Source organism: Varanus komodoensis, unplaced genomic scaffold (genome assembly GCF_004798865.1).
Source record: "Varanus komodoensis strain SLA01 unplaced genomic scaffold, ASM479886v1 scaffold45, whole genome shotgun sequence".
Taxonomy (NCBI): Eukaryota; Metazoa; Chordata; class Lepidosauria; order Squamata; family Varanidae; genus Varanus; species Varanus komodoensis.
Window position 1 is genome coordinate 6,201,676 of NW_025336011.1, and position 121,031 is coordinate 6,322,706.

Below are 121,031 nucleotides of genomic sequence, written 5' to 3' on the forward strand. Positions count from 1 at the left end.
AAGTGTTTGTAGGTTTGCTAGGAAGGCATAGTGTGAGCCAGTTTTTCCTAAACCAGGGCTTTCCAGATACCTTGGGCTACAGTTCTGATTGGCCCTAACCAACATGGTCAATGGTCAACAGTGTTGAGAGTTATAGACCAAATTAACTTGAGGGGTAAATGGTGGGAATAGCAGGTGAATATAAAGGCTTATATGAAGAGAGGAAGGTAAGAGATGGCAGATATTGAAGTGAGAATGGTGGGATTTACTTTGGAGTTAAGCTGTATAGGGATGTAATGAGAGTCCATATAACACCAGCTTAGGGGCAGAATTGACCTTTTGGGCACATTTCCCTTGCTTTATAAATTTAAATTTTCCATGTGTATGTGGATTCATAATAGTTATTCCATTTCTATGATGAAAATGTTAGGGCAATGGCTGCATCAGCCATCTTTGCTTTGATCTGAAATTCTCCAGTTTTTTCTTTCTTTTTTTTTTTCCTTTATGGCAGGTTTTCCAAAATGACGCAGTTTCTACCCCCAAATCTATTGGCGCTATTTGCTCCTCGGGATCCTATACCCTATCTGCCCCCTTTGGAGAAACTGCCCCATGAGAAGCACCACAATCAGCCCTACTGTGGCATTGCTCCGTACATTCGAGAGTTTGAGGTGAGTTCTTCAGGATTGGCCTGACTGTCTCAGGCTTGTGGTAATTTGTTAGGACATTGATTAGTGCTTACAGAATCAGAATGACTGTTACAGCAGTAAGCGCTTTCTCAATACTTTGTGTGTGTCTCCTTTATTATATGTTAAGAGTCAGTTATTAAAAATGAGCTCTCTCTTCCAGGACCCACGCGATGCTCCTCCACCCACTCGTGCGGAGACCCGGGAGGAACGGATGGAACGGAAGGTATGCATACTAGTGTGTAGATTAGAGCAACATTAGCTTTGATGCAGGACTCCTTACGCCAGTTTACATGTAATAACAGCCCAGAGGTTGACCATCAGAGTGTCGTGGGAGAAAGCAGGTGCCTTGCCTTCTCCACACTTGCTACTTCCACTTTTAATCAACAACCTGTTCATGCATTTTTGAGTGTGATGTGTGCACCCACAGTGTTGAGTCGTTCAAGGGCTAAAACAACATGATTTGTTTGGTTAACTGCTAGATTGTCCTACTGCTAGCAGTCCAGTTCCAGGTTTGCATACCATGTGATCTATTAATGAATCAGAGATTTTTGATAAAAAGCAGAGGTGGTGGCCATGCCTGGGGCAGTGTGTCTGTTTTCTCTCATTTGTGTATAAAAACCCGTGTTATATGTAAGCATGATTCTAGATTGTGTGAGAGAATACATTGAATTCTGTGCCTGGTTATGTGCTGGTAGTCTCGAAAAGAAAGAAAAAGCAGCAGCTGAGATGGATGGTCCCAGTAGGGTGCAAAAAGATATGTGTGTTTAACTGGTCTGGGTAATATGATGTTACTGATTTTTCCCCATTTCTTTGCAGAGAAGAGAGAAGATTGAGCGCCGGCAGCAAGAGGTTGAGAGTGAGCTGAAGATGTGTAAGTTGTGGAGTTGTGGGAAGGAATTAAATTAATGAAAGTCATGTCACTGTTTTAATATATCTGCAGTGGCTCTAATGTTTCATAGTGACAGGACCTAGTGTTGGCAGATATAAGAGGAAAAACAGAGCAATATATTTTTCTTTCCTTCACATAATATTTGGTGACTTATTTTTCCAACCAGGGGACCCTCACAACGATCCCAATGCCCAAGGAGATGCCTTCAAGACACTCTTTGTGGCCAGAGTTGTAAGTAACCTCTTTTTTTTCCTTTGCCCAATGTTTAGTTTCAAATATGTTGTTCACAATTTTTTAAGGAGGGGCTGGGATATGAATTAAATTAAATGGCTTTTTCAACAGCCTTAGGTGGGCTTATGTCTTCAGCTTTCAACCAGTAGGGTCTTTCTGCCTTCTCATTTGGCATCCCACTTCCTTTGCAGAACTATGATACAACAGAATCCAAGCTGAGGCGGGAATTTGAAGTCTATGGACCTATAAAAAGAGTAAGTGGGTAAATTATTTTTCAGTCTCTTTAGAAGAAGACACCCTAGCTTATTTTCCTTAAGTTTCTTGATGGGCAACTCAGGCCAAGACCTGAATTTTGCAGGTCAGTATTTCACAGTTGGGTGGAATTCATTTGTTTAACCCTATAACCTGCCTAATTTCATGGAGAATTCACTTAGGTGAACTTAGGAGTTGAGGTTTACCCATTTTCTAGATTGAAGACACATTCCTGTTTAACTTCTCCCTCTTCTATTAGGAGTCTTAATCTTCTTCCCCTTATATGGTAGTTTTCAAATCAACGGTTATTTTCATTGAAATATATTTACTAGAAGTATTGCACATGTCTGTTCCTCTTTGGTTTTCTCATTTCATGTAAGCTGAGTCTGATTTTTAAGGGTCATTTTTCTCTCTCCATTTTACAAGCTCATTGTATTCATAGTGCTAGTGGGGAGCAATGGAAGTGGAAGTGCTTTGTGGGGGCCTCCAGAAGTCCCATAATGCAGCAGTTTTCTTTTTTTCCCCCCCTGGAAGCTTGTTCATCCATGGTAGATATTATTCCCTGAGATCCATTTCTTTACTTAACTCTGTGCCTTCCCCTCCCTTTCTCTGTAGCCCTGTCACTATAGAGAAGGGGAAGTGGGAATTGCTAGGTTTCTTTTAAAAGAATTGTATAATGAATGATATTTTTCTCTATCAGAGAGGTATTGTATGGAATTGTTCCTTCAACGATACCACAGAGAGCAAGGTTAGCAACGGAACTTGGAAGTGAGAGGGTGCTAATACAAGTGGTTGACTTTTAAGTGATGGGGTTTTCTAAGGTGGTACTTTTTTGGGACTCAGTTGAAATTCCTGTGTTAATTTAATTTGCTTAGAGGTGGCCTCATCTCAGTTTTTCCTGTCATTGCTGATTTCTTCTCAGATCTACATGGTGTACAATAAGCACTCCGGCAAGCCACGTGGTTACGCCTTCATCGAATATGAACATGAGCGTGACATGCACTGTAAGTACAGTCCTTTTCTTGGGTGCTTTTGTGTCTTTTGTGTATGTGTTTTATAAATTAAATCTTGTTAACAAAGCATGTGTTTTGTAAAAGTTCTTTAATTTTTCAAAGCCCTTGAGCTATTTGAGGGCTTGGGCTCCCCATCAACAGGTAAGTACAGAGCTGGGGAGCCTTGCTTGGTTTAATGAGCACCCAAGTTCCGTTAATCTGGCCCTGATAGTTTTTCAAGGGGATCATTTAAATCATATTAACAGTTGCATTTAGAAGGGAAGACTTTTTACCCCCTTCTCTGTATAGATTTTATAATTCAAGTGGATTCGGTGTTGGAAATCTTAGTTTGCTGCTACAGGTGAGCTCTCTCTGCTGGGCATGTCACTTCCATTTCTTTGTCTTGTTGTGAAAGCAAATTAACGTAGCTGGGGTGCTGCAAATTTATTGTGTGTACTAAAGTAATACAGGCAACAGTTCACCTCTTGACTCACCATAATTCCCTTGTGTTTTTTGGGGGCGGGGGGATCTTGTAGGCTGAGGGTGAGCAGCTAGTCCTGCTAATATTGTTTTGAGCAGGCTAAAGTTACTGTTTGCGTTATGGGACCCAGCAGGGTCATACGGGCTGCCCCCTCACTCTGAACTGTTGCCCATCTCCTTTCTGTTATTTTTAAGAGGGAGAATGAATGCTGTGAAGAAGTTCTGCTAAAGCAAGTGTAACTTTGACCTGAAGCTGTGTTTTGAAAAGATGCTGTTGTCGAGAGGCGTGTTGTGAGCGGGGTGTATTAATTCTGTGTTCTTATTGTCACTGCAGCCACCTTTCTGATGGCTATTGCCACTGCTGGCTTGCAGCTGATCCTTATGCTTCCCCTTTACAACATCTCATTGTATGGTTGGTATAAGGGTTTGTATAATTGGTAAGAAACCTCAGTACCCAACACACTTCTATACACAAGCCAGGTCAAAGGCAGATGCTAGGTAACATAGCTTAGTTAGGGGTGGAGGGAAGGAAGGGGTTGGGGAACGTATTTCTCTTCTGGCTTCTGTGGTGCTCTCTTGCAGTGTGGAAGGAGAAGGAGAAATGGTTCCTCATACGATATTGTTGGCCCTATATTTTGCAGCATGAATTCACTGGGGAGGGAGGGAAGAATAGGTCAGCCCTCTTTGGTAGGGCTCAAATATCCTGAGTTAACCCTCCCTCTCCAAGCCACACATATGCCATTTATAGTTCCTGCAGTATATAGAACTGAGGTTGGCAACCTTGAAGTGACGTTCAGAGAGATGAAAGATGTTGGGTATCTTAATGCCTTTCTGTTTGCCCCAGATGAAACTGATGGAAATTGGCACATCTGGTACCACCTCAGAATGACTAGGTCAAAATAAGTATTTCCTCTTTTCTTACTAATTAGAATAAATCAATATTTGAGGATCACTTAACCATTCTTTGTAAAAATGTTTATACCATATTGAATAATTTTAATGTTAATCTAATTATGTAGAAACAAATGTTAATAAGGCTTGAGGTTAATCTGAGAGCCTCAGCATATTTTTATAAACATAGATTAAAGTTTCTACTGAATTTGATTAGTGCTCCTTAGAAGCGTGGGGAAACACTTAACCTTCCCAATTTACGTAAAAACAGGTTGTTTAAAGGTAGCCTTTCTTGGTCATCTGTGGCCAGTAACAATTGCACTGTCAAGTGCATCTGCAGTGTTAGAGGGATAGAGCTGCTTGCCAGTTGCCACAGTGTGGCAGCTTGTGTTTACATAACCCCGCTACATACACAGCTCTTTTGTATCTTACCAAACCTCAAGGTTTGCTAGCTCCTAAGTTGAAAAAGATTTGTGCATGTAGCCTCCATAATTCTATTTTGAAAATAGGCAGCACTTCGACAAGGAGGGGTGTGTGGAAGTGACTGGGCAACTTAGGTGTGAACTGAAGAGGTGTGGGTGACTTCAGGACGTAGGCAGCCTTCCTTTGAGTTAGTTGCACAGCTATGTTAACCTAATGCACAGCAAGTTTATACCCTGAGATGCTTAAATAGAGCAAACATTGTACTTAGGGATGGAGAGTTCTTCCCCATTATTGCGGGCATGTCAGTTAGGTCGAGACATCTAAGGGCTGGGCAGGCACATTGCATTTTATCCTTTAACTTCTGTACTGGGAAGTTCTTTATTTCTAGGTACAGAAATGCATTGGTTAAAATTATTTACTAGGAAGAGTTGCATCCTACCTCTGCTCAAACTTGGGGATGAATGATTTCTGGTAAACACCTCTAAAACACATTAAGTGTGCACAAGCCCTGAGTGGCTGATGTGTGTTTCTTAGGAGGGAGTGCATATTTTTGCTTGTGCTCTTGGTCCTTCAATTGATAGGAAATGGGACTGAGGATATTTGAGCTCTGCTTTCAGTTAGTAAGTTGAGGCAGTTTGGGTAGTTAGCCTGACTTGGGGCACAAAGCTGGGTAGATGGATTCCTTTTGCTACCCCTGGCAAGGCTTGCCAAGGCCATAATGGGCCTTCATGTGGGACACGGTTGGGACGTCTGTCTCCACAGAGGTTCCACATCGTAAGTTCCCTGATGTGGGCTTTAACATGCAAGCAGGCAACTATACCAATGTTGCTGGGTTTCTAATTACTGCTAGAGAGGGCAGTTCAGATATCACACATTCCTTGCTGTTCTTTCTTGTTATCTTCTTTTCTGTCTGGCTCCTTTAGCTTAGTTCTTTCAATTGTGAAGTATCTGGCGTTTTCAACACTGCCCAATGCAGTCAGTAGCTAGGAATGCCAGGAGGGAGGGTTATTACAATTCAGGACTTCTGTTGCTAACCTGAATTCGTAGTTGGAAGGATGCATTCTAGAAAAGGTCTTTAAGCATTGGGCTTTAGGAGCTTTAATGTCATTAAAGGTTTTAGAAGGGGCCATTCTGAAAGGTGTTTACTTAGCTTGTCCTTTATTGCAAGACAAGATCTAGAGTACCTTATAGCCTAACCAACTGAGAGTCTTGCAATATCTTAAAGTCAAATACTTTTATTCTGGCATAAGTTTTCATGGACACTGTCCAAGTCATCAAATTCACGATGTGAATAGTGCATCTTATATCATCTGATGAACTAGACAGTCATCACAAAAGGTTATGGCAGAATAAATTCGTTTTTTAAGGTGCCACAAGACTTGTTTTTTGCTGCAGCAGATTAATGTGGCTAACCCTCTGGGAATTTAGCCTAATATTATTGCTTTTGACAAACTGTAAAGGCTGGTGTGTATCTGTACTTTGTTGTAGGGCACAGTTGGCTGGGTTGTAAGTTAATTAAAGCAACAATCCACCTTTGCCCTTGAAGCATAACTGCTGACCTATGAATCCAAGCAAAGGAGTGTTAAATCTGTCCTTGGATCTTCTGTAAGCAAACAGGAACAAACAGCACCTAAGTGTTCAGTAGTGGAGCTGTAAGCTGCCTTGTGTGGTTGGTGACAAGCTTTCATTGTTGGCTCCTCAAAGGACTTTGTAAATGCAAAAAGTCCTTTCCCAGCCTTGCAGTTCTATAAGAAAAAATGTCCAGAGTGTTAGCTGTACTAAACTCTGTTAAGTGGGTGTGACTTTCAGAGAGTTGCATGTTCATCTTCTCTACATAGCTATCTTGCTACAAGATGAGTTATTCCTATACATTCTTGTGTTTGTATTTGTTCTTATAAAGGTATAGCTGTCCAATAAAAATGACAGAAGTAGAACAAACAAAATATCTTTCTGTCGGCATGCCTCTGTCCCTTGTAATAATGTTGAAGCATGAAGAATTATAGGAATTTCTCTTTGCAGTAAGATTCCTTTATTAAAAATGAATGCACCAGCTCATCTTTAGAGGTTGCAGTAGTTGACCTCTTCTAGAAATGAAAAGAGTTAGAGGATCCAACTTGGCATTTAAAAGTTTTGAATTGGGAGTTTAGAGATGGGGGAAAGGCTTGGATAGTAACCTTTCAAGCCTAATTGTAATATCAGAATTGTTCTAGGTGAGTTTTCCCATCATACCAGGGGGTATTCCCCACATCTCCTAAAAGCCCTTGAAAGGCCTGAGAAAAGTTAAGAGAGTCTTATGCTAGGACCATTGTTCTTAATTGTAAAATGTCCCCAAAAGGTAAGATGCAATACTGAGGGTGGTTTCAGGTAAGCACTTTGCAACTCTCCCAACCACGGACTGACCTCTTCATTGGAAAAGGCCCAGCTTCGTCTCCTTCCTACGATAAAATGGTGGTGAATACATGATGCAGGGAGACTGCCCCTTGCTGACTTTGGTCTGCCGATTGCCCTGTCTGCAGATGAGCTATAAGACTAACTTGGAGGCTCTATTGTAAGGGATGGTGGTCTGTCATCATGCCCCAACATCCAAACAGACTGGCTGCTGTTTCTCAGCAATGATGGGTCGCTTCAAAGCTCAGGATGACGTCTTTGCCATTGGTCATTGGACAGAGTTTGACTTTAGGGCTTGACAAGATCATCATCACCATCTTCCATGGCTCTTTTTAGGAGCTGAAGTATCTCCATGGTTTAAAAAATGGAGGCAGGGAGAATAACAAAGAATTGGAAAAAATGCATCTTCCACTCAAAGAGATTGATTTCTGGACTTTTTAAAAAAAAGCCAAAGCTTTTCTGAGTAAATCAGGAAATGTTTTGTGGTGATCAGTTAGTCGTTATTCTTATGAAGCCTTTTGTTCGAAATGGATGATATTATTACTATTATTGTCATCATCATCATCATCATCTAATTTTTTTGGCCTGAATATTTTTCCCACTTACATAGAGTGGAATATTTTTGCCATTTGTTTCTCTTGAGAAGGTGGTTTGCCACTACTACTATTTACACTTCTATCAGTGAGTATATGAGCAAGGGGGAAGAAGATCCTTACATCTATCTTCATATGCACATATTGAAGAGATAAGACAGAATTTATCTTTTTTTATGTGTCTACACAAAGAGAAAGATTTCCCTTTTTAATATGTAGTAAATGCATATGGTTGACTTTGTGAACCTTGCTGGTTTTTAAAATGTATTTTTCTGAAAAACAAATATTTACTTCATTTTTCCTCTAAAAATAACTGTATGCACACTGTTCCCCCATACATTTAATGATTTTTAAAGTATCCCCAAAATAAATACACAGTCATTTTTTGAAGACACCAACATTTTATAATTACCCATACACAGAGCTAATATTTGGCTATTTGAATTTGGAAGGAAAATTCTTAAAAGGAAAATATTTCCAAAATGTGTGGGTTGAAGATTTAGTAGTGTCTAGTGTACTTGATTGTGTGGCCTTTTGCTACACTTGGATTAATTGCCACAAATGGATGGCTTTAGTAGGTTTTAAGAGTTGGTGGGATATGGGACCATGAAGCTTGTAAGGACCCCAAAGGCATAAATGGAATTCAAGCTCTTAATTAAGAATTTTACCTAGTTTGGGGAGTGGGGTGAGGAGGGGGGGCTGGGGGCTGGCAGGGGTGGGGGCCTGAGTGTCCGACTTCCGCTGCTGAGACAGGTAAGGCAGGGAAGGTCGGCTCAGCAGCTAAAATGCAAACCCAAAATACCGCCCCAGCCGGGGGCTCCCGGGCAGGGGGGAGCTGCGCCTCGGGCCCCAGCGCTAGCAGCCCGATGCAGTGAGTTTGAGGAGTTAAAAGTTGCAATGGTTTTGTAAGTAGTTTCTCCAGGTAAATGCTTTTATTTCCTTTTTACATGTTAGCTGTGCTCGCCCCACCCCCACCCCTAGCAAGTGGCTTGAGAACATTTCCCTTCCCTGAAAATCATCCTAGAGATTTGCAGTGGGATGATAGCAGCAAGGGTGGGGTAGAGGGGTGAAGTGGGCTGGGGTTGTTGAAAGTGGGTGCCAGCCAGTTCCCTGAGTGTTCTTACCCTTTTTGTGCGTACTACCCTCTCTTTTCCCTGCCAAACATTCTGTTACCTCCGTAACATATGCAACATTACTATCTCCCTCTTCTCTCCACCCCTTTCCCCTTCACCTGTTTGTTTTTCAATTATTTGTTTGTTTTAACAGCAGGAGCTGTTGCTTCTGGTGGGGGTTTTGGCATGGCCTATCTTGGGACTGGCTGGTTAGGGGTGCTCCTGAAAGATCAGAAGAGCCTGGCCCACTCTGAAGTGAGCTGGGAGGGCTGGGGTGGATGGCTTGCTTGTTTCTACCCAGCCCTTTTCCCCTCTGGGCAAGTGATGTATGTAGTGCGAATGTCTTGACTGCTCAATAACCTTCCTTTTTTTTGCAGCGGAAGCTGGGGGGCCTGTATTTTTGGGGTGGAGCTGGGGTTGTTCCACAGCTCAGGGGGCCTGTGGCTCTGTGGCAGCTGTGTTCAGGCAGCGCATGAGGTGGGTTTGCCAGCCCCACCCATCACTGCCACGGTCATGAGGATTTAGCTGCTTAAAGCAAGGCAAGCACTGTGCTGTCCGGGTTTTCTCGCAGAATGCTCGATGCGGCAGTGCTTCCCAGACAGATGTGGAGCAATCCCTTGCCAAAAGGGTAGTGGGGCCACTACGTGTGTGGTATGTGTACTTGGGGGAGGGTGGGCTTATTTATGTGCACTGTGGATAATGGCCATTCCCTTTGCCCTTCCTTTCCCCTGGATATCCCTCCTAATCTGTTGCAGCGGCATACAAGCACGCCGATGGGAAAAAAATTGATGGCCGGCGGGTGCTGGTAGATGTAGAGCGAGGCCGGACGGTGAAAGGATGGCGTCCACGTAGACTTGGTAAGTGTGTGTGGAAGCACTAGATCAAATAGGTTGCCATCTCTTCTGGACCACTTCTGTCCTTACCTGAAGCTGGAATACTTGCATTAGCCTGAGCTTTCTGAACACAGCAGAATTGTTGGGCTGCTGTATTTTGTGTCAGCCTTCACTGTTAGAAGAATGTGGTGTTTAGTAGGAGGAGAGGAAAATGGGCAGAAAGAATCTGAGTGAGCCTAATAGAAAAAATGAAACCTAAAGTCAGGAGAAAATATACATTGTCAATTTTTTAATATAAGAAGGGGAAACAATTTCACTGTCACTGTTCACTGTCATGAAGGATGGATAGGCTAAGAATCAAGTAATTCTAATTCTTTCATTGTATTTATATCCTACCTTTTCTTTTGTGAGGAACCCAAGGCAGCTTTTTATTCTCACAACAGCAAGCCTGTGAGGTAGGTTAGGTTAAGAGTGACTGGCCCAAAATCACCCAGTGAGTTTCATGATTGAATGGGGACTACAACCTGAATCTTTCAGGTTCTTTCATCACCACACCAGCCAAGAATTGAATTTCATGAATTGAGTTTTTGAGAAAGCTTCCTTAACTTCATCCATCCTCCTTTCTTAGAAATATTTCTTTATTATTTTATGATACTACTCAAAGTCTCTCAGAAGAGCTTACATATAATCAAACAAGATGGTCCTTGCCCACAGGCCTACAGTCTAACAGGACATGACATTCAAGGAGAAAGGAATGGGGATAGAAGAGGGAAAATTAATTATTTTGGCAGGACCGATGGTATAGACTTCCTTTTTCCTTCTCATTATCTTCAGTACAGCCTGCTGGAAAAGGTAGCTTTTCATAACAGTTGAGGGAGGAGAATCTCCATGGGGGTGGGGGGGACTTTAGCAGGGCTGATGGAAGGACCTTGTTCTCAGCTCAGTAATGTTGGGCAGGCATCTGTTGATGCTTTCTGTGGGGCTTTTGGATTAGATGAGGACTACTTGTGGATCCTGTGCAGTTACACAACAAAGAAATCTTACCCAAGTCCTGGAATCTAACCTGATGGCTCAAGCTTTACATTCCATGCTGTTGATCCCTCTTTGCTTGACAGAAACTCGTTTTTGGAAAGTGGAAGTGTGTTCACTGGGGAAAATAGTTTCCACAGCATTTGTGACTCAGATCCTTGGAGATGGTGGACTTTTGAGAGTCTGCTTCCTCTCTCTCTGGCTTCACATGAGTTTAGCTCACAAGATACCATTTTTAAATAGAACTGCGTACACTGCATATAAAACTTCCTGAAGGGTATTTCTTCTTCTTGCTTTCACAATGAGTGAATGAAATTGTAAAGAACCAACCTTTTTTTCACCTCTTCTGCAGGTGGTGGTCTCGGTGGTACCCGGCGAGGTGGGGCTGACGTCAACATCAGACACTCAGGCCGGGATGACACTTCCCGTTATGATGAACGGTGAGCTGAGCTGTATGGGGAGTAGAATGCAGTGGGTGCCTCTGGCACCAGTACAGCGGCTTCATTTCTGATCCTGGGAGCAACAGAAGAATTGCTGGTGGCTACTCTCATTCAAAGTTTTATCGTTGTTCTTGCTGCATACTAAAATGTAAAGAGAACTTAGAGCCAAAGCAGATACCCAGATATATTAAACTAGACATTTATCAGTTGCAGCAGCAGCTGTTAAATTTTACACATAAAGGCTGAAGAATGATTGAATTTGAACATCTTATATAATTTGCCTGTGTGTGTGGTTTTGTTTTTGTTTTTGTTTTTGTTTTTGTTTTTTACAAAATTGATTTTATAGGCTGTCAGGGGAGCAAGAGATAGGGAGTTCTGACCCATTGCTGCATTTTTTATCTTCATGGTTTTGGAAACCTCTTGATCATAAGGTTAAGAAACTGATATTAAGAAACCATGTTCTTTGACTAGTGATGGCAGCTCAGATGGCTAGCCTTTCGCAGGGTTTGCCGTAGGTGTATTTTTGTGGCGTTTCACAGAAGACATTTAGGCTGCAGTTTGGTGCAGATTTAAATTGGATTTAAACCAGTTCAGTCTAGTAAAATTAAGGCTCAAAGGGTTCTGCTATTGTTCTAAGAGTTGAGGGAAAATTCTAACCAGAACTAGGATTCCCAGAACTTTGAGAGAAGCTAGGATAACTACAAACCACTTTGTAGCCTAGATGTGTTCTTATTCCTGTATAGACACCACATTCATTTATTGGCTTACATTCATGCAATGTTGTGGCATGGTAAACAGGGTTATTTTCTCTGTTGACAAAGTTCCCTTGGATGTTTTTTCTTTCTTAATTCTCACAGAGATCGGGACCGTGAACGGGAGCGAGATCGCCGAGACCGCAGCCGAGACCGGGACAAGGAGCGGGAACGCCGTCGCAGCCGATCCCGGGAGCGTCGGCGGCGGACACGGAGTCGAGAGAAAGATGAACGGAAACGCAGCCGGGAACGCAGCAAGGATAAAGACCGGGAGCGCAAGCGCCGTAGTCGCTCCAGGGACCGGAAGCGAGAACGAGACCGTGACAGAGACAAGAAGGAGGAGCTGCCAGAAGTACCTGATGCCCCGCCTGATGAGGCTGCCCTTGGAGAGATGGGTGTAGATGGGCTGGAGGTGAAGCCCGAAGGGGAAGAGAAGGCTAGAGAAAGGGACAGGGACAGAGACAGGGATCGAGAGAGGGATCGGCGGCGCAGTCATCGTGACAAAGACCGAGATAGGGAGCGTGACAGAGAGCGCCGAAGGGATAGGGACAGAGATAGGGACCGTGACCGGGAGCACAAGCGTGACAGGGGTGAACGGGGTGGGGAGAAACGGGAGGACAGGGGGCAGGACAATGGAATGGGAGAGGCCTTGGAGGAAACCAGCCAGGATATGTTCCTGGACCAAGAATCCATGCAGTCAGCTGATGGCTACTTGTCCACTGAGAATGGATACATGATGGAGCCTCCACTGGAGTGATGAATGGAGACGTTTCTTTGCCCCTGCAAGGTGAGGCTCTGCCTCCCAGGCTGCCTAGCCAATAAGATCCCATCAGCCAGTTGAGATAACTGGTTTTAACTGGTTTTATTTAGAAGGGTAAGTGTTTCATTTCTACTTGTCCTCCCCCATTTCTTCTTAACATGTAACCTTTCAGCAGTTCCTTGTGTATTTGGATATTTTTCTTTAAACAAGAATAAAGTGTTCAGTGTATTCTCCTTCATGTGGAGTGTGTTGAGACTGACATATTTGAAGAAATACTGTGCCAAATTCCAGCATTTAAGTGGGTCAAAGATCCACAAAGAAGATCACATTTACATGTGAAAGTACTGTTGCTGGAATCTTTACTGGTAATTGAATAATGATGTAGGTTTTTGCTTTTGGTGAAATGGTTGCAAAGCAGCAAAGGTTGGATATGGACATAAAGCCCATGCAAACTGCAGGCTGTGCATTGCAATTATAGGAGGTTTTCTTAATTGCTACAAATACCTTAGAAGGAAGTGCCTTACTTTAAAGGGGAGTGGCTCTGGTGAGTGGTTATATTTACTCAAAAAAATGTAAGCAGAAGATCATTTGAACACACTGAAGGTAAGTTCAGTTTACCTGGAATTGTCCTAATGATGGCATTAAGTTGGTTAGGGGCAAGGGTAGATATTTAGGTGGGATTATTATTGAGGACAAGGGATAACAGCCAAGATGGAGTGTTTAGCAATAGAAGCAAAGCATTAAAGCTATAACTCATTGCTAAAAGAAACTGTCTGTGCACAGCTGATCCAAATTGTATACCAAGAAAAGTTGAATCTTGTAACCTGTCTAAACTGAATACAGTTCCAGAACTCTTCTTAATTTCCCTGTTTCTACATTTTTTTAAAAAGTGGAAGATTTGTTGAAGCTATGGTAAGAGTGTAGATCAAGTATTTGCATATAGAGCTTCCTAGCTTCTGAGATCTTTGTAGGTATTGTTCATGTATTTTAAGTATGGCTTCAGAAGCATAAGACTTGAAAGCAGAAATTCTTTGGGAAATATTTGAATATTGCCCTCAGTACCACATTCAAGGCTCCTGGGAAATCACAGTTTACATATAACCTTGGTAATGCTGGTGGCTCAGAGCTAAAGCTAAAGCCAAAGTTGGCACGAAATGGAGAGAGGTGGAAACGGTAGGGGGTGAGTGATTTTTTTTAACCAGCAGCAAAGCTTGTAAGTGCTTTTGTTATTACTTCTCCTTAAAATCAAGAAATCTTAGAATGGTTGGGTTGAGATGAAGGCTGTAGAAATACTTTTGATTGTAATAATTAACTAGGACCCTACTTTTCTTCCAGAATCTTAATAACCCCACTTCCATTTGATACAGTCATCACTGCTACCCTGCTAAAGCCATTTTAATGGCTCATTTTCCCATTTCCCTGCTGCACCTCCAGTGTGACTTCATTTCATAGAAGAGCAAGTTGTTGCAAACAAAATTTCACAAAGGAACAAGCTTGCCCGATAAATGCATCTGGTTCAAACCTGAGACTGGAGGAGGAAATTGAGTATTGCTGCCTGAGATGGCAGCGGTTGTGTGGGTGAAACATACGGAGGCTGTGAGCATAAAAAGAAGGAACTGTGCTTTGCTTGGCAGTGCCATCTGCTAGTCTGTGTTCGAGCTGTTCACTATGCTAGCCTTCCCAACCTGGTGCCTGCCAGGTGTGTTGGACTACAACTTACATCATCCTCTGCCAGCATGGGCACTGACTGGGACAATGGGATTTGTAGTCCAGCACTTGCCAGGTCAGGGAAATGGTCTTATGCTATTTCTTCACAACCGCTTTGTGGGAGAGATTAGGCTGACACTGTTAGTTTCACTCTGCAGGCTCTATATTGGTCACTGGAGATTTGAATCTTGTAACCATTGTACCACACTGGCTCCTATCCGAAAACTCTGGCGTGCACAACGTTTCTTTTTCTGTGTTACTCTTATATCTTAACAGAACCTTTTATTGACACACTGCAATGTGCCATACTCAGAGAAGGCTGATGATGGCTTACATTTGTGCAATGTGTGTATTTGCTAGGTGTACTTGAAGTACTTTGGAAACCACCATAAAATAGACTAGTTGCATAATTAAACCAAAAATAACAAGAAGACACGCAATCACTTGTTGAGAAGGCCACAGCAAGTTTCTCTCAACAGTTGCTGATGTCTGCTCTTAACACATCTTTCCTGGCATCATCATCTAAATAAATCTCCAATGTAGATTTATTTATATAAATCTCTTTCCCTTTCTAGGCCTTTGAAAGCTGTAACAAATGTTTGCATAAGAGACCAGACTTTTATATAAGGAGGTCAGGCCAGATCTGATTCTTCAATGGAGCCTGGAATTTGTTCCTTCAAATTGGGAAAAACATGACACCGCCCAGCTTAGTAATACACATTGAGGCAGGCTGGTAGGCTTCGCTAGGGCAAAGAACTCTTCAGTCAAGAAAGAACGGAGCTCCCTATCCTGCCACGGAGGAGCAAGTGGGGTGTAGTTTCTCTTGCTGCTATTGCTTGCTTGAATGAATAGCAAGTTTTGTCGCACTGCTCGTGGCACATGGGTTAAAGTAGCCTTCCCCAGTGGGGTGCCATCTAGATGTTTTGGGCTACAGCTCGCTAAAGTAGCCTTCCCCAGTGGGGTGCCATCTAGATGTTTTGGGCTACAGCTCCCTAAAGTAGCCTTCCCCAGTGGGATGCCATCTAGATGTTTTGGGCTACAGCTCCCAGCATTCCTGCCCCGGTGGACTACAGCAGGTTCAAAATATCTGGAGCGCATCAGGCCGAAGTCCGTTGGGTTAAAGTATGAGTGGGAAAGGGCGCGGGGAAGTATGCCTGGACCAGTTCTGCAGAGGGGGAGTCCTTCCTCCCGGGCAGCCTGTGGCATGCGGGCGATCGCTCGCCGCGCCTTCCTTTTGCAACACGGCAGAGGCTCCCCCGCCTGGCCTCGCTCGTGCACGGAAGCGAGCGGGCCGGGCCGGGTGGGGCGCCTGATGCACGTGCCCGGGCCGAGACGCGCACCCGGGTGGCGTGTCAGGTTGCAAATCGCGTACGCAGCAGCGCTTCTTCCCTCCCCTCCGCTCTCCACGCGTTGACGTGCGAGACGGCGGCGGTGGGGCTTGGGGCGTGAAGATGGCAGCGCTGGCCGAGCCTCTGGGACTGGAGAGGGGTAAGTACCGCGGAGGAGGGAGGACTGGTTTAATCGTCGCCAGGCGGACGCGTTGTGTCAAGTATGCCTGGAGTGGGAGAGATGCACGCGGGGCGGGGGGGGGGAGGACATGACATAGGTCGTGAGGGGAGGAGATAGCGATGAATCGGGGTTGATGATCCGTCAGCACCGAGCCAGAAAGGGGCTGCTCAGAGTGAGTCGATCACAGCGCCCCGCTCGCTGCCGCCCCCCCCCCCCAACCACCTTCCAGTATGTTGACAGGTAAGGGGGATATTTGAGGGATGCAGTAAGGATCAGCCCGTCCTATAGACGCGCGTGGCTGACGGCAAGGTGAGGATTTTTGTTACCGCCTTCTGGGAAGATGGAGGTGGTGCCTGTGGGCTCCCCCCTCCTTCCTAGGCATGGCTGCTGAGGAGGTTATCTAAGCTTCTCCTGGAAAGAAGCTGGTTTGGATCTTGCCCGTTCCTCTCTCCATCCCCACCCGCGGTATTTCTCTCTGGGAAGTCTCGAGAATGGAGCAGCCGGAGGCATGATGGAGGTGCTGGGGCGTTCAGGGTTCCTCCTCTTACTCCTCTGCATCCAGAGTGATGCCTGCGCTCTTCCCCTTCTTTTAGATGTGGCCCGGGCGGTTGAACTGCTGGAGCGGCTGCAGCGCAGTGGGGAGGTGCCCCCCCCAGAAATTGCAAGCCCTTCAGAGGGTACTACAAAGCAAATTCTGCTCTGCCATTCGTGAGGTGAGGGATGCTTGGCCTGTCCCCCCCCCCCCGCCCCACATCCTTTTGAGATAATCTAGCAGGTTTTTTTTTGCCAGCTCACCTGTCTCCTTTTGTTTCCCAGAGCCTCTGCGTCCTTTCTCCCTTTGACCCCCATATACCTCCATGTCACCCTGCCAAATGGTCTATAATTCTTCAACATCTGTATTTTCATCATATTCAGCCTTTCAGTTAGCCCTCATCCCCTCATACGATCGATCGCCTTTGCTTCTATTTCTGCATCCCTCATAACCAGCATTTCCCATCTTTGTGTCACCACTGTCCTTTTGATCTCGTGTGGTTCTGCGCCTGAAGCAGACACTCGTTTCTGGGATGCTGGTCAGCGTCTGAGTCCTGCCTGGCATCACCCTTGTGCTCCATGGACGTGCTCCTCACCCTGCTTGTGTCTCTTTTGGGTAGGTCTATGAGCAGTTGTATGACACATTGGACATATCGGGAAGCCCTGAGATCCGAGCACACGCCACCGCGAAGGTACTAGAATAACCCTGTTCCTGTGCTTCTTGTGGCATGGCTCCCCTGTTCCCCGTATTTGCTCATGCTATGCATCAGAGGCAGGCCATAGGTAGATTGCTGGATGTTATGGACTTCATCTTCCAGAAGCCCTGGCAACATGGCCAATTTGCAGGAATACTGGATCCTAAGTCCAAAATGTATGGATATCCACTTTCTATGCATCAGCCTTCCCCAATGTGGTGCCCCTGAAATGTGTGGGGCTACAATTTACATTTTCCTACAGCCAACAGGTGTTTGTAGTTATATATAGTTCCTTATATGTATATAGTACATATGTCCATATGATGCGTACATGTGTGCATATGTTATATGTGTCACAGTACTATACATGGTGCCTTACAACCTTCTCCAGAGGTCCTTTATGAATGTATAAGAAGGTCTTTTTGTGGTAGCACCATGTCTTTGGAACTTCCTCCCAAAAGAGTAGGTTTGGAGCCAACATTACTTTTTTTTCCTGCCTTGATTAAACGCTTTATTGTTTTCCATCAAGATATTTTAGATAGTCATGTTTCTTCTAACTAACTTGGTGCATTTTTAAATCATTTTATCTACCCTAAGTTTATTCTAAGAAGTGGTTGATGCTTTGTTAGGGTGCATTGATTCTGACACAATTATTTTGTTTATATTGGGATGATTAATTTTATTCAAATTTTGGTACAACCAGTCTCCCTGGAATCCATCTAGATGAAAGGTGGTTTAGCAATATTAACATGAAAAGGATGGAAGTTCTGGCAGGAAAGCATAGTGACAATCACCAGCTTAAATGCTTTTTTTTTTTAAGACTACACAAACGTGTGAAGGATAGGATGTCCCATAGTGCTGTGTACCTTCTTGGTTCAGAGGCGAGAAGCCACAGAATGCCAGCTCCGGGAAGCAATGACCAGGGAAAGCTGTTGACCTCACGTCCTGCCTCCAGTCTTCCTGGTGGCATTAGGCTGCTCACTGTTGGAGGCAGTGCGCTCATGCTCTTCCTGTGCACCTTTTATGACCTCCGGCTGCCAGACAAAATGGATCTTTGCTAGAAACAAGCTGAGATTGTATCCAATTTCTATTTACCCATTTATTAATAACATGTTTCCTCTATTCTGGAGCCCAAAAGGCTCTCAGGGTGGCTTACGTAAGATTGATTGTAACAGTAGTAAACAAGGCAGCCCGGGGCTGCAAGCTTTCACTTGAAAAGATACAAAAGGAAAGAGGGGGAGGAGGGGGGGGCTAGAGTTCCATACCATGTGCCACATTCACCCCCACTGTGTCTGTTTTGTTTCTGTTCACATGTTGTGTAACTACAGTAAAGCATAGAGATGTCAGCCTGAGGGCCAAACTGCATTTTGGAGACACTCTCAGTAGCTAGATTCCATTTGTGGGGGTGGTCAAAGGCTGCAGCCTTAGTTGTTGTTGTTTTTTTAGTTTTAATTTTAATTTTCTTATTTTTAATTTTTGTTGTTTTTTTTAGTATTGCTGTTATTTTTCTTGTCTATCATATTAGGGCATATTTTGTAATATCCTGATTTCTTAAAAGGAAGGTACAGAAATATTTCTAACAAATACATGAGTGATAAAATGAGGATGAGCCAAATTAAATACAAGTCAGTGAAATGGCTGCCCAAGGGGAACAGTCCTTAAAAGGAAAACGGGTGGCTTTGAAAACAAGTGTCTGTGCCATTGCAGCTGCCATAAGTACTGACCTGGACTCCGGTCCGCCCTCCTTCCCCTCTCCAGGCGACAGTGGCTGCCTTCGCTGCAAGCGAGGGTCACGCGCATCCCCGTGTGGTGGAGCTCCCCAAGACGGATGAAGGCCTGGGCTTCAACATCATGGGGGGCAAAGAGCAAAACTCTCCTATCTACATTTCCCGCATCATCCCGGGAGGTGTGGCCGACCGCCACGGAGGGCTCAAGCGCGGAGATCAGTTGCTGTCAGTTAACGGTGTGGTGTGTATTCGCTGGCAGGAAATATGGGAGGCTTTGTGGTGAGGAAGGGAGTGTGTATCGTAGTTTTAGTCCAAGACTCTCTTTTGGCCTACCCCAACCTGGCACTGCAATTTCCATCACCCCTAGCCTGTAGATGGGTATGATGAGAATTGTAGTTCAACATAACTGGAGGTCACAAGGTTGAGGAAGTCTACTCTGTTTGGATGGAGAGTTGGGGGATCTGACTCAGGACAGAACGACTATGTTTGTATGGATCCAGGAAAGAAAACAAGCCACTATGGTTCATTTTCCTGTCCCATGCACAGTGGTTGCTCACGGCCCAATTACTAACATGATGTTTGTTGGGTAGGGTTTGTCTTGTTGTCTGAACCCGGCAAGGCCGGAAGACAGGGAGGTTTTCAAACCACCCCAGAATTCATGGCTTGTTCTAGGATTGTTGGGCAGTTTGACAACCACATGCACAAATTGTGCAGAATGAGATAAATTATGATATTTTGGCAGCAAGTTAGCAGCACACACAGGGCAGAAAAGCAACCCTGGGTGTCTTATTTTCCTTTTCTGATCATGCAAACCTGTCCAGTGTTTGTTCCAGTTCCTTGTTCAAATCTGTGCTCTGGCTGAGGGTCATGGGTAAGTGCCACCTGTCCTTGAGCCAGTTTAACCCAGATGGGGCTTGTCAAAGCAGGAGCAGCTCCAAGTCTGAGGGGCGCCCTCTTACCTCTGTGGGTCCTGGTCCCTTGCAAAGCAGAAGCGGCAAGTGGCTGTGTGCCAGTCAGCAGCAGATCACCTGGGCAAAGAGCCACCCACCTGGTCACCTTTAAAAGGAGATTCGATGAACTCACAGAAGTTAAAAGCTATCAAGGGCTGCTAGCAATGACAGCTGGATATTACATCCCATGTCAGATGGCTTCTGTATGGCAATTGCTGGGGGATCAGGAGAGTCCTGCCCTATTGGACTCCCATCCTACTTGCAGGTTCCCAAAGGCATCTGGCTAGCCGCTGTATAAATGGGATACTTGACTAGAAGCCTTTGGTGTGATTCAGCCGGGCTCTTCTTCCATTCTTAGTGTCATTCCAGGGCATAATCAGGGGAGGGGCATTTAAATTTCCCACAGGGCCTTAATAGTGACGCTACATTGGAATACTATGGGAAATTAAATGGCACTTCGCATGGACACAGCCTCCCTTCTCTTAGTGCTGGGGAACACATATTGAAATGGGGGCTCATGGGGCAGATAGATGGAGGGCCCTCCAGGATGAGGACGTGTGACACTGATGCTGAGTTTGGAATTTAGCAGGGGTGTCCTGTGGTTTAGGAGCCACAGCTGTCAGCCTGGTCATTGCCTGGATGGGTGGCCAGCAGGAGCACAATGTCAACAAGAGCTGTTTCTGAATATGGTAGCTAACAGAGCCAAACTCTTCAGCAGTTATTATTATCAGAAGGCTTTGTTTAGTGAAGGGATATGTAATTTACTAAATGGGAAGTGATGACCCTTGGAGGTGGTGGCTATTCTATGCTAGCACAGCTAGTTTGGGGGCTGATTATACTACTGGGGGGATCTTTTGTACTGATAGCAAGTTCATTCCTCACATGGTCAAAATAGCACTAATTGTGCATAAGAAGCAGGCTTTGGGAGGCTTGGAGGGCCTCAAGGTTTGCAAAAGTAAACAGACAAACAAACAAAAATCTGTTTGGGGAAATGCCTTAAAGGAAGGGGAACCGAAATCATTTCAGTGGGGATGGTGAGTGGCCACAGAATGCAGGCTGAGTGTTGGAAGGACAAGCAGAGGAAGGGGAATGGAATGGAATGGAACAGCCTAGAAGTGGGCCTGGCTGGCACCCTGAATAGGAGCACTTCACAATGCAATGTTTTGCAGCAGGTCCCGCTTCAAGGCAGAGGAGCTACTGTTTCGCATGGACAGTAACTGTGATGACAGGAGATGAAGAGCAGGGTCAGGAGGTTTGCGACAGGACAAGGCCTTCTGGCATGATCCTGTTGCACTTGTTTTCTACAGAGTGTGGAGGGTGAGCAACATGAACGAGCAGTGGAGCTTCTGAAAGCCGCACAGGGCACCGTGAAGCTGGTGGTGCGCTACACGCCCAAAGTACTTGAAGAGATGGAGGCGCGTTTCGAGAAGATGCGGACAGCACGGCGCCGGCAGCAGCACAACAGCTACTCGTAAGCACAAGCCACAAAACGGAGACGCCTCATCTGAATCCCCTTGAGGGCAGAAAAGGAACTGGCCGTGTTCAAGGATATTCCTAAACTCCATGCCAGTGAAAATACTGATCCCTCCCATCTGCTTAGAAAGGGAACTGCTTTGTCCCTCGGGATGGAGACAACGTACGAGGGAAGAGCAGAGAGGATGTCCTGTTTTGTGAACACCTTTTCATCAATTGAAAAGAGTAGGCCGAGCACAATGGAGCTTTGGGTCCATCAGTCCAGAAAGGCAGTTGCATTCCCCCATAGATCCTAGTGCAAAAAACCCTTATCTGTTCAGTACTGTTTGGGTCTTTGCGCTGAAAAAATTCTAAGTGACAAAAGAGAGCACATGCCGGATCCAGCTCTAATGTCCCAACAATTTCCTCAGAGGGCTTTCTGAAGGGGCTTCAGCTTGCATTACTGAGTGATTTAGAACCCAGCTTTACAGGGCTCCTGACTGCATGTGGATGAGGGCTTTTGTGTTTAAGTGCCTGCAAGCAGAGGCCTCAGTGCAGGAAGTTCAAGGACAGAGGAGCAGAGGGTGGCCTGCAGTGGGATGCTTGGAGTGGAGCTAATGCACCTGGTCCCATGTCTCTTACACACAGTGACATACTGTGTCCCGGCGTAACACCTGAACCTGCCAAGCCCAGGAATTCCACACTTAGTCCTTCTGCACAGAAATCCACTATTGCTGGTGCCCTTTTGAAGGTAGCTCCTGAGATCTTCTCTGAAATAGAATTTACCCCTTGGGCTAGAAGAGGTTTGACAGCCAAAAAGAGGTGTCAAAAGGAGGCCTGAAAGAGGTTTGGACCTGATGCCCCTTCGTGCTCCCTTCCAGCTCTACTGTGATTCTGTGATCTAAGGCCAGGGGAAGGAGAGCCATTTGGCCACTGCTGCTCTCCAAGAACTGGGAAGCTGAAGTCCTTGTCACTCAGCTGCGAACTGCCCAGGGCTCTGTCAGGAGTCTGAGCTCCTCTCTTCCTGCTGAACCACAGTCCCAGTCTGGAGTGTCCTCCCTCCCCCCACTCCCCACAGCTGCAATTTACCATTTAAAAAAAGCCTTTCATGCAACTGCTAATTGAGTGAAGGGCATTGTATCCAGCCGGGGCTCCAGCTGAGTCATCAGCCAGTCATCAGGCTGGGGCGGAGATGAAGCTGTGCCCAGAACTGAAATGTGGCAATAGCCTGGACCTCAGCGGGCAGAAAAACGCATCTCTGGTTGCCCAGCTCCAAATCTGAAATTCTTATTTTGCAGCCTTCCCATTATCACATGTGCAAATGCAAAACTTGAGAAATGAATGAGCGTTCCTTTTGATTGCGTGCTCCTACACAGAGATTCTTGAAACCAACCTTTGATTATCTTGAAATAGATGCATGTAGCTGGAGGTATAGCTGGTGGGCAGCATGGACCAGGAAAAAGACTCATTCTAAACACAACATCTTGGAGTCTGTCAGATTTACCAAAATGAGCCCTCCCTATGGGGCTTCTGGTGGGGGGTTGAGGGGGACGTCTTATCTGACTTTTCCCATTGTTGGCGCTTCCTCTCCCCTTTTCTCTCTCTTGTTTCCGCAGATCCCTGGAGTCACGAGGATAATTTGCCTCATAACCTGGTTACTTGGTCCACTCCGTCTGTGACTTTCCTGCCACACCCTCCCTTCCTTTCCACAATGGTTTTATCTGTATAGCAGGAGACATATTTATCTACCTTCCTCCCCTTTGTTTGGGAGGTGGGCCTCTATGTACAGTATTTATTCTCCACATTCCTCTTATTTAAAGATGTTCTGTGTGAATGACTTCTGTGTCTGTGCAAATCCATACCCTTTGTGAAACTACGGGGAGATCACCACAGAATTACCTTGCTTGTGACGTATAAGGCATCAAAGAGGAAAATGGAGACGGTTGTACACAAAACACCAGAGCGTATCTCCACTGTGGGTGTGAGCGGTCCCTGTTTAACCAGTTTCCTTTCTCAACCTTGAGGTTGCTGCACTAGTAGCCCAGGAAGGGGGTCGCCGTTTTAGACAAGCAGCCCTACTGAAAGGGGGCCAGAACCACCTTATAAAGTGTTGGGATCTGGACCTAGATTCGAGTCTTGCTATTTGATCCTTTCAGCCTCACCTACCTCAACAAGGTTGCAGTCAAGAAAAAATAGTGAGCCCTACAGTACGGTGGCCCAAGCTTTAGGGGCCAAGGGTGGACTAACAGTGCAATGAGAAACAAGAGCAACAACAACAACAACTACAAAATATGGATGGGAGGGAGAAAAAAGGATGGTCTCAGGATTCTTAAAGTGGCAACTTTCCTAATCCAAATCCAGTTTTTCCATAGCAAACTTGTTAGAATGTGAAGCAGCAACAAACACGTTGAGCTTGTGTGAGTGAGGCCCCAGCTTCAGCCTCAGAACTCGCAGTCTATCCCTGGGTGGCTTGTGCTCATTCATCCTTGGTCCCCAGTTTCGAAAATGGGAGCTAGACTGACCTACCTCCGAGTTGCGATGAGGCTCCATGAGATACACACTGCAAAGCCCTGGACAACGAGCACTATAGGAATTGTGAATACGCTGGTGTGTGAATAATGTGTCTGTGGATTATATGGACCTTTGTTCTCACTTTCTCTCGACAGGGCTCTCAATCCTTTTCTGTTAAAGGCTGGCATTAGCTTGGCCATGTTAGGAGCCCAAACCCAGAGGTGGGTGAGGTGGCCCCTTTCCCTCTTTCTTTCAGCCACCCTCTTTTTCCTCCCTTCTCACATAGCTGGCAGGGAAGGGACAGATTGTTCTTGCCGGAGGTTGTGAACCCTAGTTCGAAGTGGCTGTGCTGTTCACCCTTTCAGCTTCATTAGGCAGCTACTGCCCATCAGATATTTGGGTCCCCAGCTCCTAGAATTCCTGATTGTTGGCCATGCTGGCCGGAGCTTGATGAAGTCCTAAGCATCTGGAGGTCACCAGGTTGAAGAAGGCTGGAGTAGGGGCAGCCAAAAAGCCAGAGGGAACACTGTGCTGATCTTTATCTTTCTACCAGCAGGTGGAGCTCTTTCCATATGTGGTCAGGATTGCTATGATTACTCCTTGGAAGTGATGGGCAACTTGTGGCCCTCGGGATATTTTGGCACACAGGTTTCATCCTCCATCTCCATCGGTTATGCTGACAAGGGAAGATGAGGGCTGTAGGACTTTACCCTTCAGCCAAAAAGGCTGCTGGAGTAGCTTACAAAGATCATGGCAGTCCCTAACCTCAGGTTTGCAATAGAAACTTGGGCCCTGGGATCAGTAAGGCTGCCCAATGCCGTGGCTGGATAAAGGATTAGTAAGGGGATCGTGTTGTTCCCTAATAGTTATCAGTTCTCTTTAGAGAGATGGGTCTTCCTCTGCCGGAGCCCAAACTTCCATGGGCTTTTTGCCAGCTACTTGATGTGTGGATGTCATCTGATCGCATTAGTGGCTCCCCACTGGGAGGAGGAAGTACCAGGGAATTGTGTTGGCTGTTCTGAGCTTGGTGAAAGATGAGTGTGATACGAGTGTAATCCACCAATAAACTAGTAAAGCACAGTGTCCCAGAATCTTCACTTGAGAAATCGTGTTACACTCTCCTTAGCATCTCTTCACTCTTTAAAATGGTTGCAGTGAGGACCAAGCAGGTGTTTGGATCTCAACTGGATTCTGATGATGTCAACATACCATTTTTTATTCAAAGGGGTAGTTCATTCTCAAGGGCCTTCCCTCACCCAAGTACATGGAATACTAGAATGCTTATTATAGACATTGGGCAAATGTTGGAAGATTTGTTTCCAGACTACTGAATGGACCCTTGGTCCAATGTGGGTCTAGTGTGAGTCCAAACACTCTGCCCAATGCATCTTCCTGGATTAAGCTTTCTAAAGCCAGAGTACCTCCTGATTAGTCCTAAATGCACTTGCAGCTTCTTTAGTATCCTGGCACAGAAGTCTATGCATGTGCACGGAAAGTTTTTATGGTATGCATGCCCATTGGGTGTTGTTCTAACTAGGGTATGTACAAAGCAGGGCTGAAGAACTTGTGGTCCTCCAGAAGTTTGGTCCTACAATTCCCATAATTCTTTTGGGTTAACTATGCTGGCTAAGCTTGATGAGAGTTGTAGATCAAAATGTCTGAAGGGGCATAAGTTGCCCACGCCTATTCCTCTTTATTCCTCTAGAAAGAAAGCCTGTTCATTCGTTTGTTCCATTAGTTTTGCCAGAAATATGTCTCATTTGGGCAGTTGGAGCTTGGAATCATCATTGATAAGATAATAATGGTAGGATAATAAGAAAAACATACAATTTAGAGTGTGGGGGGGGGAGCAAAATGTATTTGTGTTTAAACACACACAGACACACACATACCAGATTGTCACATCGAAACAATAAAAGATAGTATGGGAAACAAAAAAATCACAGAAACATGGCACATAATCAGTATTCACTGAAAAAAGCAGCTAGTGCAGCATTCTAAAAGAATATAAGCAGCATGTGAGAATCAAGGCGCAATCCCACTTCTGATGGGTAGGGGATAGCTAGTCTTTCTTAGAAGAGATTTCATAGAGAAGGTGTCAACCATGAGAAGGCCCTGTTTCTGCTAGCTGCTGGTCACCTTTCCCAAAGATTGATCATTTCTTACTTCCTTGAGAAGTGAAGAAATTCCTGGAACATGCATAATAAAATTTATTTATAAATACGCAAGCAGAGCAGAAGTAGAGGAAACAGGCACTCCTACAAGGTGGAATGTAGCTGAGATAGCAACTTGGGGACAACCCATTAAAGTGACACCCAGCTCAAAATTCTGTGGGCTGTCTCAGTGTTTTCAGGCTGCCAACTTTGTACCCATTTCCTCCCTTCTGCTGGATGATGGCCATCTCCAAAGTGGAATGGTTAGTTAATTCAGAAACAGAAATTTCCAGCTACCAGGAAATTTCATTCCATCAACTAGATACAACATTAGTTGTCCATCCTGTCTATTAAACAAAACTCAATTTAAAGGAATGGTCAGCCATATGTTCTGAATTACTTCAACGATGGTAACACTTGTGTGCTTGATATTTGTTTGCTAAAACAAAGCCCATGATAAACAGCCTGAGATCTGCAATGTGCTATTTAAGCAAGCTGATCTGAAAACACTTGGCTTTGATTTTGCCAGCTGGGGGTACGGAAATTTCATTTTGTTTCATTCCTGTAACATTTAAGGAACTTCAGTAAACATAGAAAAATTGGCTGGAACATAAAAAAAGTTGGAAGATCAAATATATTGCATGCAGACCCGTGTGTACTAACAGAAATTCCTTTGCTTTATTTTTTTTAAGAGGCAGGGAGAAGGACTTGCTACTGTTATGATGGGATACCAAGACTTATAATAGTTTGGATCCCGGTCCAGTCATACTTAAACCCATAAGAATCCATGGGAGTTAGGGTGGTCATGACTAACCTAGGCTCTGTTGCTTCTTATGAGTCTCCCCTAATCACGTACGGTCTAAAAGTGGGAAGTGGGTGAGAGCAGTCGACTCTAGCTGGCACCCCCAAACTGGGAAATTGCCTGCTCAGTTTGGGAAGATTTGGAACATACCCAGTGTCCTGTGAATCCCGGCTTCCGGGGAGCGCTCCCCAGGGCACTTTTCCAGTGCACTCGAAGTAGCATTAGGCAGCTGCCCAGGGGTATTATGGGAAATTAAATGGCAGTCACCTTCCACTCAGGAGCAGCAAAATGGCTTTAAAGGAAGGGCAGTGGCAGCCATATGTGGGACTCCCACCAAGGTTCTGCAGTCCTGGCACCTGCCCGACGATGCTGGACAGTGATGCTGGGCTTGCTGTGCAGGGTTATGTTCCCAAAATATTGATAAGACCCTTCAGGGAGGAAATAATAAAGAATTAAGAAGGCAAAGCACCCAGAGTAACTGGATAGCTGTCCAAATAAACAAATGGAAGGCCCTCTTCAGCTGTTTCATATGGATTATCTGCTGGAATGTAAAAGGGTTCATGGACTACAGCAGAGGTGCAGAACTTCAGGTTGCAAGGCCAAATCTGGCCCTTTGTGGTTTGCCAAAGGTACATCTCTTTCTCCTGCTCCCACGCCCTGGACTGGGACTCAGGCGATCCGGGTTCTAATCTCATTTCAGCTATGGAGCCAACTGGGTGGCTTTCCCAGGGTGGCTTTCACAAACTCTCAGCCCAACCTATCTCACAGGGTGGTTGTTGTAAGGCTAAGATTGAGAGGAGGAATCACTTAGAGTTCCTTGAAAGGAAAAAAGGCAGGCTATAAATATAATCAATAGAAAAATACATACATCTCTTTGGCCCTTTGATAGAGTTTCTGTACTCCTGGACTAGGGCTCTCCGGAAGGCCTCTTTCTCCCAGTCCCACCTCCTTTCTCCAACCTGTCCTCCCCCTACAAGTCACCTGCCACTCCTTATTGCCCAAAGAAGAGAGGTGCCTTTTAGGCTCATCAGATTTCAGGTTCCAACAAAGCTTTTAATGGCACATTCCTAGGACACCCTCCAAATCTTTCTGCCCTCCCCCCAACCACTCCCTACTCTCCACACAACCAAAAGGTCACAGAAAACAGACAGGTCCAAGCTTGCATGATGGAACCTGCGCCATTTGAGAAGAGCCACCAAGAGAACCCACGGATCCGGACGCCCCGTACCACACCCCTGGCTTGCTCCTTTGTTAGCCCAGAGAGGACACTGTGGGAGTCACAGTTCTGTTTTCATCCTGCACTTGCCACCTACAGATTGAAGTCTCACTTTGTTCCAGGAAAAAATAATGAAGATGATGAGGAGGATGCTTCTCCCTGCCTAACGGGTGTGTGAGTCACCTGCACTACTCTCCCCAAGTCGGTTTTACTGGTTGGGTTGCCCTTTGGAGACTACTCTCCCAGGGGAGGGGTGGGGAGAAGGGACTGCAAGCCAGCAGTGCCTTGTTCTCTGCAGTTTAGCAGAGCCAGGCCTTTGCGGTGGTGGTGGTGGTGCAGGGGGTTGATTTCTAACACACTGCAACGTCTCCGTACAGGAGTAGAACTAAAGCAAGTCCTGGTGGGTCAAAAGGGAGTGGGTGGGAAAGGGAGAATCCCCATGAAAGTGTATTCATTTAATTAAAAATGTACAATCTACTCCAGGTCAGGACATATTGCAGCAGTGTACAATAAACTAAAGCAATGTTCAGGAAAGAGCACCTTCTCCCTACCAGCCTGCTGAGTGTCTGGGTCATGAGATGAGATGCTCTTGGTGGTTCCACATGGACCTCTGTTTAGAGTCTGCTGTGAGCACAGCCTTCCTGATCTCTCTCTGTGGAACTCGCTGCTTGTTGATTTCAAACTGGCTTGATGTTGTTTGACTTTTAGTGTCTGATGAAAGATTGTGTGTAATTTAATCAAGCCTTCCCTGATTTACCAGCTACTTGTAATGATATAAGATTTTAAATAGTTTACTTCTTTGTTTTAGTTCTTTTCTTTCTTTTATAGTTCACTGCTCAGGAATCTTGTTAGATATAGTGTGGAATATAAATTTTCTAGATAAATACAACATAAAAAGTTGCAGTAAAACAGTGGCTGGAACCAATTTAATCACAACAAATTTAATTTTTGCAACGTTAACTTGAATCCAGAATTCTAGTTAAATTAAATGTGAGGATTAAAAGGAGACATCTAAATTGTGTTCTAATTAGTGACCGAATGCTTAAGACAATTGTCTAAAAAGTAAGTGACACCATGTCACTTAAAGGACCTTATGCCTTCAATGGGGTTTAAAATGAGTTTGAAACACCAAAAGTCAAACTTTGAAAAGCTGTCCAATTTCAAATATGACTGAAATGCTGGAAAGGCACTGGAGTTTTGATGAGTTAGGGTGATATATGATGATCCTTTCGTAACCCATCTTTTGCCAACACTTTTTGCTTTTGATTCTCAGTGTCTCCAAAAGGTCCTATGGAGCAACATACAGGGTCGTCCATCAGGAACGGAAAACTTTCCTATTCCTTTAATGAAGCCAAATCTGACCAGCTTTGCTCTCAGTCTGGCTCTCCAGATGGCCAGACCCCCTTCCCAAGCCCTCTTTATTTGGTGCTTTCCTAACTTTTGCATGGGCTCCCCAGCACCACCACAGTTCTAAAAACCTTAAAAGCGTTCTCCAAAGGCAAGTTACTGGCAGCAAAAGCTTAAACTAACGGATACTGGTATTTTTGGACCCACCCAGTGCTGGAATGTGGCACTGAGAGTTTCTCCAAAACCTAAGTCGGCCCCAGGGCTGAGATTCAACACCCCTGCTCTGCTTGAACAAAGACCTTGCTTTCCTTCAGGTGAATAGTGTGGCTTTTATCTCATACGCTTCCTTGGCAGGGTTTTACCCTTCAGAGTAGCCCAGAAATGTTGTTAAATGAATGCTAGGGGGTGGCACTTTGTGCTAGGTTCATCTCACACCTGCTAGCTCCATGTATGTTCCACAGGGCTGGTTTGGTACCTCCTGCAGGTGCCCTGGCCAACAGAGATGAGATGGGAGACTAGCCAAGAGGACTTCTGCTTGGCCACAGCACTCATGGTGTGGAACCTCTCCTCAGAGAGGTTGCCTGGCTCCTGGCACTATCAGTCCAAAAGCATCGTGCAACTATTTCATATTTTCCTCCTCGGTAGATATTTGAGGTGGGGTGAAAAGACCTTTCCCAGTTTCGAATGCAAGTGCAATCCCACAGTTATATGTTGCTTTTATAATTTTATGTCTTTGGCATTTTTTCTCCCTGCATTTCCATTTTAATTTTTTTTGTAAACTGCCCTAGGGACGTGATTGATGCATAGTATAAAAATGCCTTCAATAAATAAAGTAACTTCAGGGCAGTCTTCCTGAGTGGTCATCAATCCCATTGCTCATCAGCACAATTTCTAGGTATTGGACTGATTGCCCTACTGGATGCGTTGCCATCACTGTCCGCTCGTCTTTCCCCACAGCCGTTCTGCTCACTTCTCCCCCCGCCCCCACATCCCTTGGCTCTGACCTCCTCCTCCTCTTTACTCTCCCTACCACCTGCCTTCTCCTGTGTGCGGCACACTGAGGGGCCCTTCCTTAAAGCGAGGCATTCTGGGTGAGCTGGTCTGGAGATCAGCGAACAAGCGCAGCCCGTGGCTTTCCGAGGTGGCGTGGATGGGCTGCATGGGAGAGGAGCTGGAGTGCACCACCTTCAGGGGGTCACGCTGGCAACTCCAGGTTTCGGTGCCCAATGTAGCTGGCCCTGTTGCCTCCATGAATAGTCCCAGTTTGGCTATAACCAGCAGGAACGATCCTTATTGTCCTGTCGAGTGGTGAAGAAAGTCTTCTGGCACTTCAGTCCTTGGATCAGGACCCCGGGAAAGCAAGAGTGGTATGATCCTCTGCAGCATTTGGCAGGCCAATGCAGACTAGTGGAGGGCTGTGATGCTGCAGCTCTGCCTGTGTATGGCCATGGCTCTACCCCCGACTGGCTGTCGCTCCACCCGTCACCAACCGTTCCTCGCATTGATTTTCTTCCTTGGATCAATGACAATCCTTAGAAATGAAAAAGGGCTTCTCGCTGCTAGATTCTAATGTGCGTCTATATTTATTTATATTTCCCTTTCCACCAAAAATGGCATTTAGGCCTGCTAGCAGTAAATATGAAAACATAACCTTAATCATCCAAAGCACAATTAAAAATGAAATAACAGAAATAAACAGCACCCAACCCAACAGAACCCCCTTCAGCAACAGTCCAGTTTTCATGCCAATGTCCTTCCTCGATGAAAAAAGTCTTTGTCTGCCATGGGAAAAACAACCAAGGTGCAAAGAGCACAACTCTCCCCATCAGGGAGTTCCAACTCCTGGGAGCCACAGAGACGGTCCCCCTACCAACCACGGCTCCAGCGTTGGCTAGACTTAGGGAAGGGCCTCCATGGAAGACCTTTAAATTTGAGCAAGAGTATGCAGCCTGTTAAGTTTCTGCTCACCCTTGAAACTTAGTGGATGAGCTTTGGCCAGTCACTTACACCAACCTACCATGCAAGATTGGGGTGGAGCTAAGATGGACAGGCTGAAGAATCACATGTGCAGCACTGAGCTTCTTGGAAAGGTGAGGAATCAATGGGCCAAGCAACAATGACAATAATCTGGAATTCACTGACAGCATCCCAATGTATAAGGCAGACTTGGAAATGCAGAGCCCTCCACATGTAACTGGATTGCAATGCTCATCAGCTCATACTACTGGCAATTCTGGCTTGAATTGATGGGAGTTGTAGTATTCTATGCCTTCTAGAACCTACTCAAACCTGACACCCTCCAGATATGTTGGGTTATCCCATCAGACACACGCCAGCCAACAAAGGCTGGAGGATGATGGGAATTGCAGTCCAATAGGTCTGGAGTTTGCCAAGTTGACTGAGGGCACTTTAGGACTGCAGGGACTCCCACCACCTATTCCATAAAAAGAGCTTTAGAGCTATTGATGGATTATGAGACAGACTGACTAATCAAGACAAGCATGTCCTTTGATAAATCCAGAGCTTCAACCATAAAATAAAACAAAACTGCTCCATGGTCCAGAAATCATGTCACCCAACCCCATGCTGAGGGAGCTGGGGTTTCTGCAGAAGGACTTGTTACCTGCCCTGCATTTTAGACTGCCTACGATTGCCATGAAAATGGCCCCAGTTTTTCATAAAACACCTTGGAGCTCACTACTAGCTTCTGAAACATTTTTCTGTGTCAGTGTGTGCCAAGCCAGACTGTGAAATGAAACACTGGAACTCACCTTGGTTGGTTTCCTGTTTTATCTAGCTATAATGTACTGACTTGCTACATTATATTTATTTAAGATCCTGAGGAGATCTCTGCTGGCTAGACTAAAAGCTTTTCTTACCCAATGTTTTGTTTGCATGGAGGCGAACTAGTTGCCTGTGTGAAACTCACAAGCAGGACAGGAGGGTGATCGTACCTTCTGGGAATCTATGAACCTATTGCAAATGATTTACAGGGGGATACTCCTTACTTTAAATACTTTTAGGCCAAAGTCAGCATTTAAAAAATAACTATAATTCTAGTTAGATAAACAGTAATCACAGAAGCAATTACTGAATACTTCAAAAGCCAGTATTGCATTAGTTGACACAGCTTGCTATAATTTGGAACCACATTTTTAATCCAGCAAAAATCTCAAACATGGGTAAGTTTAGCATCTTTATTGAAATCAGCTCAGAATGAATGGGGGTGTTCAAAGTTCTTTTCAATGTCAACTCTGAAGGGGCCAAATGCCTGTCCCCTGAAAAAGAGTCCCGCAGATAAGGGATCACCACCAAAAAGAGCCTTTCTCTAGCACTCACCAATCTTATAGATTTTAAGAGCAGGCCATGAGGAGGACCTCCAGTGCTGATCTCAAGGCTCAGGCAAGCTCTTTCAGCTAAGCTGCCTTTAAACCCTTTGGGAATTCAAAAGTAAATGGCAATATTTTAAAGTGGGCCTGGAAGCAAACCAACACCCAGTACAAAGGGTAGACCATCGGTGTAATATGCTTCAACCACCTTCCCCCACAAAAAAACTTCCACCAGCTGAAATTTCCAAAACACCTTCAAAGGCAGTGCATGTAGAATGCATTACAGTAATCCAGTCTACTAGTTCATGAATAACTAAGGGCAGGTTTGCAATCTCTAGATAAATACTTGTTCTGTTCCCAGGATGGAGACTAATGAATAGAATTTTATTCTGTATTTCCATCTGGTAACATCAGAGGCTCGCTAAGGTGTTGGTAAAAATTGGAGCTCTATCCCTTCTAGAAATGTCCTATTATAGCTATGACTGTGATGTTCCCTCTTCTAACAGCCTAATCTTTACCTGTGGAGGTTGTGGAGTCTCCCACACTGGAGAGATTCAGGACGCAGACGGGCAGCCACCTGTCTTTAACTTGGGAGGCCTGCACTGGGCAGGAGGTTGGACCTGATGGCCTAATTAGACCATTCAAGCACTGCTATTCTATGATTCTATAACCTAGATACCTATTTTGACCTTAAGCAGAAAGAACAGTTATATCTCAATCACATTTTGTGACTTGGTTCCTGAACTCCAGAAAGAAGAAGAGGTTTCAGGGAATAAACTAGCTCAAGTCAAGTCATAAAGAAGCCCGTCTTTTGTATCCGTCTGCCTTCTATCCACTTCAGACCCAAGAGGGTCCCCATCATCACACAGAAGAGAGATCAAGAGAAAGAGAGATCTCCGCATTACAAAACTGTCAGTGAGCATGGTCTAAAATAAACCTATTGGTGCTGCTATGGAGATTGGGTGTGGAATAGTTCAATTGGTTCAACGGTCCGGATACTTCAATTGGTTCAAAATAGAGCTGCCAGGCTGCTGATGGGGACTGGGCATTATGTTCACATGACTCCAGTCCTCCGTCAGCTTCAGTGGCTTCCCATTGAAGTCCGGGCCCAATTCAAGGTGTTGGTGATGACCTATAAAGCCCTAAACGGCTTGGGCCCTGGGTACCTAAAGGAGCGCTTACGTCCATACGTGCCCTCCCGCTCCTTGAGATCAGCGGCAGAGGCCCTTCTCCGGGAACCCTCTGTGAAGGATATTAGGAGGGTAAGTACCCAGAGGAGGGCTTTCTCTGTGGTGGCGCCCAATCTATGGAATGCGCTCCCCAGAGAGGTCCACCTGGCACTGTCGTTATTTGCTTTTCGGCGCCAGGCCAAGACCTTTTTATTTAAACGTCATTTTAATTGTTAATATTATTTATTGATTTTATATCTTTGGCCAAGACGTCTCCAATTATATTCTTTTTATGGTTATTATGTATTTATTTATTGTTGTAAGCTGCCCCGAGGCTTCGGCAAATGGGGCGGCATAGAAGTTCACCAGATAGATAGATAGATAGATAGATAGATAGATAGATAGATAGAAGGGACATTTAAAAAACAGGCTCCACACACAGACAAACAGAGCCACGCAAGAAAGGGTTTGAAGGAGGAAATGAGTGTTGGAGGAGGAGGAGTGGTCAGGGAATTGGTTAAGGGCAAACCTAGCAGAAGGGCATTCGTTGAGATCTGGGGGCAGTGACAGAGATGTCAGTGATAAGAGCAAGGATCACACCAGCAAGTTTCATAGCAAGGATCAAAAGATGCTGCTGTGGCCCAGGTCAGGTTATTTTTTTCCCATTTAGGCAGTCTTATCTACTCCATGGGTAAGGAGAGCATAGGCCTCAGGCTGCTGTTAGAAGTTCTGAGTGATGATGGTGTTCTAGACCAACAACATCTGGAAGGCCACAGATTTCCTATCCTGGGTCTGTTCTGAATAGCAGCAGGTCCTCTGGAGTCTCAGGCTGAGATTTTTCCCATCATCTGCTCTCCCATCCTTCCAACGGGAAATGCTGGGGACTGAAACTAGGGCCACCTGTGTTCTGCCACTGACTGTCAGATGCTCCCCCAAAGGACCGCTCGTAAATGGATTTAGCTGAACAGACGCACTCACTTTTAAAAACATTTGTCATTTTGTTTCCTTTTTTACTTAAGAAGCTAAATGCATATCCCTTGGGAGGGATTTCCACAAAGATGGGGCCACCACCAGAAAAGCTCTGTTGCTGGGTTCTACAAGCCTCAGGCTCAAACATTCTTGCCTCATTACACGTTATTATCTGTAGCCTAATAACTATCCCTTTAGAAATGTATGCCTTTAGCACCCATGCTGTGTACACTGCCTGCTTTTGTCACTTAAAAGTACAGTGTACATCTGTATCACGAACCTGTTATCTTGAACTGATACATCTCGCCTGAAATAAACCACGGAGTTATAGCTTGGTAAGATGAGGTGAGAAGGCTCCCTGGCAGAACCAGAATCCCCCAGCACCCCTTTTAAAGCTTTCATGTAAACATGCCCTCCATTGGTCGGTCAGCAATGCAGGCCTTCTGGAGGAATCTTCACAGTCTGAAGCCATGCCTGAGTGGTGGCGGCAGCAGCAGCAAGTTCTGTGTATGCACGATTAGGATCAGGGTGCCTGCAGCCACCTTTCCTAACTTTAACTAATTTGGCAACAGTTTTTCCTCCCATGATCATATTGCCTGGGGACAATTGCAATATGTTCTGTGTAGGGCTACCATTTCACGGCATTTGGGATCTGTAATTGGCGTACAGTGCGGCTGCCTGGCTGCTAAAAGATGCACAGTACCAAGATCATACTGAAAGACCTAGGCTGGTTACCACTTGCTTTCATGGCTCAATTCACTATTTTCACTTTTCAAGCCTTTAATGGCAGAGCCTGGTTATCTAAGCATGTAGTTTGGCCCACATGTAAGATATGACAATGGCAATTGTCATAGATCTGGGATGGAGGACCTTTGGCCCTCTGGATTATGTCGGACTTCAGTTCCTACTATCACTGGCAATTAGTCATGCTTGCTGAGGTTGATAGGAGGTGAAGCCCAAAAATGTCTGAAGAGCTACAAAAGTCTCACCTCTGCCTTATAGGTTTACCAACAAAGTTTTAGACATATCAAAGGTTTTAGACATAGCATGGAACCGGGACTCAGGCGACCTGGGTTCTAGTCCCTGCTCAGCCATGGAGCCAACTGGGTGACTTTGGGCCAGTCACAGATTCTCAGCCCAACCTACCTCACAGGGTTGTTGTTGTGGGGATAAGATGGAGGAGGAGAATGGTGTAAGCTGCCTTGAGCCCTTTGTAGGAAAAAGGCAGGATATAAATCGGAAAATAAATTTAAAAAAATAAATCAACAAACAGTTATTCTATGAACAGCTGCTATGTCATATTTAGGCATTCCTTTAATGTTCTCTGTGTGGGTGGAAGGAGGGGTGATAGCCATGACCTCTACACCCTTCTTGTGAGTCTCTAGACTTATCAGCTGTTTAGAACAATGCTGGACTACATTGAGGGTGGAGAAGCCTTTCCTGTCAAAGTCTGTATTGCAAGAATTGGAACCTGTCAGGGTCCACATTCCAGAAAGGGGTGTAGACAGAACAAAAGCAGGTGGTGCTACCTATATGTCTTTTGCTTTTGTTCAACAGGCAACTGGGAAAAATCAATTTGCATCCAGGTAGTCTTCCTGCATAAGGACATAGGTAAATTCATGCTGGATCAGATCAATGCTCCATCCAGTCCAGCATTCCATTCCTAGAGAGACAAATCAGCTGTCCACAGGATCCCTGAGGCAGGATCGGTTCAAGAATTCCACTGCCTCAGCTCCTCAGCAAATGGTATATGCAGGCAGGCTGCCCCATAGCTCACAGCTAGTAGCCAGAGATAGCCTGCTCCTCCATGAATTATCCCAATCCCCTATTATTATTATTATTATTATTATTATTATTATTATTATAACATTTCTATGCCGCCTCTTGCCGAAACCTCGGGGCGGCTTACAACATGATAAAAGGCCATCACTACATCCCATGGCAGTGAATTCCAAGGTTTAACTATGGAAGGAGACATGCCTCAGGGAAGATTCCAGAGATCTGGATTGTTAGGAGTAGAGGTCCATACTTGGCCCAAGGGCTGGAAGCTCCTCACTCATGGATTAGACAGATCTTTGGTTTCATTTAGGAAGGCAATTCTTATCTTCTTATGGGTTCCATACTTCCATATTAGTATGCTTCTCTTTATTGATTAAATGCAAAAATTTGGGAAAAGGTTCACTGTAATAAAATCCCTTTGCAATTACATCTCTCTGTTGGGCCCCACTCTCCTGTATGATAAGTCATTGGATCCAGCCTAAATCCTACTTCGTCCAACCAAAATCAGTGCAAGTTACATTAGTTGATGACTAACTTAAATGACATTGATTTTGGTTGGTCCATTTGGTTAAGTGTTGGATTCAATCTGTGGAAACACTAACATATTAGAAATGAATCTCCTCCCTACCCATTCCATTGTTGCCACCTGCAAACGGATGGGACAGCCTTGCTGCCGCTTCCTAAACTCACATGAATGTATTTCCTTGGTTCTTCCACTCCTGTTATTAAACGCAGGGTTCCATTTTCCTTTTCTGCTGCTTCCTTGCATCTAGCTATATTCTCTTGATGACAGAAAAGGGAACTTCCCTGTAATTTGACATTTCTCTCATGCATACTGGGATGCACTTTCAGAGTTCTAACTTCCTTGGCAAGGCTATTTTTCTTAATTGTCCTTTCTGTGCATTTGTCTGAAGTTTGCTACTCAAGTAAATGGGTACATGGGTATACAAAAGAAGCATCCCTCCCTCAAAGGAAGCAACGTTTTTCTGATTGAAAATGGCCAGGTTTGCACAATCCCTGGGGAAAGGGAAGGCACAGTGTCTTCTTTTCTCTAACCTGCATGTGCCAGTCACAAGCCTAATTAAACTTGCAGTGTGTGGGTTGCTGTGTCGTCTGAACATGGTGAAACGCACAGCAAGGGACAGCTTCTCAACCACTCCAGAACCCCACAGGGCATGTTGTGCAGCTCACAACCAGCATCCCTGGTGGCTTCCTTTTGCTGACAATCCTGCAATTTTCTCACTTGGAAAATCCCCAACCCCCTTTCCAGATAGTACATTCTTGCACTCAATGAGAATGGCTGCACAAGTCCCTATTGGCTAGTTTCTGTGTGCCAATATGTTTTAAGTCACAGAATGCTAAACTTTCAAGCAAACAAACAAATGCATACAAGGCATCTATTCATCATTTTAAAGATCAAAAGAAACTGGACTAGGCCTAGGACATCTACTCCTCTTCCTGCAACTCCTCCCTGCCATTTCATGTTTTTCCCCATTCCTTTCCCTCATTAGTTTTATTTCATTATGTATGCTTTTATCACCATGGATCCTCCTTGCCTGGCTAACAAGGAAACACACACTGCCCCATTTTTAATGAAAGCATCAGAAAGACTTTGCCCGCTCCTCCTCCAATGCATTTACAGGGGACAGTATTAATTCAGAGCTGGCACTTATATAGAACCACAAATGTGTTGCGCCCCCCCCCCCCCCGCCATCTGGAAAGGCCCTTAATGAGGCATGGCTTGCCACTCCCTTCCGTGTTGCACTGATGTGCAGCTCTTTGGCTTCATGCATCGATTTTTGCACCTTCCCCTACTGCATTTCTTGATGTATTCCCACCTCTTCAGGACTAGATTCCCCAAGCTAGTTTGTTTCTTTCATAGTGCCAACAACACACACCTTACCTTGCAAGACATTGATTCATGTCTCTCTTTCGCACAGATGTGTTTTCCTAGGCTACTGAATGCACATTTCCTCAGGATGTTCGATGGATGCATTTCTTTAAGCTGGCTGGCTGACACATATTTTATTTATTTATTTTTTGCACTCCAGTGAACGAATTGGTGCATTTTTCAGTAGCACGTGCGTGGCTGTGACAACACCCGTCCCCCTTAAGTTTCCCTTAAGATATATGTATGGGTCTTTCCCCACCCCCGCGAATGAAATGGACCGATGCATCTCCTTGCAGCGGGTGGCTTCCTTAATTTTTCTCTGTCGCATGGACTGGTGCATTTCCCTAGAAACTCCTCTCCTTGGTAGCCTGCGGACCGATCCTTCCGCGCGGAGCTGTGCATCTCGGGGGAAGGGGTTGTAGCAGGTGCTTTTCCCCGGACTGCTGCATTTTCCCAGGTTCAGGTGTATCTCCAGGTGGTACATGCATAGGCAGAGATCCGCTCTGAGCTGCATGAATCAGTGCATCAGAGCTGCCTCTCGCTTTGCACGCATTTGGTGCATTTTTCCTCCCTTGGTGCAACGTCTCATTCGTTTCACCAGACTGTTGCATTTCCTGAGTTAACACGGGTCAGGCCGTCTTCTTGGGCCGCTGCATGGAATTCGTGCATTTTTGTTACTCCCCACCCGCCGTTTTTACCTGCGATGCATTGAATTTTCCCCCTACTTCTCCTCCTCTTCCTTCCCCCCTTTTTCCCTAAAGAACCACCGGATGACATCATCCTCAAATTCAGCCCTGCCCACCGGCTTCCCCCATTGGCTTCCCATGGCCCCCCTCCGCCCACCAGCCCTTCCACTCATTGGCCTGGCCTCCTTGCCAGTCGGAGTCCGGTGTCCCCTCCCTTCTCCACGCGTGGGCGGTGCCTAAGGGGCTGCCCCAGATCATGCCAAACGCTCGTTGGAGAGGACTCCTGTCAATCAGGTATCTCTTAAAGAGGCAGGCGCGCCCAAGGTTTGCGCGGAGTGAAGGGGCGGGATTTTCTCCTCCTCTCGTTCTGTGGATCTGCCTAGGCGGGCTGGAGGGGGGGCGCCAGGCGGTGGCCGACCGGCCGGCCGGGAGGGAGGGATGCCGGGGTTGGGGAGAGGGGTCCCCCTGGGGGACAAGAATCATCCCTGAAGGCCGGGGGAGGGAGCCAGGCAACAGCAACATCCAGGCTCCCTCCTGCATCCCTCCTGCATCAGCAGTAGGAGCAGCAGCGCCGCCTCCCCCGCCTGCTGCAAAGACAGGTAAGAACCGGGTTTGGGAGCCCCCGTCTCCTCCCCGGCAACCTCGCGCCGCTCCCTGTGGCAGCCGATCCTCCTCAAGTCCCTCTCCAGGACGACTCGTCTCCCCAGGGCCACCTCTTCCCGATGTCCGTCTGGAGCCTTGACTCCGTCTTCCTCTCGCCCCAGTGCTGCCCAAAATCTCCCAGCGGCTCTGCATCCCTCCCTCCCCGCCGGCCTTTCCCCAATGCACCTCTGGCTCCCGCATCCCCAGGTCCCCCGCTCTCCCACTGCGCTGCTGCCAGCCGGGGCGGCTCTCGACTCTTCGAGCGCCCACTTTTCTTCGCTTAGCACCCACAGCGCCCGCACCTTCCCCACGCGCTCTGCACCGATCTTCATCACGAGCCAGCGCCGCCGCCGCCGCCGCCCAGGTCTCCGCCACAGCATCCGCCGCCTTTCCTTCCCCGCTCAGCCACCCCGATGCTCCGACACGCTCCCTCCAAGTCAACTCCTCCACCCGAGCCCGTCTCCCCGCGCAGCCTGGTGCCTTCCCACGAGATCTCGCCCTGCCTGTTCTTTATCCCAGGAACGCCAACCACGCAGTCTGCCGCCCCCTTCCTTCCTCGACCCCCCTCCAAGAGAGAGGGAGAGAGAGAAAAGCCCGCAACCTGCTCCCGGCTCCCTTCCTCCTGGAACCTTCTAAACCTCCTCCGCCCAACTCAGACCCACCTTCCAATCCCCTCCATCTGCTCATCCACCGAGGCCCTGTCGTCTCCAGCACGGTAGTGGTGACCTGCCCAGCGTCTGAAGCGCAGATGCCCGGCAGGCTGCCCTACAACTTAGAGCAGCAGAAGGAAGAGTCTTGCCACAAGCCCTGAACAGCCCTGCGGAGCGGCACTCGCAGCCCTGCTCATCTGTCCCATGTCAGTAGCTTGCCCAGGGCTCTCTGTGCACACCCGTGCCTTTTTCCAGGGGTCTTTCGCCTGTCTCCTCCTAGGTTCCATCCCCAAAACAAGGGCTCATTCAGAATCCATGCATCCCAGTTCCTAAAGAAAAAATGCTCTTTGCCATGGCCCTGCAGTCTGCCTGATCCCTCTCAGTGTATCCATTTCTTTTCCTTACTAGTTCCTCTAGCCAGCTTCGCCTGTACTCTGCTCAGCTGTCCCCATTTCCCCTTCGAGCCTTGAATGCCCTTACAGCCTGCAAAGGCCAAGCCAGTGTGGGATTTCAGGTCTCATGAACCTGAACTAGCAGGGTCAATGGTCAGGAATGCTGGGAGCTGTAGTCCAAAACATCATGAAGCTTAACCTCACTGATTCTCCAGTACACCTCTTGTAGTGCATTTCGCCCCGATCTTGCAGCATGCTCCCTTTCATTCCAGCTGTGCCCTCCAAGCCCCCCAAACCTCAGTCCACCATAAGCTGTGCCAGTTTTCTCCTTTGCTCCACCAGCCCCTTGTGAAGCCATTTTTCACTCCCCATCTCTTTGCCTCCACTACTACTCAGCGATGGCAACACACACTGGATCTCTAGGCAGTCTCACTGCTCATTGTCTAGGAGTCCCACCTCACACCCACCAGGATTAAGGGTATTGATGGTTACAAATAATAATGGCTATATTTTGCATCCAGTATCAAGAGCAATATGCCTCTGCATTCCATTTCTCCAGAGTGCTGTTGGACTTGTGTCCTGCTTACAGGTTTCTGACCGGGTCAGTCTTGGCCACTGTTGGCCAGTGGCCTTTCCTTTGATGGCACGGGGCCCATCTTTTGCTCTAATTTGTCACCTCACCCATTTTACCCCATTTGCTTTTCTACCCGCAAAGGACGCCACTTTACCCACCTGGCTCAAATCTGCAATTCTGTTGCCTTTTCCTGTTTTGCTGTCTGTATCCATTGACCTGTGATTGGATCCCTTGTTGCTTCTATTTCTATGGGAGATCTAGATCCCTGTCGTATCCCTGGAAGATCTAGATCCATGGTGCCTTGCTACCCCTCTCTCTGAAAGCAGCCTTTTCCTCCAGCTTAGCCTGGCTCCACATTCTCTGATAATTCTTTCACCATCTCTGATTTCTCCCCATTATGCTCCACTGGGCAGGCCAGTGGTTTGTCACTCTCGTCTCCTCCATTTTTATTGAACCAACATTTCAGCTCATTTTCTTAGTGTGCATGGATTCCTGTCTGCCAATTGCCTGCTTGCAATATCCTTCACATGTGCTCCTCCCTGGGATCTCCACCTGAAAGCCCTCCTCACCCCGCCCATACCAGGCATCTGCCAACCTATTCACCCTGTTTTTGTCAAGTCCTGCTCAGCAAAATATTTGGCCAGTGTGTCAATGGACTGGGACAGCCTTCCCCAACCTGCTGCCTACCAGATGTTTCTGATTATAGTTCCAGCATTCCTGACATTGGCCATGCTGCTGAGGGGTTAAGGGAGTGGAAGCATACGATGCACATATATTCCTTGATGGCACAAGATACTAAGGGTTACATCAAAGCCAAACTGCTTGCTTTATAGACCTGCACACAAAAGAAGGAGAGTTCTTTATATGAAGATTAAAAGTAATTTTGTAGATTTTCAGGGTTACATTTCCTGTCTTCATGCTCCTGTTGAGTGAAACGGAACTGTGGCCGCCTACTGGAGGAGCTGGAGATGGGTTCGCAGTCTCCTGGTCCCCAGCACCACGCTCCCCAGTCCATCAGTGATTCCAAGTCCATCACTCCAAAGTTCATTTGTCACTTTGCACAAATGCTTGGGTGGGCATTTATGAACATGAGTGTTAGCCCTTCACACCCGTGCCAACATAATGTGCATGGCTACTTAAAAAATGCACTCGTGGAAGTGACACGGTCTTGTCGCTGATTGTGGCCGCCTTCGTTCTGCATGCAGAAATGTTAGAGGAGAGGCAAATGTCGTTGGCTGCATTAGGTAGGCCAGTGTTGCAAGCTGTCTTAATGCAAAGTTATCCTGGAATATGCATGTCCAGGTGTGTGCTATATGGAACAGATATCCACTATGTCAAGGTGAACACACCTGTACTAGGTAGAGGTTGCAGTGCATTTACAGGTTTGGCCTCTAAGAGATAAGAGACATGGATAAGAACAAATGTAGTTTTACTTGCACCAACGTGTACTCACAGTTATTTTTGTTTGTTTGTTTGCATATCTCAGTATAAGCATGACATCTTATGTATCCTATAGCCATTTGGTGCACATGAAGAGGACTGGAACAGCAGAATGCTTCTCATGCTGTGAATGTGTGATGAGGCTGACTTTTGTTTGTAGGCACCTGGACATCACTACTAGTGGTAGACAAGTATGTGTGAATGTTCCAGGTACTTAAATTTGCTACATGCCTGTATTGTATATTCATCTTCCGCTGTGGCTTGGTAAGATGTCCATGGGCACGCAAGCAGAGAGCAGCACCACTGCACACCACATGATAGGCATCGTCATCCAGGTCCCAATCCTAGCACTGTGCAAAGGCATGTACAATTGCCTAGATGTGTGCAGTATCAATATAATATCAGTGATAATATATATTCCGTTCCCAAGGCATGCAAGTTCTTCCCTCAGAATAAACTCAAGAACAATGACCATAATGTAATGTCAAGCTTAATTTAGGCAAATTTGACTCCTCTCCATTATTTTGCTTCTACAGGGAAGTAAATTCTTCAAATAACTTAGAATATTTGACAGTAGAAAGGAAGGTGTTGTCATTTTGTGAGCACTATGGGTAAATGGCACTAGATAGCCTTTCCCTCCTCTGGTTTCTGAACCTTCACTAGTTTCTCTAGTGATAAATATTAGAAACATGCAGGTGTTTTTTTTTTTGTGTGTGTTTTTTAAAGTGTGGGAGGAGTTAGAATGTCTACCTTGTGCCTGAAGTTGCATTCTGAACTTGTTTAATGTGTCTGTATAGTGTGCATAAACCTTTGGTATGAGTGTGTATGGTTTTGGTCCTAGGATAGCCTTTCCCAACTGGACAGCCTGCTGATGTTCTGGACTATTATCCCCAACCAGTATGGGTCATGGGAATTGTAATCCAACACATCTAGAAGGCATCAGTTTGTGGAAGGCTTCTCTGAGGCATTCGTGCACAGTTCTTTTGTCTGTGAGTCTGGAGAGGCAAAAGGAGAATATGAGTGTTCAAGCTACAATCCCTCTGTCTTCCTCTCTCTCACACACAAACGCACATCATTCTCAATATCCATAGTTCTGTGCATGCATTCTTTAGTCACTCCCCCAGAAGTATAAATGCAAGTGCTGGAGTTACTGGCTGCTAGTCTGTGATGTGCGTGAAAGAGCAAAGCAATATGGCACTTGTGTTCTGCGGTTCCACAAGCCTAATCATTTCATGTAGCCCTCTCTTGTGCCTTAAACGTACTAAGTATTTCCATGCCAGCTGCTGCATGGGTTCTTCAAATCTTTTGAGGGCGTAAGAGTGACTGTATGAGTGGGCCTTCATGAGCCTCAGATCCGGTACTTTTTCAATGTGCAAGAGATTATGTATCCTCAGCTATTCCCAGCCCTGTTTGGGGGGTTCTTTGCTTCAATTTGTACAGCTTGGGAAAGGGAGGGAAGGGGGTGCATGACACACCAAGAAATACATATACCGGGGTAGGCAATCTTTTTTCTGTTAATGGTCACATTTCTTCATGGTAAACTATTGGAAGCCATATGTCAGTGGCGGGTGGGGGCACGGCAGGAGGAAAAGCCAAAGTTGCCCAGAGCCAAAACCAAAAGTGAGTATGGCAACCCCTTCTTTTTCTTTTTCTCCCACCCACCCCTTGCAATGGGCTGACGGGGAAGGTGCAGATTGCGCTTGTCCGAGGTTTGAGTTAATTGCATGCAGAGAGCTTTTGGAATTAGGCGGTGAGCCACATGCGGCTCTTTTGCCACAGGTTGCCCACCCTTGACTTATACTAGAGTTCTCCAACCTTCTAGGGTTAGAGGGGGCACTTTGGGAATGTCGGTCGTGCATTGTGGGTACGCTCAAAATATGGCTGACACGAGGGTGTTTATCCATAACATGGCTCCCATGGTGTACATGGCTGATTGCAAAACACTTACATCCCAGAAGGCAATCTGGTGAAACTAAAAGAAAAGTAACTTGTTGAAGAACCTGAGTGCAAGGCAGAGGTGGGGCCTGAGCGTAACTTACAAAACCACTTTTTTGATCCCAAGTAAAGATGTCACTGGGGAGAAGTACTTGCAGCAAACCAGCCTCCTAAAAACTGAGAAATAAAATTTAAATCAGGGGCAGGAAGCCTGATGGGCATCGACAGATGTCTGCGGATGCATTGGTGCTTACAGGTAATATGTCAGAAATTTCAGATACAGATGATTCTATGTGTGCTGACTTGTATGGAGTTATCTCTAAATATAGGGCTTTATTTAGCCAGAGTTCCTGAAGGCTAATCTTCAGTATATGTTACCAGGGACAGGGACTTGGCCTTGAAATAAGGGAGAGGGCTGCTCTTCATCCATCCAAAAGCATGTCCTTCTCCCAAGGCCTGATCACAGCATTCCAGAGAATCTGTCCACCTCCTTGTTCCTGAGAAGCAAGATACCTCCTACTGTAGTACATGCAAACTACACCAAAAGAAGGGCTGGGTTTGCAAGTGATTGGCTCTGGCAGTTGCCTGAGAAGCCAGGGTTGAGTGTAACTGGAGTCAAAGTGCCAGCCTTCCCCTTCGGGCTGGCAGAACGAGAGATGTGCCCCTGGATGCAGCACACGCTTCGCTCACCACGGAGGGATCTCCAGGCACCTGCAATTCATGCACGAGGCCTTTAGGTCCTGGGGTGCAGCTGCTAGACAGCTTGATTCCCAGGGCCGGCTCTGCTGTGAGACAGAGTGAGGCGATTCCCTCAGGCAGTAATCACTGAGTGGCACAGAATGGATGGAGCTGCATGTGGTGTGTTGACTTGCTTGCATCCCCCAAGTTACCCTGTTTCCCCCAGGCATGGTGTTTTCCTGTCACCTGTGCTGAAATAAAGTTCAGCCGCTGGCCTTGTCAGCTTTTGTACATGGGTGAGGGTGGAGAGAGGCCATCTTGTCTGTTGCCTCAGGGAGCCAAGTGTTTGAGGCTGCCCTGTTGATTCCATGGTACCCCTCTTTAAAAATAAAAGAACTCTTTGCCTGTGTTAGTCTTGTTCTAGAAGAGAGGAACACAAATCCCTATCTACCCGTGCAGGGATCTAATTTTTAACTTGCTTGGCGTGTGTGTGCGCCTGTAAAATTTATGAGGTAGGAGGATGTATTGAATATCATGAGTTTGTGACTTCAAATTTTAGGGAAGTAGATGTGTGTTGCATACTAGCAAAACTTTCCTAATCATTTGGGAAGATGTGAGATGGAATAATAAAGTGTTTTTGGAAGATGTGAACTGCCCTATGGTTCTGCCTTTGGGTGCTTATGAACTCTTAGTGCTTATTCCAGTGTGAACTGGGGAACATATATCTATATATTTAACTTTTTAAATCCTGCCTTTCCAAGATTTTTTCTTAACTATTCAGGGCAACATTCAGTAATCATATTGTTAGTGATAAAACAACAAAAAGCAAGTAGAAAACACAATTTAAAATAATAGGAACAAAGAACAACAAAAGTTGCCTGCAAAAATTTAAAAAAATCTAATTTCTCCCCTCTGCAAAAAAGACAGTGAGGCTGGTGCAACTAGCTGTTCTCAAGAAGGGCATTCCACATTTGGGGCGCCACTTATGAAAAGACCCAGGGACTGAAAAGATCCTTGGTTGTTATCCTCTTACCACCTGGAGGTTGGGATGCTCTGAACAGGACCTCAGAACATTCTTAGACAGATAGGTACTTTGGTTTCTAGAATTATGCAGTACTGGAAAAGGAAAGGGAAGAATTCTGTTGAGAAGAGAGTAGCCTCAGGGGGGATGGTGTTGGTGAAAATGAATGAGTGAAAAGATGGATGCATTTGTACAGAATGATAATCCAGGATTCTGGAGAATCCCAGTGTATCATGAATGAGTTGGATGCTGTTACATGCAGTCTGTTAATTCCTATTTGGTTCCTCCCACTACTACAACTGGATAAACAAACCAGGAACTCTTAATTACCATGTCATCTAAACCAAGGATCCTTGCTTGGCTTGTTTGGGTGGGACAAACTAAATAAAGTGTTGCAGGTGTGTTCAGTTTATTATGCTAACAGAAACAGCCAAATTATCCACAGTCCCGGCTTACTGTTTCAGAGGAGTACAGTTACAAATCCCTGGCTTTCTTCACAGGCCACTTGAAAAGACTTAAAGCAGCCTTCTCCAAGCTGTTACTATCCAGGTGTTTCAGACCATCACTTCTAGAAGTAGTGATCATTAGCTATGCAACTGGAACTGATGGAAGTTAAAGAACAAAACATCTGAAGGCACTGGCTTGGCAAAGGCAGGCTCAAGTAACCAGCAGTCTTTGGGACCATGTCCTCTATACTGCTTTTTCTCACTCCTTTAGCTTGAAAACTGAGAAAAACTAGCTAGTTTAAGGGCCACCATGGCAAAACCTCTAGTACTCAATGCAGCATGAACTTTCAAGCAAACAGCACAACTAAGAACTGGTTGCTTGAAATTCATACAGTCCTCAAGCTGGTCCTAAGCTGTGGAAATGGCTCGGCAAGCTGTGGAAAGAGAGTCATGGGCTCTGCTCCTCCTGGAACAGCTGCTTACTTGCTTGCTTCTTTATTTTGTTTGGGACACACATGCAAAAGTTGAAGGGTCAGAGAAGCTAAAGAGAACGCTTGGGGTCAGCATCTCCGTGTGTACACACATGTGCCGGCGAGAGAAGCCTGTGTAATCCTGGCCCTTGTGCAGAGTGTGGGTCTATTTGGGTGCTTGTCTGCTTTTATTGCTTTGTCCCAGCTTCTGCAAACCTCGCAGTTTGAAAGCATGCAAATGCGAGTAGATAAATAGGTACTACTTGGGTGGGAAGGCAACTGCATTCCATGTGCTTCAGCATTTAGTCATGCCGGCCGCATGACCATGGAAACTGTCCAGGGTCAAACATTGGCTCCCTCGGCTAAGAAACAGAGGTGAGCACCACCCTCTAGAGTCAGACACATCTGGACTTAATGTCATGGGGGAACCTTTACCTTTACCCTTACCTGCTTATAAACAGCTGTGGGGTCTTGCGTGAGGTTACTTAGCGAGCCCATGGCTAAAGTAAAGTTTGAACCCATGATTTCCAGTGGGCAGTGCGAGGAAAAAGTAGTAGTATGTTTCTATTGGTCCAGATGTGGTTTGGTGGTGAGAACAACCAGGGTTTTGAAGAAGGCCTGGCATATAGAAGCCATTCCTGGCACAGGCTTCAGCCTGGAGGAAGGTGACGAGGCAAGAGTGACAAGCCTCCGGAGGGACGGTACTGGTGATGGGGGAAATGTGCGAATGGACTAGACTGGGTAGCATTTTCAGACACAGATGTGTGGAATGAGTAAAGGCAGTGGCTACAGTTTATTCAGAGAGTTCCTGTTGCGCAGATAAAGGGAACGCCGAGGGGGTGCAGGGGCCGGAGTGCTGGACTGGGACCAGGAGATGCAGGGTCTAGTCCCCTCTCAGCCATGAAGCCTTGTCCCAGTCACTCATTGTCAGCCTGACCTACCTTATGGGGTTGTTGTGAGGATAAAATAGAAAGGAGAAGGAAGAGGAGGTTTCTGTAAGCTGCTTTGGGTTCTTTGCAGGGAACAAGTGGGATGTAAACGTAACACATAAAGCTGGGTTCTCTGGTGTGCAGATCAATAGCAGGGGGAAGGAAAAGTAAGATGCAGAGCGGGAGACTGGCAGAAGTATGAGTAACGGTGTGGCAGAGGAAGAAGGATGACAGTATTTTCTCCTCCCCCTCCTGCATTGGTAGAGAAATTGGTAGGGATGGGCCTTGAGGTTTATGGCAACAGTTGGGCCTTATTGGCCATGCACTGGATCAACCTTCACCAACCTGGTGCCCTCCAGATGTGTCGGACTACTCCATCATCCCCATTGATCAGGTTGGCCAATGTGGCCAGCATGTATGGAAGGACCAAGCTGGGGAAAGCTGCACTAATATAATTTACCTTCTATACTTCATGTACTAATACAGGCTTTGTACTTTCTGTGTGCCTGGCACTTTCCAAAGAACAGATGCGACAGGCTCCAATCACATGGGGAGCCCATCCATTCTGTGTTAAACTGCACACATTTGACCCGGACCGGATTTTGCCTGCCCTGCAAACAGGGCCAGCAAAGCAGCCATCTCCCCCGAGCTGGTGCCAGTCAGGTGTTTCAGGCTTCAGCTCTCTGGAGGTTACCGAGCCAGGCAAGGTCAAACAAGAGGTTTTCTGGTTCCTTGGTCCCCTTCTAGGGACCCCTGGAACCTTCAGCAATGCTCATTCTTGCTTTCCTTGCCTCCTGCTCTTGCAGCTGCCAGTTGCTGCTTCCCACCCCTGCCATGTGTCCAGCCTCTAGCTTGCAATGAAGAATGGAAGCCCCCCGATCGGAGTCCACCTTATTTTAATATTGCATACATCACCTATCCCTTCAGAGCAAAATGAATGCTGAGTCAAAAAGAGCACCGATACCATCAGTCGGATACCGAGTAAGCACATTTGCATCAATCATAACCCAGTGTGATTTTTTTTTTTTTTAAAAAAGCTTGTAGTTGTTTGAACATGCCGACACTGCTGCCCTTTCCTCATCTCACTGGCTCTTCTGAACTATAAGGAAAGTCACAGATTGTTTCTTTCACCATGTATGATGTAACGTGCTTTGAACATTCAAAAAGGAGTTATCCATATGGGGTGTAATGGTTGCAGTGCTGGACTGGGACTCGGGCATGAAGCTCAAAGGTTCAGGCCAGTCATTGACCCACCACTGGGTTGTTGTACAGATAAAATGGAGAGGAGGACTTATTATTTTAATAAGTAAATAATAAATGTTACACCCATTTTACAGATTGGAGAAGTATGACTAGGACGTTCATGTCATCCAAGGACATCCAGTGATGCTTGTTGTGGTTGAGCTGCAATAGCGGTTTAGATCCCCACAGATCTGTGGCATCTGGGCCATGGTGTGCGTGAGATGGGGCAGCATCGGGCATGGATTTCATTGCCTGATAGGATCTTCTGTGGCATGTGTGGGGCGGGTCCAAGGCCAGGCATTGTTCCAGCAGAGGAGTCAGGCTGCCTTGGCCACTGACCCTACTCTGAGGCAGGAGAGACGGTGTTGCCCCAGGGAGGTAGTTGCCCCAACATGGGGAGGGAACTCAAGGCTAGGGTGGGGCTGGGCTGGTTTCTGGCAGCTCCACTTCTCCAACCGGCTAAACCTCATGCCCGCCCTGTGACTGTGCTCATTCTCCTCATCTGCCCACAAAGTTAATCTCAACTTCTGACTCCTTTGGCGCTTCTTCCCAACCTCCCTTCCTCCCTTTCCAGCTGGCTCTGCTTGGCAGGCAGCGACAAGGATGGTTTCTTTACTATAGTGAAATCTCTGCTCCTTTTGTCATTGTTTGTAATAATCTCCATTTGTAACCAGTGTGGCACAGTGGTTAGGAGTATGGGAACTGGGTTCCAGTCCCTGCTCAGCCACGGAGCCCCTGGGTGACTTTGGGCCAGTCACGGACTCTCAGCCCAACCTACCTCACAGGGCTGTTCTTGTGGGGACAAGACTGAGAGCAGCAGGAGGAGAAAGATGTAAGTCGCTTTGAGTTCTTTGTAAGAAAAAAGGCAGAATATAAATTGAATAAATAAATTAGCAAAGATGTATGTGTGGTCGTTTCGACCAATTCCAGGGCTCATGACTCCGAGCCTTTCTTCTCCAGAGTAGTTCTTTTGTACCAGAGATCACAGCAGTCTGAGTTCTCCATACATTCTCGTCACATCCCACTACTTGAAAGTCTGGTGGATCCAAACTCTCTGTATCAGCCATCTGCCTTTAGGCTACTCTGCTCTTCCAACAAAGTTCTGAAATCTTACTTTCCATGTAAAGTTCTGAGATACTAGGTCAGACTAATTCACCATCCAGCCAGCTGAGTACCGTGTATTTTGACTGGTGGCAACTCTCCAGTGTCCCCCAGCCTTGGTGACCTCAAGTTGTTTTGGCCACAACTGCTATAATTCAAAGTGCAGATTTTGACCTATAAAGGCTTCCATGGCTTGTGACCACAATATCTGATAGGGTGCCTCTCCCAGCATGAGTCTTCCTCCATGTTTGTCACCTAAGACCCTCCTCCAAGGGTTTCCTCTGAGGGACCCTAGAAAGTGGCTTTGTGGAAATGGCCTTCTCAAAGATGGCCCCCAGTTATGGAATAATTTCTCTGCCTAGTGCAAACATTGTTATCTTTTTGGCACCAATTAATACCTTCTTCATTTAGGCATTTGGCAAGGTATGGCGAGGTTTGAATCAGGTAGTGACTTCTTTCTTGCTATTGATTATTCAAAATGAAGTCTCTCTCTCTTTCTGTTGTATGTTTATATTTTGTATGTATGTGGTTGTTATAACATATATGTTAAGGTTTTAATCTTTGTAAACTGCCCAGAGATCTTTGGTCATTGGGCATTATAGAAATGTAATAAATGAAAAATGAAATAATCCCTGACCATTAGCCATGCTGACTGGGACAAATGGGATTTATAGTCCAGAGCATCTAGAAGGAATCTGGATAGGGAAAGCTGCTACAGGTGGAGGACTTTTCCAACTGTTGGAATCTGGGCTTTTCAAGTGGAGTTGTCAGGAATTGAACCGAGGGCCCCCTATAGGTGAAGCAGGTGCTCAGTGCCCTAATGTGAAGGAGGTGCTGTGACATCTTGGAAACAGTTCAGTCTTCCTTTCCCTTGCCTCTCCTCTTTGATTCTCGCTTCTCAGTTCTGTGGCGCTTGAAGAATCTCTTTTGTTTCCTCCACTGTAGGATCCAGGGCTCCATTTCTGTTCCTTCCTGAGGAGCCCCCAGGGCATCCTCCCCACTCCACTTGGCATGATGATGTGCGAAGTGATGCCAACCATCAATGAGGACAACCGTCGCGGCTCGGCCTACGGGGCCGACGATGCCAACTTCGAGCAGCTCATGGTCAACATGCTGAATGAACGCGAGCGGCTGCTGGAGACCTTGCGGGACACTCAGGAGAGTTTGGCCACCTCACAGCTCCGCCTGCGCGAACTGGGCCATGAGAAAGAGTCCCTGCAGCGCCAGCTCAACATTGCCCTGCCACAGGTGAGGAATGGGGAAAGGTGGGAGGTTTCGGGACTGGCTGGGAGAAGAACGAGGCGGATGAGCTGCTGGTCAGAAGCTCAGAGTTGAATCGGCCGTGAAGTCCTGGTGACAGGTGGGTCATGCTGAGTGCATGGCTTCAGGGGAGGGGTGGATCTCTGCTCTGGTGCCATGATGTTGGCAAGGAGGTCTAATGCTGTGCTCCTGCCAGACCATGCCCTCTTCACTGGCCCCACTCTGTTTCCTCCAGCCACTGGTAGGTGCCTCCCAACGTTTGCACAGATCTTTCTCCACGCTGAGAGCTTGAAATACTTCTCCTGAGACTTAGTTACTGGCAGTAAGGGGTTTAAGCTAAAATATGCTGGGATGTTGGGTGGTCTGGCATTTCCTCTTTGCCTTTGGCCTTGCTCCCCTTGGAAGCCCACTGGAATGAAGCTTTCAGCAGCTTATCCAAAACTGAATTTGGCCCTCAGACTAAAAAGTTCTGTACTATGTAGTAGAGTTACTGCTTGAATATTATATATTAGTGTTCCGATCACAGTTCCTCCTTTCCTTTTTGGTGGAGGCCCCATCAGCAGCTGTTTTTAGAAGGCGGCTGGAGGGATTAAGTATCAACAGGTGGAAACCAGCGGGTGGAGTTTGTGGATTTCTTTAAGGTCCTTCTGCTTCCTATCTCTTCCCCTTACATTGACCACTGGCATAGATTGCTTTGTCTGCAGCAGTCAGATGTAGGCATGTGGGTAGCAGTCCAGGCCACAAAACCAGCAATCAGGCAGTTTGTAAAAACTGGTTGGAAGGGGAAGTAATGCATCTGATTCCCCCAGCCCGTCCCCATCCTGCAAATTATTCCTGTTTGTGTTCATGATCAACATGTTGAATGAACATGTTGTTTGTCTCAAAAGACAATTTGTTTGTCTCGAAGGAGTGGCATTCCTTCATCTTCTGTTCAGTTTGGCTAGAACAAGGCTAAACAACTCCCACTACACCTTATGATTGACCATGTGGGCTGGGGCTGATGGGAACTGTATTTCAAAACACTTGCAAAGGATCAGGTTGCTTAGTTCTGTGCTACAGTCCTTCTGCTGCATCTGAAGTAAATAACTTCCTTGCATCACATACTAATGCCTTGCTCCGCAGTACCTTTGATGAGGCCACCCTGGGTTGCTCCTGGTCTTGGCCTCTGGACTGGGACTTATAGGTGGAGGGAAGAAATGGAGATCCTGCTGTTGAGCGAGCTTGGGGTTGGACCCCAATAACTTTCTATGCCAGGAGTGGATATGGCATCACCAAGGAAGCCTTGTCTCACCTGATCTCCAGCTGCACCGATCTTAGTGATGTACAACAAAGCACAACCTCTGATTATCACAATAACTGATGAGCAGGTTTGATGTGGGAAGAAGTGGTCCTTCAGTTTTCCTGGCCCCAAACCATTTAGGTAGGCCTTTATCTATACAAGCTGAGCCCTACAATCAAATAGGAAGCCAGCACAGATGAAACAGAATCAGTGCAATATCATCTGAAAAGTAGATACCCAAAAGCATTCTGGGTGGTGCGTTTTGCCCCTGCTGCAGTTTCCAAACACCTTGCAAGGACAGCCCCAGATCAAATGCAATACAATATCCTAATCTGGAGATGACCAGGGACTTGGCAACTTGGCCAGATAACAGTCTTCAGAAAGAGACCCAGCTGGCACACTAGTCAAAATGGGCCAGACTTCTGCCTGCAGCTGCCACTTAAATAGCCATGAACTGTGTGAGATTTAAGAGCACCATAACCTGGTTTATGAGAGCAGGCATGGGCAGAAGACAGCTCTCCAGATATTTTGGAGTTCAACACACAGAATCCCTTGTCATCATAACCAATGGTCAGGAATGCTGGGGCTTGGTCCAAGACAGTTGGAAATCTACTTTCTACCAAACTGCAGAGGGAGTACAACCTCATCCACTGCAGACCTGTATTTCATCCGACTGCTCACAGAGCTCCAGACCTTTCCCCATATAATTTTGGAAGTGGCAACTTTAGAGAGCAATCCTAAGGGGTGGGAATGGGGGGGGGGGGTCAAGGTCATGACTGATCCATTACTTCTAAAGCACTGTTGGCTCATTCTGGTCAGGGCAGAAGGGGGTGCCTATTTCAGAATTTGTTTTTGTTTTTAAAATTAATTTCAGAGGGAGGGTGGGGAATTAATCCTGAACTCTCTGTGTGGGTAAAGAGCAGTGGTGCAGTACAGCCAAGACACACGGGGAACTTTTCATTTGCAGTGGTTTTATCTGTCACCCACCCCCTTTCCTCTGAGGTTAGCTGTAACCCTGCTGATGATTTTCCCATGGGCAGCATATGGCTGTCCCTGTTGTGATGCAAAGTATTTGGGGCGGTGATACTGCCAGAAGATGAGACCCCGGTGTTGGAAGGCACTTTATGAGCTACTGGGGAAGGGCAAATACAAGTAGCACTGTTGTGAGTGAGACTACTAGATCAAAGCTGAAAAGAAGTCTAGCGGCTGACATGCGCAGAGATAAAAGAAAAGTCTGATGCCGCACAACGCATTCAACTGGGTCATGGAACGTGAGAAGTATGAATCAAGGCAAACTGGACATCGTAAAGCAAAACCTGGAAAGAATGAACATTGCAGACCTTGCTGTGAAGGAAATAAAGTGGAATGAAATGGAACATTTCCGAACGGACAAACACAAAAGGGTTTTCTCTGGAAATGACAAACTCAGAAGGAATAGAGTGACTCTATTACTGAGGCAAGTTGTAGCTCAGACAGTAAGAGGCTGACCAAATAAGATCAATCAGAATTAATGGAAAACCTATCAACATAACCATTATTCAAATCTACACTCCAACAACAGATGCTAAAGAATAAGAAATTGAAGACTTTTATGCAGGTGTTTAAATTGAGAACTTTTATGCACCAAAACCAGACATGCTGCCAGTCCTAGGTGACTGGAATGTAAAAGTAAGAAGCAAAGCAAAAGCAAATGTTGCAGGAACGCGTCGACTAGGGCAGGGTCGGCAACCTTTAACACTCAAAGAGCCATTTGGACCCATTTCCCACACAAAAGCAAACACCGGGAGCCGCAAAACCCTTTTGACATCTGAAATGAAGGTAACACTGCATATATCGTTTTTTACCTTAATGCTATGTATATCTTCATTATGATTTAGCTGCAGTTCGTGTTCAGTCACTAAAAACTGTTATTTTTAATCTTACGTTATAAACTAGTAGGACTCCTTTCATATATTTTGAATAGGAGAACAGCTTCCTGCAGAGTCAAAGTCAGTGCATTAAACAGCAAACCCCATAAGTTCATCAGCAGTAAAAGCAAATGAATCTACCCACTTATCATTAAACGTTTGGTTTTCTTCAGAAACTTTTCTTCGATTTATCCATGGCTGGCCTACAAGGGTGGGTGAGGGGGAGCTCAGTAAATCGGTACGGGTCCACAGATTGGTGGCTGTGCCGGAGATATAGGTGTGTTTAGTGACTGATTAGCAGATAAATAGTCAAGTGCTGTGAATTGTGACAGGTCCCAAGCACAGCTTTTAACCTTCAGATCAAGGAGTTTACATTGGGACGAAGAGAATCTTTTCAGCAGCGTTTCGTGTAACATGAGAGCCTGCAGGAAGCTTGTTTAGCAGAGGAATGTAGCGATTTATTTAACTAGCTGATTTGCTTAACTAGCTAGCACTGTGTTCCTGAGTGGAGCTTCCAGCAGATCAGTGGCTGTGCCGGTGCGTGTTTTGAGCGACGGAGCCGCAGCAGCAGGGTTCAAGAGCCACGTGCGGCTCCAGAGCCATGGGTTGCCGACCCCTGGCCTAGGGGTAAGGAGTGAAGCAGGAGAGCAACACACAGAATTTTGTGAAGCCAGTAACCTGTTCATTGTAAACACATACTTCAGGCAACTGCTGTGATGATTATATACATGAGCTTCCTCAGATGACCAATTCAGATATCAAATAGATTATGTAACTGGAAGGAGAAAGTGGAGAAGCTGTTTCCTTGCTGCCAAAACACGACTAGGAGCAGACTGTGGTAGTGAGCATCAGCTCTTAATTTCAAAAAATCAGAGTCAGGCTAAAGATCACCAACAGAAACATAGTGCCAAAATATAACTTAAGTAACTTTAAGGATTTAAAGTCGACATAAAGATTTGCATTGCTCAGATTAATTGACCATGAGCCAAAAGAACTGGACTGAAACCAGAGACATTATCAGAGAAGAATGCCAAAAGGCAGTTCCTGTAGTAACAAGAAAGAAAAAGCCTGTGTGGATGACAGAAGAAGCACTTGCAGTTGCAAAAGACAGGCGAGAAATAAAAATAAAAGATAACTGAAATAGGGTGAGAAATTTGAATGCAACTTTTCAGTGACCATCACATAGAGACAAAAAGAACTATTACAATGATCAGTGCAAAGAAATAGAAGAGAGTAACAAAGAGGGAAAAACAAGAGACCTCTTCCAGAAGATCCAAAAATTGAAGGGAAAATCAAACCCTAGTGTAGGAGTGTTAAAAGACAAACAAGGGAACATACTATCTGACCAAGAAAAAGAAGATGGGAAGAATATACAGAAGAATTCTGCAGAAGAAATGAGAAAATAACATACTTCTTCAAAGCAGAATCCTGTGTGGCAAAGCCTGCAATATTAGTGAAGTGAAAGCTGCTCGGAAAGTACTTACAAAGAATAAAGCACCTGGAGTAGGTAGGGTACCAATAGAACTATTCCAAGCTACAGAAAATGAATCAGTCCAAATCCTAGTAAAAATGTGCCAACAAATATGGAAAACAAAATAAGAGCCCACAGTCTGGAAACATTCAAGGTACATTCCAGTCCCCAGGAAAGCAGATGCGGAAGAGTGCAGCAGCCGTAGGACTATTGGATTAGTCTCACACATAAGCAAAGTGATGCTTAAAGTGTTGCAGCAAAGAATACTACCTTATAGGGAGCAAGAAATGATGGCTGTCCAAGCTGAAAAGGAAGAGGCACTAAGGGTCATATTGCAAACAGATGCTGCTGCTGCTGCTGCTGTTGATGATGATGATATGCATTGGTTACTGGAGGACACCAAAGAATTTCAGAAAAATATTGGTCTATGCCAGTGGTGGCGAACATATGACACGCATGCCACAGGGGCACGCAGAGCCCTCTCTGTCAGCACATGAGCCACGCCGCCCCAGCATCACTCCAGCAGCTGAGCATCGAATAACAGTGCACATAGGGGCCATGCGCATGCTCAGAAAGGACTAGCAGCACCAGGTGATGACGTCCTGGGCCACGACTCATCCAAGCTTTCGCATGGCCAGTCAGTGCACTGCATTTGCTTGAACTGGCCGTGAGTAGTTTTTTCTAAACTAAAACCTCAGTATTCAAGTTTTATTGCAGTGTTGGCACTTTGCGATAAATAAGTGGGTTTTGGGTTGCAGTTTGGGCACTTGGTCTCTACAAGGTTTGCCATCACTGGTCTATGCTTTAGGGACCACAGACAAGCCTTTGACTGTGTGGATCATGGGAAGCTATGGATGATCCTGAAAGAAATGGGTTGATTATGCCTGAGGCATAATCTGTATTGTGGACAAGGAGCTACTGTTAGGACAGAATATGGAGAAATGGAATGGTTTCCCATAGGCCAAGGCATCAGACAATGATGTATTTTATCTTCCTATCTGTTCAATCTGTAAGCAGAACATATCATAAGGAAAGTCAGATTAGAATCAGAGTAAGGAATGAAGATTGGTGGAAGAAACATAGCTAATTTAAGATATGCTGATGGTACCCTATGACTTGAAACAACTCCTGATAAAAGTGAAAGAAGAAAGTACAAAAGCAGAATGGCAGCTGAATATTAAAAAAACAAAAATCTTGTTTACAGAAGAGTTACAGAACTTCACAGTTAATAATGAAGAAATTGAAATTGTGAAAGATTTCACATACCTCAACTCAGTCATCAATTCAAAGGGAGACTGCAGCCAAGAAATTCAAAGAAAACTGAGGCTTGGAAGGGCAGCAATGAAGAAACTAGAAAAGATCACCAAGAGTAAGGACATTTTACTGGAGACCAAGATCATCCAAACTATTGTATTCCAAATCACAATGTATAAGTGAGAAATTTGGACAGGGAATAAAGCTAATAGGAAGAAAATTGATGCGTTTGAGCTATGGTGCTGGAGGGGAGCTTTGTGAATTTCCTGAAGCGACAGAAAGACAAACGAGTAGGTCCTTGATCAAATTGAGCTTTCCCTAGAAGCAAAAATGACAAAACTGAGACTGTCATTTTGGACACATCATGAAAAGGCAAGACTCACTGGAGAAGACACTCATGTTACAGAAAGTTGAAGGCAGAAGATGAAATAAGAGATGGACTGAATCCATAAGGGAAGGCATAGCCTTGAACCTGGAAGAGCTGAATGACAGGATATTTTGGAGGGATTTCATTCATAGGGTTGCCATAGGTTGAAGATGATTTAATGTTACATACCAACACAACAACAGCTTTACAAAATACTTATTCCTAGGAGAGATGAAAACTGCTAGAACTGGTTTGCTGATGTGGATCAACACAGCAGCCTACATTTTGGGGCTTTTGAGGGGCTTTGGCTTCAGAATTTACCTCTACTTCCCTGGTGGGAAGGCTTTGGCTTCAAGGCTGTTCCCAAAACAGCCTGTTTAGGGCTTCATGCTGGTGATACTGTTGTACCCGTGGAGCTTTCTGCCAGCATTCCCTTGCGCCAGAGAGCATGTCCCCCAGCCCAGACAGTTGTCCAAAGAGGTTAAGATCACCCTACCCAACAGTTAAAGAATAGATGATTACTCTCCCAACAGATCATCAAATTGTTAGCAGCTCTAATCCTTTTTATGCATTAACTTAGTGCAGGTAAACCCTTCCTCCCTGTTTTTAAGCACATAACTGTTCATGTACTCTTAAACGAAATGCAGCTTTCAGTGGAAAACAGGCCTTATCCCCATTGGAGCAAAGACTTCATATTTCTTCCTCAAGGAAAATGGATGATTTATAAGGGCCCCGCGTGCATGTGCCTGTCCACATGTGTTTGTGTGCATGTGCAAGTGCTGTAAAAACAAGGATTTTAGTCAGAAGTTGTTGAGTAAGTAGCAGTAGCACTACTTGTCCTATTATTGCTTTTTGAAAATCACAAGTAGATTAGCAAAGTGAATACTCTTGGCATTTGCCTTGTCAGTTCAGTGCTAGACCTGGAGGCAGAGATGGCTAATCGTAAAATAGCATGGAAATACCTCAGGGAAGGCTTTGCCTTCAGTTCTAGGATGCCTTCGAAATCTTAATTTAAGGAAAGGGAACGGCAGACCTTATTAATTATAGCATCCACAAGATCTGTCTAGCTGTGATAGTGCCATGGATCATAACTTTGTTGCAATGGGGGTGGCATAAAAATGTTTTAAATAAATAAATAAATAAATAATAACAGCCGACAGCTTGATTAGAATTCTGAGAATACCAGGTTGCCTCTTAACTGCCCCCCCCCCCACACCCACTTTGAAGAATCTCAACCCCCAAAATATTGAAAAGTTCCTGAAAATGTATTGGCACTTTTTGCTCCCCCCCCCCCCCAAAAAAAAGCTGGATAGCTAGGATTGCAGCAACTAAATAAAAGTCTCCGGGCTTTAAAAAAAGGTTCCAAACGTATTAAAACATACAAAAGCAAATGTAAAATACATCTACTTTTCCACATTTTCTGGATTGATGTATTTGGACAGCTGTGTTTTACATATAGGCAAGGCAAGGCATTTTCACATTATCTCTGTGAAGAGTTCAAAATTTTCTATAGCCCAAATAAACTGGTTGAATGGCATAAAATATACTGAGCCAATGTATTTCCAAAAAGGGGTGAGCTAGAGCAGGAAGACTTGTTAGACCTGTTGTACAGGGGCTTGCAGTACAATCCGATGTAATTCTACTTGGAATTAAGTCCCATTGAGTTCATAACTGATAATATTCTGATAAAATATTCTGTACTGATAAAAGTACAGACAGTTCCTGGGTTATGAATGAGTTCTATTCCTGGGAAAACACAAATTTGTCCTTAAGCCGAATTTGTATGCAAGTCAGATCATGTATAGTCAGCCCTCCACATTTGCAGGGCTTAGGGGCCCAGGACCCCCATGAAAGTGGAAAAACTGAGAATATTTCAAGGTACCCCGTGCCCAAGCACACCAGTGCCTCCTTTTCGCAGAAAGGAAATGTCAGGGAGATTTCCCTGTCTGGATGGGCAGGGCAGGAGGGCATGCATTGGACGTCTCCTTCTCTCCCCTTTTACTGCTTCTCTCTCTGGGGTGATGACAGTTTTCTACAGTAATTTTTAAAAAATCAATAGGCTGTATGGCAGTTCATTCATTAGTATGGGTTGTTCGTAACTCAGATGTTCATAACTCAGGGACTGCAACCTTAAAATGTTTACATTCTCTTGAAAACACTCTGTTCTTTATCAATGAAAGGGATGTGAACCTTACTTTGGATTCCTGAGAATCAGCCATCTTTCCAGATGAGGGGTTCTGTGTGATATTAAATACTATGCAGCTGTATCAGAACTGATTAAGGAAGGCAAGCCAGAGTAATATAAAAAGATATTCATGAACTTGAGAATTGGTTGGTAGCAGCAGAATAAAAATTCAGCCATAACAAACATAAACCATCATAGGCAGCACATAACAAGGAATAAACAGCATTAAAAACTGAAGTGTTTTTAAGGTAAAGAACAAAAACAATCAGAGAAAAACCTGAAGAGTAATAATGGATGACTTCCAGCTACCCTCAAAATTGATTGGATAAATGTAAATTCACGACATGACAAAAGACAATTTCTAGATGAGAGTTATTGTGCCTCAGAATAGTTTAGTCATGAGATGAAGGAGCTACAGATCTAGCACACGTAGTCACTGTTGCTGAATTGCTTGGAAATTGTGACCACAATGCCATCCAATTAAACATACGAGAGTGGGAAATTGCCAAGAGTGTCCAATAGTCACTTAATTTCAAAAGGAAGAAATTTCTCAAGAGAGAGGATTGGTTAAAAGGAAGCTGGAAGTGCAATTAGAAGTCTCATCTCCCTTCAGGAAGCTTGGAGGCTATTTAAAACCACTGTGTAATAGAGTCTCAAAACATATACTTAGATTAGAAAAGGTACAAACAAGCCCAGGAGGGTGCCAGTGAAGCTAAGTATCAGAGTTAGGGAGGCTAGAAAAGATGATAGCAATCAAGCTCAGAGGAAACTAGTCCTGTGTCTTTGCATCGAGAGTTTGCTGTGTATAGTTCTGATCAGCCAGCACCTGTGGCATCACAAACCACCCCGGCCCAGGCAGGTTTTCTACCTTTTAAAATTGGATTAAGAAGAAAAAGAAACAATGGTGAAGGGTGAATTGAATAAATTGGCAAGGGAACCTTTTAAAAAGCAGACAGTCTACCTGGAGTATGTGTGGAAGTACAAGACTGATGACTTAATGGGGATATAAATTGCTGATAAATACATATTTATATTTATATTGCTATTTATATCCTGCCTTTTTCCTACAAAGGGCTCAAGGCAGCTTACATCATTCTCCTCCTCCATCTTATCCCCACAACAACAACCCTGTGAGGTAGGTTGGGCTGAGAGTCTGTGACTGGCCCAAAGTCACCCAGTTGGCTCCATGGCCGAGCGGGGACTAGAACCCAGATCGTCTGAGTCCCAGTCCCATGCTCTTAACCACTACACCACACTGGCTCAAATGTATTACAAAGGCATGCAAAGTCTGGGGAGCTGGATACACCCTGCAGAAGAGAAGGAACAGTTCAGTTTTTAGGAATATTGGTGTGCAACCAAGGATCTTCAGCAACACATGTAAATAGCTGCCCAGAAAGCTTGTAGAAGGCCAGTTCTAGAGATTTGTATAGGATAAGCCGGAGTTGTCCAAAAGGCATCTATTGTGGAACTGTGATAGCAGTGTCTTGTGCTAGGTGCTGGATAAGGTGATCCAGCAGGGCTGGGGAGAAGGTAGATCAGGATCTCCTGGTGGTTGACAGTAGATCAGCAAGGACTCCAAATTATTTAACGGTAGCCATTTCCAGATCTAAGACTAGCCTTGGTCAACCTGGTGTCCCTCATATGTGTTGGACTGCAACACCCAGAGCCTCCTAGTCAGCGATGCTCGACTGGGGAGTACTAGTCCAACACACCTGGATTTGTACTTGTGTATGCTCATCATCCCATTGTACAGCTCACTGGATTTGATGGGTAATTGTTGCTGACACTCTGAGCCATCATTTTACTTCGGGCTTCAGGTTGCGGACTCAGGTCCTAACAGGTTGTAGATCTCACAAGCTTGAAATCTGCTCCCCAGTGATATATTGGGCCTCTTTCAACTATTCATTCAATGAAGATGGCCCAATAAATGATAACATGCCAATTTTGATGCCAACGTTTCTGTCTTATTTGGGTTGTTATTAGAGATGTGAAGGCCTGGAGCAAAATATTTGGAGGGCACCAGGCTGCCTACCAGGTTCTGAGCCAGTGGTTGTCAGCTGACCTGTCTCAAGGTGCAGTCCTAAATTTTGGAGAAGGAAAGGGAAGAAGGAACATGTCATCTGGCACTCTGTTTTTACCTTTACTAATTAGCCTTCTCCAGCTTATGCCTTTCAGATATTTCGGACCATAACTTCCAGCATACCTGGATTTTGTCTATGCTGGCTGAGGCTGATGAGAGCTGACATCCAAAACATCTGTAGGGCATTAAATTGGGGAGGCTCAATTAAAGAGCCAGAGCAGTTATTAAACAAGAAATCCATGATCATTTTTTTTAAAGCAAGCAGTACCAACCCATACCCAGTTTTGATTTGAAGAACACAGGGAAAGGCATGCTTTACCTTTTCCCCTGGTGCTGTTTTCTTGATCTCTGCCTGACACAAAGCTATTCTTGGTTGGGGTGGAGGGTGTCCCATGATATCCTGTTAGTAATGCAAATGTAATATTACAATGTAATATGGGGCAGTGGAAAGAGTAGGGCTATCATTTATTTATTTAAAGTTTTTATATGTCATCCAATACTAAAAGTCTCTGGAAGGCTTACAAAAGAAAACAAGAAACAAAAACAAAACAACCACATACAACAAACAACACAGAACACATTGCACCCGATAAATAATGGTAAAATCAAAACTAAAACCAATTAACTGTTAAAATATTGGGAAAATAAAAAGTGTTAAGTATCTGCTCTGTGCTGCTGCCCCAAGCTGATTGGCTTTCTCTCTTGTCTGCTCTCCTTCAGCAGCAAATTTTCAAGAATGATTGCTAGGCAATCACATCCTATGTCACAGCTCTTTTGCTCAAGAGATTTTATTTATTATTTATTTGTGATATTTATATGCCATCCTATTGCAACAGCCTCAGGACAGCTTACATAATAAAATACAAATATCTATATAAATAAATTACAACAAAATGCCAACATAAAAATCAACATAAACAAATCGACCCACTCTGGCTGCAGTTAAAAATATATTAAAATACCATATTAAAACTTATTAAAATATTGATGAAATAAAAAGGTCTTAACCTGGTGCTGAAAAACGTAATGATGGCGCCAGGCAGACCTCTCTGGGGAGCGCATTCTATAGATGGGGCACCAGTGCAGAGAAGGTCCTCTTTCGGGTGCTCTGCCTTCTGATCTTTCACAGAGGGTTCCCGGAAGAGGGCTTCTGCTGCCGATCTCAGGGACAGCGGAAGCCTATTTAAAAAAATAGTTGAAAAGATGTGTGAGTGGTACTGCAGGTTGGGATGATAGATGTGTTTAAAATAATGCATGGTGTGGAGAAAGTGCAGAGGGAGAAATTTTTCTCCCTCTCCCATAACACTCGAATCCAGGGTCTTCCCATGAAGCTGATTGGTGGGAGGTTTAAGACATATTAAAGGAAGGGGATTAGACAATTAATGGAGGAGGTGGTGGTTATCCATGGCTACTAGCCTTGCTGGCTGTATGCTACCCCCTTTTCCGGTTGCTGAGGAGCTTGGGCAGGCAGAGGTCTTGCACCCCAGCTGCTGGAGGGATCCTGTGGGCAGTTGGTTTTCCATCACTTGTATGGAGTGCTGGACTAGATGGACCATTGGTCTGATCCAGCGTGGCTTTTCTTATGTTCTTATTAAAAATGGGTCCTGAAAATGTGGGCGAAGGTAGTTTAAAATATATTTGTAGATTTCGGTGTGATTTGTTGTAGATCATCAAGGGTTTCTGACTCCTAGTAGTTGAACAGTAGCAAGAAAAATGCTTTTTCCTTCACCTAAATTTGCCTGCTGAAATGAGAAAAGTCAGGACTAGGCTTCTGTGTGAAAGGAGGATGAGCCCAGTACAGACTTGGTAATGAAAACAAATTCCCAGGATGTGTTCAGAGGCACTTGTATTTTAAATTTCTTTCACACCTTGATTCCAGGTGATGATGCTTGGGTTTCTAGTTTTTGGGTTTTTTTTAATTGACAAGACTAAAGTCTGCTGATCCCTGCACAATAGGCATCTTTCCCTAAACCATCCTTGGGTATTATGAAACAGAAACGTAGATCCATAGGCTGTTTCCATCTAGTGGCTGAATTGTGTAATGTTCCAAATGGTAATTCCATTGAAGCAAAGAACTGGGTTTGCCAGGATACTTTTAAAGATCGCCACATTTCCTCCTGTCCCTATTATTTGAAAGCACAGAACCTAGCATTTCAAGATGATGAAACAAAAACCCCACAATCATTCTATGCAGGTATCTAAATTTAGATATGGAAGTCCTCAAATGAATGGCTATTGCTTTAGTCTAGCAATGCACAACTTAAATCTGTGGTTAGGATAATTTTTTAAACCATTGGTCCAGGTGACATGGCACAGCCAAACCACATCAAGGCTGCGCTTTAAGCTTCCCTTCTGCTGCTCTAGCATTGTGTGCACTGTTTCTCAACCCCCATTCTTGGTTCATAGTATCTACAATACCTTGCAGAAGTATTAATGTCCCTCTTTGACTTTTCCACATTGGAGGGACTGTGCTGCCAGAGGTCATATAAATCATTGAATGGAGTCCACCTGTTCTGGTGTCATGCTATTTCAGATTAAGTACAGTTGTTTATGAAAGGATAATTTGTTCCAATTTATGGCAAGACATGAACATTGTTGTTTACCAGTGGTCCCAATCCAGCCCGACAGAACTGGAACAGTTTTTTCCAGGAAGAATGGATGAACACTGCAGAATCCAGATGGACAAAGCAGATAGAGATTTTTCCAAGAAAATATGTAGTTGTACCTGCTGCCAAAGGTGCTTTTACCAAGTATTGACTCAGGGGAGTGGATAATTATGCAACCAACAAGTGCCAATTAGTTTTTGTTTTGTTTACTTAACTTCTGTGTCACAATAAAAATATGTATATTAAGTGCTAAGAGTGCCAAATAAATCCACTTCAATTCCAGGTTGTAAAACAACTAAGTGTAGAAAGTCAAAGGGGTGTGTGAAGACTTCTGCAAAGCATTGTAGATAATGCTTTGCAGAAGTCAACTTGGGGTCCTCCAGATGCGTGAGCTAAGAGATGCTAAGAGGGGACCATATTGGAGAACACTGATCTTGTGACTTGGAACTGGGGTAACTTTCCCCACAATTAATATCCTAATGACTTACACAGGGATATTAATTTATCCCACAAGTATGCAGCCCAGTGGGAATGTTGATGAACTGCAGAATGGGGAACAGTTTCAATTTTGGAGAAGCTCTGGGGGACTACATTCCAGCAGTGGAAAAGGACTGAAGGCAAAAGACAGTAGCTAAATGGTCTGCATATTTTAGTTTAAAATTCTTACTGCTGCTAAGTCTTAGGATAGGACATTCCAGCCTTTTAGAAGAGGGAAAACACATGCAAAAGCCTTGAAACCACCAAATGATTAGTAGGCAGTGGAAATGGGGGTAGAGGCAGGGGAAGGGATGTGGCTATCCTGGGAGCCCTCGCGGGCCTGGATTGAGATTTTGCTCACAGGCCTAATGTTCCACATCCCTGCAACAGAGGGTATGGTCACTGAAGGACGACGAGAACCTTTAACTGTCCTGCCTTGTCCTCTCCACTAGGAATTTGCAGCACTTACTAAGGAACTGAACTTGTGTCGGGAGCAACTGTCAGAACGTGAGGAGGAAATATCAGAACTGAAGGCAGAACGTAATAACACACGGGTGAGTAAGAGAAGTAACTTGGAGTTGGCGGGGTGGTGTTCCAGCTTACTTGAGGAATCTAGAACTTACTGGATACTGATATTTTGAGTTTTAATGTTATGGTTCCTCAACCTGGTGCTCTCCAAAGAAAGACCACTCTGGCTGGGGATTATGGGAGTTGTAGTCCATCACTTTGAGAGAGTGGCAGATTGAGGAAGATAACCCCTACAGAGTCTATGCCTGCCTTCCCCAACTTGGTGCCGTCAAGGTGTTACAGATTTGCATTCCATCTGCCCCATCTGGCGTGGCCAGTGATGCTGGCAGCTGTAGACTAAACCATCTAGAGGAACCCAGGCTGGGGGAAACTGGTTTGTGCTGACATTCATTCAGCCTGAAAGGTCTTGAGGGACCAATGCAAGAGGATAAGAGAAAGCTGAAATTTTAAGGGATGGTTGATGCTAAACTTGATTTTGGGATAGGGTGGGAAGGCTGAGATATGTCTTTTACACGTATTTGCCAAACAACTCACTAAATAGCCTTGGTTCACAGGTGGTATAAAAATGAAATAAATAAGCAAAACATTCCTGAGAAAGCAGTATGCACACTTTGCCTTTTTTTGTAGCATGTGTATATGCATTGGTAAAACATCACAGGAAAAGACTCTTCGTGCAGGCATGGGTAAATTCATGCTCAGCTTGTTCTTATTAGCATTTTGTCATTCACTTTGGTGATATATTCTGCCACTTGAATTATACCATACATTCATGTACTTATTACTGTGTTGTTTGTGTATGACCATTTCATTAGTTGTTCATTAATATTTTAATTTTAATATTCATAAGGGTATTCATTAGAGTATTCATTCATTACTCTTGCTGTTTGTTTTCCTGTTGTAATAGGAGCACTTGTTCCCTCCACCTTCTGTTGTTTTTCCTGATAGACATCCAGATATTGTTGGACTCCAACTTCCATTAGCTCCAACTGATGTGGCCAACAACTCAGGATCAGGTTATTTGAGGGACTGCCTTCTCCTTATAGGCTGTTCCATTCTCCAGATTCTGAGTGGAAGGCCTTATTTACCATGCCATGACCTCCTGATCCATGTTTGGTCATGGTGTAGAGGAGGACCTTCTCAACTATGGTACCCATTTATGCAGAATGATCTCCTTGTTGGATCAGGTGGGCTTCCATCATGGAGTGCTTCTGCTGATAACTTAAGATGCATTTCTTTGCCCAGTGTTTCCCTGACTGCTAGTTTTGCTAGCTGTTTTATTGTTTTAATGGCTTTTGTTTGTTGGTTGGTTTCCTTTTAAAATTAATTTATTTTGTGAAATGCTTTGGTATTTCTTTAAAAATGGAAAGTGGTGTGAATAAAATGGTCAGGGATGATGAGAACTGTAATATTAGAACATCTGGACAGCCACTGACTTTCTACCTTTGCAGTAGACCCTACCACTGCATGTGAAAATAAAACTTCATGTCGTGCCTGCTTTAGGAATCCCTGGCCTCCACCCCAAATTATCTATTTAGTGTAGGTGGCCATTTCTAAAGAAGGAAGAGAAGGCTATTTTTGAAAAGCAAATAAATACTTGCCTGGTATTTTGGTGCTGTGGATATTTGGATTTCTTTGTCCAGCCATGTTCATGTGATCTCTTTGTCCATCCCTGAACTGTCTTATCTGCCTGCCTCTATTCCTAGCTGCTGCTAGAACACCTGGAATGCCTTGTATCGCGACATGAACGCTCCCTCCGCATGACGGTGGTGAAGCGCCAGGCCCAGTCGCCAGCTGGGGTCTCCAGTGAGGTGGAGGTTCTAAAGGCCCTCAAGTCTCTCTTTGAACACCACAAGGCCCTGGATGAGAAGGTGAACACAGGACTTAAGTCTGTTGGCAACAGAGGGGTTGGGAGACAGATGGGAATTTGTCCTGGTTTCCAAACCTCAAGGGAGAGCTTCACCTGTACTATACTGAAGCTGAGTTGCACCTGCTCTAACATGATCCCATAGTTTTGCTGACCAGAGGAAAGTGAAGGAGTCACCTCATGGTCCATTGGGTGGCAAGAAGCAGGATAAACTTGGGTAAAAGTGGTGCTTTGTTGGGTTAAAATCCTGGATGAACAGTTAGCAGGGCTACTTATGGGATGAGGCAGGGATTGGGGGACAAAGGAGAATAGGAAAAGCTTGGCTGTTTCTGTTCTGCTGCACTGGTGCTTAATACCGCCCCGAGGTTGTAAGCCACCCCAAGGCTTAATGGGGCGGCATAGAAGTTTACTAAATAAATAAATAATAAATAATACCACTTTATCTCTGTCTGGTGTATGGCAGGTTCGGGAACGGCTGCGAGTGGCATTAGAGCGAGTTGCCGTATTGGAGGAGGAGCTGGAAATGTCCAATCAGGAGGTATGGAGGAGGCTTTTCTCCCTCCTGCAGTGATGGCATATTCTTCTAAGTAGTACACGATACATGCTTTTAAAATAGTATATGCATCTGAGTGGTCTTTTTTAAGGGAAAAAGGCTTGTGTTGTGGGATTAGTATAGTAACGTCTTGGATTAGGTATCGGACAGTGTGAACTACTGCAGAAGGAGATGGAAGGTAGAGCAGGATCTGTCACTAGATCTCTGGGTGATCAGCAAGGAACTCAAAATCCCACCTGTTGAACCATAGCAGTTTTTATGTCTAGGCCAACCTTCTCCAATCTGATGCTCCCTAGATGTATTGCACTACAACCACTATCATCCTGGCTGGGCTGGGGATAGTGGGGCCATATATGAGCCATATATTCCACAAACTGAAAAGGTTGCCTTGTGCTGAGTCAATGCCCACTTGCCGTTCTTTCATTAATGTAAATTTCATTTTTAACAATGTATGTGTCCCTTTTCTCTCTCATCTCTTTCCTGCTTGCAGTCTCTTTCCCTTCGAGAGCAGCTTGCCCGACACAGATCTGGCCTAGATGATCCCAGCAAAGAGGGAGATGTCCAGATTTGTGTAAGTGGGCTAGGAAGGGAAATTTGAGGGCAGGGGGATGTAACTGCAGAGAAGGTCTGGTCCAGATCAGAAGGACATGGAAGCATCTGTGCACATCCAAGTAGCTCCTGTGTGGAAGCAGGAACACATCATGGCTCACATATGTTGGCTCGTGGAAATGTCTTCTGTACTCAGCCTCTGTTGTTTAATCTTGGATGGCTCCAACTACATCAGGCTTCCCCTTTTGCATTTTGTATTCCAGATTTCTTCTTCATGGTTCCTTTTTTGTTCTCACGGTGTGTTCTGGTAGATTTTAAAGTGCATTTCCTCCTTCTGAAAGTCCCCTTAGCTACATCTCCACAGAGAGTTAAAAAATGCAAGCAGGTGTGCTGAATAATGCCTCTGTGTTTGTATGCTTCTGGAAAAGACCCAGATAGCTGGACAAAATTGTAGTTCACACAGGAAAAGTTTGAAGATGTTAAGAAGAATGTGTAAACCTGATGCTCTGAGTCAGACCATTGGCTGAGCTTGACCAGTATTGTTATTCAGGCTGGCAGTGGCTCTCCAGAGTCTAGGCTGATGCCTCTTCCAGCCTTGTACCTGAGGTCTTTTTTGTCCTCTCCTGACAAAGTTTGAGTTATTCTAACGAAAAGCTTTATTATGTTAATACAAGCCAGTCAGACTGGCTTGAAGGTACAAATGAAGGATATTGCAAAAGTCAACAACAAAAACAATAAGCATGGTTAGAATACTAGCCATTAAAGAAGTTTGCTGCATTGGTGAGAAATGGATTCCAAACTGAATCCCTCCCTTCCGTTCCAATTCAGATTACCAACATTTTGCCCTGAAGGCAGGTCCTCTTGCTTACAAGCCAGTCACTTGGAGCATCTGGCACTTTTCAACTGGGCTGTTTCCTCAGCTGACTGGAATTAGTGATGCCTAATCCACCCTCCTTATTAGCATGCTCATTTTGCCTTTCCCATGGTATCTGAAGCCGATTGACTCCCAACTAATGCCTGGCTTATCTCAGAGTCCCTCAGCCTTGACATCGCAGCTGTGGATGCGGCTCCTCCTCCTCTTCTGACTCAGAAACTGTTCCCACATCTACTGAAGGCTGTTTTTCAGGAGCAATCAGCCCAATTCCTACTCTTAAAAAATAAAAATGGAACTAGCAAGGACATAATTCAGGATCTTTTGTGTGCAGAGCCTGTGCCCTACCACTGAGCATTGGGTTCTTTTGTATGGGGTTGTGAGGGAGGGAGGGAGGGAGGGAGGGAGGGAGGGTGGTTGGGTGTTATCTGGATGTGGGTTGGGTAGGTGGGCAAGGTCAACATTAGTGTCATATAACAGCCACTCTTCTCTGCCTTTGCTCTACAGGCCAATGGATCGGGCTCTCTCGACTTGGGGCGTGGTGGTCGGGAAACTGAGCTAGAAGAGGTCCTGGAGCGCCAGCGAGGAGAGCTGTCCCAGCTGAAGGAGCGACTGACGATGCTCTGCCGGCAGATGGCAGAGCTTGAGGAGGAGTTGGCCACAGCCCAGCGGGACCTCATCAAGTCTGAGGAAATCAATGCCAAGCTGCAACGCGACCTTAAGGAGGTAAACGGCAGTACCTGACACCCCAGCTCCCTGCTCCATACTGCAGGAGTTTTGAAGTGCTTTCAATCTGGGGGCTGGACTCCATTTTGGAAGCTGTATTCCTGGGTGGGGGTGGAGCCCAAAGCAAAAGGGGTGGGGCCAAAGGTGCCAGCATATTTTAGCTAAGGCTTTACTGAACCTTAGGAAAGTCATTTCAACCTTTTAGGGTGCAGTGGAAATGACGATAAAGCTAGGAAACCATCAGTGGTTGAGAGGAAGGTATGGGGCCAGTGGAATAGGGAAAGGTTATTTAGCAGACACAGGGGTCAGGATTAGGCCCCTGGACCTAAGGTTTTGTACTCTTGCCAAACACACGGTTTATCAACTGTAATGTTGTATGTCATTACCAAAATTGCCTTCTTAATCTCTGAAGGTGGGACCACTCAGAGCAGGGTCAAGGATGGGCTTTAATTGATGGACAGGTTCATGTGGCAGCAGTGTATTCTGACAGAAACTAATTCAATATTAGGATTCATTGAGGAGGAATAATGTAAAGAGGAGCAAGTAATGTAATGGCACTATATAAATAAATATACCTATAAATAATGTAATGACACTGTGTGGCACCCATATGTGGTATACTGTATGCATTTCTGACATGTGAACAGGAATATTCTGGAGTTTTTATATGGTACAGAGACACTGAAAGTAAAATAAACAGAGACTTGGACCATTGTTGAAGAAAAGTTTAAAACAGGGAGGGCCAATTGGCAGGCTGGATCTGCTGAGCCAGTTTTATCTGGCTTCTTGCAGTAGCATCACTTTTCAATCAGGATATTGCTTTATTTCTTTCATCCTGAAAAAAATCAGGTTGAAAGAAACATAATTTTGTACTTTGGGTACAAAATGCAAAAGGAGTCGTTTGACAGCCAATGTGGTATAGTGGTTAAGAGTGTGGGACTGGGACTTAGGAGACCTGGGTTCTAGTCCCACTCAGCCATGAGCTCACTGGGTGACTTTGAGTCAGTCACAGACTCTCTGCCCAAACCTACCCCGCAGGGTTGTTGTTGTAGGGATAAGACTGAGAGGAAGAGGAGAATTATGTAAACTGCCGAGTTCCTTGAAAGGAAAAAAGGTGGGATATAATTATTATAAATAAATATTTTAGCTGTTTTTCAAGATCTAAGGTAGTACCAGCAGCAAATACCATAAACACTTTGTATTAAAATCCAGGGAGAACAAATGAGTTTTTTAAACCCTCCCAAAATTTGACATTTGAATTGAGAAGGTTTATCATGTGATTTTTGAATATTTTCAACTGATATGTTTTATGTGATATGTTTTTAAACATTTTTACTTTGTTTCCTATTTTAAGATTTTATCTTACAAACCTCTTTGATATATCTTTTTAGGTAAAATCAAGTGAGCTATGCACTGGTGAAATAAATAAAACAGCTACTAATGGGACCAGCCCTATATCTCTCCAAGGGAATCTACTGGGGATGGAGGGGTCCAGCACTGAGATGTAACATTAATACTTCCTTTGTTGCAGAGCTCACATAAGAAGCCCTTTCTTATTAACAGCAATTGTGTTGTTGTGGAGTCTGTCTACTCAAGGGGGACTGTCTGTGAGACAGTCTTGGATCCCAAGACACTACCTAGAAAATAGACTGGCCCCTCAAAACGTAGAATTTGAGCTTTCAGTGATCGGGGCTTTTATTGTTTATAGGAAAAAGACAACAAAGAATCCTTTATGGACAATGGATAGAGATCAATTATTTTCTCAAATGCTAAAACTCTTAATTTAGTGCAATAAGATTGACCAACAGTACAATCTGGAAAAATGAAAGAATGCCACATCTTTATATCCCTAAAATATGTATATTTGTACACGCAGAGAATCTCATGTATTCTTTCTTCCACAACTCGGAGCTGAAGGATCTGGGCCAGAGTTTGCTTATGCTTCAGAGTCGTGGGTGGGAGGGCAGCCTCTTAGGCACCGTCTGTTTTACTTCTCCCATTATTCCCTCCTCTTGTGTGCTGGGGGTGACAGGCGCTGGCCCAGCGGGAGGACATGGAGGAGCGGATCACCACTCTTGAGAAACGCTACCTGAGTGCGCAGAGGGAGGCAACCTCTCTTCATGACGTCAATGACAAGCTGGAGAATGAGCTGGCCAGTAAGGAATCCCTGTACAGACAAGTGAGTCCCCACTTCCTGCCTGCCTGCCCTCCCCTGATCAATTAAACTAGGCTGTTCCAGGTACCTCCCTGCTACTGCCTGGCTGTCCTTTCCATCCTCCCTCTGAGTGTTTTTATACATGTGAGTGGTTGGGAAGTTAGCCCGCTCCCTTTCTAGTATGTTCCCTGAACCTTTACACAGTGCTAGCTAGGGATGTGTGAGGAATCTGTTGGATTCCCCGAGATTAACTCCCCAGACTCCGTTCCACTGTAGAGCAGCCCTGGCACTTCCTGGTAAGTGTGCCCAGCATTCATGGGGGTCTCACCACAAGTTATGCCCCTCTTCCATGCCCCCTGCAGCAGCCCAGATGGAAGTGGGACCCTGGCTGCATTCCTGCAGAGCTCCACACCATGTGCAGCAGCCATTTGGGCCTCTGCACATGACGTGCAAGAGGACTTGCCATGCAGGGTTTCCAGCAAGAGAGCCCCGTGTGGCCAGCAGCAGTGTCCCTCTTCCACACCACAGGTGGCAGCTGCTTGGGCTGCTGCACGGGAGGCAGAAAGGGGTTGATCATGCACAGCTTGCCAGGAATGGAACCCCCTGAAACCACTGCACAAGCCGCATCCCTCCTCTGCGCCACCTGCAGCAACCTTTGTGCTGCTGCACCTGACACGGAGGAGGTTTGCTGGTCGTGCAGCCTTCATTCTGTCATCCTTTGCTGGCTTTTTCTCAGCCTGTCTCACTTTGCAAGATGGTGCTGAGCCCATGAGGAAATACATGAATACTAGACGGATGGTTTCTGCTAGGACTCATCCCACCCCTGGTGCTAGTATCTAGGTCAAGATGACTGAGATTCTCTAATAGCTATAGCACCTTCCACTTTTATGCTGGTTCTTCCCAGAGCTTCCTTCTCTAATCCTCAGGTATGTGGACATGGGAGATCTCACGTTCCAAAGCAGAACAGACTGCTGGGACTGACTTGCCTTTCCCCTTAGCACCACAAGGCATCCGATTTCCTAGGCACTTTCCTAGAGTGCCTTGTGTGAATTGTTACTGCTTGTTTGTTTGGGGTTACTGCTTGGAGCCCTCTTCCTTGATGAAGCCCTAGACTGTAGCTGTTTCCCCTCTGCAGAGTGAAGAGAAGAACAGGCAGCTGCAAGACTGGCTGGAAGATGCCAAGCAGAAACTTCAGCAGACCCTGCAGAAAGCCGAGACCTTACCTGAGATAGAGGCTCAGCTGGCCCAGCGAGTGGCTGCCCTCAACAAGGTACTGTGTGAAGCAGGGCAGGGATGGAGTGTGCTGAGCAAGAAGGCGGAGGAAGTGCATGGCATCTGTGCATGCTAATTTATATGTATGGGTGCAAATTTAGAAATAATTACTGTAATTTAAATAGAAGGGCAATACATCAAGATAAACCTAGTGGGAAAGACTATGTTGAAGTGACCTAGCTGTCTGCTCAGTCTGCTTTCTTGGTACTTACTGGATAACTCCAAGGTTTTATCCTTAAACCAGGCTTGGACTGGACAGACCTTCAAATAGAGGATGTTTTCAGACAGAGAACTATCCTCTGGTGGCCCTCCAAATATAGGACTGGCTTGTGTAAAGTAAGACACAGGATGGTGGTTATCCAGCCTATCTGGAAGGCCAGAAGAAGAAAGCATGCTTTAACTCTTCCTTTCATCCCCTTTTCTAGGCAGAGGAACGCCATGGGAATTTCGAGGAGCGTTTGCGTCAACTTGAGGCACAGTTGGAAGAGAAAAACCAAGAGCTCCAGAGGGTGAGGGCATGATCAGAAATAGGGGTGGGGTTAAATGGGTTCATATGCCAGGGATTATAAGAAATCAGCTCAGTGGTGGCCTACACATGCTCAACAAACAGGTTCAATTCCCAGCATCTCTGGCTAGGGCCGGAAAAGACACGTCCTTGTGTGAAACCCCAGAGAGCCAGTCAGGGTAGACCAGGGATGTAAAACCTCGTTCAGCCCCAGGGCCAAATTATGACAAACTCTCAGAGGACTCATTCCAGTGCTATGTGAGACTGGAAGGCAAATTGAGCAAAACCAAAAATACCAGCCTATTGCAACTTACAGTAGTTACTTCCAGTTATTAACCTGCAGAACAGGCATTTTCATATTTTAGAATAGAGAAAAGTGGCATGCAAAAAAAAACCTTGGAAACCTCCAAATGATGGTTGGCTGGGGAAAGGGAGTGGGGCCCAGGGAAAGCAGTGTGTACTTTTGGGGAACTCTGGAGGGCCATATTAGGATCCCATATGGGGTGATCTTGACTCATGGGCCTCAGGTTTAACTCCACTAGTGTAGAAAGTGCCTGAGCATCAGGCAGCTTTCCATGCTTTTAATTAATCAGAATTTTGTGTGTAGAGTGAATGGAGAAAGGGGGATACTAGTGATGAACAAGAAGAGATGGGGGAGCTGGGAGTAATGAAGAAGCTTCCTGGGGGTGGGTTCGTGAGAAACAAACAGGGAGGGATCTTTTAATGAAGGCTAACAGGTGGGAGAAGGGATCCTCATGTAATCTTCCCAATTTCTGTTCTCTCCCTTGGAAAAAAATGTAGGCACGCCAGAGAGAGAAAATGAACGATGAACACAATAAGCGCCTCTCGGAAACTGTTGACAAACTTCTGTCTGAATCCAACGAGCGGCTCCAGTTGCACCTTAAGGAACGGATGGGGGCCCTGGAGGAGAAGGTGTGTGTATGTGTGAATGTGTGGCGAATGTGGTAGGTGGTGGCAACCACTTGGTTATGGGAAAGGATGCTTTAAAGCAATTCTTGTTCTGCTGCTGTGTGCCTGTCAGTCAGCTTTAATAGGGCCTTGCAGGCGAAAATGATGATTCTATATGAAGTCCCCTGTTGTCCAACCGACGTCTTAGATTAGGAAGTGAAGCAGTCTGATTAGGCTAATAGTAGGACCTGTGCTACTAGTGGCAGCTACCTAAACCCGCTGCTCAGGATCCTGCAACTGTGTCCTTTTGGGCACTCCTTATGTTCCTGAATAAATCAGGAGACCTCTTGGCACCCTTGATCTCATCAAACTCCTCTTTTTCCCTCTCAAGAACACCTTGAGTGAGGAAATTGCCAACATGAAGAAAGTCCAGGATGAGCTACTGGCAAACAAGGTGAGACTGATTATGATTAATATGTGCAAGGAGAAGTTCAATGAATTGCAGAAATGTGTGTGTGGGATAGTCGAAATTTAGAGTGGGCATAGGGCATGGGGAAGGGTTAATTAGGAAAGTTTCTAGAATCATCTGAAAGATACCATGGAGGATGGAACCAGATTACTTTCCAGGACAGATGACCCTTTTTGCAGATGTGCCACAGTCACACACAGTCTGGTGGCCTATCCGCCTCGCTGCTGTAACACTCTCTGTGTGGGGCTGCCCTTGAAGACAGCCCGGAAACTTCAGCTTGTACAAAACAGGGCAGCACAAGTGCTGGCACCAGCAGAAAAGTTTGCCCATTTCACCCCAATATTGTATCATTTGCATTGGTTACCGATTGAACTCTGGGCCCAATTTAAGGTGCTTGTGCTTACACGTAAAGCACTAAATGGCTTGGGAGCAGGATACCTGAAGGACTGCCTGCTCCCATATGTACCTACCCCATCCCTCAGTTTGGGGAAGAGGCCCTTCTGAGAGAGCCGTCCTCCAAGGAGGTAAGGAAGATGGCAGTAGAAGAGGGCCCTTCTCAGTGGTTGCGCCCCATCTATAGGATGGCCTTCCAAGAGCAGTTTGTCTGACACCAGGCAAAAACGATCCTATTCTCCAGACGTTTTAATAATTGATTTTAATAACTGATTTTATATTGTGTAATTTTAATGGCACTGCTTTATATTGTTGTTTCGTTTAATATACTATTTTAATCTATTTGTATCTGACTCCTCAGCGGCATCTTGTGTATTGTGATTGTAATAGGTTTATGTTTTATGAGATGTTGTTTTTATTGGTATTTTTGTAATCTACTTAGAGAGTCCTTGGGACTAATTTAATAGCAGAATATAAGTTGAATAAATACATAAAAATGCTCTGCAGGAGCAACTGCTTGCCGAAATTGAAAGGATGCAAATGGAGATAGATCAATTACGTGGACGTCCAGTCTCCACCTACTCCCGGTAAGAAAGCTCCAGCCATTCAGTAGTGCCCCCAGAATAATTTTCTTTTATTTGAGGAAGAAGAGGTAATTCCCTTCCCATCATAGCACACCCCCTGCCTTCCAGTCAAAACAGACATCACTTGAAATGTGTTTCTAGCAGCGTTTTTGTTACTCCTGCATGGATGCCCATCCCCCAGTGTGGATCATGAAATGTTCCCCTGCTCAGATCCCAACCTGGATCAGGGGTCCTGTGTCTCCTCTAGAGTAAAACCTAAAAAGTGCAACTGGTAGACAGCCATTACATTTAAAGTTAGGTATGTTTTGGCCCTTACTCTTCTAGGGTGCCTCCACCACTTCCCCTGTTGATAAGTCCGTCATGATTCCAAGGAAATCTGTTGCATTCCAAACATGCTGAGTATTTGAAAGCTTCCTCACCGCAGAGTTCTTAAACAAGAAATGGGAGCACTTGTTGGACATGAGGAGGACTGGTGGTAAAGGGGCCCTTCTGTTCTTGCCTCCCCTCTTCCTGATCATCCTTGCTCACCATCTTGTTTTTCCTGCTCCACGGAGGTCTCTACCGGGCAGCGCGTTGGAGCTACGTTATTCACAGGCACCCACGCTGCCCGTGGGGGCCCACGTGGACCATTACAGCAGTGCTGGCGTGGCAAGACGTTCAAAGAAAGGCCGCTGGACCGTCAAGGATGAAGCCACCAAGGTATGGAATTGCTGGGCTGGTCAGAAGGGGATTAAAACTCAGCATCTGGGTCAGTAGAGACTGCTGTACAGGTGCATTCTAGGGCTTGCATCATGCAATTTCAGAGAAGTCTAGAGTAGCCGCCAGAATCAGTAACTCTGCATCTCTTTCTCCTGTTTGTATAATACAGGAATAGGCCTACAGCTCCAATCATCCCTCACAAATAGCTATGCAACCTGGGGCTGATGGGAGTTGTAAACCCAAACATCTGGAAGGTCAAAAGTTGCTTTCTCGTGCTCTACTTGTACAAAACACAGGATATGGCATCATCACGCTCTGCATTCTCCAAGGCAGTCAATGCATGGATGGGGAATTCTGGCTGCAGTGATGCACTGTAATGTGTATTTTATTATTCAAGGCAATGGTGAAAACAGGGAAACTCTTTTGGGCACAGCCATGCATCCTGCTTAATCTCTCCTGGCATATTAGCTTTTTAACTAGCTTTTATTTTAAACATTACACACACAAACACATGCACAGGTTTTCAAAAGTTAAAACATAATAAAAATGGTCAAATGATACATCTTATCCAATATATGAAATAATCAGAACAATAAAAAGTCAGCTTAAAACAGTGGCCAAGCTAAATTCAGCATATTAGCAATCTAAAAATTGGAAATAAGAGCATCTTTTAGAAATGTCTACAGTGTTAAAAGGGAAGGATTCTGACAGAGGCACAAATGGTGAATGAAAATTCCTGGTTTCAAGAAACCCAGGAAGTAATTTTGGGGAGGAGGGCCTGGAACAATTGGTGACAACAAAAGGCAGTGGACTTTGAAAAATCTCAATTGTTTGCTGTGATTGGTGCATTTGGCTGTATATTAATACTATTAATCACTGTTTTGTGCTATTTATTTATTTATTTGGGAAACTTGTATGCCGCCCCATTCGCATAAGCCTCGGGGCGGCTTCCATCAAATAAATAACAATACAAAAAATATAAAAATATAAAAATTGGATACATCCAGGCAATAAATAAAAACCAATAAATAGATTAACAATTAATTAAAATAACGTTTAAATAAAAAGGTCTTGGCCTGGCACCAAAAAACAAATAATGACGGCGCCAGGCAGACCTCTCTGGGGAGCGCATTCCACAAGTGGGGCACCACCGCAGAGAAGGCCCTCCTCCAGGTACTTACCCTCCTAATATCTTTCACTGAGGGTTCCTGGAGAAGGGCCTCTGTCGCCGATCTTAGATGGCGGGGAGGGCAAATATGTATTTATGCAAATAAAGCAAGTATTTATGCTGCCTGGGTGAAAGGGCTTGGAGATGAAGCCCTCCTCTTGGAGGACTCCAAGGAGTCTCAATGGGTGAGGTTCCATATCCCTGACTTAGAAACCAAAATGGCCCAGGCAGGCAGGGAGTTGTACTTCCTTGGCAACTACTTCCTCTTCCAGTTCATGATTCTTGATGCTAAAGGAGACTAGTGTACTAGCAGGATGGGAATGCTGGTATTTATAGTCCAACACATCTGGAGGGCACTAGGTTGAAGAAGTCTGCCTTAAAGGATAGCAAGTTTTCAAATCTAGCCTTTTTCCCAAGTAGGGCCATCAGTTTATTGCTGAAGATCTAGATATGTATTCAAAATCATTTCTGTAGCTGCCATGCTTCCTGCACATTCCATGTATCCTGTTGCTTTTTCCTTCGCAATCCCTAAAAGCTACTTTCAGAACTTTTATCCCTATGGCATAGTGTTAACATTTCATGTAGACCAATGTGGACCTCCCCACTCATTGATGTCAATGAGAATGGCAGGGCTGCAGAGGAGCCGAGAGCTCCACCTCGTAGTATTCCCATTCCTCTACTCAAGATTGCTGGTGTAAGTTGCACTCAATACTCACTGAAATCAGTGGTGCTGATAGACAGACTTCCTTTTTTATCAACTTTTGTGTGAACTTTTTATAACCTGCCTTCCTTCCCTCATGGAACCCAAGGGGGTATCAATGGGATTCCTTCCCAGGAGGGAACCTATCCGAACATTGACCAGAATTACACCTGCTTAGCTTCGGAGAAATTAAAATGAAGCAACCACGAAACGACAATACGGCATTGAAGCCAAAGAAAACCAAAGTACAATTATATGAAAATGATGGAATTTAATATTCTGTTTTGACTTCAGAATTTTGGGCCCACAGTTGATAAGGATGGTGCCTCGGCTGTGAAGCTGCGTGAGAGCACGTGGGTCATCAGGCCAGTGGGAAGTAAAGACGTGATTGGAGGGTTGAAAGGAAATGGTGGAGTTGGGAGCAGTGGCCCGAGTGAGGGGGGCAACAAAGTGTGACTCTCCCCTGTGGGTGGGTTATGGTTTTATCAGGCAACGATGACGGGCACGGAGGCCCACAGGACTGAAAAAGAGAGGGCTGAAACTAGTCAAGGGGACACAAAGCACAGGGTGCAAGAAAAGGAGGAGGTTGTGATGTTAGTGAGCATTCTTCATAATATTCAAGAGCAGGGACAGATTCAAGTCAAAAGTGGGGTGACACCACAGAGGGGGCTGCAAACTCCTTAGACACTGAACCATGGTTGTAGGACGAGGATTGGTGTTCATGGCAGGGTGAATATAAACTAGCCATGGTTCTATCCCTACCTGTTCCTCTCTGCTTTTTGCCCAAAATAATTTTACCTTTCTCTCTCTCTCTTTTCCCACCCCAATTTCCTTTGGACACCCACCTGGTGAGTGTCTTGTCTCTCTTAATGTCACATTGGGGCTGGGGTGATGGGCTCCCCTTGGGATAGAATAACACTAGGGTTCAAAGATGGGGCAGGAGAGAGGCGTGGCCTTGTCTTCTATGGCAGAATCCACTTCGTGTTCCCTGGCTGGGGAGGCCAGGTTGGCCCCCTCTCTGTGTCCTTCCACAAGCAGGCAGAGATGGTTTCAGGCAGGCCAGCTGACCTTTGGCATATCAGCTGCTCTAATGGTGAAAGGCTTTTAATCACTCAATGCTCTTTGTTTCTTTTGTTGTGTGCTTATTGTTTTGTTTTTATGCTATGGCTTTTATAACAATGTTGTTAATCTTGATGTTATTGTTAGTCACCTTGAGTGCTTTTGCTGTTTGGAGAAAAGGTGGGAAGGAAATTGAGTAACAAATAGCAGCATTTGCTGTGAACCTCTCCCTGCCCTCCTGCATGTAGGAGAGGTTTCCCTTTTCCTCTGTGGTTACTACTGCAAGAGTCAAAGGGGCGGTGGAACGTACACTTCCTTTTCTCTTAGTTTTGCTCTCTTTCCTGGCAGGTGTTATCTTCTCAGGAATGGGAGCGAGCCCAACAGGCAGCTGGGGGCCCTTTCGAGGGTGGGTTGGACGGCTCGGATGAAGACGAGCACGACCCCCTGTTCAGCTCGGCCGACCTGCTGTCACCCAGCGGGCAGGCTGATGTGCAGACCTTGGCCATTATGCTACAAGAGCAGCTGGAAGCCATCAACAAAGAGATCAAGTGAGTTGTCCTGGCCAGGCCTAGAGCATCCCCTTTGCAGTGGGCCTGCATTAACATTTTCCCAGGATGCCTCTCTCTATTCCTGTCAGGCTGCCACAGACTTTCTTGGGCCTGCATGATGGTTTCTCCTGAAAACATCCCAAAGTCTTTCCTTAGCCCAATCTGAGGGTATTGTATTGGTCTCCTTGCCAGTGACCCAGTTAAGAAGCCCATGGTTTGGTAGGCACAAACGGGAGCAAATGAGCATGCTGCCTTCAGAGAGTTTCTTACTTCTGCTTTCTGCATATCAGGTATAATTGGTTCACCTGCAAGTTGTGTGCATGCTGTTCACACATGAAGTACTGGGTTGTTTAGGGACTAAACAGCCCAATGATTAACCCATAGTTTGTTGTAAGAGAAACTGCTGGGTTGTTAAGCCTCTAAACAACCCCAGTGCTCCAGGTTCATGCAGCATGCTCACAACTTACCAATAGCCAAGCATAGGTTGTTTACACAATGGGGAAGTGAGAATTGTACCAGAGGTGGTGCCCTCACCCTTGGCAAATCTTGCAGGTGTCTTGGCCCTTTGTGTGTGTGGACCCCTCCCTACAGTGTACAATCATTGTGTTATATTAGGTACTTTATTTTACTTTTAACTTTTTATATTGCTTTCAGTCAGCATTAAATGTAAGTAACTTTTTCCAGATCTAACTTAGGAATTTGAGCTTTGCTTAAAATGCACATTGTTCAGAATAGCCTGGTTTAGCTTGCTAACATAGTGCAAACCATACTATCCTTCAGAGCTTGGTAGAGCTTTGGTTGCTTTCCCAGTTGTGTTTGGTTTTGTATAAATCTTGTGTAACTCAGGGCAGGTATTGAATTTTCTACCTGGTACTTAATTTGGCAGGCAATGCATTGCTAGCCCTCACGACTTCAAATTCATTTAAGAAGCTAAACTGTGAACACAAAATGAAGCCAAGATTTTGATCTTTTCCATTTTGCTGGCAGAGGAATAGGGAGAACAGAGAGTATGGAGAACACATTGCACTGCTTATCTCCCCAAATTATCATGCTTTTTCTTTGCTGCTCTTGCAAGACTGATCCAGGAGGAAAAAGAATCCACAGAACAGCGGGCAGAGGAAATTGAGAGCCGGGTAACCAGCGCCAGCTTGGATGGATCCCTGGGCCGCTACCGCTCGGGCACTTCCATTCCTCCCTCTGTCACCAGCTCCACTCTGGCCAGCCCTTCTCCCCCCAGCAGCGGTCATTCCACACCCCGCCTGGCACCCCACAGCCCTGCTCGTGACGGAGAAAAAATGGTGCGTTATGAACTGGCCAGGATCACAGACAGTGCTGTGGTGCAGAAATTCCTTCTGACTGACAGCATAGCTAGACCCCAAGGGCAGTTCAAAAACACAGGATGCTGTGTCGATCCATGCCTGTGGACGCATGTATACAAGTGCATGCATGTGTGTTTATCTCTGAATTCATATATGTATGTGTATGAATGCATATAGTATTATATACATGTACATCTACGGTTTCAAAATTTTCTAGGAGTTTTTTTCTCTCAACACCAGGGAAGGGCATTACTTCAGAGTCCAAAGGCCTCTTCTGGAAATGTTCAGCTCCATCAGGAGCAGGTTTTTTGAAAAGCTAATGGATTCTAATTGCCCATTCAAAACCATGTCACTCCAAAAAGACTTTGCATTACAACAGGGACAGCTCACTGCTGCTGAGAAAATCCATTTTCCCTTAGCTGCTGTAAGGATAGTAACAAAGGCTTGAGTGATCGGAGGATCATGAACAAGTTGCAGATCTGTAATTATCCCTGGTAATCAAGAAATCCTAGCACCTCCACCCTATAAGCTGTGGCTCCAGTGCAGCCCCGACACCTGGACTTTGTGGGCATGGGACAAGGATACTTGCTACCTGTATAAAATAGAAATGGGCATGGGGAGAATTAAGGAAGAGGATACACCTGAGCACATGGTCAGTCCAGGAATTTGTTTTCGTACCAGAGCTGAGCTTGTCCTTTTTACACCCAAATCAACTACTGGTTTTCCCTTAAGCTTTTTCCAGTTTTACTGGCCCAATTTAAGAAAACCCTCTCATATTTTTGCATAGTTAAATAATAGGGAATCAAAAGCTCTGTCTACTACTATTCTGATAGACGTTCTACCCAGCCCCAATGTAGTCCCACAGCTCTTTGATGGGCAGTGGGTTTCCTCCACAGAAGCACACTTGACCTGAGAGACAGCTAGCATAGTGACCTTCCCTCTCACCATCCAGCAGTGCCTTCTAAGTTTCTTTGTGTACCATTTTGTTCTTTTAGCAAAACCACATCGCCAAGGAAGAGGGACGAGGGTCTGAGGAGAAGGCCCTGGCGCTGTGTGAGCCTCCAACTCCTTCGACCCCCCGCACAATGCGTTTAGAACGCATGACCCAGGCCCTGGCATTGCAGGCTGGAACGCCGGAAGACGGCAGGGAACTGAGGTCCAGGTAGGCTACAAATGAGTATGTCAAACAAGGTGACACTCAGAGGGTCTTGTGGTAGAGTTGGGAAGACCAAAATAGAACCTGAATAATGGTGGTGGTGGGAATCATTTGATTATTGTTTTTAGAAGCTTCTACTATTACCAGTTTATTATTTCAAAACTTCTGGTACACAAAGCAGAATACCTCTGAGTGTACTTTTTCTCTGAAATGGATATATAGATTAAACAACACAGTATCCCTGGAAGTGCACTGAATGCTTCTGTTTAATAAATGGGACCTGCTCATGTGTTTCTTTCAAGAAAAATATGAATTTAAGCAACAAACAGAGGATGCACATCTATAAAGGAGGATCCATGGTACATCCTCCTTTATATCAGAGGCAGGAAGCCTCTGGAATACCAGTTCCTGGGGATAACAAGCAGAGAAGATGCTACCAGCCAGTGTATGAACAGAACGCTGGACTAGATAGTCCATTAGCTTGATCCAGCATGTTCTACCACCCTTCACTGCAGCTTGTTGAGCTGCAGAATTACTGTCATACAGGAGTTGTATCCAAGAGAGAAATTTTGCCTGGTGCATCTTTTCCTATCTATCATATTGGGTATAAAAGCTGCCCCTGTACAAGAGGCAGGAACCACATTGTATTGTGTTAAAAAACAAAAGAGGTTTAAATCATGATGTCTGTCTCATTTGGCAGGTGAAAATGGACGAGATGTGCACATTTTTCAATTCTAGATATTTAGGTTTGATTGCACTAGAATAAGGGTAAACGGACTCCAGGTTATTTGGAATTTACTTCGTTTCTTGCTAGAACACCAAGATCCAGATAGTGGCATGACATACGTACAGTTGCTGGGGGCCATTGCATGCACCTCCTATGTGAGGGTTTCTCACAGGCAACTTGTCTCCACTATGCAGAGAGACCCTGGATCTGATCCAGCACAGCTCTTCTTACGTAGAATTAAGGAACAGGGAGCCTCTGGGTGCCCATGCTCAGCCTAGCATTTATTTCCATTACCAGAACTGAGCTCACAGTTAGTTCCCTCCTACACTTAGCCTTATTGGTTTGAATGAAAGTAATTTACAACCTCAAAGAAACATTTTTGTTCTTGCTATTGTGAAATGATCAGGAGTCATTTACAACAGACCTCCCAGAAGATCCCACTCTATCTTCTGCTCACTCTGTCATTGTAAAATATGTTGACTAAGGGGACATGCTGAAAGCACAAAGAAAGGGTAGCTTTTGAAGAAAGAGCAGGAGAGTTGCCAGAAAAATGCTTAACACCTGGGAGTATGTGGGGTCCTGCTGAACTTGTTTTGGGGCAGTGTACCTGATCAATAGTGGTGAAGTGGGGGGGGGAGGGGGAAGAAAAGCAGGAAAGCCTTACCTTTAGGCCAGGAATCTCTCTCTCTGGAGAGAACCTGGCTATTAAAAAGTCCCTATTCTTATCCTATCTCTACCCTCACCCTGATTTCTCCATTTGGTGCAGTTTGAGTGCAGATGGAACCAACAGCAGCCAGGACTCCTTACACAAATCCACCAAGAAGAAGAGCATCAAGTCCTCCATCGGGCGCCTCTTTGGCAAGAAAGAAAAAGGGAGACTGGGGCAGTTGGGCCGTGAGTCCCCCTTGCTTGGTATGCTTTCCCCACCCAGAGTCGTGGTGCAGTTTCTTCTTCCACCACCGCCACCACCACCATTCTCTACCCTTCTCAATAAAGATGTATGTGCTACACCTTCCTGTAGAACCTGACTCTTCTGTCTCCTAGAAGCTACCACCAGAGCAAGTAGTGAAGAAAAGAATTCCTTCCCCTCCCAACCACACCCTCTCCTCCCAAGAAATCTGTGTCTTTACAACAGTCTTACTAGATTCCTCATCCTCAGGATCTCTGAATGCACTTTTATGGCTGTGAAAGCATTCACTAGCTTTAGGCATATGCCAGGCCATTGTGACCTGCCTAGCTGAGTTCCCATTGTGGGACTGAAAGTTCTATAGATCCCTACCCAACCCGGTTCCCAGCCCATGTCCGGTTCTTCTGCAAATTGTGCAGGGAGGAAGGTTCTTTTATAAGACTTGGAGAGGCTGGAACAGCTAAAAAGAGGTTCATGCTGCATTCGAGCTCTGCAGAAGTCCAGTCCAACTTAAAGAATCGCACCCACCACAACTTCTCTTCTGTGCACAGGCCTATGGGAAGCACAAAAATGGAGGGCTGAATAGGTGGTAGGGGCAGCTGTTGCTGCCATTCATAGAGCAACCCAGCTCTGCCCACTGGCCAAGGGAGGCCACTGATGGGACCCTTGTCCTGATTTGCCTCCAGATCTTGGAGCTGATAATAGTAAAAGTCCCTAGGGGTTCTCTGTGTCGTAGAAGTTGCCCTCAGTAGCCTGCAATCCTTCTGCTTTAGCCAAACTCTCAGAAATATTAACTCTAGGCAGACAGTCTCTCCACACCACTCCCCAGTGATTACAACTGCATCAAGGAGGGTTCAGGGGTGAACTTGTGGCCTTCGCCCCTCTGTTGTGTTGTTGTCTGCATAGCCCCTTGTGCCAAAGAGGTACTTCTGCTGCAGGAGCCTTCTCTACTCAGGTTGGCTCAATGCCTGAGCCTACACAGGTAAAGAAGGCAGCTTCCTGCTGCAGAATTTCCCTGTTTCTTTCCCTGTTTAACTTGCCTGTCTTTCTCTATAGCTGGGACACCTTCAGATGAGATGTCGCCTGCAGACCCCTTGGGCCTTTCTAAGCTGTCGGGACCTGTGGACAAGGACCGCAGAAATAAAAAGAAGTGAGAAGGGGTTATGATATTGCCCAAGGGGTGTGTGTGTGTGTGTGTAGCAGGGGGCTGAATTAACAAAGTGGAAGGCTGGCCACTGGGCAGGACCTGGGTGAGTCACAGCACATGCTCACTCCTGCCAGCCTGAACTTCCTCGCTTGTAAAATGGGAATAATTGTAATGTGTCTCTCAGAAGTGTTGTGCAGATGAAGAGAAAAGGACCACAACAGGGAACTTTTAAAATGGGCTTGCTCATCCTGATGCCCTTCTGGACTACAAGTATCATAATCCCAGCCAGCACAGGAAGGGTTGATTTGGGATGATGGATTCTGTAGTCCAACACCTCTGGAGAGTGCTGGGCTTGATAAGGCTTTTTAAAAATGGTGCCCTTACAGTCTTCTATCTTCTCGATCATCTGTGCAACACTTCATGATTGCTAACAAATATACTGATGGTAACAAGAATGCTTGGAGCCACTGAACACAATTGAATCACTGGGGAAGGGAGGGGATAGGAGTTATAGGATCAGATGAAGGGGAGCCCTTAGAATGTCATCGTTTTCTCCCCCACCTGCCTCTGTTTTTCCAGGCATGAGCTACTAGAAGAAGCTTGTCGCCAAGGCTTGCCTTTTGCTGCCTGGGATGGGCCCACCGTGGTCTCCTGGCTGGAGGTAATTGGGGTGAAAGTAAATTCAGTTTTTTGTGAATGAAGCTGCTATTAAAGAATTTCCAGGGGGCTGCTGCATTAGCCTGTTACTGCAAGAACAATGCAAAGTCTTTTGGCTCTTTAAAGATGTAAGGAATTTGTTACGGCATAACCGTCCAAAAACTTTTGCCACAATATGTTTGTTAATCCTTTGTAAGACTCTGTGTCGAGGTTGCTGAAATGATGGGCTATGAATACAGGATAGACAAAGAAAATGTTGCATTTGGGGAAGAAAATGGTACTTGTCTTGCCCCAGCCGATGTGTTGGGGTGGCACATCAGGTATGGATGAAGGCTGTGTCACACCTTATATCAGTGGCACTAGCTTGGGAGGCAAATCCGGCACTCCTGAGGTCTCAGTCAGGCCTCCATGGTTCCTCAGATGGCCTTGCCTCTTTGCACTACCCCTCTCCCCTAGTTATGATTTCCTGGCTTTTGTGCAATTTAGGCTGCACTTTAGAAGGCTGAAATGCCTCTCCTAAAGCTTAGTTACTGCAGTAAGAATATGAGGCCACATTATGAGGCTTTCTTCCCTCCCCTTTTGTTTTTAGCCCTAACACTTTTGCCTGTAGCTCTGCCCAGCACTTGAGTGCCCATATATCCCTGAGAGCATCTCCAGAATGGAATTTGGCCTTAGGGCTGAGAGAAGTTCAACATCCCTGCTTCATAAGGGTGTAAACCCTGGTTTGCCATAAGCCAGATAACAGCTTGAAGTCAGTGTGTGGGATTTTGGAAAGGGTCACTCTTCTCTCCCTGGACATCTGGGTCTTGATTCCCATCTTTCCACCCCATTCCCTGGCAGATGTTAAAGTCTTTAAAAGATACATACAACTTCAAGTGATTAATTTAGCATCACATGTAGACCTAAATTAGATATCACTTCATTCCCTCAATTCATATTCCATGTTCCTTTCTCACAAGAAAAGGAAAAAAAGAGGGTCTGAGTGAAGCATTTGGAGATATGAAGTCTAATGAACACATTAAGCAAAATCTACAACATTCAGTTTTCTCAGCTATTCTGGTAGGAGTAGAATTAAGCTTAGATGTTTGAACTGATTTTTCAGTTGATATGGGGGAATTCTCTGACCTAGTGGTCTTCAGAGGCATTTGAACTTCACCTCCCAGAATTCTCATCCAGCAGAACCATTGTTTGGGAATTCTGGGTGCCGCAGTCCAAATGTGTTTGGAAGGCATAAGGTTGGGGAAACATTCCATGATAATCACATCTCATAATGATTGAAGAATTCCTGGAATATGTAGTTGCAGGCAACTTAAAAGTGTCCATTTGATCCCAACCACTGACAAAAGAAACTCAGGATCAGGAGCCAAATCCAGTTCTCCTGGGGTCCCAAGTCCAGCCTTCCAGCATGTACCAGTATGTCTCTTTTCCTGAGCTACTGATTGTTTGGTGGTTTCCCAATTCTGTGCAGTTTTTCTGAAACATCCTGAATGATTGAAATGCCACTTTTAAAACTTGGTTGTTGGCAGTAAGAATTTAAAGATGAATAATTATGCCTGTATATTTGGTGTTTGGGCCCCAACCCCTTTGCCCCAGCCACCACTGGAAAAGTGGTCCTGGGAACATTTCTGAAAGGGAATTTGTCCCTCAGGCTGAACAAGATTCAGCATCCCTAGTGTAGGGGGCCCTTTTCCATTGGAGCGGCCCAAGCACAATGTCTGCTTAACCTCCGGCTTTCTTTCCCTCTCTCTCGCCAGCTGTGGGTCGGCATGCCAGCCTGGTATGTGGCTGCCTGCCGGGCCAACGTGAAGAGTGGTGCCATTATGGCTAACCTGTCAGACACAGAAATCCAACGAGAAATTGGTATCAGCAATCCCCTGCACCGGTTGAAGCTCCGCCTCGCCATTCAAGAGATGGTGTCGCTTACCAGCCCCTCTGCTCCTGCTACATCCCGTACAGTAAGCGAGGACTGCTTCTTACATTGCCCCCTAATGGAGGAGGTGCTGAGTTCACCCATTCGTATCCCTGAAAGGCTTCACCCCCTTTTTAATACTAATAGCCATCTCTTCCTCCATCCCCACCCCTGCTGCTCTTCTCACTAGTCTACCGGAAATGTGTGGATGACGCATGAAGAGATGGAATCTCTCACAGCCACAACAAAGCCAGTAAGTTGTGCTGCCATGTGCACTGTCCTTATTCCTGTTGGGGTTATTTCTGGGATTGTAACGATGCAGTTTAAGTGATGCCTTTTGCTACTTGAGTTATGCAAATCTATGGAACATTGGTATCTCGAAGATATTGACAGTAGTGTAAGTAGTTGAGGGCTTAATCCCATGCATTTTTAAACAGGAAAAGCATGTATTTTTTCCTGTCTAAATATGTATAGAATTGCACCTTTAATCTCTCAGAGAGTCTCTGACAACTGTTCTTAGCTCCCACTTTTCCTCCTTCAGGCTAGTGGCCTTTGGGATCCCCCTAAATTGCTGCTTATTCTTCAGAAGTGAGTCAGCCTGAGGCCTGGTCTCCAGGCACAGCAAAAGGAGGCAGTGTAGTGGGTGACTTCACTTTACATGATGGTGTTTTTAAGTGGCCCTCTTATTTATTTATTTGTTTATTAATAAATAAATAAATAAATAAAGCAGGCAACCTGCATGTCAAAGATTAACTACCTCAAGGGAAAAGGTTTTATCTCAGTTCCCTCCCTGATGTGTTAGGTTTCTACTGACATTTCCAAAACTGGGAGCCACCCATTGTCTGAAGTGGTACAATCCATTTTATTACTACAAGGTTCCTACACCAGGGCTGATGTAAGATCAAGTGTAAATAAATCCCTTGCAGTGATAGGACTCTTCTTTTTTACTCTGAGCTATCAGTGATGGTGGCATGTGTGTCTGTGAACTGACTGTGTCTAATCCTGCCTAACAATTCCTTTCTGCTTCCCTTACTGCTTTCCCTTTAACCTCTATCCAGGAGACAAAGGAAATCAGCTGGGAGCAGGTATGGGAGGGATTTGCCTGTTGGCCCTCTCTTTACTTGCATGCCTTTGCATATATTATTTTATTTATATATGCCCCCTGTAACAAAAAGCTTTCGAGGTGTCTCATACAGTAAAACAGGTTAAAAAAAACAAGGTGAGTGTGTGTGAAGAGATGTTGTTGTTGTTGTTGTTGTTTTGCTGTTTCAGAGGGTAGGGCAGCCACTAGGAGCAGCTGCAAATATCCTGAGTGCTCATTGTTTCCAGTTGTGTGGATTCTCCATTTTTAGCCCATCACAGAATCAACAGTTCCACTGAAGTCATTGGGCATTTTCCCTTAGCTCAAGGGGCTTCCTACTGCAGAGCATGTTTGAGGATGCTCTGTGTGATGTTTTGTTTGAACAGAATTATTAGCACAGCTGCATTTGATATGCGAAACCATTCATTAGTACCAGTGGTGTTTTGGGACAAAGAAAGCAAGCTAGGATGGCCAGGATCCCTTCTGCATCCTTTTCTTTCTTTTGTCCCTTCCACTGCATTGTGAGTGTCTGTCTGTTCTTTCTGCCTTCTGGGTGGCCATCTGTGATTGGATGGGGTGGGATGTTCCGTGAGAGCAGCTTGGCACATTATTACTAGAAGAAAAATGCATGTACAATGGGTGTGTTTGCTCTGCTTCTGGGGATGGAGGAAAGGGTGAAGGGGAAAATTGCTCATCTCCCTTATGATGCACAAGTTCCCAATGCACAGAGAACTCAGGCAACCACGGGTGACATGTTGAAAACAAATCCTGTGGAGGGCATGGCTGTTTGCAAAATGTTTTTATGAAATCTTTCTGGAGTCATCTTTCTTGCACCCAGCCCAGGTTCTGTTCTCTTCTTCTCCTTCTTCCTCATGGCCCAAGTCATATCACTTCATTGGTCTGAGCAAAGGCGGGGAAACATACCATGCCAAAAAATGGCCAGAGGGGAGGCAATGCTCTCAATGTCAGTGACTCTGTTGCCCCAAAGGTTCCTGGTGTGAGATGGGCTTCTTATGGTGAAAGATCTTTCAGGGAGTGCAAAGTGCTTGGTGGGTTGCCAACATCAGCAGTGGAAGTGAAGAGAAGCACAAATGTAAACTATCCAACCATCTGCTTTTTCCGTTGTGCTGTGACACCCAGTAACTCTGTAACTTTGAGTGTACAAGGAGTTAGAAGGTGAAAAGTCATCAGTATTAAGATATGAATCTGAAGAACAAGTGGGTGGAATTTTGAGAGTGGTGGACTTTATGAAGTTCTTTGCGAACTTTTGGAGGGGGGTTTGCTTTGATTCCATTTGCATTCAGATGGAAAAATGAATGCCTAGGGCATGCTCTGAGGGGACAAGGTGTTGCCATCCAGCTAAAGGCAGGGCCAAATTATTGGATGGAATAACTCCTGCAGAATTGCAATGCAGCGAAGGGCCACAACGATGGTGGCTGGTTTGCAGGGGAGAGACTGAGGGAACTGGGTCTTTTCAGCTTGGAGAAGAGGAGACTCAGAGGGGACTTGTTAGTGACATACAGGTATGTGAGGGGTGTCATGCAGAGGTGGGTCGTGACCTTTTTCCGCCTGCACTGGAGGGCAGGACGCATTCCAGTGGAGCAAAGCTCTAGGAACCAAGGTTCAATCTGGATGCCAGGAAGTACTTCCTGACAGTTAGGACCCCGAGGGTGTGGAATGGGCTTCCACAGGAGGTGGTTGAAGCCCCATTGGTGAGGGTGTTCAAGGATAGGCTAGACATGCACGTGGTGGGCATGTCATGAATGGAGCCAGCTGGAGCTGGGGGGCAGACTAGATGGCCTGGGAGACCCCTTCTCATTCACTCTGTTTCTATGTTTCTATGAATCCTATTGGTGTGGTACCTTGAGTTCCATGAAAGAAAGCTGGAGTATCAATGAAATAACAAAAATAATTTAGGAGTACAAAATAATGTAAGAACACAGGAAGGGATGTACTTAGAGTATAAAAGCTAGTGAAACTCCAGCATTTCAGGCAAGAGTCTTTTCCTGCCTGTCTGGGGATTGCATGCTGCAGGTCCTGGGTTCAAAAGTGCATGCTCCGTCACTGAGTTTTTCCAAGTGCTAGACTGAATCACACTATCGGTCCATTTAGTTCAGTTTTGTTCAATTCCAGCACTACCTGAGATCACAGGAACTGAACCTGTGACCTTCTGCATGCAAAGCACAAGCCTGCTGCTGAGCTACAGTCCCATTTTCATATGTCTTTGTATTCTGCAAAACTAAAACGTTCAGGGAGCCTCTCTTTGATGGTGGAGGCCTGTGTGTTGTATTATTTATTTAATGTATTATGCATTTATAGCCTGCCCTTCACCTTACAGTCCCACAGTGGGCCACATACTTGTCAATACAGCAATATCAAACATCATAAAACCACCATCAAAAGTTCAATTTGCAGGTGTGTCTTGATTTGCCAGCAAAATGCATAGAGTAAATGTGCCAGAGGGAAGGAATTCTACAACTTTAGGGCTACTACAGATAAGGCCCTATCATGTACCATTGTGTAGCAAACCTCCCAAGGCAGCAATAGGGTAATAGGATATGCTGTGATGAGCTTAGCCACCAGGCTGGTCTATAGAGGAGGACGTATCTTTCCAGATGTTTGAGACCTAAGGTGGTGAAAGGGCTTTCTGTGCTGACAGTAACACCCTGAGTTGGATTTGGAAGCAAATTTGCAACCAGTATAGATCCTTTAGGCCTGGGCTCATACAAGAGCTAGTGCTACTACTTGTCAGCACCTGAGCTGCTGTGCTCTGCATTAGTTACAGCTTCTGAACCAGTAGTAAGAGACAGTAAGTGGGCAGCAAAATAATATTATTACTATTCAAGAAGATAAATATGCTAACTTGGAACCTGAAGGAGAAAATGGCTGCACTAAGTATCTACTCCTGGGGAGGTTTCCTCTCAGTTGGAATGCCACCACAGAAAGGGCCTGGGATTGTGACTGCATAGAAGGCCTTAGAAGGTGGGTAACCAGAAAAAGACCCCAGGAGGACTAGGCAGGGGAGAAGTTAGGGACTCTGAATATGTCCTCCTTCCAAACAAATATAAAGCCCGTCTTTCCCATTTTATCCTTGCAACACGTTTTTGGGGTTAGTAGGGATAGGAGATGGCAGGTTTTGTGACTGAATGAGGATCTGGAGCCCATGTTCATTTGTTCAAAACCTTAAGTTAATTGCTGCAATGGACACAAGGCAGAATGTTGGAATGCACATTCAGGTAGTCTGCATTGAGTAACTAATGTCCAGAAATGATTTGGCCAGGTAAATGGAAAGGAATCCTCTGGCTATGTGTATGCAGGTGTGCATGTGCCTTTCTTTTCCTCACAGTATCTTTCCTTCCCTACTTTGAACAGATCCTGGCGTACGGCGACATGAACCATGAGTGGGTGGGCAATGACTGGCTGCCCAGTTTGGGCTTGCCTCAGTACCGCAGCTATTTCATGGAGTCACTAGTCGACGCCCGGATGCTGGACCACCTCAACAAAAAGGAATTACGGGGTCAGCTCAAAATGGTTGACAGCTTCCACAGGTGAGAAGGACCAAGTGCTAGAGCCTTCAGTGCATCTGGCATAGATCTGCAGCACACCAATGTAACTTTAAGGGCATAATCCTGCCTTATGTACATGCCAAAGAACTATGGCCTTAGCTGTGTGTAAAGGACAGCTGTTACGATTCCACTCTCAGAAGGATATTGTCGGAACTGTAGTTTCATGAGGGTGTGTAGAGTAGCCTTGAGGAATGTGTGTCCTGAAATTAATTTGTTCCCTTTGGCCTTAACACTGGACAGCCAGAAACCTTCAAGGGACTTTTCTGAGGCTTTGGGAAGGGCAAGATTTGAACCAAGAATTCATCCGTTCTTCACTCTCCTAGCCCAGGTATCATGTGGCATGCTCAGACAGCTTCCAGATCCCCTGTAGGACACACTCCCAGGGCACAGTTAGTAGATTCTGTATGTGATTTCCACTATCTGACATATGAAAAAGTGTGATAAGTCTGGCCTGTGGTATTTGAGGGCTCTATTACTCATTCTACTGAATGGGGCTCTGAACTTCTGCCCTACGCTCCGTGTTAAGCACCCCAAATGGTGCTAGCTATGGGAGCTGCCATTTTAATTTCTCCACAGTGCCACAGAGCAGCTTGATGCCAGGGGCCTTCTGGGAAATGTAAATGGCAGCTCCCATACCAAGTTGTCCAGTGCTGATCTGAGTGCTGCTGCTACCTCCATGCAAACCCACTGTGGCCACCCAGTGTAGGAGGGAGTCCACTAAAGGGCACTTTGCCAAGATCCCTTGGTAGCTGCAGCAGGTCTTGTCTTGGGTAGGGATGTATAAGATGTTTGTTTCTGCTTGCAAAATGCTTGAGCAATGCTTGCTCCGCTCACAACCTCAAACACAAATATGTGGGCATTTTTGTTTGTTTGTTTCTGAACTTGTAAACCTGTCTGAAAAATACGCATTTTCATGCTTTGCTAAATGGGGTAAAGTGCACATTTTAAGATGCATTTTTCAAAATGAAAATATACATTTTTTCTGTTTGAGGGTAAAAAGAAGCTTTATATTTGAGTATGTGAACCACATGAACCGAGCTTTAAAGGGTCATTTGGAGAACTTCAATGAACTCAAGCATCGTATGTTTATCCATACCTAGTTCTTAGCTTCTATGCTACAATATTTCTTAGGTATCACTTCTGCTTGAACCTCCCTCAGGGTGAGCCTTCATTATGGGATTATGTGCCTGAAGCGTCTTAACTATGACCGGAAGGAACTGGAGAGAAGACGGGAAGAGAGCCAGAACCAAATCAAAGGTAGATGCGGAACAGGAAGCAAGCCCAAGGGCAGCATCCATGAAGCCAGGAATTGGGATGGCATTGGCACAACAAGGTGGATCAAGGGGACTGTACTTGGCACTAAGTCTGGCTCTGCTTCTCTACCCACACCTCCCGTTCCCTCTCTAGATGTGATGGTCTGGTCAAATGAGCGCGTGATGTGCTGGGTGCAAATGATTGGACTGAAGGAATTTGCCAACAACTTGGTGGAGAGTGGGGTGCATGGAGCTCTTCTTGCCCTGGATGACACCTTTGACTGCAATGATTTGGCCCTGCTGCTGCAGATCCCTACCCAGAACACACAGGTCAGGAGCAGGCATTGGGAAGGCTGGGCAAAGGAAAGTGAAGAAGCCAGGACAAAATGAAAGGCATCCCTGAAAAGGGTGGGTGGGAAGCCCGGAGCATTGGCCATTCCTGGGAGTGGGTCTTCTTTTATGTGCCAATGTCTATAGTGTGACCATCAGCTTAGAAGAAGACACATATATGCACACACAGACCAGGCCTCCCTTTTTTACTCTATTAGTTATTCATATCCTGCCTTTCAGAATAAAATCCTTCCAAGGACAGCTTACAAATAGAAGAATGATGCATCAATAAAGACCATTCTAAAGCAATAGTAAACATGAAAATTCGTAACTATCCAATCCACGGGGCAGTTGGTGGTGTGATGGTCCTGTAGGGGGCAGGGGAGAGGACAGTCCAGTGGGAGCAAGGAAATGGTTTTTGCCTGCCTGCATCTCTCTTCTCAGATCCTTCTCATAAGGCTCTTCATGCTATTTGAGAGTTATCAGCACTGTGAGTTCCATAGCCATGCTTCATATTGCTCTGACAGCAGGATACCCAGATGTCTATTTTCCTTCCTTGACTGACACACTGGGAAAAAGGAAGGTGGAGACGCAGGGAAAGGGAGCACGAATAAACTTGCTCTATTTCTATTTAGGCTCGGCAGATTTTGGAAAAAGAATTTGGGAACCTCATCACCATGGGAACAGACCGACGGCTGGATGAGGTGAGATGCTTCTCTTCCTAGATTTTCCAGCTTCGCAAGATATTCTGACTTGAAGCATGTCCATCCACCCTCTTTGTGTCCTCCCTTCCCCCACCAGGACAGTGCCAAGACCTTCAGTCGTTCCCCATCTTGGCGGAAGATGTTTCGGGAGAAGGATCTCCGTGGCGTCAGCCCTGACTCAGCCGAGATGCTGCCAGCCAATTTCCGCACAGCCTCTGTGGCCTCCATTACCTCACCCGGGGTGCAGCTTCGTAAGATGCAGCCAGAGGGTATGTGAGTTATTTCTGTTGGGAAATCCTCTCCTGTACTTGTTAGTGGAGCTACATTTTGATCCAGGGTGTGGGGTTGGATGGGGGATGCGGGTTTTGTGTTATTAACATTTCCATGCAATCCTTTGATGTAAATATTGGGCAGTATCCAGCAGTTAACTATCTCTAATGTAAACAATATTGTGCAATCAACGATCTCTACACAAGGCCAACAGTGCTTGCTAATGTAGCCTGAAGTGCCTGATCCTGCCTAATCTTGGAAGCTAAGCAGGGTCAGGCCTGGGCAGAAGTGGGATGGGTGACTTGAGTGTATGATTCTATGATTATTGCTGTCAACTGCCTAGAGAGCTTTGGCTATGGGCAGTATAAAGAATGTAATAATAATGATGATGATGATGATGATGTAATTAGTTTTCTGGGGAAATCTGTCATACCAATAAGTAATTGTGGTGGTGTTTTTATGTGCCATCAAGTTGCCTCTGACTTAGGTGACCCTATGAATAAATGCCCTCCAAAATGTCTTGTCCTTGACAGCCCTGCTTTGTTCTTGAAGATTCAAGATGCTAGGGAAAGTCAAAGGCATCCTTTATAAAATTGATTTATCTCATGTTTGGTCTTCCTCTTCTTCATCTGCCTTTGACTTTCCCTAGCATGATGGACTTCTCCAGTGAGTCTTCCCTTTTCATGATATGTCCAAAGTATGGCAGCCTCAGCTTCATCCATTTGCTTCTAGAGAAAATGGCTTGATTTGATCTATGACACATTTCTTCATCTTTCTGTCAGTCCAGGGTATTTGCAAAGCTCTCCTCCAGCACTGTGTTTTGAACGTATCAATTTTCTTCCTATCAGTTTCCTTCACTGACCTGCTTTTTCACCTGTACATAGTAACTAGGAATACAAAAGTGTGGATGATCTTGATCTTGGTTTTGGTCTTCAATGAAACATCTTTCATTTCATCTTTCAAACTTTATTATCTTTGACACTAACATAACATTATGTTAGCAGTAGGGCACTATTGGGTGCAATCCATTGTCCATGCACCTTACATAGTTCCAATAAAACAAAATGTATTATGCACACATGCATGTTATTCCCTGCTCTTCACTTTTAGGTTGGGAAAAGAGGAGAGTGCTTCTGAGCATGTGCAAGTGTTTTTGTTCCACAAGAGCTTCCAATACGCTTGTACTCTGGTCACATGTAGTTTGGGCTATGGATATATTGACTGTTTCCCTGGCACCTTTGCTCAGGAATCCATTTTTATTTCAGAAGACTCTGCTTGAAATAGCTGTGAAGAACAAGGCTAAGATTCTGGAATTCTGCATAATTTAGGAGTCAGACAGTACAGGCAACACTGTCCTGATTTAATTAAAGGGAATATTTCTCTGTGACTAGAGGGCACAGACAAATGTCTGTCTAATTGGCATGCTACCACCCACCTAGCTAACCCATCAGGAAAGCTTTAGATTGGTCAATTACATGCCCTCATTGGAAAACATCCAGTCCTAAGCTGTCCTAGCCTACCTCCCAGGTCCGCAACAAGAAGAAGCAAAGACCTGCCCCCCATGCTGGCTGTGCTTTCTGTTCAGTAATCAGTACCAATTTTTTGGCCCCTTTGTTCCACCCTCTGAGCAATCAGTCAAACCTTTTCTACACTTCCTGTGAAGCCCTTTAGCTGCCTCGGAGTTGGAGCAGTAACATTCATTCTTCTGCTGGGGCATTCCTCACACCTCTGCAGCTTAGCTCTGAGAATGAATCCTGTGTGTTATGTCTTCCATTATTGCACCTCACAACTCTTTACTAGCTCTGTTCTACTCTGGCACCACAGAATAAGACAGGTGGATCTGGGAGGAGAAAATCTGTGGGTGGTCAAGACTGTTCCCTGGGCTGACACATCTGGGTATTAACAGTTCAGGCTGCCCATTTGGCTTGTTAGAGTGTTATCACTGAACGTTCTCAAGGCTGAGGCCTATAATGTATGATTTATTTCCCTTTTTTTTGTCATCTTCCTCTTCCCCCCATCCCACTCTCCTGGTTCTTCTCCCAGGGAACTCATTAGGTAGCCAACGGACAGACAGTATGTCAGTGCGAACGTACTCCTGTTAATGCCAAGACAATGGAGGTCAGTATTTTCAAATGCTTTGCCACTGACTGAACACGAACAGGGCATTGGGCACTGTGCAGAACAACAAACAAACAAACAAACAGTGAGCCACCCAGAAGTGGTGTACCCTGTCCTCAGATGACTTCCTCTCCTCAGCTCTTCAGCATGATGTAGTGGACAGAAGGTTACCCTCTGTAAGGATCAAACTGAATATAAATCAGAACATAGGGGGTCCCTGATCCTATATTTCCCTTGTGATGCTAATGCAAGTCACTGGTGAGGGAAAGGAGCCCTTGCAAGGGAGAAGAGAGTGCCACCCATTGTCCCTTGTAAATCCACACACCCTCCACTAATATTTGTAAAGTTGCTTTTCTCTTCCTAGCTGACCTCTGAAACAGGAAGTAATCCTGGGGAGAAGTGGCACCCTGGGGGTTGATGGTAAGTGGGAGGAGCAGCATCTTTAAGGAGAAATTGGCAGGTACACAAGGGGTTAACAGCCTCACCCATGTAACTGCACCCCCTCCCCCCCAACTTCAGTTCTCCATTATCTCAACAAACATGTTGGAATCATATATTTGCCAGATAACCTCTAATTTGGCCTTAAAATAGTTAGATTAGGGGATGCTAGAGAGGAGAAATGAGACTATATGGATGGGCTGGCTGTAAAATGCAGCACATGTAAGCAAAAGTAGTGGGGCTTGGTTGAAAACTGGGGATTGGAAGTGGTTGAGAGACAGAGACAGAGGTTCTCAGCGTGACAGAAAGCATTGAAGATGTCAGTGAGAGGCTGGAACAAGGGGAGTTGGAGGCAGACATATTTGCAAGAAGGGGAGAAAGAGCAAGAAAATAAATACAGAAGGAGATAGAATTATGGGAGAGAGGTGGAGAGGAAACTGGGGAAAAAATGCTTGGAAAGACACAAGCATTTTTCCAAGTGAGGAGGAGGTTCCTTTTCATCTTTTGTGTAGGAGAAAACAACTTGTGATGTATCCCTGGGACAGCGTTCCCCAGCCAGATGTCTTCACCCCCACCTTTAGCTATGCTGGCTGAGAATTATCGAAGTTGTAGTCTGTTACATCTGGAAGGCACCCGGCTGGGGAAGGCTGCCTCAGAAGCTTGGCACTGAGTGCCATTGTTCATGTGTGGAGAGGAGTAAATTGCATTTTGCCCACTTCCCAAATGCCCCCAAAGGGCAAAAATATAATTACACTAAAATGCTTAGCAACAACCATCAGGGTTGGAGATGGGGCCCTTCATAGCTTCTAGCCGGTATGAACGACAAACAAATATATAATGTCAGATAGTAAAAGTTACAACATAAATTATAAACAATACAATTTTTTTATGACTTATGTAGGGGGACGGAATGCAGGTTTTTCTTAGCAAATAATCTACTTACTTAGCATGGGGCAAACAAACAAAACTCTGGTCAAACTGCTCTCCTTTCTAAAGCATCTTTTACACTTTGCAGTGGCATGAAATGGCAGACTTTCCTAGCATGTACCAAGCAAGCAAAGCAAAGCCAAAAAAAGAAAGGCCTACGCTGGATAAATTAAATGTATTTTTTTCTAATTTTCCAGTCCTGCTGGCAAGAAAATGAATCAGGGGAATATCATGCTTGAGAGAGTCAGTATGGTGTAGTGATTTGTATGCAGACCACAGAGATCTGGGTTCAAGGCCCTTCCAGTCATGAAGCACCCAGGGTGACCTTGGGCCAAGGAAGCTCTCATGCTCTCTCTCAATCAACTCCCCCTCATAGTATTATTTTAAGAATAAAATTGGGCATGAATCAGTGTATGATGTTGTGAGCTTTTTGGAGGAAGCATTGGATAATAACTAATTGAATTAATAAATGCCCACCCATTTAGGATCTTGGCAGTCTCTAACATCTTTTTTGTATGCACACAGACAAATTGGATTGCTTTGCATGGTCAAAGAATCCACCATGGCCACAGGATCTTATTTTAATCCCCCACACATGCCAGGGGGATTGGGCACAGTTTGTTTTGCTTGTCCAGATCCAGGTAGCATGACTCGTTTGGGGTGGCAGCCTCAAATAACCCCCTCATGGGGCAGGATTACAGTTATTTGAGTGTTGTTTGAGTGATGGGTTATGAAGTATTTGAGTGTTGTTTCTCCATGCCAAACAAGCCATGCCACCTAAGTTCAAGCAACAGGACAAGTTGCACTGGTGTGTGTAATCAGGGGAATTAAACCATGGTGGCTTGCTTTGATTGTGCAAACTGAGCCAAACACAAGTCTTGCCTGAAGAAAAGGCTCTTTTCTTAGTTTCCCCTCTCTCTTCTCTCTTCAGTTACTGTCCTGGGTGTGTCTGGCCACCCTGCCTTGGACAGGAGGGCTCCCTGCTGCTGCCGCCCCTCCTTCCTCATCATGTGCTCCAATCCAGACTGTGAGGAGCTGCTGCTGCCTCCGCCGCTGCCGCCGCCGCTGCCGCTGCTGTTGTAAAGAAGGAGTACAGGAGCACATGGGGATGCTGGAGAGCGAAGGAAAGGGCCTCCCCACTCCTCCTGAGCAGCAGTGGCTGGTGGCTACTGGTGAACTCAAGGGACTCACGCTGGGGAGTGGGTCCCTCCCTGCACTCTGCAGGGAAAGTGGGCCTCAACCCCAGTGTCTATTTATTGTTGTTGTTGTTCCGGGCAGGGGCATAAGAATGTGAATGAAAATAATATACGCCCGTCCGCCCACCCATGCACCCTACCCCACTCAGCTGCAGCCTGAAATTTCCGTCTTTCTCCAGTGGGTGAGGGGTGGGCAATTCACTTCGCCTTCCTGTTGCCACGGATTGGACCAATTCACCCATCACCCAGGCAACCTGTTTCCCTGCCCTCTCAAAGGTCCTAAGTGTTCCATCAGCACTTTTTTTTTGCATTGCTGCTACAAAGGTGTTTCCTGTTTCACCTCATGATTGCCAGAAATCAGAAGGGGGGTGCTGCAGAACACCCAATTCTCTCTCTCTCTCTCTCTCTCTCTCTCTCTCTCTCTCTCTCTCTCTCTCTCTCTCTCTCTCTCTCAATTCCCTTCTCTCTCCGCCCACCCTCTGCCTCTTCCCCATGCATCTACCAACAATATGTATGGGGGAGAGGGAGCCAATAGGACCAGTTTTCTTTCCTCTGCTCTGAATTCCCAACTCTTAATGGGGAATGAGAAGAGAAGCAATGGATAAAGAGCCATGTTCCACTCCTAGCAGCATCTTGCTCCTTAGAGCTGAACTGACTTCTGAGTTGGGGAAGTCTGTGTACACATTTTGGCACAAGTAGGGGACCCCTTTTAAAAACACACTCCCTGTTTTTCTCCACAGCCCCCAAGTTGCAGCTCCCTTTTCCTCCTAGGAGAAGGACCTGGAATTGTGCAATGAGAAAGCTGGGAGCACTGGGATGTCCCAAACTTCCCAGTGCTGGCGTAGAGCTGCTGGAGAAATGATTGATCCAGCTTGGTGGTGGGATGAAACCGGATTCTGGTGAAGTGTGGTACCTCCACCACCACCACCCCCCTGTGGAAGGAGCGGGAGAAGTGCGGCTTTCAGGTTTAAGATGCTCAGAATGGAATGGGGAACTCTCAGCATGGAACCGGCAATAGAACTCTGGACTTTTACAATATGGCACACAGACCCCCCACCAAGACTACTGTAATATAAGAGTTGTATTTTCTGTGTATATCTGTGCTGTGGAATCTTGTGTAAATTGAATTTCTTTCTTTTTTTTGACCGCCGTTACAAGTTCTCTGTTAATTTAATAATGTGTCCTGTTTCCCCTGCCCCCTCCCCTCTGCACGCCCATGGTTTTCATTTGATGTTTATATTTTCTGCCTTCTGGGGTTTTTTTTTAAGGATTTTTTTCCTGGGGAGGGTGTGCGGGGGTGAGGGGCAAACCAAAGGGGGTCATTTTGCATGAAAGTGGGGAGGGGGGAGAAAAATACAATCTTGACAAAAAATATATCAGGGAGATTGTGAGGGGCAAGCAAGAAGCAGGTGCAGAAGGGGAGAACCTTCTGGCCGCCTCAGCTCCGGTGTGCCTCGAGGTGAGGGGGAGAAGGAGGGGCTGAAGTGGGGTGAGTGACAGGAAATGTTTAAAAAAAAAGAAAAGAAAAAAGTTTGAAAACGTTTTCTAAGATCTACAGACTTTTGTTTAATTCAACAGCAAGCATTCTTTTATGAACGGAATGAAATCTTGGCTGAAGCATCTCTCTCTTTCTGTTGGACAATATCCCACATTCTGTTTCTGTTTGTCTATAAATGCCTTAAATGCTTCTGTACTTTAGTGGTCTGAGGAAAATAAGACAGTTCCTTTCCCAGACACCACCTGTGTTTAAAGCCTGTTGCACCACCAGTGTTCTGCCAGCATTGCTGTCCTAAGCATAATAGGACCAGGGACAGAAGCTGTATTCAAACATTCTTAGATGTGGATAAAGGAGGCCGCACGTATATGGGAAGTTCTCCTCTTCAGATGGCCACCCTCCATGGGTAGGGGATGACAAATGCCACAGTGGAAGAGGTGAGGCTGCTTCATGGGCTCCCTCTCCTCACACAATTGCTTAATTCACACATAGAATGCTCAGATAGGCCTAAATAGAACCAAAAGGTGGAGCTAGTTCAGTGTACTGTGTGAAAACAGACTGCCTCCTGGAAGGCAGCTGAGAGTGTGAACCTTTTTCTCACACTAAGATACTGGGCTTAAATTAGGTGTTGGGATACCTCTTTCAGCCCTAGGACTGAATTCCATTTGGGGGAGCTTTGGGCTGCATCCAAAAAGTGGAGCAAAAAGGAGCAGGAGGCGCCTTCCCTCATTGCGTATGTTGGGTTTAAAGCTCTGACAGCCAATAGCCAGTGAACAAGCCTCAGATGAGGCATTTCAGCCCTTTAGAATGGAGCAGGGTGTGGGGGGGGGGGCTGTACCCAAAGTAGGAAGCCATCAAATGGGGTGGGGCCATCTGGGGAGCAAGGTGTGGGCCATTAGGATTTGGGACTTGATGTTCTCCACACCAGGTTTAACCTTCCCTCTCCCCCACACCATGTCCCTGAATTGAACCCCTTTCATTTTGGTGACTGTGAAAGCTCCAAAGGATCTCTCCAAGCAGAGAGAATGGGCATCAGAGTGGCAAATGCAGTTCAATGCAAGCAGGTGTAGAGTAATGCATATTGGGACAAAAAAATCTGTACTTCAAGTATACTCCAGTGGGATCAGAACTAGCTGTGACTGAGCAAGAAAGGGATCTTGGGGTAATGGACAGCTTGATGAAAATGTTGGCCCAGTGCTCAGATGCTGTAAAGAAGGCAAACTCCACACTAGACATCATTAAGAATGGAATAGGAAATAGAACTGACAAAATCTTAACTTCCCTTATAAAAATCCTTGGTGCGACCACACTTAGAACATTGTTTTCAGTTCTGAAAAGACATCATTGAGATGGGAAAGCTACAGAGAAAAGCAATGGAAAATATCAGCTGGAGCAGCTCCCCTATAAACAGTGGCTATGACAATTGGAAAAAGGGGGAGCAAGGGGAGACTTGATAGTTTAGAATAATGCATGGTGTGGAGAAAGAGGGATACATTTCTCTCTCCCATAGCACTCAAACCTGGGTTCATCCCATGAAGCTGTGGGAGGTTTAGGATAAAAAGAAATAGTTCTTCACACATGGGAAGTGGTGATGCCTACCAATCTGAATGGCTTTACAAAGGAATTGGACAAATTCATGAGGGAGGAGCAGTATCAGTGGCTACTACCCCTGCAGGCCATGTGCTTTCTCCTATACCGGAGGTGGCTTGCCTGCATAACCAGTTGCTGAGGAGCTGGACGGGAGGAGGCCTTGCACCCACCCTGCTTGAGGGATCCTGTGGGCGGCCGGTTTGCCACCATGTGTACAGAGTGCTGGACTAGATGGACCTTGGGTCTGATCCAGCATGGCTTTTCTTTATATTCTTATGTTCTTAAGGTCGTGCCCTTGGGAATAAGGAGCTGCGCTCCACTGAAAAGGCACACGGATATGCTTTACCAAACAAAACAAAACACAAGATGAAGAGAAAGCAAAACAAAAGTTTCTAGGCAATCTGAACCACAGAAGCCCTTTTTCTACAAATAGTCCTCCTAGCATAATAAGGAAAGGCATCTTGCTAGCTCTCCTGTAGCTGCTAAAGCTGTATCTGCCCAATACGCAGTCTGTGGCCACACTAGCATCAAGAAGAATGGCTATGTAAAAATTGCCGCAGAAAGAGATGTATCTGCAAAAGGGAGGATATAAATATGCATTAAACATTCCATATGCTAATTTATATGTATAGATGCAGATTTAGATATTATTGCAATTCAAATAGAAATATGTCACATCTCACCTGAGTGTGGAGGACTGTGACCTGTGTGCCTACCTGTCCAGATGCTAAGTGATGATGGGCAAAAGCAGTTTTAAAGGTGGTGGGTTCTTTTTTTCAGTCTGACAGATAGAGGCTACATGGAAGAGCTTTCTTTGTCAAAATTCAAACAGAGGACTGCCTTCTGTTAAAGAGGAAACATGGCCACCCTAAGTGTTCTTGCTTGCTTTGAGAGCACCTTCAAGATGAGAGGTGTTAGTATGACACATCTGCCTTCAGAAGCTGACCTTTCTCTGGCTCTGTTCTGTGGCTTTTTGAACCTAACAGGCTCTGTTTCGGCCAGTGCCAGTCGGTCCCAGGTGCCACCATCGACATATGCCATTCCCCAGACTGTTTGGTGTCCCTTGCACAAATTCAGGGATGAATAGAAAGAAAACCAAAGCAAGGCAGTGATAAAAGGCAACTGCACAATTCAGGATCACATTCAAAAGGTGAGAACAATGACTTGCAGATGAAGTCAGCCCCTGTTGCTTTGTAGTTGCTCCACCTGTGATTGCTCCTCTGAGCAAGCAGCATTGGCTGTGAACCAACAGCTGCCTGGCTGAACTAACATGGGCACAAAGGTGGATGTACTTGCCTCCTATGCAAACAACCCTAAATTAAATTGTCAAGCAGAGAGTGTATCCACAGCTATCTTTTTGAAGGACTTCACTGCTGCCTTAACGTCAGGGGTACCTAGCTTCTGTATTGTTTGTGATGCCGTCACTGGGGCACTGGTGGTGGCGGTGGCACTAAACTATTGCCATTCATCTCTCCTTTAGCCTCACAGACCCCCATCTCAGGAAGGCTAAAAGTTGTGATCATCCCATATTCTTCTGCCTTGCTTAAGCAAAAAGGGAAGACATGGGGTGGGACAGACTTAGTCATACTGTCAATAGACCAGTGGAAATGGGAGTTGAATTAATCATGACTAACCAAGGTGAGCTCTATCATTAGTCAGAGGGAAGTGGCTGCCTTAGGCTGAAGGGCAGAATAGAGTTGTTGGAGGGTAGAGCCATGTCTCTCGGTCTGCCCTTTACCCCTAAGCTAGCAGTGGAGGATGATGTCCTATTGCCAGTCTTGAAGTATGCTTAATTCCAGGCAAGTAGGCTTCTGTACCTGGAAAGCAGGTACTATCTTGTCCTTTGCCTCAGGAAACAACATGCCTTGGCCTAGCCCTTTGATTAAGTTCCGCTGATTTCAAGGGATATATTCTAACTGTTGTTTAAGTCTGGATCAAACTCATTCTTCTTACTATTTTTGTGCGGGAAGGAAAGAATCAATAGCACTATTTCTGAATCATTCATATTGTCTCCCAAATTGTCCAATAGTAATTGATTGTCAAAGCATTGCTGGTCACATGTGAGTCAGATAGTAATATAAGCATATCTGATAACACACTAGCCAAGGAAATACCAATATGGAGGCATTCAGTATATCTTAGATATACTCTCTTGGCAAGATATTGAGGACAGACATTATGAAGGTGAGATTGTGTTCTCCTTCACTAAAGAGACTCTATGTGAGAAATGGATAGAAATTATAGCAATTATTTCCATGTTTGCAAATATTTGTATAAATGAGCATAAGCACATTTCTGGAAAGTATTATCCTTTTTGGTTGTTAAATTTTCTCTCCTACTCTAGGTAGCAGTGCGACTGTGTTCCTTGCGTTCATTGGCTGGTCTACAGAAAGGAAGGGGGGAAATACTTGGAGGAAGAGCATGTGCAAATGTTGGGTTAATTACAAACTTGCAAAGGCCTGGGGAAATGCCCTTTCACATCCCACGCCTTCCCCATTTACCATTAACTTTGCTTTAGCAAAAGGTTTTTAGAGAACAGAACAGCCATGTCAGAAGGAAGACCAAAAAAAGGCTATTTTAAGATTCCCTATGAAAACAGGATGAAGAGATAGCTATAAATTAAGAAAAAATAAAGCAGCTGAAGAGGGAATGTCCCTCACAGGAAAGGGGAGATAAGTTTAAGCATGAGGGAGTGAAGAACTACTGAGTCTCCTCATGGTTCTGTTTTCAGGTTTTGTTCACATGGAGCTTGTTCCTTGAAGTACTAGGAACCATCACCACCCTCTGGCTGAGTTCTAGCATCCTATTGATGCTATTCACTCTTTCTCAAAAGGAAATCCACATCACAACAATTGGATATGCCAATTGTCCATAACCATTTTTTGTTTGTATTTAGTCTTCCTTTGCATGGGGATGCTAATCCAATTTGCAATGTGGGTTCCTCTATACAGTTTCATGTACAAGTTGTAGTTCTAGGAAGAAAGCACTAGAAAAGGCAGTGGCTTCCTTCCAAAATGATCACCCCTAGCAATGCTGGCTCCAGAACTTATAGGGCCCTTGGGCAAAGCAACCACTATGGGCCCCACCTCTCTTAGTGAATCTACCTCCTCACCACCACTGGCACCAGCTGCCATTGCTCTGTCTCATCTTTGAGAAAACTAGTGAGGTCCTCCTTACCACACCACCATCGCCACCATTGCTTGGGCCAGAACAAGGGGCGGGTGAACCAGCAGGCTGCAATCGTGAAGGCTTAAATCAAAAGGACTCATGTCAATGGGATCACTACTGGGCTGTAGGTCCTTGGCAGGTGTCCAGCTATGACACTAGCCTTTGCCCTGGACACTGGCCTTTTTCCAGGGTTCACCAGGTTAAAGGGTGCAAAGGAAGAGAGGGTTTCGCATATCTTCAACAATTACGTAGAGGAAGTGCAGCATGACTTTCAGGGAAAAGAACGGGTGCTAGGCAATCAAGGCTGGAGGATGTGGCTGGAGTGCAACTCACATAAATGCAAGCACGGCCAATGGCAAAGAATAAGCAGTTTTAGTCCAACATCTGGAAGGCCACATGTTTCATCATCCCTGCAAGAGAGAGTTGTAAATTACACCTGTTTAAATTATCTGCCTTGCATAACCACTGAAAGTGCAGGAGACTCCTTAACACTGTGGCTATAATATTATTAAAACGACTAATTGGTTTGTTGCTTTGACTGTGCAGTCTGAAGCTATGAGTAGTTACTATAGTAAGGCTTTTAGCTTTCAGACAAGGCTTTTATTGTGCATTCTCCCAGCTTCAAATATAGCATTTTATTGTTGTGGCAGGGGTATAGATTACTGTCTCTCCTGCTGAAACTCTCTTCTTGATTCTGTCTTTTTTTTTCTTACCACAAAGATATCCAGTAAGGAAGGAAATATGGAATAGCCACACAATGTTTTTTGATTGATAGCATTAGGAGCCTTCTGTCCAGAAGCACCATTACCAGTTTAGATGAGTAACTAATCAGAAAGGTATTGTGGTGGCAATTGTTCTATGAGGTCATGGTGATCTTTGGCATCTTCAAAAAAGCAACCATGTCTGGTATTCCTTGGGGGAAAATGACAGCAGTCAAAGAGGTATTGAAGCAGTTTTATGTCTGTAGTGCAATTTAAAAGCTGGTTCACACAGGGATGTTTGTCTCTTGATGGCTGCAGTTACAAGTGACACCTCCAGTGTAAGAATGAACTGACACAGAACGAATATAACAGATCAAGCTTTACACAATGTTTTTCAGTAAAAGTCAGACCTGCAGTAACTCCTCAAGAGATGCAGTCACATTATGTGAATTGGCCCTAAGGCTTTACCTACCTTGGATCGCCAGATGGTATTGCACTATAGCTCCCATCATCCCCAGCCACTATGGCTTATGATGAGAACTTAGGCTAGTAATACCCAGGGACCCAAAGTTCGGAAAAGCTGAGCTATGGCATGGGAATACTAGACCTATTGCTCAGGAGTGGGGCGTAAAGTAATCAAGCTCTCAATGATCTGGGGAGACATGGAATGACATGGCATTAGGTGTCCCTTGGGCCAAGGTGGACTAGCTCAGTCAAATGCTGATCTTCGTCCTTCAACAGGCCCTGGCCTGCATGGGAAGCCTCCCTGCTAACGTACATGGGCTGAACTACACAAGACTGACAGATTTGTGATTCTTTCTCTCCATGTGCTTTTAAAAGCAAAAATTAACTAGGGCCATCCAAAGCTGGGAGCATAGTGGGGGAGGGAGAAAAGAGATAGCCAGCTTAGCCCTTTCTCTTCTTGCCATTTGTCCAATTGAAATCAACCATCCCATTCCTCCCTGCCTCAGGCTGCAATTTCAGCTGCTGGGGAAAGGTAGGGGAGCCTCCACACACACTGTATAGGTAGAACAACAAATGTGGGGGAGAATTTGTGAGAAGAAAAGGAACAGGAAAAATCTATTGGGAGGAAGAATCATCAAATCTCCCCTTATATGGAGTTAGACCCTAAAATTTGTCACCTGCTCCCCCCTCCTAGTTTTGGCCTCTCCACCAATTTTTCAATGCTCTTGTTGCTCAAAGATGGTGGCAAATGTCCTGAAAAGGAAAGAGAAGAAAAGATTAAATGCCTGAGGTCAATAATTTCCCCACTTTTTTATTTCTGTAACTCTCCACTCTGGTTTCAGTACATTTTTTTATTAGCACCCTGCCTTATTCCTAGGCGGTCAAATTGACACACACAGAATTTTCAAACAATCTCCCTTCCAAACATTATAGATCAGTATGTGTTGAGAGATTTCATAGAGATAATTTAAATATGGTCAGCAGTATATAACTCTGTTAAAGATATATTTTATTTCCATTTCAGGAAAACTAAGGGGTAGGAGATACTAGTTATCCAACATGACCAACTGAGTTAATGGTTCAGACAATGTTTGTTTCAAGAACCAAGAGCAGGGGTGGAATTTACAGTTTAGGCTCTGCTTTGTTCTGAGATTAGACACTGAATGAGGGGCGGGTGCTGCCACTTACTGAAATAAGGCTCCTGATAATTCATCTACGATGCTTCCTGTAGAACAAGAAAAAATCAGATTAAAAAAATTTAGGGCGTTTCTCCTCTCTTCATCTTGACTGGCATCTTCCCATTAAAACAAGGTTTATGAAGACACTGTGCTGAGTTTAGTTCTAATCTGGATAAACCTTTTCTTCAAGGAGTGCAAGGTGGCATTGTTGTTGTTGTTAGTCGCAAAGTCGTGTCCGACCCATCGTGACCCCATGGACAACATTCCTCTAGGCCTTCCTGTCCTCCACCATCCCCCGGAGTCCACTTAAGCTCACACCAACTGTTTCAGTGACTCCATCTAGCCACCTCATCCTCAGCTGTCCCCTTCTCCTTTTGCCATCTATTGTTCCCAGCATTAGGCTCTTCTCCAGGGAGTCCTTCCTTCTCATTAGGTGGCCAAAGTATTTGAGTTTCATCTTCAGTATCTGGCCTTCTAAAGAGCAGTCAGGGTTGATCTCCTCTAGGACTGACCAGTTTGATCACCTTGCGGTCCAAGGGACTCGCAGGAGTCTCCTCCAGCACCACAATTCAAAGGCCTCAATTCTTTGGTGCTCAGCCTTCCTTATGGTCCAGCTTTCACAGCCATACATTGCAACTGGGAAAACCATAGCCTTGACTATACGCACTTTTGTTGGCAGGGTGATGTCTCTGCTTTTTAGTATGCTGTCTAGATTTGCCATAGCTTTCCTCCCAAGGAGCAAGCGTCTTTTAATTTCTTGGCTGTAGTCCCCATCTGCGGTGATCTTGGAGTCCAGGAAAATAAAATCTGTCACTACCTCCATTTATTCCTCATCTATTTGCCAGGAAGTGAGAGGACCGGATGCCATGATCTTAGTTTTCTTGATGTTGAGTTTCAAGCCAACTTTTGCACTCTCCTCCTTCACCCGCATCAGGAGGCTCTTTAGTTCCTCTTTGCTTTCTACCATTAGAGTGGTGTCATCTGCATTATCTGAAGTTGTTGATATTTCTCCCAGCAATCTTAATTCCAACTGGTGATTCATCTAGCCCTGCCTTTCTCATGATGTGCTCTGCATATAAGTTAAATAGGCAGGGCGACAGTATACAGCCTTGCTGAACTCCTTTCTCAATTTTGAACCAATCAGTGGTTCCGTGTCCAGTTCTCACTGTTGCTTCTTGACCCACATATAGGATTCTCAAGAGACAAATAAGATGGTCTGCTACTCCCATCTCTTTAAGAACTTGCCACAGTTTCTTGTGATCCACACAATCAAAGGCTTTAGCATAGTCAATGAAGCAGAAGTAGATGTTTTTCTGGAACTCCCTAGCTTTCTCCATGATCCAGCGTATGTTGGCAATTTGATCTCTAGTTCCTCTCCCTCTTCGAAATCCTGCCTGTACTTCTGGTAGTTCTCAGTCCACATACTGCTGGAGCCTAGCTTGTAGGATTTTGAGCATAACTTTGCTAGCATGTGAAATGAGTGCAATGGGTTATTTTCTCCTGTTTTTTTCACAATAGCTCTGGGACGTGGGTGGAAAGGTCTACCAAGTCTATACATTGAGCTAGATGGTTTAGCAGGGCTTGCAATGCAGATCCACCACCACAGTGCCCCATCCGATTCCACCCACTAAACTGCAAAAAGAAATCAACTCACCTGGCGTACATGCTGTCTCACATACAGGGCAAATGTAACAGAAATGGCAGTACTGTAAGAAAAAAATGCAGGAATGGGGTTTCAAGTGAGTTATAGTTAAAGCAGCTAAGGTTCACAAAACCAGATAATCTAGTTTTTGTAGGGGAAGGAGTAAGAGATGGATTGGGAAGTAGTGTGATGGGAAAACATGACAAAACTGACCTGACAGCTTGTGCAGTATTCACTGCTGTCTCCTTCTTTACAGGGGCACTTATCACACTCGTCACAGTGCTAGAAAGAGGGAGGGAGGGAGGGAAAGAAAGAGGAAAAGATTAAAAAAACTGAGCATGGGAATTGTGAAATCAGCAGAGCAGTTCTGGCCTGCAAGCTGCAACAAAATCATCTAGCTCAGGATAATCTATGTCAGAGGTTTAGGTGAAGGACTAAATCTAGCTACTAAGGTTTCCCGGATGCTCCCTTTTCCTGCCCCAACCCCTTTGTCATGATCACAAATTGGCTGGTTGTTTTCTTACTTTAATGCCCTTCCCCCCTATTCTTCATGGTTGAAATGCACAGCTAAAATACATTAGCGTTTTGGCCATATCACTTTTGCCTTCAGCTCTACCCACCACTGGAACGCAGCTCAGGAGTTTTCTGAAAAGAAATAGGGATTTGACCTTGGGCTGAAAGAAGCTCAACATCTCAGTCTGCATCTACAGTGACATCCATGGTTTCTGGAAGCAGTGCTGGAGGTCTTATCTGGAGATGTGCAGGACTGACTCTGGGATTTTCTGGCTGTAAAGCATATGCTCTGACTATAGCAGAGTGATGGTGCTTCCCAGATATAGTCTGATCTCTTGGGACTATATGGTCATTCTTCCTACCACCACTTTGGAAACACCCCAACCAAAACTGCTGCCCTTCTCCTACCCAGTTCTGCTCTCATCTTGTTGTCCTCCCCTTTATATACTTGCTGTAGAATCTCGGAATCCAGCAGGAGGGGGGAGATTAAATATTCATTCTGCGTGGGGAATATTATAGAAAGCTTAATGAGACCCCAGTAAGGAAGCTAGATTAGTCTCTTGTCTCTCCATCATCAGCAAACAGATGGCACCGATTCCCAAAACTGGGTCTCAAGATGTGGTTGGGATGCAGTTTCCGTCATCCTAGTTAATTGGTTATGCTGGCTGGGGGTAAGGGGAGCTGTAATCCAGGAACATCGGGGGAACTGCTAGGAAACCACTCTTGCCACAACCAAGTCCAGGGCCACCTAGTGACTAAGCAATATAACAACACCATCCACAAGGAGTAACCACTGCTCACTCTTCTGCGGTGAGTTTATAAGTACAGGAAGAATCTCCAGATTGCAGTTCAGCAGTTGAGAAGATGCAGTTGCTAGGACTCCCACATCACCCCTCCAGTAGCTGTGAGCCAGTAGGACAGGAGGGAAAGTGGAATAAATGAGCAACCAGACTGGAGAAGGGATAGAGCAGGAGACATAGAGGGTGGCCTCCCCTCTCCTGCTCCCTTTCAGGGACAATTCCAAGTTTGAGGGGACCCTGGGAAAGTGCCTTTTGGTGGGCCAGCTCCTATATTTATGGGCCCTGGTGGTAGCAGCAGGAAACTGCAGCATTAGAAAGCTGTGATATGCCACTGTACTTTCCCACAATGTCTCAGAATGATGCTATGCAGGTAGGTGGTGATTATGGGAAATTAAAATGGCAGCTAGAGCTTGCTGCTTGGAGCACTGGACCTGTGTGTGTGTGTGTGAAAATTTGGGGGTGCTGGGACAGGTGAAACCAGGATGCTGGGTGCTAACAGCAGGCCTGCTATGCTGGAACTTCAGAAGCAGGGATAGGGACCATGTGTCATTCCAGACATTGTTGGACTGAAACTTCCATCTTTGGTTACCACTGGCTATGCCACAAGTACCGAACCTCTGTTTTGAAGGGGATGTGCTATCTTCAGGTCTTATTTGTCGAATCCACACACACATCTTTTCCCAACTCTTCCTTTCTGCCGTTTAACTGTTCAATCTTCCCAGGCAGGGCAACATTTTCCCCACCCCAATAGGTCTTCTGTGCTTTTAACAGGCAAATAAAGATTTCCAGCAGATAAGGTTTTCTTTCCATCATTGCATCACCAAGCTGAGAAAATGTTTACAACTACATACAAAGCTGCCTTAGCTTGAGCCACACTTGTGGTTCATGTGCTCTGACTGGCAGCAGCAGAAAAGTAGGGGACCCTTTTCCCATCCCTTGCTATGAGATCCTTTTTAACTCAAGTTGCTGAGCACTGCAAATGGGGCCTTTTTGCATATGAAGCAAGTGTCCTTCTGCCATTGAACTTCACTTTCCTTCCAACTTGAAAGGAGCAGAAGAGACTCCAGAAAAAGAGATGTATTCATTGCCCTCCATAAAAAGGGAGCAAGAAAGCAGATTCTATAGGGTTTTCAGCTTTGGAAATATCTACACTTCAAATGTATATTGATTTTTATAATGCTGTAAAAAAATTGTGGTTTCTCCTAAAGAATTGTAGCTAGGTGAGGGTGCTGAAAATTTTCTAACTTGGAGGTGAGGAACCTTAAATCCCATCGGCCCCAGCCAGTATGGCCAGGGGTCTGGGATGATGGGAATTGTAGCTCAGGAATCACTAGCTTAACATCTTCCTGCACCACTAACAGAACAATGATATCTACAGTTCTCTTGTGAAAGATAATTGCTATTAGATCAGTTCACAATATAGCTATAGGCTCAGAGAAATGAGAGGAAAGAATGTGGCATGGAAGGGAAGGATTATTAGTGTCCACACAAGGGTAAAACTGAGCAGCCCAGTAATAGCTGCTCTGATGCATTTTTCACACATACCAGAGTGCACACACTGGCAGGACCTCAGTGTCCTAAAATCAGAGATCTACCATGATATTTATTTTATTTCTTATTATTATTTATTATATTATTATTACTATTCTTATTCATTTCTATAAATCTATATACAGTAAATTTATATACTGTCCAGCTAATAAATGCCTTTGGGTGTTACGCAGTCATTAAAAGTCCCAACCAACCATAAAATAACATCCAATGCAATAATACAACAAAATCATTTAAAATATTAAAGAAGATGGATATTATCCTTCAAAAAGGACTCTAGCTCATCTGTGTTGCCTTTGCATATTATGGGGCTATGGCAAGTCAAAGCCTGAAGGCCAAACTACATGTGACTCGTGTCTCGTGTTCTGACCTACCAGCATTGGTATGTCCATTTTGATTTAACAGCAATTTAGGACCCCTAAATTAGAGTGGCGCTTATAAGTTTTTCCCAATGGGTCAAAGAGCAAGTTGAAAAGGGGACAGTTTGAACTGGGGAAAGCATACCATCACCCAGCACCACTGAAATGAGCCAATTAATTTCCACCTAGGCTGTTTTTAATTAAAAATCAAAACACCACAAAATCCTATCATGAATTTCTCTAATTCGTAGTTTTGCCCTTAAAGTATACAGAAGCCAGGAAGGAAGAGAGAAGAGCACAGGGGTCTATGAAGGAAGAACACAGCAGGAATCTAGCAGAGGGCCAGAATATTCAGACTGCATATGCATATTAAGGCAAAACAGAGGTGCAAAAGACGTACAAACTCTCACCAAAGACAGAACCACAAATGAAGAGGTTCCATGGCATTGCTAAGCCCAAACCATTTAATCAGAGAAATCAAGAAACAAAGGTAGAGTTCTCCTTTCTGCTCTAAGGATCCAAATAAATGGAAGCTTGTGTAAGATGTACTATCTAATATTCTCAGATCTGCTAGCTGTGTATCTCATCAAAGGTTGATGAGAAGGAAGTCCTGCCAGACACAGAGAAGGTAGAGAAGTCAACATGCTGTGGATTAATCTATGACTGGAACTGGACAGGGATGGAAAACGATGTGAAGCATGCATCTGACACACAGAGAAAGAGACCCTCACTTTTAACATCATACTTTTCTGCCAGTCAGAGCCCATAGCACAGAGCTGAGAGGGTAAGCATGCATCTATCTTTTCCTACCTTGCAGAAGGCACAGTAGTGGCAAAGAGAGCCTGCCTCATACTCGTCGTCATCATCCTCTTCATCCTCATCATCGTCCTCTTCTTCAATGGAAAAGAAAGACACAGATACAGCTGTCCAAACCCATTGTGGTTCTCATGGTGAGAGGGGGAAGAGGTCTAGGGGCAACTGGCAGGCAAGGTGGGTATCAGGGCCTAGTGAGTTGGAGATGCTGAAGAGGGCAGAGCTGGTTTCTGAGTTTACCAATAAGTGGAATAAAAGTGCATTGGATCTGAAGAAAGGCAGGCAGAGAAGAGTTTCTATATGTTGTCTCCATGGGGAAAAGTGAAAAACAGGATTCTTTAAGAGGAGAGAAGATACCATTTCTTGCCCATGTGGGATATTAATGAAAGTCAGTGGGCAAGGCTAGGGAAAGGACAGGAAGTAGGACTGCACGCTTTTCCTGGCACATCAGTTTCCTCTAAAATAGCATCCATGATCCCTCCCATCCACCACCACCTTCAGACCCAACCATTGTTTCTCTCACCTTCTTCACTTTCATGGTGTTTCTTATCTTTTTTGAGGCCTTCATGTTTGTGGTGCTTTTGTTTGTGTCCTTCATGTTCATCTTCATCTTCTTCGTCAGAAGCATTTTCATCAGATTCTTCTTCTTCAGCACCATGGTGGTGGTGGTGGTGGTGATGGTGTTCTTCCTCCTCCTCATCATCATCTTCTTTATGGTGATGTTGGCTACCATGATGGTGTCTATGGGCTTTTTCCTTCTCTTCTTCATCCTCATCCCCATCTTCATCTTCATCATGGTGATGATGGTGATGACTCATGTGTTCTTCTTCATCACTGTCGTCATCATCATCATCGTGGTGGTGGTGGGCACCATGATGTTCTTTATGGTGATGATGTTCATGTTCATTATCATCGTCATCATCATCATCATCTTCATGGTGATGGTGATGATCAGTATGATGCTCATGATGGTGGTGGTGGTGTTCATCATGATTGTCGTCGTCATCATCATCATCACTACTATGATAGTGGTGATGATGGTGGTCACCATGATGTTCATGATGGTGGTGGTGACCCTCTTCCTCCTCCTCCTCCTCATCAACATGATGGTGGTGGTGGTGGTCATCATGATGTCCGTGATGATGGTCTTCATCATATTCATCATTGTGGTGGTGGTGATGGTCGCCATGATGTTCACCATGAAGGTGATGGTCGCCATGATGTTCACCATGATGGTGATGTTTGCCATGATCACCGTCGTCATCACCATCATGGTGGTTACTGTGCTGGTGGTGATGGTGTTCACCATGGTGTGGCCCATCATGGTGATGATCATGTTCCTCTTCTTCATCATGAACTGCAGTATGGTGCACTCCTTGGTGATGTCCTGCTTCATGGAGGTGAGTGGCATGATGGTAATGTGCATCTTCATCATCACTTTGTGGGTCTCCATGGTACTGGTGTTCCTTGTGATGATGATGTTCATCCTTGTGGCCATGTTGCTCTACTTCACTGTGCTGATGTTGCTGGTCATGATGGTGGTGCTGCTCTTCTCCCTGTGCTGTAGGGAGCTGGAATGAGCAGAGCAGTACCAGAAGGAAACCGAGTGCCCAGGCCTTCCAGGAAGCCATAGCAGAGAAGAAAGGGTGGGAGCTAGATAGCTTGCACCCAAATGTCTGAGCAGAGGTCTCAGAGACAGGCAACTAGAAAAGGCAGGTGATATACAAGGAAAAGTTAAAGGGTAGAAGTACACTGTTTCCAGCCTGGGGTTGGTGTGAGCGACGTCTGCAGCTGACCTAGATTAGCCCTCCAGCTCCCAACCAATGGCTGCCGGACCCAGCCTCCAGGACAGATGAGGAAGCCAAGCCTTGGGCCCCACCATGCCCTTATATGAGGCAGCTGGGCTGGAGGGGGCTGGGAAGGCAAGAAGAGGGAGCTGAGCTGTTTGCCCTAATGCCAGGCTATTATTAGCTGCTAGAAGCAACTGCACCTCACTCACTGGAACTGACAGGGAATGCAGCAAAGTTTCAGAGGAGGAAGAAATATGAGCCAGGACTCCTGGATCATCTGAGAGAGCAAGAGAGAGGAGTGTGTGTTCTAGTGTAGTAGGGGAATGGGAAGCTCAGAATACTGGTTTTTTGTTGGGTGTTTTGTTTGTTTGTTTTGATGCTATGGCATAAGTGCAGTCTTCCCCATCTCAGTGCCCACCAAATGTGTTAAACTGCAACTGGTATTATCTATCAGCTTTCATGATCATTGCTCCTAATGGTTGGTGGGTGATGGGAGTTGTAGTCCAACACATCTGGAGGGTGCTGGTTTGGGGAAGCCTCAGTTAGAGCAAGAGGCTTGCGAGGCCTGCGTGTCCTGAAGGGAGTGATAGTTTTAGTGGGTTTACGGCTGGTATTTGGATATTATTAAACTAGGCAGGCAAGAGGTTTGGCTCAAGGAGAATAAAAGAGGGTTGGAAATTGACCTTTACAAAAGATTGACAATTTGCTGGTTGTGATTGCTGTTCTACTTTTATTTGCTTGGATGTTTTGATTCCAGGAATGGAACAATCTTAGTCATGAATACATTGTAATAATATCAATAACTAGTTTTCTCCCCCCCCCCCCCAAGATACATGGTAGCACTGTCTGTCTGGGGAACTGGGTGAAAAACCAGGGGAACTAAAATATGCAACTTCTGAGTGTTATGAACAGAATCAGAGAAGTCATATGGATGAATAAGGTAAAAGCTGGGATATGACATTAAATGTGTTGTTGCTTTTTGGAGGGAGGCAAAGGCTTTGGAGCTCTGGGAGAGAACGGAAAGTGTCAATAGTTCAGGAGAGATAGATAGATAGATAGATAGATAGATAGATAGATAGCTGCAGAGTGAACTGTAGGGGACATACATTCCCAGCAGCCTCAGGAATGTGCTGATAGGCCCCAGTGGCTGAAACCAAATACACAGAGCTGGCTGAGATCTATAAATACTTGCCCAAAGGATTCCTGATGGTGTCCTGTTCTCTGGATTTCGTGCAGCAATTACCTAGGACACAGATTAGCTAATCTGTCACTGGGCTCTAGTAGGCACCTACAACTAAGCCTGTCACCAGGATGGAAAGAAAACCAGCTCAGGTGTGGATATTGCAATCACATCTCACATGGAAGTCAGTGTGGGGCCTCTTGCCTGGCTCCTACAAAACCTCCTCCTAGGTCAACTGGTTCAGTCCTTGGATCTTTGTGGAGGGGGAGCAGGCAGACCTCTGCACTGCCAGCACCTCTAAAGGTCCATATGTCCCAGACACTCTGGCCACAGGTCTCCACTCTGCTTGCCTGGATTCCCTCTGCTTTTCAGTCCTAGAGCCATGGAAACAGATGAGACAGCACACCTGGCAGGTGCTTCAAGGCTGCTGTCAAATTGCTTGGGTAGCCACCTGAAGGTCTACTTGGGAGGAGGGGGAAGCTCTCAAGACCTCAATAAGAAACAGGATGGGCTGGAGCCCCCAGTTTTATTTTAAGCTCTGTCTCTGAACTAAGCCAGGACTGAAGGAACAGCCTCCTCCAAGGGACTAGAATTGGGAGGAAATGAAGAGGTAAGCCTAATAGAGTACCAACCCTAATTTTTGTATGCCCATCATTATCTTTGTGAAATATTTTCTCCTAAGTGGTAGGTGCACATGTGCAAAATGAGATGATTTTTATGGAGAAGCTTTTGAAGTGATTTTGAATTTTGAAGTGATGGCACCAAGTGTGCATGGAGGTCCAGATCACATAGTACAGATACAATGTTCAGTCATCTTCACAGAAGCACAATGCTTCCCAACAGAATCAGTGCGTATGTTTACCTGGGAGCTACAGGACTATTATGTGATTGCATCTGTTGAGAACTGAAATGACTTAAGCATAAACCAGGCCTGAAGGTGGCACTCCTATCCCCGCTTATTTCAAACTAAGGGCTTTTCTACACATTCATGTGCTGTATCTTTAGGTATGGCAGCAGAATGGACACCCAGCACTACCCAAAGAAAACTTATTTTCCCGCTTTTCTGCTATATAACATCTAAAAGGCAATGTGCAATAGAACACCACAAATACAAGTGGAAAAAAACCTTTTTGTTTCCCTTTCACAAATAAAACATTTTCTGTACTCTTAAAAAAATGCCAAAAATGCAGTTAGGCACAGAAGTGAAACATGAAAGTCACACTGACATCTAAGAAACCAATAAATACTTGTGAGCAGGGAACTGAGGGCACAATAAATTTCTTGTGTATTAAAGCTCTAAGTCTTTCACTTCTTAGTATGCATCTTACATTGCACCTTAAGTCTACTTTTCAAGAGGAGGGTGGTGTTTTTTAAAGAAGCCTCAGGCAGCTAAGGGAAATGGCCACTTAATTAACACGAATTGCTCACATTAGTTTTAAAGGAACTTCAGCACCGCCAGCCTGTAATGACACTGAGGAAAAACCTCAACATAATCAAGAGAAAAATGCTCTCTCATAGCCAGATTAACATTCTGCTATGCCCATAATTATTTTTTAATTACATTGCAACACTTAAGTTAACTTGGCAGTAAGATGAATTGGTTAAAAGCTTTATGATGGATTTAAAAAGTGTGCCTGATTAATCAGGCACATTTAAAAACAGTATTGCTAATTATTTTTAGTAGAAAAACTTAAAAAAAACTGGTTGGTAGGTGCCATCTTAAAAGACGTGTTTACCCTTCTCTCTCTCACAGGTAGGCCCTCTTTTGAGAATGTGCCTGCTGTGTTTTATGTACATGGCATCTAAAAACAAAGGAAGTGTGTAGTTTTTCTTTAGAAACAGTATGCATATATCTGTAGATATAATTGATCAGCTTAAACACACATGATTAATTTACAAAGAACTAGCTTGGCTTAGGAGACTCTAACCTTTTGGGGTCAGTGGGTACCTTTTGAATTTTGAGGGGGCATCGTGAGTGCTCTCACAAAATGCCTGCCATTGTGAGGGTTACCCAATTATAAAAAGGCTGCCGTAGTAAGTGAGGACGGTTAGAAAAATGCTAATTTCCTGGAAACCAGCACTTTTCTTTGTACCATACTGTCCTCCAGATTTACTATTAATTCAAAATATTGAATGGGGGATGTTCAACCTGTTCTTTTTTTTTTTTTTTTTTTGGAATAAGTTTTATTCTTAATAGACCTAACAAAAAAGGAACTAAAAAGTCATCAATCATCAAAAACATCAGACCTACTGGGTCAGCCCCCGACATTTTTTCTTTTTATGTTAGACTATAAACATATTTAAATCTCTGCATAGTCCTTCCTGTTCTAGAGGGGATTGCACTCCCCCTGAAGGAGCAGGTTCATAGCCTGGGGTGCTCCTTGATCCCTCTTTGTGTCCTTGATCCCAGCTGTGTCCTTACCTAGTCAGGGATAACCTGGCCTCAGTAATCTATGCTCAGGTGATCGCTAAATTAGACTACTGCAATGCACTCTATGTGAGGCTGCCTTTGAAGACTGTTCAGGAGCTGCAGTTGGTGCAGTCAGATTAATAACCGGGACCCGTAGGTCCAAACATGTAAGACCACTTCTGGCCTGCTTCCAGTCCCAATTCAAGGTGCTGGCTTTAACCAAAAAGCCCTCATGGCTTGAGACCACAATACCTGTTGGAGTGCCTCTCCCAAGCATAATCAGCTCAGGCACTGCACTCAGCCTCTGGGCCTTCCTCCAAGCACCAACCCTGAGGGCAACTAGGCAGAGGGCTTTCTCAGTGGTGCCCCCGCAGCCGTGCTATAAGCTCCCCACTGCAGCCTGCCTGGCGCCAATCCTGTCATCTTTTCAGCACCAGGTTCAGACAGCCCTCTTTTCTCAGGTGTTTAAGGACTCACTCAGCCACCCAGGAGCTTAAGCGGAGCACCACGTGATTGCAGAGTCACTCATCATGTCCTTCTTTGTATTGTCTGTTTGATCA

The 121,031-nt window shown here is 45.2% G+C and overlaps 4 protein-coding genes across 5 annotated transcripts in view; 3 read left to right on the forward strand and 1 right to left on the reverse strand.

Annotated features, from left to right (window-relative positions):
• Positions 1-12,968, forward strand: part of SNRNP70 (small nuclear ribonucleoprotein U1 subunit 70) — a 14,192-nt gene extending 1,224 nt beyond the window's left edge. The window contains exons 2-10 of the mRNA XM_044444612.1: positions 491-647; positions 826-888; positions 1,482-1,536; positions 1,721-1,785; positions 1,977-2,039; positions 2,960-3,041; positions 9,672-9,773; positions 11,131-11,218; positions 12,076-12,968. Coding sequence (XP_044300547.1) covers positions 501-647; positions 826-888; positions 1,482-1,536; positions 1,721-1,785; positions 1,977-2,039; positions 2,960-3,041; positions 9,672-9,773; positions 11,131-11,218; positions 12,076-12,727 — 1,317 coding nt within the window. The 5' untranslated portion in view covers positions 491-500 and the 3' untranslated portion in view covers positions 12,728-12,968. The remainder of the gene's footprint in view (positions 1-490; positions 648-825; positions 889-1,481; positions 1,537-1,720; positions 1,786-1,976; positions 2,040-2,959; positions 3,042-9,671; positions 9,774-11,130; positions 11,219-12,075) is intronic.
• Positions 12,969-15,473: 2,505 nt separating this feature from the next.
• On the forward strand, positions 15,474-23,138 carry LIN7B (lin-7 homolog B, crumbs cell polarity complex component). Its single transcript, XM_044444764.1, is given in 7 exon segments — positions 15,474-15,925; positions 16,540-16,592; positions 16,594-16,659; positions 17,098-17,169; positions 18,931-19,140; positions 21,157-21,320; positions 22,918-23,138. Coding segments are annotated over 7 exon segments (624 nt in total). The 5' UTR covers positions 15,474-15,888; the 3' UTR covers positions 22,940-23,138.
• A 28,546-nt stretch (positions 23,139-51,684) lies between these two features.
• Positions 51,685-100,958, forward strand: PPFIA3 (PTPRF interacting protein alpha 3). The gene is made up of 28 exons (XM_044444731.1): positions 51,685-51,921; positions 66,012-66,113; positions 67,791-67,955; positions 68,415-68,489; positions 68,995-69,075; positions 70,432-70,650; positions 72,683-72,829; positions 73,941-74,075; positions 74,503-74,586; positions 75,384-75,515; positions 75,883-75,945; positions 76,861-76,940; positions 77,492-77,636; positions 80,912-81,111; positions 82,187-82,409; positions 83,426-83,592; positions 85,080-85,207; positions 86,277-86,370; positions 86,947-87,028; positions 88,779-88,979; positions 89,124-89,186; positions 93,387-93,562; positions 94,740-94,837; positions 94,988-95,163; positions 95,799-95,867; positions 95,965-96,136; positions 98,181-98,255; positions 100,552-100,958. Exons 1-27 carry the CDS (start codon positions 51,685-51,687, stop codon positions 98,237-98,239), a joined length of 3,573 nt encoding a protein of 1,190 aa, XP_044300666.1. The 3' UTR covers positions 98,240-98,255; positions 100,552-100,958.
• Positions 100,959-106,200: 5,242 nt separating this feature from the next.
• Positions 106,201-116,873, reverse strand: HRC (histidine rich calcium binding protein). 2 transcript variants are annotated; one of them, XM_044444635.1, is made up of 7 exons: positions 115,615-116,873; positions 115,089-115,171; positions 111,269-111,337; positions 111,068-111,119; positions 109,424-109,460; positions 108,913-108,988; positions 106,201-107,479 (listed from the first exon to the last, which is right to left on the reverse strand). In XM_044444635.1, exons 1-6 carry the CDS (start codon positions 116,720-116,722, stop codon positions 108,952-108,954), a joined length of 1,386 nt encoding a protein of 461 aa, XP_044300570.1. In that variant the 5' UTR covers positions 116,723-116,873; the 3' UTR covers positions 106,201-107,479; positions 108,913-108,951. The 2 variants fall into 2 exon arrangements, with proteins under 2 accessions (XP_044300570.1, XP_044300569.1); XM_044444634.1 differs by lacking the exon at positions 106,201-107,479 and having other exon boundaries at positions 108,010-108,988.
• Between the last annotated feature and the right edge of the window lie 4,158 nt (positions 116,874-121,031).

Bases quoted from the DNA above. Each gene is read 5' to 3' on its own strand.
- PPFIA3 (XM_044444731.1), top strand. From the start codon at position 51,685: ATGATGATGTGCGAAGTGATGCCAACCATCAATGAGGACAACCGTCGC. The intron at 77,637-80,911 runs GTATGGAATTGC...CTTTCCTGGCAG, and splicing joins TCAAGGATGAAGCCACCAAG to GTGTTATCTTCTCAGGAATG. The intron at 87,029-88,778 runs GTAATTGGGGTG...CTCTCTCGCCAG, and splicing joins CCGTGGTCTCCTGGCTGGAG to CTGTGGGTCGGCATGCCAGC.
- HRC (XM_044444635.1), bottom strand. From the start codon at position 116,722: ATGGCTTCCTGGAAGGCCTGGGCACTCGGTTTCCTTCTGGTACTGCTC. The intron at 111,120-111,268 runs GTCAGTTTTGTC...TTTTTCTTACAG, and splicing joins AATACTGCACAAGCTGTCAG to TACTGCCATTTCTGTTACAT. The intron at 109,461-111,067 runs GTGAGTTGATTT...CTTGTTCTACAG, and splicing joins TGAGACAGCATGTACGCCAG to GAAGCATCGTAGATGAATTA.